General features: G+C 35.3%; 8 protein-coding genes across 21 annotated transcripts; 4 read left to right on the forward strand and 4 right to left on the reverse strand.

The window, feature by feature from the left end:
• Positions 1 to 11,017: 11,017 nt before the first annotated feature.
• Positions 11,018 to 18,521, forward strand: LOC105336445 (glucose transporter type 1). 2 transcript variants are annotated; one of them, XM_066074933.1, is made up of 12 exons: positions 11,018 to 11,215; positions 11,384 to 11,479; positions 12,567 to 12,727; positions 12,830 to 12,954; positions 14,805 to 14,975; positions 15,657 to 15,764; positions 15,939 to 16,027; positions 16,118 to 16,216; positions 16,637 to 16,849; positions 17,205 to 17,280; positions 17,403 to 17,530; positions 17,838 to 18,521. In XM_066074933.1, the coding sequence occupies exons 1-12, from the start codon at positions 11,150 to 11,152 to the stop codon at positions 18,060 to 18,062; spliced, it is 1,557 nt and encodes a 518-aa protein (XP_065931005.1). In that variant the 5' UTR covers positions 11,018 to 11,149; the 3' UTR covers positions 18,063 to 18,521. The 2 variants fall into 2 exon arrangements, with proteins under 2 accessions (XP_065931005.1, XP_019926257.3); XM_020070698.3 differs by lacking the exons at positions 11,018 to 11,215; positions 11,384 to 11,479 and adding an exon at positions 11,486 to 11,637.
• Positions 18,522 to 18,554: 33 nt separating this feature from the next.
• On the reverse strand, positions 18,555 to 22,404 carry LOC109619773 (antistasin). Its single transcript, XM_034464759.2, has 5 exons — positions 22,264 to 22,404; positions 21,299 to 21,433; positions 20,152 to 20,298; positions 19,374 to 19,606; positions 18,555 to 18,778 (listed from the first exon to the last, which is right to left on the reverse strand). Exons 1-4 carry the CDS (start codon positions 22,298 to 22,300, stop codon positions 19,374 to 19,376), a joined length of 552 nt encoding a protein of 183 aa, XP_034320650.2. The 5' UTR covers positions 22,301 to 22,404; the 3' UTR covers positions 18,555 to 18,778.
• Positions 22,405 to 23,078: 674 nt separating this feature from the next.
• On the reverse strand, positions 23,079 to 29,732 carry LOC105336446 (antistasin). 2 transcript variants are annotated; one of them, XM_034464760.2, is made up of 7 exons: positions 29,581 to 29,732; positions 27,765 to 27,887; positions 26,399 to 26,569; positions 25,923 to 26,102; positions 24,790 to 24,969; positions 23,840 to 24,013; positions 23,079 to 23,314 (listed from the first exon to the last, which is right to left on the reverse strand). In XM_034464760.2, the coding sequence occupies exons 1-7, from the start codon at positions 29,639 to 29,641 to the stop codon at positions 23,157 to 23,159; spliced, it is 1,047 nt and encodes a 348-aa protein (XP_034320651.1). In that variant the 5' UTR covers positions 29,642 to 29,732; the 3' UTR covers positions 23,079 to 23,156. The 2 variants fall into 2 exon arrangements, with proteins under 2 accessions (XP_034320651.1, XP_034320652.1); XM_034464761.2 differs by having other exon boundaries at positions 23,834 to 24,013; positions 29,581 to 29,731.
• A 992-nt stretch (positions 29,733 to 30,724) lies between these two features.
• Positions 30,725 to 34,826, reverse strand: LOC105336430 (uncharacterized). Of its 2 annotated transcripts, XM_011440737.4 has the most exons (7): positions 34,682 to 34,826; positions 34,494 to 34,585; positions 33,973 to 34,107; positions 32,180 to 32,293; positions 31,557 to 31,856; positions 31,161 to 31,439; positions 30,725 to 31,027 (listed from the first exon to the last, which is right to left on the reverse strand). In XM_011440737.4, the coding sequence occupies exons 2-7, from the start codon at positions 34,552 to 34,554 to the stop codon at positions 30,846 to 30,848; spliced, it is 1,071 nt and encodes a 356-aa protein (XP_011439039.3). In that variant the 5' UTR covers positions 34,555 to 34,585; positions 34,682 to 34,826; the 3' UTR covers positions 30,725 to 30,845. The 2 variants fall into 2 exon arrangements, with proteins under 2 accessions (XP_011439039.3, XP_011439040.3); XM_011440738.4 differs by lacking the exons at positions 33,973 to 34,107; positions 34,494 to 34,585; positions 34,682 to 34,826 and adding an exon at positions 32,621 to 32,890.
• Positions 34,827 to 35,736: 910 nt separating this feature from the next.
• On the forward strand, positions 35,737 to 38,483 carry LOC105336431 (uncharacterized). Its single transcript, XM_011440739.4, has 2 exons — positions 35,737 to 36,525; positions 37,316 to 38,483. Exons 1-2 carry the CDS (start codon positions 36,483 to 36,485, stop codon positions 38,251 to 38,253), a joined length of 981 nt encoding a protein of 326 aa, XP_011439041.3. The 5' UTR covers positions 35,737 to 36,482; the 3' UTR covers positions 38,254 to 38,483.
• Positions 38,484 to 41,137: 2,654 nt separating this feature from the next.
• LOC105323099 (leucine-rich repeats and immunoglobulin-like domains protein 3) lies at positions 41,138 to 43,256 on the reverse strand. 2 transcript variants are annotated; one of them, XM_034464765.2, is made up of 3 exons: positions 43,063 to 43,256; positions 42,870 to 42,926; positions 41,138 to 42,495 (listed from the first exon to the last, which is right to left on the reverse strand). In XM_034464765.2, exons 2-3 carry the CDS (start codon positions 42,906 to 42,908, stop codon positions 41,158 to 41,160), a joined length of 1,377 nt encoding a protein of 458 aa, XP_034320656.2. In that variant the 5' UTR covers positions 42,909 to 42,926; positions 43,063 to 43,256; the 3' UTR covers positions 41,138 to 41,157. The 2 variants fall into 2 exon arrangements, with proteins under 2 accessions (XP_034320656.2, XP_034320655.2); XM_034464764.2 differs by having other exon boundaries at positions 43,083 to 43,255.
• Positions 43,257 to 44,881: 1,625 nt separating this feature from the next.
• LOC105323903 (uncharacterized) lies at positions 44,882 to 72,336 on the forward strand. Of its 10 annotated transcripts, XM_066075097.1 has the most exons (12): positions 44,886 to 45,038; positions 50,016 to 50,126; positions 52,289 to 52,413; positions 52,512 to 52,628; positions 52,832 to 52,886; positions 53,218 to 53,334; positions 53,449 to 53,503; positions 62,265 to 62,413; positions 64,699 to 66,428; positions 66,759 to 67,679; positions 68,110 to 68,192; positions 70,090 to 72,336. In XM_066075097.1, exons 9-11 carry the CDS (start codon positions 64,721 to 64,723, stop codon positions 68,175 to 68,177), a joined length of 2,697 nt encoding a protein of 898 aa, XP_065931169.1. In that variant the 5' UTR covers positions 44,886 to 45,038; positions 50,016 to 50,126; positions 52,289 to 52,413; positions 52,512 to 52,628; positions 52,832 to 52,886; positions 53,218 to 53,334; positions 53,449 to 53,503; positions 62,265 to 62,413; positions 64,699 to 64,720; the 3' UTR covers positions 68,178 to 68,192; positions 70,090 to 72,336. The 10 variants fall into 10 exon arrangements, with proteins under 10 accessions (XP_065931193.1, XP_065931199.1, XP_065931184.1 ...); XM_066075103.1 differs by lacking the exon at positions 50,016 to 50,126; XM_066075099.1 differs by lacking the exon at positions 52,289 to 52,413 and having other exon boundaries at positions 44,888 to 45,038; positions 62,249 to 62,413.
• A 17,691-nt stretch (positions 72,337 to 90,027) lies between these two features.
• Positions 90,028 to 96,824, forward strand: LOC136272708 (uncharacterized). The gene is made up of 2 exons (XM_066074984.1): positions 90,028 to 90,197; positions 95,410 to 96,824. The coding sequence occupies exon 2, from the start codon at positions 95,443 to 95,445 to the stop codon at positions 96,697 to 96,699; it is 1,257 nt and encodes a 418-aa protein (XP_065931056.1). The 5' UTR covers positions 90,028 to 90,197; positions 95,410 to 95,442; the 3' UTR covers positions 96,700 to 96,824.
• The last annotated feature ends 10,985 nt before the right edge of the window (positions 96,825 to 107,809 follow it).

Genomic DNA, 107,809 nt, shown 5'->3' on the forward strand with positions numbered 1-107,809 from the left:
CGTTTGTGTGACAAGCGTGGTTTGTTAGTTTATTTGTGAGTTTATATTTTGTAGTCTTATACATCGTTATTGGTCATACATTGGCTGTTTTGTAATGTTAAGGGGTCTTATACACTTAACTATATTGCATGTTAAGAGGTTTTATACGCTTAACTGTGACAGTGTTTGATACGTTAAGGGATCTGATACACTTAACGGTTTTGTAGAGCGAGTATTGTTCGGTGTGATTGTATGGCGAGCAGTTACGGTAATAAGGTAAATAAGTTTATTGTGAAAGTAAAACGTTTAATTGAAAATATTGTTATTTATATATAATTAAAAGGTTCCAGCAAGGCTCCAGCAATGTCCCGGTGGTGATCCAGCCATAGTCACCAGTGTTCCGGTATTAAACATCTTACCACCCGTGTAACCTCCTTCGTGTATTCACTTACTACGCTGGAAGCCGGTGGACGGAAGCCGTCATCTTAGGACGTGGTACAGAAGGGGGACACATTGTAGGAACACTGGCGGGACACTGCTGTCAAATGTACCACCATAGGAGGCCATGTCGAATCGGATTTTATAAACATTTTTTTTGGTTAAAATTTTGTGTGTGTGTGAATATGTATAATTGTAAATTGAGAGAGAGAGAGAGAGAGAGAGAGAGAGAGAGAGAGAGAGAGAGAGAGAGAGATTGTACATACTTATTGTTGTTCTCTGGCTCGACTGATTGGACACACGACGGCTGTCGTGACAAAAGTTATGACGTAATCACACCAATTTCATATAAAAAAACGTATGTAATTTTCACTAGTAAGGTAGACAATTTGAAGACATCAATATCAATGAGATCAGTATCACGTGGAATTCAGCTTATAGATATAAAGTGTACGTGATTTTTCCAAATGTTAGACATTGGACTTGTTAAACGAATGTCCCGGACATATATAACTGGTCTATATAAACATCCCATAATCCCGAATGTTTTGCGTAATTGATTAATGAACAAACTAATGAAATCTATCTCATTTTTCTTAGTTTTGAAGAATTTTGTGAAAACACATGTAGGATTTTTATTTATCAGAAAGGCCAGTGTATATAACATGAATTTAAGGCTTTCACCATTAATTCACCCTCAAAAACACACAAAAATTTCATGTCATGAAATGATAGTCGGCAATGATGTAATAACGACAGTCGGCAATGATGTAATAACGACCCTCTTAGCCCGCCATACTTTGACTAGCATGCGTTGATGTGGAATAAACGGACGGTACAGCGGTAAGGTAAGTCTTTGCATTTTTAATCATTACATATTTGAAAAGCTAGTTAAAGAAATACATACTGTATCTCTAAAGACACTGCTTCTAATACATATGACAGGTTGGGGACATCGATGACATGCAATTTAAAAAAAAAAAAAACTGGCCTTGTCCACATCTGTGACGTTTGAATGTTATTGTATGGAAGATTGGATATGCTTTCTATGTAAATATAATATTTGTGTTTGTATTTTTTTTAGGTATTGTAATTGAATTAATTTCTATTTTTTCCGCTTTTATTTACTTCTTCTTTTGCTTGTTTTACCTTTTTATTTGATCTTTTATGAAAACAGATTTTACGCTCGTATACTTTTTCAATTAAAACAAAAATCAGTGTTCGTGGTATCACTGTCTTTTCTCTTGATTCTTTTTCTTTTTTACTTCAGATATTTTAATTTTTCCTTTTTTTTATATACCTATCTAGAAAAAAATATTTCTAGTTTTGCTATGGTGTGTGCTTTTGTGTGTGTTGGGGAAGGAGGTTGGGGGGGGGGGGTAGGTACATAACGTGGAGGGGGGAGGGGGCAAATATGTTTATAATTTTGATAGACAACAGCGTACAGCTAACATTCTATTAAAATGTGTCTGTCACACGTATCAAGAGAATGGTAAGTGGTTAAAAAATGTCGCCTTTTCAGCAATTGTATTCCGTTCAGTGTCAACTTCACGACAACTTTTTATAGTTTATTGCGTGCCATGCTTCACACATATATAGAAGTGCACACCTGATAAATCGGTTTTTATTCTAAAACTGCATTAACCTCGCACGTGTACACATTTGGTGAGACTTATCTGCCATTGTTTAAAAAAATTTATTTGCACTCTGCATGCTAAAATATGAAGGAAAATCTAACATTTGCTAACTTCACAACAGACTGGTGGTATACCCTGGCTCTTTTTTATTTTTATTTTATTTTATTTTATTTTGGTTAAAACGGGTTCTGATGTAACTAAATCAGGAATGCATTGTCATACAAAGTTAATCTTTATAATACTGAGTCTCAATCTGAGAATAAACGTGACGTGCACGTGCGTCCTTAACATAAATTCTGCAAAAAAGATGATTCTTCGTGTTCTCGTTTTTATCCCCGGATTGTAGACAGACTGACCTCATTGTCCACTTAATAGATAACCACACACAGACCAGGGGGTAGGGTCAGGGGGTACCCCCTCTCTGTTGATCTTCCTCTTTGACAACAAAGACACGCGGGTGATAGCTTGTATAATGCAAATTTCAAGCACGTGTTTAAAGAGTTCCTTCGAAAAGGGAGAACAAGTACTATACAGTGACTTAGAGAGACTTGTCAGCTAATCAGAACAAGTACTATACAGTGACTTAGAGAGACTTGTCAGCTAATCAGAACAAGTACTATACAGTGACTTAGAGAGACTTGTCAGCTAATCAGGTAGGGGTTTTTGGTGTTTGTGTGTGTATTTAATTGTTCAATCACGCCTGGGCGCTTTTTAATGAAACTGAAACGGAACGTCTGTTATCAGTATATCATTAATGACACGCTAGCGATTGAACCTGAATATATATAACTAGGTTACTGACTTATTTAGTATACCTGTATATAGACTTTGTCAATGTGATGATTCTAATGCAGATATAATCCCATGATATGCAAAAGAGGTGTTAGATAGATGAAGATCGCGGTTAAATGTAAAGTAAATGTTTTACCCTTACGTTTAATATACTATGCATGGTGAAATCTCTCTCTTTTTCTCTCTCTCTCTCTCTCTCCCTCTCTCTCTCTCTCTCTCTCTCTCTCTCTCTCTCTCTCTCTCTCTCTCTCTCTCTCTCTGAACTATTTGCACTATAAATGTGCCATGCACCGTTGTTGGCAATACACACCACATGGTCACGTGATCTTAAGGAGGCTTGATGGCCGAAATATTAGCCATCATATCCTCCTAAAACTTTGAGCAATGAGTTTTTCAGCAATAAAATTAAAAAGAAAAGAAGCAAAAATCAACATATTTTATCTTTAAAATCTTAATATTTTCCTTTTTTGTATAGATTTTTTTCTTCTTAAATAATATCAATACCGTGAGCGCCTGATTATGACCCTGACCTTCGAGCCTTTTTAAGATTTAAATCAAAACCATAACCGTGATGTTAAATTTAAAGTTACGATTAACGAAATCTTAAATGTATAAATAGGTCACCCACTAACACACATAGCCCTCGAGGGGCAATTTTGTGACGTCACACTATATCAAAATATGTGAGGTCACGCTTCTGGCATGCGTAGAACGTAGCATTTTTCGTGACGTATAAATGCCAATTAAAAAAAAATCAAACACCTGTTTCTAGTGCATGGATCTAAGATTATTTCCTTTTTTGTAAAAAAAAAAAAAAAAAAAAAAAAGTTTTGGCGAACACACGTTGTAGTTTTTATTTGTACATGTATGTATTGTGCTGACTTAGTAGACAAAAGACAACAACAACAACAATGCCAGTACAAAATCGTAAGTTTTCAAGCGTGCACAAACTGACTTTTGAGATGTAAGTAGGAGCCCCACCCCTGCTCTTGTCTCTAGTTCATATAAATAAATGTCAATACCACAATGTCATCTGGGGTTTTTTTCTTTGGGTTTATAGGAAAAAGTTGTTTTGAATAAGTGTACATTTTTATTTCAAACCGCTCTCTAACGTTAACTTGAATTTAAGCATTGTTACTCCTAATACGTCTTGTATTTCTTAAAGTATCTATAAAAAAAATTAAATTTTACCATGTCAGTTCTATCTAATTTCATTTTTTTTTAATATCAATCACTTTGTAAATTTCACAATGTCAGTTCTATTTATATAATTTCATGCGCGGATCTAGAGGGGGGGTCGGGGGGGGGGGGGTCCCGACCCCCCCTGGAAAATGAAAATTTATTAAATTTACATAGTAAAATTATCGCGAAAATATGCCTCGGACCCCCCCTGGCAAACACAATTATCCTTCGGACCCCCCCTGGAAAAATTTTCTGGATCCGCGCATGAATTTTACTTTATCATTTTGACATTCATATTATTTGTGAACATTTTTGTTACATCATTTTGATATTTAAAAAAAATCGGCTGTTCAATGGTGCACTGTTTTTAGATTTGCACATGGCACGTCAAGGGCACGTGCATTTATAATGAGAACGGCGGGGGATGGGAGATACTTTTATTTCTATCCGTAAACACCAACCTTCCTTAGTTACGGTCCCCAATAATGACACCTAATCGTGATAACTTGTATTTTGATGACAGGCTTGATTTCATCAATGACTATACAGAACTATCACACTGGGAAGGTCGCATCGCCAGTGCGTTCTAATCGCTCATTTTTCAGCGCGTTATCGGGTAAAGTAAATGGAAGACATCCCAGATCAAAGAGGGTTACGTAACAAATCACTTCAAAACTGAGATAAAGTCAGCACTCAAATATCTGTTGACAACACGAAGATTGAAGGAACCCAAAAGGCGAATACGATTTTCTTCGTATAAGCCCCGAGGCAACGATCTGGCGAAGATTCAATAATTTCATCGGTGGTAGAGACGTTTGGTTGTTGGTGGGGTGGGGAGGGGGGGGGTGTCACTATTATTAGTCGGACTAAGCGCTATTCAATTAATTTACGTTGGGATGAAATTTCAAATGCATTTGCGTTGAAAACGGGAGAAGATTCAAAGGACAGAATGTTCAGTTCCTGACTCTAACAAATATATCGACAGCGTCTGTAGCCACGGTCCGTATACGCATTAATCATGTGTACACATCAGTCTGCATACGATAATAGCTCTCTCTCTCTGAGCCCAACTACAAGAAATAGTACACAGTACTACACACTGACTGTGGTTTGCAATATGAAGAACCTTGGTTCGGAGAGTAATGTAAGATATGTCATTTACGCATAATGCATTGTGACGTCACTCGAACCCCCCCCCCCCCGACTCAAGTAGGGTGTACGGTAATTTACATCCGGCTTATTAGCCAATCAAATCTCGTGTTACAAGCTACATAGGATATGATCATATTTAAAAACACCGTTCCATGCTTGCCTCTTCTAATCAAAGTACCGAAGAACTGACGGGAGTTGATTTTATCGATGTTTATTTAGTTTAAAATCAATGATATGTTATTTTGCATGACAAGTACAGGCAGTTTCTAGTCTGTATTTGAATTACGCACATTTTTATAATATGAATTTTCGGACTTTTTCGACACAAGAATGTTGATGAAACCCCACATGAATCATGTTAAGTAATATTTAAAGATAGAATAAATTCAATCAAACTATGTATCAGTGATAGACATATTTCTGGAAAATTGATGGATCCAAGCAATAAAATTTAAATCTCGTCTCGTTCAACCAAACGCTCGGCTGTCGCCGTTAATCCCCGACAAGCAAGAGAGACTCTCTGCTTGGCGGAGATTTACGGAGACAGCCGAGCATCGAGTTGAACGAGACTATATTGAACTCTAGCGTAAGAATCCACATACAACTACAAAAAATATCTAAATTGTTCGTACCATTTAGAATCTGACTATTTTCAAGGTATTTATAAATGTGTTTCCTTGAAAAACAAAAACAATGCTTTAGCATACATTATTTCGAATTTATCAATTATTCTAAAGAACTAATTCTTGTCAGCGGCGATGATTTGTGCTTTGGTCCAAACACTGTTTCACTTTCGGTTTGTCAGAGTAACTGCATAGGAGAGTTGATTAAAATCAACTCCCAAAAAATCAACTAATATAAATTTTATAACTAAAGGTAACGTTACAGTGCTTATTCATGTCAGAGACAATGTGTATGACGCAGGTCATTATATTTATAAAACAGTACTTAATTATTAACTTTGTATAGGAATATTATTGCTTTTTTTGGCTGTCATTTTTAGCTTTTTAAACAAAATGGTGACGGGGGGGGGGTCATCTTCAATATGTTATGTTTCCTATGTGGTTATGAATTAAGTGCAAACTTACTGTCCTTTACAAAAATTCAGATTATCGAAGACAATCTTTTATCAAAATTTGTACATGTCAAATGTACAAATTTTGAATGACGATAATCTGAATTTTTGTAAAGGACAGAACGTGAGTATGTGACGGTAAGGGTTAGAGAAGAAGCCATTCAATGTTGATAAAAGCTTACAAAAAGCGTATACATTTTATAGAGATCGGCTGCGCCTTATTTCAACTGAATTTAATTCCATTTATGTAACACACCCCAGCAATAGGACGGTTCAAGGGGTAAAGATGTATGCTTCCGGTTGTTGATACAATGTCAGAGGCACTGTTCAAAATACACCAAGAGCGGGGATAAGGAACATAAATAGACTGGTTCATAAAATGTCAATGAAAATGAACCGAGTTGGCATTATCAAGTTCAAATTCAGGGTTGTTTTTTTTTTCTCATTCAAACCAGATACTAATAATTTGGTACAAGAAGAATTTATTTATGAATATAACAAGTTGCTGTCCTTTATAAAAGGACTACAATACGTGGACCATTTGCATGTGTTTCCAACGAAAACGTGAAAGCCTTAAGATTATTACAGATTCCACCGACTCTAGCCCTCTGCTTTTAACCACTGAATGTGTACGTTGTATTACATATACATGTATGTATAGCCCTGACTTTTTATCTCAGAATTTAAAGGATTCATACTTCTAAAATATTTATGATCTATCTATGAATGAAGTTTGCATGTAAAGTATCAAGCATCGGTGAATTCTACTATTTGCGCACACATTACGATTCGCACTACTTTATTAACTATGCAGTGACAGCTTTGTGTAGATCAAAAATTTCATATTTTGATGCATTTTTCTTGAGATTTAAACTTTTATAGTGACATAATTATTCATTCATACTTAAATGCTTAAAAAAAATTAATCGGGAAGTTCTCTAGCCTCGCCTACTATAAATGTAAAGTTAAATTACATGTGTATTTGGAAAACCATAAAACATTAATTGCAAATTATGTTGTAGTTTCGGCATAACATTAACTTATTTCATTATACTGGTGGTTCATATCACATGCCAATCATTTCTTTAAAAGGAATACTTTGTTTCTGTACTGTCTACCGACAACTTTACAATTACAGCGCCTTTGAACTTATGTGTGAATATGGCACGGAATCCCGATCCCGATTCAGATAAACGTGTGCTAGCCTGGTTCCCTGAGCTACCCATTACGCACATGAACCAGGCTAGCTCATGCGCAGGCTGAATTTTCCCCATAGCATCCGGTTTAACCTCGCTTATATATTTTCTGCGTGGACCTTAGGGTCCACGCAAAAATTCAAATCGACAGAAGCATGCATTCATATACATGTACATAGTAAAAAGGATGGTAAAAATGGACGTAGAGATTTTTTCGATTAATATTATACAATTATTTTATGCTTGAGCAGTCAATAGACCAGAGTATTTTTTCCCGAGGTGCAGGGAACAGCTCAGTATGATCTATTGCCCGAGGCCTAATTCTGGTCTATTGACTGTTCAAGCATTAAATAATTGTTTTATTACCTAATTCCTTTTTTAGTTTTCCGGGTTTACAAGTTGCATATTGCAGATGTTTTTCGTGCCATTAATATGCAATATACTAAGATTTTTTTTTCATCTTTTACATGCACCAAACCTGTTGCATGCATTACAACATTTCAATTTAATATTAGTTTGTACACAAAGAAGGAGGAGTCTTCAACCCATTGGATTACCTTATATGAGGCTTTAAAACTGTTGATTATTTGATACTTCATTTTGATAACATTAAATTTGGTTTTACCAAATACCAAAAACAGCGTCTATGTAAAGGAATATACATTCCCTGAGAAAGGATGTAATATTGTATAAATAGTGCCTGTTTGGGAGGGTAACTGTTAAAATTGACACCTCTCGAAAAGTGAACGCTTCGCGTCGGTTGACAATGGTTGTCTCCGGGTGCCAATTTCAACAGTTACCCTCCCAAACAGGCACTACTTATTCTATTACACTGAATGTCTTTATTTTAGAAAAAATCTTACTCCTTTTATATAAACATGACGGCGAACCGTACGCGCATAATTTACGCGCATGTAACAATTCGTTGTGTTACCCGTTGCCAAATGCGTTGCTAACGCCAAGGGTGATAGAACGGATTATCAACTGCGTCTAAGCCAATCAGATTTCAGTATTTAACATGAAAGTATAATAATATAACATACACGCGTTCTGATATACGTTGCCGGTCCAATAGATCAATTGACCGGCGGCCTAATAAATCGCAGTCTATTGACCGGCAGTTTAAAATAGACGCAAATATTTAATTTGTAATAAAACAACAAAATTCCTTTGATTAGGCCTATTTATACTTATATAAAACACAGTACACTGATGTATAGGATCCTTTCAGGAAAACTAAGGGTTAGTCTGGAACAGCATGGAAAATATTTGAAATAAATCAGGTTCTCTGAGAGATTTATAACAATGATTTGACGTGAATTTACTGTACATGTACTTCAAAACATTTTGTAGATTAACTCTGTACACATCCATTTGTTTCCTTTTCACTGACACGGTGAAATTTTCCCCGGGGACATTCGCTTTTCCATTCTGTAAACAAGCATTATTTATGTATGTCATGTTTGCGCGGTGTTGACATTGTTTTTATGTTTGTGTTTGCCACATAAAAGATTTAACAGCGCATCATAACAGGTAAATTCCATAGTTTGATTCAGTGCAGGGGTTAATTTAGATTGCATTTTTAATTATTTTTACTGTTCATGTATTTTGTTAATAAAGACCATGCATTGCCTAGATAATAGGATGTCATGCATTAAATTTGCTTTTATGACCATGTGAAGTACACATTATTGTCAATGTAAAAGTAGAATAACAATGTGATTATAAACAGTTCTCTCTCTATCTCTCTCTCTCTCTCTCTCTCTCTCTCTCTCTCTCTCTCTCTCTCTCTCTCTCTCTCTCTCTCACCCACCAAAATATGTACTTTCATTTTCTCCCTTTCTTTCTCTAATTCCCTTTCCTGAGAAACATGTACTCTTGCTCTCTTTGTTTGTCTCACTATCTCTGACATTCTTCATTAAACACACACACACACACACACACACACACACACACACACACACACACACACACACACACACACACACACACACACACTCTCTCTCTCTCTCTCTCTCTCTCTCTCTCTCTCTCTCTCTCTCTCTCTCTCTCTCTCTCTCTCTCTCTCTCTCTCTCTCTCTCTCCTTCATGTCCTAAAAAAGGACTTGTCGTCCCTAGAACATAAGCCACATTTTCTATCCAAGTATTTACACAGAATTTACATTTCCATTATCATAAGAGTTCTGTCCGTCTCCTGTATTTATTGTTTACACTTGAACTATACAATTCTAACAGTGATATTTAATTGGGTTTTTTTCTCTAGCTTTCTCACAACCAGACGTCATTTAAAGGTAAGCTGAGTTATTAATCATTTTTTTTAATTAGATCATTAATTTTCATTTCCGCGTAAAGAATGTCTAAAAACTAAAAAAAAATGTTTTAAAAACAAGTTAAATTAGTCTCAGGTGACGTAAAAGTCTAGGCAAAAAATCAAATTTTGTTATGTCGATCAGCGTAATAATGTTTCATAATTTATTGTTGTATTAAACGATGAATTTTCATATTGTAGATAATAATTATTATAACGCAAAGCACATTCTGAGCACACGTAAACAATATATTATAAGTATTTGAATGAATTTGGTTTAAGAAGCATTTTATTCAGAAATATACCCACAAGTATATTTAATTTAACATATTTTATTGAGTAATCAAATGGATTAGGCAACAGGCAAAGCCTATATAAACCCTCTCCAAAATACAAAGTCAAGAAATGGTGTTATAAAATAATATAGTATATAGTATGTAGTATAATTTACCAGTTTACAGAGTGATATATTATTGATATATTTGTATACAAGACAAACGATAATTGGATAATAAATAAAAAGCTTGACTTTTGTCATATGATGATAAATTAACTTGTATGTACAAGTATATAAATGAATATGGATTGAAAAAGGCAAACAATAGTCTACATTAGTTCAGTCGATCAGAATGAATTTATGAACAGCGTTCATGCAGCTTATATTGGCGCAAAGGTCTACCCTTCCATTGATAATTTGAAATTCTGAAGAATTCTAAAGAATATGTTTGGGGTTTTTTTTCAACAATTTTTGTTTTAATTGAACTATTTTTAACTCTACCTATCGTATACCTTTAAGAAATAATGAGATACACAGTTGACAAAGTTCAACATGTTCAAGTTCAGTTCAAACCAAATATATCTGAACAAGTAAACAGAGTAGCCAAATAAAAAAAATCGTCGAACTCCATGCAGGAAAAAAGAAAGTTGTAAATATGGACGTTAAGAAAACACATTGTCTTTTACTAATTAACAATTTTTAATTGTCAATGAGTCCATGACTAATTTGACAATCATTGACAATTAAAAATTGTTAATTAGTAAAAGACAATATTTATATAAAACTTGAATATATAGAATCAGATCAGGAAAGTATAATAAGTAAACAGACAGCAACGACAATTTATGAAATGAATACATAACTTTCTCAGAGATTTAGAATATCGATTTGACATGAGTTCAGAAATCTTTGAATAGTTCGGTCTGTTATATGTACAATCTCAATTAACAACTTACTCCATCGTCTGTAATTTATTTTCAGTCAACCATAGATCAACGAGTTATGTATCACCCTGACTAATTGACTAAAGAGTTGTTCATCACCATACCGCTGTATTCCATACAATGACCTTGACATTAGAGAACGACTAAATCACCACTCAAGGACGTCACCATGTCAAGTTCCCTTGGAAACTCACGCGATCACTTATCCCCGGACAATGCGCCTCCGTTACGTGGAGTACGTATCATCAAAATGTTTGAAAATTAATTTGAAATCTACAATGTCTATCAAGATGAATATATAAAATAATATATTACGACATTCTCTTCATCTTTATCACGCAATTTGTTGTGATGGCTATTTATTTTTAGCATTACAAAAATTTGTTTTTTCATTGCTTTGCAGAAAATCACGGGTTATCTGTCCGTGGCTGTATTTTCGGCCGTGATGGGGTCTGTACAGTTTGGATATAACACAGGGGTCATCAACGCGCCAGAAAAGGTCAAACCAGCACCCACATGTTGTATTATTTAGTAAAACACATTTTAAAATGGCCCTTAAAGTGTAGATTTACGTTTGAACAATGTGAAAAGGGTGGAGGTCTTTACTTATTTTGGCCTCACATAGGCTTTGAAATGGAGAACCTTTTAGAAAATCAGGTATTTGTCTTTTATGTTCTATAATGAATTAAGATCATTGCAGCATATATTATACATATATTACATGGCTTCGAGGGCGACATACTAGAATATTTGCCCCGAGGTGACAGGAAAGCCCTGGAGTGTTATGTCGCCCGATGCCGAAGGCAGAGGGCGACATAACACTCCAGGGCTTTCCTGTCACCAAGGGACAAATATTCTGGTATTGTCGCCCGAGAAGACATATAATATATGTTATATAACATTTTCAAAACAAATCAAACTCGGGTTATCAACATATTTATTTAATTCACAAGGCAGAGGCAAATGTTTTTAAAAAACTCACGCTTGAGTTTATCACTTTCGTCGTATTTGCCGAATTGTTTTCATCAATTAAACTATCGAGTTCATTTGAATTTAGATGAACAAACCGCAGACGTTGGCCTGACATGTTTAAAGTTCGCGGATCTGTTTACGTTTGCTTAGCAACTGGCTCGTTGAATTTCGAACCCGACGTAATTAATATGCAGAACTCCTGCACGCGATGGTGATATTACAGTTTTGGGAGGGCAATATAACTATTTCCTGTGAAATATAACTGTTTCCGGGAGGGCAATATAACTGTTTCCGGTGTGATTCAGCAATTTTCAGGGCATAGTAATAAAATAATCTCATTTGTGACATAACGAGAAAACTTATTCAAAAATGGTGTGTGTATATATATATATATATATATATATATATATATATATATATATAAACTAGAAAACAAAATTATAAAATGAGAAGCCAATCTATTTTGAAGTCTTTTTTCTTCAATAAATTGAAAAAAAATGCTTCACACTATTTTGCATATATTTTTTCTATTAAACAAAAAAAAAACCTACATAATTAATTGTATTTTATCAATAAAACTTTATCGCTGATATTTTATTTGGATGATATTTTAGAAAATTAAGGATTTTATGAATGAGAGCCACACGTACCGTTACGACACACCCATCGACGAGAACACCCAGCTCAACCTTTACTCACTGCTCGTCGCCATCTTTGCTGTGGGCGGAATGCTGGGAGGACTAATGGCCGGCTGGTGGGCTGACTTCTTCGGCAGGTGCGTGTTGCGAATTTAGCTATTTATTTATTCATTAATTTTTGGATTTATGTATTTGTGAAAATATTTATTTATTTGTGTTTGTTTTCCTTTCCTCTTCAGAAAGTTTGGTATGCTGTTGAACAACGCCTTTGCCTTCGCGGCGGGGGGTCTGTTTTTCTTCAGTAGAGAGGCCCACTCCTACGAGATGATCATAGTGGCCAGACTGCTGATAGGGTTCAACTGTGGTAAGTGATGTTATGGTATACAAATTTAAGGTACATAACCCCCTCCCCAATCTGTGGTGATTGCTCTTCTCTTATAGTGTACAGAGGTATTTAAGGTACATCACTCTTCTACTAACTGTGATGCATATTCTTCTCTTAAAGTGTTCAGAGTAAATTAAGGTACACGACCACCCCCCCCCCCCAAAAAAAAAATGGGAGTAAGTGCCCTTATAGTGTACAAAGTGTATTACGCCGATTTTACGGTACATCACCATATTGCAGAGAGACTCACTGATACAAGATTATCATAGTAGCCAGGCTGCTGATAGGTTTAAACTGTGGTAAGTGGTCTTATATTGTACAAATTAAGGTACACCAACACCTCCTCCGTCTGTAGTGAGTGATCTTGTAATGAGTGTATTAAGGAATATCACTCAAGTAGATAGACTCACTCCTACTAGATGATCATAGTGGCCAAGCTGTTGATAGGATTCAACTTTGGTACATATAAGTTATTTTATACCGCAAAAGTTAAGACACATCACCCCCCCCCCTTCCTAACACTGTGGTAAATTCTCTTGCAGTTTACAGTGTATTAATGTACACTACTCCATATATAGAGACTCAATGATAGTGCTAATACAGTGTGCAAAGTGAGTTAAAGTACATCACCTCCTCCCCAACCTGGGTTAAATGCCCTTAAAGTGAATAATGTCAATTAAGGTACATACGGGAAAATAGTATAAAATGAATATCTACCACTCCTCTTTCTTTAAGACTGTGGCGAGTGTGTTTATTGTGTACATCAACTCTCTTTCTTCAGTGAGTAGCGTACTATATGCAAAATGTACAAATGTACACCATCACTCATATCAACGTGTAAACAGGATTGATTTCAACGAATTTTACAATAATGTTATTACGGATTTCATTCTGAATTAGTTAAATCAAAATGCTTCTATTTGCCATGTTCATGATGTTCTACCGTATGTATTTATGTCCATAACTTAAATATAATCAAATAAATACTGTTTATCCGTGTTGAAATTAAATCCTAAATTACATATCTTATATGAAACGTTGAAATCATAGCAAAATGTAATTTACAAGTACATCCTCAGAATATTTAACTATCATATATTTCTTTATTTTTTGCATATAAGAAACTATTTTTAAATCAAAAATTAATCGGGAGTTAAGGTTATTTTCCGTTGACGTAATCATCCACGTATCCTACAGAACACATGTTGACATGTCAGCTGTGGCATGTTTCACCTTGGCATAAAAACAGGTGCACGGCCTTAACAAGATAGCTTCTTAACTTTAACCACTCTATAATCGAACCAAGTTCATTAATCCATTCACGTAATGCAACCGAACTTACGGTCCATGTACATTGCACATGTACTTAAATCGCAAAGTACAACATTTTTTAAGTACTAATATAATTACATGTAACACTAAAATCAAAGACCTGTAACATACAATATCTATATGCAATTGATAGTTTTTCCATCATTAGTTTTCATGCAGCAAAATTAGGTTTGTCTATAGAAGAAGAAATTAAGATGAATTATTTTCTGTAAAACGCTCATGTAAAGGACAATAATTCTCTCCATTTTAAGACCATATGTTATTCTATATCCTTAAAAAAGAAATATGATAACTTCATTGCTAGCAACAACCTATTTGTTCACAAGGCAGTGATGGGATTTACCATGTAATGCAACAACAAACACCAACATTTTCGTCATAGGTAGTTGAGAAATGTTCTTTTTTTGTTCAGAAAAAAAAACAGTTTGTTTAATGTCTGTTCGTGTGAAGGTCGCTTCATTATTTGTTTAAACATGCCGTACTTTGTGTCCACATAGGTCTGTACACGGGACTGACACCTCTCTACCTGACCGAGATAGCCACGGCGGATATCCGGGGCGCACTCGGAACCCTCCACCAGTTTGGAGTTACCATCGGAATCTTCCTGTCCCAGATTCTGGGATTTCCAGAAATATTTGGAAACGGAGAGTACTGGCACATTCTGTTAGGTGAAAATTTTGTAGCTCTTTTTTACTGTATATCCTTTATATTATTTTAACCTTTTTCTCGAGTTATTTCCTCTTTTTAGTTGGTAAATGTAAGTTAGTTAACAAACATCCATCATATGCAATTAGATATTATATAACCTTTTTTTCTTAAAAAAAAAGCTAGCTTTTAAAACTAGCGGTAATTATGAAAAACAGAATCGTATTTTACAGATACGTTCATCGTAATATAAACGTATCTTTCTGACACAACAAGTAGCGCAACTTGTCTAATAAGATGGAAACGCGAAATAACGTTGGTTAATATCCACTAGACACAAATAAGACATTGGTAGTTTATTTACATTGTACGTGTTTAAGTGCATTTGGTGATATTAAGACGCAGTGTGGCGCCTGGGAGAGATGCATTATGACACCTTAATGATATCATGTTACAATTTGACTTTATGTGATATCAAGACGCAATACGACGCCCTACACATGTGTATAGACGCTTATGTGAAATTCGACACATTTTGACGCACTGGTGATATGTTGACGGACTATCTCGCAATGGTTATTTTTGACGCACTACGACGCCATGATAATATATATTGACCCAATATGACGCATAAGCGATACTTGACACATTACGGCGCCTTTGATGATATATTGACGCAATGTGACGCCCTCCTCTGTCTGTAGGTCTGTGCGTAGCACCATCAGCACTACAAGTCTTCACTATGCCATTTTGTCCGGAAAGTCCTCGGTATTTATTGCTTACGAAGGAGAAAGAAAATGACGCTATGAATGGTACGTATATATTTCCGGTCAGATTCTACATCAATGTGTTTGTGCATTGTGTTAGCTAAAGTCTCTACTGTTTTTTCATGTTTAAGAATGTATTTTCAGGTTTTCGCTATGAGTGAGATTTTCTAACTTTATTTTGATGTCATAATTAAACATATCACATTACTATTTCGTTAGCTCTGGTAAAACTCCGAGGGACCTCGGGTGTGGACGATGATCTTAATGAAATGAGACAAGAGCACCAGGCGATGCAATCCGAAAAGAAGGCATGCAAATCGATGATTTCTTTTTTCACTAAAAATCTATTGCCAGTTTCTCTCTTCTTTTTTTTTTTTACACTTTTACTCTTAAAATAGATTGGGATCTTGCACCTGCTGAAGAAGAAGTCACTGCGCATGCCCCTAGTCATCAGTATCGTCATGCATCTATCACAACAGCTGTCGGGAATCAATGCGGTAAGGACCCTTTCTTTTATTTCCTGTGCTTGCAAATGCATTCTGATACCCATTTTAAGCCAACACAAAATAACTTTTTGCTTGGTGTTGCGTCCTGCCCCATTGAAATACCCCCACCCCTTCCCCCTTCTCGCTGATACAAGTTTATAAGCAAAATAAAAAAAAAAACATTGTTGCATAGAGATTTTCATTTTTTACCAATTTTTGATAAGTTATGTTTCAATTTTAAACAATTAGTAAAAAAAATTCCCCACTCCCTCATTCCTGGGTCTAGAAAGCTCCAGGGCAATTCCAAACAAAAAAAATTTAAAAGAATGTTTATCAAAACACCATTTCCGCATGCGCATAATACCATGCGTCACAGTTCGTATCATATGTGAGCGAATAAAACCCTACTCATCATACTTGTTGCTTTTTCAGATATTCTATTATTCATTCAAATTGTTCACCAGCGCTGGAATTTCCGATGATCTGGCTGCGCACGCAACAAGCGGAATTGGCGGCATTATGCTTGTGATGACGTTGATAACCATTCCATTGATGGACAGGATCGGTAGGCGGACCCTACATCTGACGGGGTTGGCGGGAATGTTCGTCTTCAGTATCCTCATAACCATTACGCTCTCCTTTACGGTAATTCAAGAGGGCTTACGATTGACTTGTTTTGTCTAATACAATTTGCTGATTTGTTTTCAATTTATTATTGTTTTGTTGACTTTAACTTAAGACAAGTTTAATCAACATAATTCCTGTTAACTAATTGATTTTGACTTTTAAGGTACTAGATTTTACTGTTTAACCTATGCTATTTAAATTGTTGTATTGCATATATTATATATTTTTATTCTTTAGGACAAGGTTCGGTAATTTGTGTTGTAATAAGCTGTTATGTTGATCTATCTATTTTTATACAGGACACGGTTCCGTGGATTGTGTCGTAATAAGTTGTTTTATTGATGTTATATTTATCAATTCTTCAATTCTTTAGGACAAGGTTCCGTGGTTTGATACCGCTAACGTGGTTGTCTCCCTTGTCTATGTGGTTTTTTTCGCCATGGGGCCAGGTATTTCAAAAAGAAAATCACCAATTCCTTTACTAAACTGTTCACAATTAGTATATAATATTTAGATCAAAATCTTACCGAACTCATAAACGCTTAATCGTGATTAACTTTTTTCTTAACAGGATCTATACCATGGATGATAGTAGCGGAACTGTTCACGCAGGGACCGCGGGTTTCCGCAATGAGTATATCGGTTCTGATTAACTGGGCGTGTAACTTTGCTGTTGGATATGTGTTCCCCATTATGCAGGTAACTCAAATACATCTGATTATATTCGCTCTTTGTAAGACTAGAAAAATTAATGTTATTTAATTTTCTGGTGAAAAATATGTAGTTTCCTGTGAGAAACGATTAGATGTGAAATTAAATTGCATGAAACACAACTTTCAGGACAAATTCTTGATGACAGGAAATGTCTTTCTTTAACATAACTTAAGATATCATACATATATGTATCAAGTCGTTATCGCTAGCAAGGATCGTCCTTTTAAACAGATTTTTCAACTTTGAACATTTATTAGAGGTTAAAAAGGTTTTTTTTCTGTTTTTTTTCTAGAAAGAACTAAATAACTTCTCCTTCCTGCCTTTTACGGCATTTCTCCTGTTCTTTTGGATCTTTATTTATGTATACCTACCAGAGACTAAAAATAGAACATTTGAGGATATAGCCTCGTCTTGGAACAAATCTCAAAGCGAGGCGGGGAACCCCCAGGCTAAGTATATCCCAACGGAAGACACGGCTATTGTGGAATTTCAACAACAGCAGAGAAGCAATCGATGACCAAAAGCAAAGCCATAGAGTTTTAATTTGCAAATTATGCATAAGTTATTATTTCAAAAATTTCAGAATCTTCAAGGTTGTTGACAAGCTTTAGAAACAAATCTTGAACAAACATTACATGTCCTGTCCTCTTCATTTTCAAACAACTTAGTCATCGTATAATTCATGATTTCAATGGTATATTAAAGAAACCGTTCTATATGTATTATATGTGGTCGAGGTATAGTTCTATATATGTATATATATGTACTCCTAATATATTTTTGTATACTGTATACATTATAAAGTTAAAGGGAAAAAACTTTTTTTTTAAAGTTGTGTACTCGGAGTTTTGTTTTTACAAAGAGAATGATGTCTTATTTAACTTTTAGGTGAGACATCTGAAATGCAATAATAATAATACATCTATAATTGTGTTTTTTGATTTGTTTATTGAAAAAATAAATAGAAAACAATAAGTGTAAGAGACTTGTTATCATTATATAACCAGCCACCAATCTTCTCCGGTTAGTTATTGTTCAAACATTATTATCCGATTCATACGCATTTCTGTCAACCTAAATCCTATATAATAGAAAAATGCCGATGATATACGATTGCATGTAAATCATTTTGAGCTAATTAGACATCTGCTATATCCATGCACGCCGTTCGTATTCCCTCTTCCCTCTTCCCGGCTGTACATACACTCAGGAGAATGTAGACATACAATGTATCTGAAATAGAACGCTGTGTTTACACAGATGTGTGTCAAACGATGCGTGATTAACGAAGTTATGAAAAATTGACCTTTTTAACGTCATTTCTTAAAACACAGGACAAGGTTGATAAAAATGTTATTTTTAATATTTACAGTACTTAATATATTTCTCAGCCATATCAATTATTGATATATTTATGGACTTCCTGATCTAGAAAAAGGCCAGGAATGGGGTACGGACCTTTGTGAAAAATTCAAATTCATTAAATATTCACATAGTAGGTTTAATAAAATTAAGCCCGGGACACACTCCTTACCTTACCCCAAACAAAACAAAGTTATTCTTCGCGCTCGGCCCCGGAAAAGTTTGCTTGATCCGCGCATGGACTACCCTATCAGATCCCACCATGCATCTTTACAGGCCTAACAGGTATGACCCTCCGTGAAGAATTCAAATTTACATAATTTACATTGTAAAATCACAAACATTAGACCTGGAATATCCCACCCGGTAAACAAAAGTATTCCTCGCCACCCCCCCCCCCCCTCCTTTAGAATATTTTTCTGGATCCGCGCACTTATTAAAAAATCCCACTCTTTCTTTAACTAACCTAGCAGACGTCCGACCTGCAGACACAGTACGTGCAGTCTTTGTGGTCCACCAGGTACTCTCCCTTACAGCGTAAATCACAAACTTGTTTTGAAAGCTCGCAGTCGATTGGGTCGTGTGTTGTGACGTTAAACTTGCCGGAAGTAGCTGTGACTGGCGCAGCAGTAGAGGAAGTGGCCTGTTTCTGGACCGTGGTCGCTTTTTGGGTCACTGTAGTAGATGGAACTGTTGTCGCTAAAACAACATAAAGAAAAGTGTAAAAACATGATGATATGAAACAGTTTATGGATTGTTTTGCATTAGTACTTGTAGAAAGACATTAATGAAAACACGAAATCAAAGTTAAAGCCATTGTTTCTATTAACTAAATGTACACGTGTGGTAATAGCCAATTCTATATACAAAAACGTTTCATGTTAAGTATTATCTCAAAATGTAATTTTCAAGCAATGCTCTTTATTTATTGTAACTGGATGTATACAGTAAAGAAAAACAAGTCGAAACTACAGAAAGTGGGGTTCCTTCATTGTTATATTTGTAGGGTAATCCCCAACCCAAGTTTATTTAAGGCGTAACGATCATTGATTCATATATTTAATCAAACCTTAGAATTAAGCTTTGAACAAAGTAGACTGGAGTGTTTTTAAAAAGGTCTTCTAATCAACGAAGTATACTTTTTTGGAAAAAGATCACTATTTTCAAATATAAGAAAGGTTGATTTAAGTTGTTCTTATTTGGTCAGTTGATTGCTAAAGTAAAGAATAGTAATGGCGACGTACTTTGGTGAGAGTTGTCACACATGCAGAATTCACATCCGGTTCCGCCCTTGACGTAGTATTCACAGTTGAGGGGACAGCTCTGCTGGGAGGGGATGCACGGATTCTGAATGTGATGGTGAGTCCCGTCAACCGATAGCAGGTGCGTGTCTACAAAGTGAAGCAATAGACGGTCCTAAGAGAAAAATGCAAGTGCCCGTTCAAATGGGCCATGACACGTATAATAATCCATCATAAAATACAACATACAATTATGTTACCGGCTTAATAGGTCTATTTTGATACAATGAAAAATGATATTAAAAAAAAACCGTTTATATTCAATACTAAAAATGTTTGACGATGATTGGAAAACCAAACTTTGTAAACAAATAAAGAAAATGTAGGAAATCCTTAAAATAGTTGATGGTATTTGGTGATATCTCTTGGTATCTACAGTTTTGGATTATCGCCTCTTCCTTTAAAGTAGCAGATATCATAGCCTGACCCATCCTTTATATAACACTTTAATTATATCTGCTGATATCGGTTGATATTTGTTTCTGATACTAAACAGTGCCATTGCAGTGGCAGAAATCGCAGCCTTGTCCAATCTTTATTTAACACCTTATTTATTTCTGCTGATATCTGTTCAGTTTCTGATTTTCACCTGTGCCTTTGAAGTGGCAAATATTGCAGCCTGGTCCAATCTATATATAACACTTTCATTATATCTGCTGATATATGTTGATATCTACAGGATCTGATTCTCATCGGTTCCGTTACAGTGACAGATATCGCAGCCTGATCCGTTATTTACGTCAAATTTTCTCATATACATGTATGATAATATCAGCAGTCACTGATTCTCCCCGGTGCCTTAACAGTGGCAGATATCTCAGCCTGATCCGTTATTTACTTCAAATTTTACTGATATACATGTATGATGATATCAACAGTTTCTGATTCTCACCAGTGCCTTAACATGGCAGATATCACAGCCTCGCCCGTTATTTACATAAAGTTTTACTGATATCTGTTGATATCTACAGGATCTGATTCTCACCTGAACCTTTACAGTGACAGATATCACAGTCTGATCCAATCTATAATATAACACTTTCATTATATCTGCTGATATATGATGATATCTACAGGATCTGATTCTCACCTGAGCCTTTACAGTGACAGATATCACAGCCTGAACCGTCCTTCTCGTACCCGTTGGCACAGTTCAGTCGACAGAACATCAGGATGGGCTGACAGTGGGAGCTAAACGAGTCCAAGAAAAACCCCTCCGTCATCGCTAAAAATAGAATACAGAAAACACTCCGTTACTGCTCAAAAATACAAAAAAACCTCCGTTACCGGTATAAATAAAATACACAAAATCCCCTCCGTAACTGCTGAAATATATAAAATGATTTTTGTGTTGACCGGTTTACTGGTCTAAAAGCAAAATAGTCAGACAACTACCTTACAGTTAATAGAGATCCGTCTGACCTCGGTGGAACGGAAATAGCCGAACATTTTCAGATAATGTAGATTCCTATTTAACCTAGTGAAATTAATATCAGCATAAAATCGCAAGAAACACCCTTTGCGGATTTTAAAACCTCTCCATTATTTTTTAGGAACTAATACCTATACGAAAAAAAGGGGAAAAGTTCCTCTTTCGTGATTTTATATTCTCGCAATTGGATGCAAAATAGCAGGATCGCGGAAGGATGGATGCTACGTATATTACAATGCTTGCAGTGAATGGTATAAGAAAGCAGTTATTGATTGGGATTTGGGTAAACTATGATTTGGTAGACTTTCAGGCTGTGATTCTCAAGGCTAAACGAATTCTAAGTTGTCCTTCAACTTATTCTATACAATAAAACAACATAAATTGCTCTAAAGTCATTGAATAATTGGACAAAAATATCCTAAAAACGCCCTGGCTCCCACAAAAATCATACAATCATTAAAAAAGATTCCTACAAAGTGACTGTCATTTAGAATACCACATTTTAGTATCTTGGAAATTTACAAACAATGAAATATTGACTTAATTAGTAATAACTCTATCATCATATCAAATACATTAAAATTAGGTTAAAACAAAAAAAAAAGACACTTTAGTATACCGACCAATCATTAAGCAGATTATCGCCCCGACACTCCTCATGTTCCCTGGTTTTTCTTTATTGCCTGACTGTGGAGTACGACAAGGAATCTTACTCTGTCCCGAGCTATTGTCTGTGTCCACGTATATATATGTATATATGTAGAGGTCTGCATCATGATCGCCAGATATTATAAAGATGATAATTCGATAAGATGCAGGTGTATTCATCTAAACGGAAATAACAGTTTGATAGCTGGACACTGGTCAGTCATAACAGGTCGTGTAACAGACTGATATGGGTTCGAAGGTCAAGGTCGCATGCTTCACTCAAAATGCCGGAAGTAATATTTTGTTCAAAACCATCATATGAATTCTTAACACGCAGAAGTCTACTTAAGCTAATGACTTACCCGATTATTTACCCATTATATAGCATATTTTTCTTCTTTGCTTACTCTTTGTATATATTTCTCATTTGGCAAGAAATTCAAAAGAATTGTCATTTTACAAAACATTGACATTATACGACATTTAAAGAGTGCTTTTCCGCAGATGTTCAATTCTCTATAGATACCACTGAACAAGATATTGTAAGCGTCATGTACCATAAGTCACCATTGTTATGTTTATTAACAATCTACATGTTATGGCGTAAGTTGTTTTTGTAATTTGTCGAGGGTATAAATATCTTCGCCTATGATTTTATTCACCTGTATAAATGGTGAAAACATTTTATACTTGCGAACGCATACTAGTATCTGAAAAAGAGAGTTTACGTAAACATGAATAGTTCCTTTTTTTATAGAACAAACGCTTATAAGAAACAACGATGAAACTATTTGTGAAAAAACTTTATTTGATTCATTTTAACACTTGACACCTAGTTTAAATACATAATAACATCCGAAAAACGCCGTCACGGTGTCGCGGGGAGCGTGAATTGACATGCGCAGTATTGACAGCCACGTGGTCCGCGCAGGTATCCATGGTAACAGAACACGTTACAGACGTCCAGTCCTAGCACGCAGGGGTTCATCAGTTTAATGTCGGGCTCGTCCGCCTTCTCGATACCAGCTGTAATGTATGAAGTTTACGCATAAATAAATCATTTTCTAACATCGGATGTAAACTACTCTTGGAAAGGGAAGGGGGGGGGGGGGTAAGTACAATTTACAAAAAATATATATTAATACGTAAAGGAAGAGCATGCATTTCATAAACAGTATAGAATTATTGAGTATGCATAAACAAAGTGGTGTGAGCCTAAATCATAAATATATATACATATCACATGTCTATATCACCTAGCCTTAAACGTTAGATTTAATCATTTCCCATTATAAATCTCCGTAAGACATTTGTTTTGTTCCTGTGAACTTTAATGAGTGAAAAATGATAATTGTTCAATGAAGATATCTTGGACAAATTCCCTTTTATCGATTCCAATTGATTTCTTTCACAGGTATGTGTATTTTTATTAAAAATCTTCAAAAAGTAATGGAAGCAATAACTTGGGACAGACTATAGCTGGATGTTAAAAAAAAGGTTGTCGTTCTTGTCAAAATCAAAGTACTGAGAAGACTGAATACGTACACTAACCGGACTTGTAGACCTCGTCTTTGCACACACAGCGGCGGCAGTCGACCGTGTCCGCCAGGAAGCCGTGCTTACACTTGATCTGGCAGATCGTGAACGCAATGGCACACTCGTTGGCCATGTGACCGGAAGGAAACGAGGTGGTAGGTGGCGCTACATCACTTCCGGAAGGCTTTACTGTGTGAGAAGGAAAAAAAGAATTAAATTATTTCATACATATAAATAAATACTTATTATACACAACTTATAGTATGATGCAAACGGGTTGGAAATCAAAATATCAGAGTAATTTGTAGAGCAAATGAAAAAGGGTTAGATTATGAAACAAAGTCTATTTAAATATACATGCATGATGAGATTAGTTGATTAAATTGTGTGCAGAAATGCATTAATGTGTTTTAGTGTGGAGTAAAGGCCAAACACTAGTCTTATATATATATATATATATATATATATATATATATATATATATATATATATATATATATATATATATATATATATATATATAAAATATACTTTAATCGATATATGTAAAAAGCTTAGTAAAGCAATTAAAACTTTTATTTTGGCTTAAATTTCTGTATTCTCTGCATTTTTAATTGCTGGGGGCGGTTGCCGAATCAAAAAAAAATACCAGACAAGTATGTCATTAGATTTAAGAAAAAAATGTTCCATGCAAGTAAAACTGTGGAGATGCTACGTAATGACCCTCTACAACAGCAAGAAGACATCGACAACAAGAACGTCAATAAGAACAACATCAACAAAAGCAAAAATGATATCAATCACAACAAAAACAACCACAACAACAAAAACAGCATCAGCATCAACCAAAACGACAACAACATTAACAACAACAACATTAACAACACCATGCAGCAACAATCAGTGAAAACAACAACAATAACAGAAGCATCAAGAATAACATCATGAACATCAACAACACCGACCTGTGGTGGTCTGTAATGGCGCGGTGGTTTTGGCGGCACACATGCAATACTGACATCCCCCGGGGCCCAGGATGAAACCGTTCTGACAGTTAGCGGTACACACGTGTTGTCCGTCCTGGCAGGGGTTCGGGAGATAGTAGGCTAGAGTTGTCGTTCCTGTTAACGGCGCCGTTGAGGGCGCTGTTCGAATCAAAGTTCCCTTTACAATAACTGATTGTCAAACTTAATACACATGCGCGGATCTAGAGGGGGGGTCGGGGGGGTCCCGACCCCCCCCCCCCCCTGGAAAATGAAAATTTATTAAATTTACATAGTAAAATTATCGCGAAAATATGCCTCGGAACCCCCCGGGCAAACACAATTATCCTTCGGACCCCCCCTGGAAAAATTTTCTGGATCCGCGCATGATACATACAACTTTTGGTAAAATTCTTAATATAGTACTTTACAATATATGATGTTGGAATTCGCGCTAGTCAATAATGACATTGGATCTTCTAAACTCGTCGAGATAATTTATGTCAATGGGTCAAGCAGATTATCTATAATTGTTCGTCCGTTGTCGTTTTCCGCTGCTGTTTCTTTTAAATCAATCGTTTTTGTGGAAGTTATTTATAATAAAAACTATATAAACAAGTCATTGGACTTTCGGCAAGATGTAATGATCTATTTCTTGAATAAAAGAAAGTTAAATATGACGCTAGTAAAGTAAAATATGCACAGATTGCCGTAGTCTAAGCTCAAAGCCAGAAAATTGTATTCCTTTCAAATGACCAGCAATGAAATAGACAGGCCAACGTCACATTGCTGTTTGTTACAACTGTCCAAAGTCTTGTTAAAATGGGTCTAGTTGTTACGAGAGAGAGAAAGAGAGAGAGAGAGAGAGAGAGAGAGAGAGAGAGAGAGAGAGACAGAGAGAGACAGAGAGAGAGAGAGAGAGAGACAGACAGAGAGAGACAGACAGAGAGAGAGAGACAGACAGAGAGAGAGACAGAGAAGAAATTGGGTGAGTGAAAGGACAAGAGATTTAGTTAGACAGAAACATTGATGTTTGTTACAACTGCCCAAAGTTTAATCTCCTGTTTAATCTCCTGTTTAATCTCCTGTTAAGCTGGTTCTAAGTAAGCCCTCACCTTTAGTGTAGACGAGCCCCGGGATGAGGTTCCTACACAGACAGTACTGACACCCGTCCGGCCCCAGCAGGTAGCCCTCCCCACAAAACTTGTCACACACGGTCTGGTTCTGAATGCACGGGTTGGTCATGTGAACCTGGACCCCGTGGGTGGTAGGCGGAGGGGTTGTCGTTATGGGATCTAAAAGGCAACACGTCATTGTCTACAGACTATAACACAAAGTTGTGTAATCAAATTGATGCATTTTATTAATCCTTATACTTAAACTTTTTTTTGCCATCATATTTATAGAATTGCGTAATTTTTTGTGACTTTTTTTATTATTAATTCAATCAAAGTATAAATAACGTAAATAAACAATTCAGGTTATAATATTTATCATACATTTTTGTCAGTTAACCCTGCACAAATGGTGACTGCAGTTATACTGTTAACAGTTTGTTTTATGGCGTATGTTTGCATTATCACAAACTGACCCGTAACGTTGCCTTGGTAACAAATACAGAATTGACATCCGCCACTCCCTGTGAGGTAACCTTCGGGGCAGTTCCTGGGACAGAACTGTTGTTGCGGTAAACACGGATGATGGTAACCGGAAGTAGATGCTGGGTAACCATGCGCACTTGCCTCAGATACAGCAGCGGAATCTTGTATAATATAAACATTTGATTTATTAATTGTATGTTTGAGGTAAATGGTTGCTTTCTTAACGAGATGTGATTACAACATACGATTAAGAAATATATTCAGCAAAAGACAATTCCGCTATGGTTTCCACGTGTTAGAACCATTTAACAAGATCTTGGACTTTCAGTAGAGCGTAGCTATCTATTCCGTACGTCAAAAAATTAAAAATGTCGTGGTTCCGAGCGAAGTCTTAGTTCAAAAGCTAGACACATATCTTGTTGATTTCAAACAGCCGTGGTTGAATGGCCAGCAATGAAATATACAGACATACGTCACATTGCTGTTTGACACAAAGTCCAAACTTTTGTTAAAAATGGTTCTAATCGCTATCAACCTGTGGTTTGGACATACACATGTAGATGAATACAATCAGGCTAAATTGTATTCAAATTAAGACAAATCGTCTCAGGACTTTTTGTCCAATTTTTAAAATCAGGAATAGAACTTAATGAGTGCGTTTTATTTTTATACGTTTTTTCACACTGATAACTTTTTAATGCCTCAGCAAAATCCTTTTACAATTAATTGGTAAATGTTAACAGGAGGACGAACATGTACTATTATCTAACCAATGCTGTTTATGAATGAACTGTCATATATAGTATTACACAGGGACCACCTTACGGTGTATCCACAATGCACTAAGACTTAACGTATAATCAGGCATCAAAATGAGGTCAGGGGTCACTGAGTAACAGTGTAAACCTATATCACGTGACTAGTCAAAAAGTGCCGTCTCAATAATAGATCAAAATATGAAAATTAAGATGATTGTCTTATAGTTTGTAGTTTTCATTCAAGATTTTATGGAATAAAAAGAATAAACGGATGTAATTTGGGTGACCTACAAAAGTTATTAGGCTGAATTGCACTTTAAACGTTAATAAAGACACAATTATTAAATAGTGTTTACTTTTTTTTATTTTATTCATTTAATTTTTTTACTTTAATTCTATTGTTTTTTGAATTTTTAAATGGTGCTTAATTGGAGTTGAAATAATTAACACCTATTAGAAGGGATCGCAATTTCTCAGATTATTGCTAAAACTTCAAGTATAGCAATGAATATGAGAAGGCTTTTTAAATCAACCTTATTAATTAAAATCGTTGAGTTGTGATGTAAGAGTTACGGTTGATGATGCCAACATTACTCACCAGACGACGCTGTGGCGCACTTGCAGATTGTACATCCGCTGCTGTCTTTGGCGTATCCGTTATGGCAATTCAACGAACAGAACATAGGATACAGGGAACACAACAGGAATCCCTCACAGACGGCTGGAATCAACAATAACAACGACACCAAACTAGCACTTCCCGCCATGGCGATATATATAGAAAGAAAGAGGCGGTGATTGTCTCACGGCCGTTTCTGCAAGTGGTTGACAGAGTGCAATGTTACAGAAACACTCTAACTTTTTCAAATGCTTAATCCAAATTCTTGTTCCAATTGCAAAACTTTAATTGAATTCGAGGTTCGTCCAATATACATCAATTTCGGTTTCTCAGTAGTCGTTGTCCTATTGGCGATGTAGGTTTCATTGTGACGTCATTTTGGTAGTATTTTGGTTTATTTCCTACACTTTCTTTTGTATAAACCCCAACTCTATAGAAACTAATAGCTTGTTTTACTAATTGTAATACACACACACAGGAATCATTTTGAGTCACGGGGTTATTTTGCTGAATTACACAATGTATTTAGTAGAGTTTGTACTTGGGAGATACTAAGATAAGAAACCATTTAGTGCAAAGTCCCTTATCCCGGATCACCGCACTAAATGACTGTATCCAGTTCATTCATATATCCAGGACTTCTTAATTTGAGTGTGCATGTACGAATAACAACTTAGTTACAAACTCTTTGTCAACTGAAAACACCAACTTAGCCGTATTCATGAGAATTTTTTAATTAAAAAAATTGGGTTTATTAGCTTTTTTCAAACGTTGTTTTATATTGTGGTTTATATCAAATTGATCGATTTTATAAAAAAAAAAAAAAAAAGTTCTTAAATAAATATATTGGAGTTGAAATTTTGATGATTTGTTTAGAACCTAAAAGTCGGTATTTGTAACCAAACATAGGTATAGTAAGTCTTAAAAAATCATATACACTATACCAAAACGTTTCTTTAATCATAATCATACCTATCATTTGTCTGTTTTATCGAAAGAAATATCATTTACCCGGGGAGGTGGGAGTAGTATCGTTTCAAATTTTGTGTGTATTGTGTTGTACAATACAGTGATATTGAAATTGTATTTGCAGTGGCGTCGGAAGCAAATTGAAAGGGGGGCTAGACTAATCTTCAGAAATCTTGACAAGCGAAAAAAAATCCCAAAATCATGAAAATCCTGATCCATGAAAGGGGTGGGGTGGGTGGGAGGGTAGTATACTTGTTACGAAAAAAAAAATCTTTCCTACCAAATCATGAAATTTGTAATGCGTGGCGAGGGGGGGGGGGGGCTACTCTATAACTTTGACGCCAATTTTCAATACTACATTTAATATTTCAATCTTTTTTAGGGTAGATTAAGGAAGAATTATGTTTTCTGCGAAAACAAAATATGGGGGAGGGTGCTATGTGGCTAACTTTGCAAAAAAAAAAAAAGGCGGGGACTTAGCTCCTTCCTAGACCCTGGGTTCCGACGCCTATGACCGAAACTTAGTGCATTCCTTTAACATATTAGGCATAATGAAATTGTGTGTAATATTCTTAAATGCGTGTTTTTTTCCTGTAAAACTAAAAATCAATATCTGCAATATAAGATTAAAATCTAGGTACTATTATAGCAATAAAAGAATAGTTTAATTTGCGCATAATTAAATCTGCCCTTTGACTTTCTTGGCTGCACATTATCTAATCTCTGTGCATATGCTCATGCATGCTGTGGTCTGAATAGCCAGCTCATAAATAAAAAATGGTGCCTCAACTCATTGAACTATCGTTGGAATTGAACTTAAGCTTACCATTTTGGGAAATGAAATGCAGCAACGCCAATCCGACGAAAAACACGGAGGCTTTCCGCATGATTCATGTGAGAAAGATCTAGTTCATTCATAAAATTATACGTCACTCTGACGCTGGCAGGTGTCCTTTTTTTTACTATCACGGGTCTTGTCTGATATCTCAAGTCTATGAATATAATCAACATGCATATATGAAGTCGTTGATGTAACCTTGTTATACCTCTCATGTTCACCTATACAGTGTTTGGTTTCAGTTTGATTTAGTTTTCACCTGGGGAAGGGTGCAATTTATTTTTTTCGTATTTGTTACTCGTTTGAACTACCATTTAATTATTTTTACAATGCCAAAAAGATGTGATACAACGATTATTCTATAAATTAAAACCATTTTGTTAAAGTTTCATTGTACTAATCAGGTTATTTCATAAAACATGCATGTTATATGGAATCATTCAAATTAAGAGTCATTTTTTATGGACCCCCCCCCCCCCCTCTCTTCTTTTTAAATATACAACGACTTCGCTCCTTGTTAAAAAATGGGATTAATTCAATACAGTTGAGTTATTTCCCTTTTAAAAACAATTGTCAACGGGCGAAAGAAAATAGGGACATAATCATTTACAAAAAAATAAAGAAGTAAAATAACAGACCGATTTCTGTTTCATTGACTACAAATAGTCAAAAGGAAAGGTCATCCCAAAATAACTCACTGTTACAGAAATACTTCAGATAAAATTGTCCAAGATCGCTCTAGTTTATCGCCCACGGTGTTGTAACATCTGTTAAATATGAATACGTAATGGTTCAAGTATATTGCTGGCTTTGTCAACTTATAATTCGTGTGAATACTTTCGGTTAAAATATATTAAAATTTTTGAATTACTTCAAATGTATTTTGTACGTAAATCCGGTAGGCGATCAAATGTAATCGTTGCTTAATTAGTTTAATTACCGACATAGCTTACTTTAATATAGAATTGTCTGATTGCAAGTAGATACGTCTTGACACACAAACTTTGTTTTTCCTTTCTCCCAGAACACTGTTTTTGCAATCTTTGGACATACAATATTTCCAAAGGCTAAAAATTGCCATGGGATAAAGAAACAAAGGATCTAACATTTGACATAGAATGCTGCACATTCATTACTTGTACCTTACTTTATTTCTTCACATTTGTAATGGATGACAGAAACAACCATCTCAAATATGTGAACATATACATCATGTCTAACTCATAGAACACAATGGCAGGGTTGGTATTTATTCACTGAATACATTCACACCGCGGACAGCCCCGGGAATCTACACGGTATCCGTTCATGCATTGCTTCATACAGTCAAAAATCCCCGGACAAACAAAACTTGCTACCCCGCCGGGAGAACTGGAACTGGCAAAAGGCACAGTAGTCAACGGAACCGGAGACGTAGATGAATCCGGAGGAGGAGCTGTAAACAAAATAGAATATGTTGAATGACGCAATTACATGATTAAATCAATTGCATGTGTGACATTTTTTTCGAGGGGGGGGGGGGGGTATGTGACATTTTCATTCTTGCATAGATATCATGATTTTATTACCTTGAGTAAATATATCGATGTCGGCGTTACACACACACAGAGGACATCCGGTCGCGTCTGTTTGATATCCGGTCCTACAGTCTAGTGTACAGAAAAAGTTTGCCAGACAGGCCTTCCCAAGGGGTGGGGCATCAGTCGTCGTAGAAACGCCGTTTACTGTTGTCGTGGAAGGCGTTGTTTGTGACGTCACTGTCACTGTTTGATTGACAGGTGCTGCAGTAGTGGTTGACGTAATGTTTTCTGTAACTCCTTTGAGTTTATCATAGTACGCCTTTAGATCTATTGGGAAATAGTTAGCAAGCAATGTTACTATATTCTTATACATGTATTTACAAAAAATGGGGGGGATGTCAGATACCTGACAATGAAGTTATAGAATTTCATATTAATAACTACCATTTCCACAGGCACATTTTGTGCATCCCTTTTCGTCGACAATTCGCTGGCACCAAGGAGGTGGGGCTGGACACGTATAAGGGGCGGGGTCACAGTCCGTTTGATTGACATTCGGCGTTTTTTGATTGGTCAGTCCTGCAGAAGCTCCCATCATCGGATTCATTTGCCCCATGAATCCCCCCATAGGCGACATACCCCCAGAAAATCCCATCGGTCTCGACATTGGGGAGTTTCCGCTTCCGGACATGGGATTTCCTGAACCAAACATGGAGGCCATTGGATTCACTGGTCCCATTTGACCTATTCAATTTTTATAAGAGCAGGTTATAATTAGTATAAGAGGAACTACGTACAAAAGCGAAAATCAATTTATAAATTTTACAAAATTGCGTATCATATTAAGAAAATGTTAATAACCGTAATTAAAGTATGTTGATGTTAATTTTACTTGACCGGTGTAAGTATCAAGTAAAGTCAATATTTACAATAAGACATTGGTTTTGAATTGTGTTAAAAAACACAAAGAAATTTAAATCTTATGTAGCTAATATTTATTATCTCATGACATGGTGTGGTAATTTCATTGGGAAATACACATATCAACTGTTTTCAAACAAACTCACCGCTGTAGCTAGGAAATCCGGGAAAACCGAACCCGCCATTGTTACCATACATTGAAGTATCAAACGGACTTAGTGCGCCTGCGCTGGCAGTTGCTCTAGAAGATCTGAAACTTCCTAAAATCAAATAAGGAAACGATTTTATCCATTTCCTCTTTTTTCTATCCCTTAATATAAAAGCAGGGTCTAGTTGGAGTGCTTCTTATTTGAGTTGGATTTATGTATGATTCAGTGGCATGACTGTAAGATATTCCTCTATCTCAGGTATGCATATTTTTTTTTTCAAGAATTGAGTCTCATCAACAATAAGTGATATACATGCTTTATATTATTACTCATTAGGTTCGTTACTGACTGTTTACAGAAATTTACAGTCTGATATGTAAACAAACAAAAGATAATATATAACGATTAAATTCATAGCTTAATTCTCTAATTTTTTACCTTCCTCGTCAGTTGTTTACAAGTGCAAACCTCGATGCTATTGTAGGATCATAATATTACGTCACAGGTAATTAAAAGAGGGGTCACTCTAAATATTTTGGGGCTTAAAAATTAAAGGTATGGTTGAACGTTTGTGTAAAAAATCAGCTAAAATAACGTTATGTCCGCCATGTTGCCGTTTAAATTTATGAGGCAATCACGTGACGCGATTCATCCAATGACGTCGAGACATTCTAGTCCGAGGCAAAACAAAAATATCTATAAACTAATTATGGCATTCGGAGAGCCCTTTAAAAAGGGTTAAGTTGTATATGTATATATACATAATCATAAATGCGCTCCTTTGAATCGAACACTTATAAAGAGACGTATTTCTTTTAAAAATAAATTACTATATTTTAAATTATTGTTTTTTTTTTAGTTACTAAGTTGATAATTTAATGTTTTATCAGAAAATGATAAACCCGTTTACAAAAATACTTTTACCTACTGACTGGTAAATCTATTTATGTTGAAAATAAATTAATGAAATAACTTGGCAATGCTAGTATTTTACGAGATAATATTTTTTCACGATCATTTGGCAATCGCTAAAAACATGGACATTTCGACCTTTCGAAATAAAAAAATTTTTATCGAAAAAATTCCGTAAATATGACTACACAAACAAAATGATTACATATTTCTGGATTATGTCCTGGGTTCTTAATTTGATAAAGACCACTTAAATTACTTTTTAGACACTCAAAACTATTAATCTACCATTTATGTGTATGCAAAATTTAACCTTCTTATAAGGTGAAAGTGAGAATAAAAAGTGATACAATCCACTGGCCATTTATTTTCAAATAGCAGCAGTGTTATAATATAGATATAAGTAGATCCCAAGGTCAATGACCCCGGGGCAGTGACGGTGATTACCTAATAGACCACGTGACGGAATCTGTACGATTAACACCAATCCCCTAGGGACCGGCTGTACTAACTCACTCACGTAGAGAATAAGACGTGGCTCTAAGATAAGAGGTACCAGTTCAGGGAACCAGACCGTTCTCTCTAGCTGACAGTGTGTTCACTGGTCGACAACAATCTTTAAGTTAAAAAGATCTTCGTGTTCTTTGAAATAATATCTCATTATGATTGGGTACATGTATTTTTTTTTTACTTTTTATCTGAATTCCTGTTTTTTTTTAAGTACTTGACAAATTTATACATGTTCATGTATGTGAAAAAAGGAGAGAGAAAACAATCATCTACATTTTTTAAAAAAAGTTCACAGTTCCATGCAATTGCCTTATAACATGTTGCCTTATAACTTGGACAACTAAACACGATCTCGTTGATAAACTCACTGTTACATTCACAAGTTCGGCAGCCATTCAAATCGGTGATGGTCGTACACCAAGGCGCAGGCAAGCATGATACTGAGTCAGATTTACATCGACTTCCATCTGACGCTTGTATCAATTTTTGGAAAAACATCTGTGCTGAAAAGTTGATTTGCTTATGAATTGAAATAATGTTAATAACTTTTTTTTATTAAAATAATATTTAGTAAATTTTGAACATCCTTTTTTATTAGTGAATGCAGTAAAGACTATTTTCCCATACTGTGCACGTTTGAACAAAAACGATTTCAAAGCATTATTTAGAACATGTGTTACTCTGACATCTAGATAGATAAAACGCTACTGGCATTGTTGAGTGATTGTGCTGAACTGGCAATGTACTGACACCGTACTTAAAGTTAAGTAGCACTAGTACTGCACTTGTAAAGTGCTCAATCTGAATTCAGTGTAAACCATCAATCTGCATTGACGAGACCATGCACTGAGTTTATAAGGTACCTACAATTAACATGCAAAATACTTACAATGAGCTTGATGTGTGAAATCGAAAATAAAAGATACGATACATATTAGCGTAAATTTCATTTTTATTCCACGTGCACGTCGAAATCTTCACCTGCCAAAAAATCCGAAAATTTGGATCATACATGGATTTGAATTTATCGATACACATTATTGAATGATAGACAAAAGCTATCAGTTAATTACATACCGTACTTCCGGTTAATCCCTCGACGAACTGGAATTTCAAGGCCATGCCTTTTGTTGATAGGTACCTGTATGAGTCGACATTGTCCAAAAGTCGAGCGCACCTGCTATTGACCACGATAGGATGTACTTAATGGTTTGGAGGGAGGGAGGGGGGGGGGGGTCAGCGAGGGTAATGACCATTGGTCATTGGAAGATAAGTACTTATAGTGTATTATGACTAGTAAGTAGGATAAGATGATCTAATTTTCGATATCGGCATGTTTATGCAAAGAACTGTTCCATCAACACCATCAACATTTGCAATTTTACAACACTAGGAAAGAGAGGGGGGGGGGGGGTACAATGCCAAAACCCATAAATGATCTACTTGATTATTCCTATTATTTATTTATCTGTGAGAGACCGATACGATGTAACTGTAAAAGTTGGATGTGTAATTTAGTTTTGATCATACTGTTTCTTGTTAGAAAATTATTTTGAAACTTTCTTTATTCACGTTTACATCACAAAGACATGTATCATTCAGTTAATACCCCCCTCTCTCTCTCTCTCTCTCTCTCTCTCTCTCTCTCTCTCTCTCTCTCTCTCTCTCTCTCTCTCTCTTACGTTTCACACAATGAATAATCTCCGTGTCTTAAATAATTCACAAATCATACCTCTCTCTCTCTCTCTCTCTCTCTCTCTCTCTCTCTCTCTCTCTCTCTCTCTCTCTCTCTCTCTCTCTCTCTCTTACGTTTCACACAATGAATAATCTCCGTGTCTTAAATAATTCACAAATCATACCTCTCTCTCTCTCTCTCTCTCTCTCTCTCTCTCTCTCTCTCTCTCTCTCTCTCTCTCTCTCTCTCTCTCTCTCTCTTACGTTTCACACAATGAATAATCTCCGTGTCTTAAATAATTCACAAATCATACTCTCTCTCTCTCTCTCTCTCTCTCTCTCTCTCTCTCTCTCTCTCTCTCTCTCTCTCTCTCTCTCTCTCTCTCTCTCTCTCTCTCTCTCTCTCTCTCTCTCAGCATTTCAACACAGGTCCCCTCTTCATCTAAAAAAAAAAACAGCATGTTGAGTTTAGATAAAAATATATTCATGCGTTACTAGTTTGTTGAATTCATTAAATTGATACTATAAAATTATCGAAAAGATTCTAGAATTGTTGATAGGTTTTAGGAACTAAATTGATACAAATAAGTTATATGTTAAGTAGATGTACGAACTTAACATATTTGAGTTTATAAAATAATAATTGTAAATGCAATTTGAACATATTGCAATTCCATAAATTAAAAAAAAGTAAGATTAAGTTATTTGATAGATCCCTTATTCTTTTTACACATTATTTTGGCTAAAGCAGATCTTAATTGGTAGATACCCCCACTCCAACCCCACACACGTAATATATATATTTTAGAAATTTCTATTTTAAATAATGATAATGGTATAATACATTCATACACTGAAAAAGTCAACGAGTTTTATTCTGTTTGTGGGTTTTTTTTTTCACATGTCATTTCATCGAATTCCAAACATTTGTAGCATGCTAATGCAAAGTCATATACAGCTTGTAAAAAAAAAAGTTAGAAAATAATGGATTGTCGTGAAAAAGCATTCTTTGAACTGGAACACACCTGTTGAATACTCCACTGCAGGTAAAGTCTGAATCTACGATTTACCTTTTTGTTTTTAAACGAGAGCTTTCTGTGGCATTAGGACAGTGACGTCACAGAAACTTTTAAATGAAGATGGATGATAGAGACTGTAGACAAACCGAGATCTGTATTTTAACTTCCCGAAAACGACATTCAATATGTGGACGTATTCATTTGGACAGAATGTTTTCCTACTCTTTGGTAAGATTTTTCACTCTTAATTTGAAAAATATCAGAATTAAAATATTATCTGAATACGGCAGCTTTCTGTACATGTATTTATATTACGTTAAATCTATCGAAATCACTTAATATTTATAATGACAGAACGTGAAATGTTAAGAAGGTGTGTCATGTTTACTTGTTGTATTTTTTATTTACATGAATATATAAAACAAGTTACAACAACACTAAGCAACATATATCACTGACGCATTAGTATGTAAGGATAACTAAGAGATAAGGCCTATAAAAAAAGTTGTGTGTTTCGGGTAACCCGACCTAACCTACAAAAATGGCCCGATCCTACCATTTTTAGATGTCTGATTTTATCCGATTGTGAATTTTATCTTATTTCCAATAAAAAATACGTTTTTAAATATGAAACAAACAAACTTTCTTAGGATTCATGCAAAAAAAATATGATAAAATAAAAAATAATTCCCTACCTACCTAACCTAATTTTTTCATCAGTGTTACCCTAAACACACAAATATTTTTTTAGGCCTAACTAAACTGTATCAATTTATAATAAGTTTGTTTTTATTATTTTTATAGACTTATTATTCATTTCATACTCCGTGGACTAACATTGACCAATGTACATTTATAACGAGTAAAATCATTATTAAAAAATTAAAACTTTAATTTTGTTATGAACTTGATAAAACATTTATAATTTGATTTATAGTTCATGCGTAATTTTATATATCAATTGTTTACTTTTTAATCAAAAATACGCTTTTTTCAATCAAATTTTTTTTTTCCAAAGCTTTTTCCATTTATCACGTGACATCTCAGAACACGGAAACATCTCCTTCCGATCAGACATTTAATGGCGGATCTCGGAGGATCGCCAGCGGTACGGAACAAATTTCACCTCGCAGAGTTCCGATATGGGTCAGATCTAGGCAAATACCTAACCCAGCTAAACCAACCGTAACAACGAACACACGTGATCGAACACGTGATTTAGTGTGGAACCCGGCTAACGGTTTTGTGAGCTTTGCTCGACAAACCGGAAATAACCGTTTACAGTCAAACGCTCTGACGGGGGATACCTCAGACGGCGGGGCTATTGACCCGAGTCAGATTACAAACTTCAGAGTAAATTCGGGTTTTCAAAATTTTCCGGAAAATAATGGTGATACAAACAGTTTACGACAAACTGAATCTCAACGTAATTTTGAGGGTGATGGTAACAACAGATTTAGCTGGAGAACTTCTAATGATAATAATTGGCCGAGCTGGAGAACTGTTCAAACCAATCAAGATCAAAATTCCCGTTTTGAAACAAACGCTGAAAGAATTAATCGCATAGAAGCGGAGAAGAGACGGATTAGAGAAGAGAATATCCGCAAAAAATACAGAAACAACGCCTTCCTTAACACTCGAGGGCTAGTGTCCGGCATCCGTCTCCCGACAAGATGGCAGAAAACATCACGTGACTCGAGTTTCTCTACCAATCGAAATCGTGAATTAACGTCTCCAGGAACTGATGCATCCAATCAAAATAGAAGACTTGCGTTTTCTAGACGAGCTATTGAGCGTCCAGTAGTAAATTTGAATGATGAACAGACAACAGACATAGCTGACCGTCAAGCGGCACGTGATCAGTTGAGACAAGTATCTGTGTCAAGGTCATCGGGAGCTAACAGATATCTGAAGTCTCTATTGTATAACGTACTCAGAAGAGTCAACAGTAATTGATTGTTCCCAATATCGATATTGAGCTATTGACGCTTATCTTTCGTATTTCTGGTTTCATTTTCTTTTATTCAACTAATTGCACTTCGTTTCTTGTTTCCTTGTAATCCATCAGTTTAATAGTAGTTGATTTTTTTTTGTCTGTAATTAAGAACATGTTGATACATAAATGCATATCAAATAAAAGAGTTACTAGAAATGATAACAAGTTTATCCGGTGGTACATTAAAAAATGAAACCGTGACAGCATCTTGCTTGTTTTGCTATTCCACAAAAAAATAAAAATGTGAGAATGAATTAAAAAAAACTCATAAAGTAGTCAAACTCACAATATTATTCATTACCAGTGTACTTATATTTATATTAGTATGTGGCAGTGGACATTTTTCTCTTAAAAACAATTCCAGGGGATGCGTGTTTTCGGAACTCTGTAACAAGAATAATTTATAAGTTCCCATTCAGCACAGTTGGTTTTAATCTACTCCTTATATGCCCTATCACCAATTTCTGCAGAGAATAATCTGTCAGAACTTTTTACATTGTGTTTTTTTAATCCTACCATATTTCGACCATTTTTCGTAATTTCTCAGCTTTTCAGCTCTACAAGGGACAGTATTATGTGCATTTCGCCTCTTTGTAAGAAACTTTACTATAACTTATCCACCTAGCTACTTTTCATGTTGTTTTCCCTCCCGTTTGTAGCTTTCGTTTTCAATATGTAAGGTCAGCACAACAATTATGACCACATTACTTATCACAAACATAAACAATAAAATACTAAATTTTATGATTCATGCGGAACATAGCAGAAAAAATACGGTATAACGGGTAATTTTTACTGCTGTGATTTTTTACGAATTTGCCATAAAATAGGGTAATTTGAATTTTTACGCGTAATTTATTTACGAATTGGACATGTCCGTAAAAATTAAAATCATCTGTGGTAAAAGGGGGAAAATTTAATCGTGACTTTGTTACAGTTAACACACATATAAATCAGAAAATCGTTTTTCTGTTAACGATTCCTTATATTTATGATTGTGTTTATACATTTATCTTTATTTCATAAGTGATATACACTTTACTTATTCCAATTTATCTGGATATCATCATTGATGTACACCATGTGCTCGTCTCAGTTTGATTTACAGGGAAAAAAAGAAAGACAACTCCATTTCAAAAAAAAAATTCTCTCTCTCTTTCTTTCTATCCCAATTTAAAAAGACACCTAGCTACTAACGTGGCATTATACTTCTGTGAAAATTTACGGGTTTAATTTTTACGGATTTATAAAACTCGTAAAAATACCCGTTATAACGGGTATAAATACGGTATTCTGCAATGATCATTACCTTCATAACCCACATGAATCATCAAAGAAAGTATTTCATCGTTTATATATTTACATCTGTCCTTCCACAAATAAATCAATTGATTGTACAAAGTAACTTTATTGTAATCAACTAAACTATTGTTAATGTATATTAGTACGTTACATGTATTCAAAGCAGCCAAATCGCCTCCTATGGGAATTTGAGTCTGACATCATCATGATCATTAGTCTACTTTAGGTTTCGACTAATTGATAAAAGGTGCGTGTATATTTCACTAATTCAAGCAACACCTTTACTCATTCAAGTACAGATTTAAAAAAAAAAATCAAGCACAAAATTTTATATTTACATTCTACTGTGTTTTTCCATTAAATTCTGTGATCTTCAAATGCCTCTAAATGCAACAAGTAGTCAAAGGTCAAATTGACGAGTTTTATTATGACGTCACAAACGTTGAACGCTGTAAACTGCAACGTCACAAGCGAAAAATCAAAGTTCACGCTTGTGGCTGTTACTGTGGCTCTTCCATTAATATTAACTTACCCTTAGGAATTTTAAGGTATGAATCACATTTGCAGACAAGGCAAGAAGTTAAAAAATGTAAATATAAGCATTAAATCATGATTCTTTGAAGTATACACTCTCATAACTGCAGCGGTGTGTGCATACAAATTTTCATAACGCTATGAAAATTTGTATGCACACACCGCTGCAGTTATGAGAGTGTATACTTAAAAAAATCATGATTCAATGCTATAAAAAAGATTTATTTGGGTATCTTATCCGGAACTGTCGCTTGATGCCTATACAATGTAAATGGAGGTCTTCAATTACACACACCGGTAAAAAAATATGTAGATATCGAACCGATAAAAATAACAATCCTAAAAAAATCGGACATATATTACAGGTTTATTATACATATATTACATGGCTTCGAGGGTGACATACCAGAATATTTGCCCCGAGGTGACAGGAAAGCCCTGGAGTCTTATGTCGCCCGATGCCGAAGGCAGAGGGCGTTGACGAAGGCAGAGGGCGACATAACACCCCAGGGCTTTCCTGTCACCGAGGGACAAATATTCTGGTAATGTCGCCCGAGAAGACGTGTAATATATGTTATATAACATTTTTTAGAATAAACATCTTTTTAAGAATATATTTACCTCTTTAACATATTTATTTTAATTATTTGTGCATCTTCATACCTTACAAATGTTCTCGTAAAATGTCGATCGATGCTTTCAAAAAAAAATATTATAAGATATAATTATTCAAATTTAACAATTAAAGTACGTTTCTCTAAACAGCAGACACTGTCATGACATTTTTTTTTCGAGGAACTGTTTACGTTTGCTTAGCTAAATTTCGAACCCGACGTAATTAATATGCAGAGGGTAATATAATAGTTTCGGAGGGCAATATAACCATTTCTCGGGAAAGATAACTTTTTCCGGGAGGGCAATATAACTATTTCCGGTGTGATTCAGCAATTTGCAGGACACAGCAATAAAATTATCTCATTTGTGACATAACGAGAAAAACATATTAAAAAATGTTATACAGGCTTTTATTAACACACACTTAATGAGCTTGCAATGAAATCGTTTATAGTCTGAGAAGAAGAAGCACAGGTTCCTTGAACGTCTAACGGCAGAACAGACCTCAGGGACTTCAATGAACAGTCACACTCAATGGGACTTCCAGTCACGTTTAGATACGAGATTTTGGCGAGACTTGAAAACGCTTCCGGTATTGTCCTTAGGTTGGTCCCTCCGAGTTCTACTCGGTTCAAGATATGAGCTTCTTTGAGGGCGGATTTTGAGACGTACTCTATCGGGTTATTGTTCAGGTCCAACAATTCTAAAAACCTCAGTCCGGCCATGTCACATTCTTCAATGGTTGATATATCATTGTGAGAGAGGTATAACTGCCTCAGGCCTGAGAGTTTTGTTATTTCACCGGGAATGCGCTTGAGTCGGTTTCCAGCCATGTAAAGCCTTTCCACCATTGTGCTATGGGGCAGCATGTCTGCATCAATGTAATGGATGTCATTGTCAATGAGCTGCAGTCGTTTAACGGACGGGAAAACGTCGAACACGTTCGGGAATGTGACCAGGTCGTTGTCACTTAAATCTACGAAAGAGACGTAGTTCATAGCGTATCCGGAACACGGCACTAGAAGTTGTTTGGTTTGGTTCAGGTTTTTGTTCCCATTGAAATAAAATAACTGCATGTCCTTCATAAGACATATTGCATCCGGAACTTGTTCGAGTTTGGAGTTTGATATTGTAAGGGAAGTTAAGCTATCGACGCTTTTCAGAGCGTTACTATCGATGTTTTTAAACGGGATTTGATCTAAGGTGAGGTGAACTACTCTCGTCAAGTTCTGTAACTGGGTTGGCCAAGACCGAAATTTGCTTAAGCTGACGCTGAAGACGCTTAGTGAAGGACCAACAATTGACAGCACGTCAATGTTTGTTAAGGGGTTGTTCTGTACATACAGGGACGACAACCCGCCTATTTTTTCCAAAGCGGATGGAATGGTTTGTAAATTGTTGTTGTTTAAGTAGATGTCAACGCTCACGTTCGTCGGAATTCCCTTGAAAGCGTCGACGTCGACGCTGTTAATTCGATTATTGTCCAATCGGATGAGAATGCGTCTAGATGACGCAGAAAATAGCGTCACGAATGCGTTTGCCGGGACGCTTGTGATGAAGTTAAAGTTTAGACCGATGTAATCGGCCTGTTTGTGATATGACGAAAAATCGGAAACTGCAGTCAGGTATCTGTAGCTGCAGTCGATACGGTTGATTGAACACGTGCATTTGTTGTCAAAGGAGCACGCGTCTCCCGCAATAAGAAATCCCTCCGCCAACTGTGAACAGGCAATAAGTAAAACAAGAGCTGTCTAAAAGAAAAAAAAATACGACCCAATTAGATTTTTTTCAGCACTATTCAAATTCAAAATACTTGCCGCATGTCTTGTTAATAAAAAAAACCCAGATGAAACAGTAACAATTTATGCAAGAACATTAAACATGTTTAATTATTTAACAAACACTTTGTCCTGTTACACGCATGGTTTCTCAGTTTTATGCTAAGGTAAATTTGAATGATTTCACAAATGAGCATTTTTTGACTGTTTTTGTTATTCTCAAATGTCTTGTTGATCGCTCTTCTTTCTTTATATCACAAAACTCAGACAAAAGAACTTTAAATGATTAACCACGACAAAATAACTGATGGATCACTAAACGCATTATATGTATTCATTTTACATACCTTAATGCATGGTGTCATCGTGAGTCTCGCAAAATCCATCGACACCTGATCCGTTACCTTTGAAATTCGGAATAAAAGTAAAAAGAGTAAAATAACAGTTTAATTTTAATTGATTTAAAGACAGAATAAAAAAAAGATACCGGTATATGTCAAAATATTTGTATTTAAAATATTATTATGTTGTAGCTCTTACTTATAAAAATATTGATTTACCTCCTTCTTTTCAAGCTATTGGAAATATGAAAAAATATCACAAACTCTTGAAACAGGCATAGGTTTTAAAACATGGTCGGTGCACTACTATTCCGTTCTGTGTCGTAATCAGGTTATCTTATCACTGTCTGGGTCCCCTCGTCACTAAACTCCCTGTCATGATCTGTAGTTCAATGCGTTCCATTTTCACCACTATATGTCTTTAATATTGTACTTCCATGAGCGGTGTTTGCAATGCACTGTATTAACCTCTAATGATAAAACGCCGCCTAATGATACAAATATCATTAAGCGTTGCAATTGCATCCCCTAATGCTATAAATTCTTGCATTAACAGTTGACAATATCACCCACTTAATGATAAATCGCCGCCTAATGATACATTTTTATCATTAGGCGTCGCGAATGCAAAGCAGACCTAACGCTTCATGACACAAGCAAAAAGCTACAAGGTCAACCCCTAATGATGCAAACATTTTTATCATTAAGCGTTGCAATTGCACTCTTAATGATATAATAATACTGATCTGCAATGGACGTGCGACTTGTTGTGAATGTCCTTAATGTCTATTGGGGTTATAATAAAATATAAGTAAACGTTATAAACACCTATAAAACTCAATGAAAATCGTATTTTTTTTTTATCATTTATAGAACTCCTCCCCACCTAATAAAAATGCACTATGATGGTACTGTACATGACTACATCTACGTGTATATGCGTCCTCTTTTGACCAAAACTTTAATCTTTAGTAAAGAGATATTGAACATAACATTCTTTTTTAAAAGACAATTGCAATGATACATGAATGTCATTAAATGCGTTAGTCTGATTGAAACATTAATATTGAAAAATATTTGCACAGTAATTCCTTAAAACAATAATCTAAATAGTAGAACATCTTTAAGTAGAGATAGGTTAAAGAAGTTTTTTTTTATTTATTTATTGGCGCACGATCACTTTACAACACTTTGCGATCGGGATTCGCACGAGCTCTCTCATACATTGCACGATCAGGTCTCGCATTCGTTGCATGCGTTTTAGTGCACGCATCAAGTCTCCTCAAAATAGTGGACATGCACACTATTCAGACGCGACCGAATGTGATCCAGTAAATGAATTGAAATAAAACTGAGTAAAATGTTATATAAATACTAAACCAAAGCTTCAAGTTTTTATAAGAACTACTTATATGCAAGCGGAATGTGTGCGCACGTGGAAGCATTTGCCGGATGCCTCATATGGACACAACAGAGATCGGCCGAAGCCGATCACAAAAAAAAAACCCTTCACACTATGTACGTTGCACCATTGGTTTTCTTCATACTAGGCCTACACCGTTGAAATAATGTAGAGAAATTCCCTGAATGTCCAAAAAGTTGATAATTTAAAAGAATCGCAAGTTAAACAATTTCTTTCTCAGAAGGAGTATGATTTCACTTACCGGTACTGTTTACACTTTTAGGGGGTGCACCGGGTGCGCCCCTCCCATTGAATCGCGGCCACTGATACTTTCAATACTTTGAATCCTATATAGAATTTTCTGCATAACAAAACATCCCCACCCCCCACAAAACAACCCCCCCCCCCCCAAAAAAAAAAACCCCAGAAAGAATGGATTTAAAAAAAATGCGCAGCGTTCAGTACTTTGATTTTTGCATGACGTACACACTTTTTTTTAAAAATATGTTTTAATAAGTAGGAAGGTATAGAACTAAATAGAAACAAATGCAACTGAGACTTTATTCAATTACAGTGATTTGATTCTAGAATATAATTCAAAATCATTAATTAAACATTGTTCGAAATTACACGAGCGGTTTTTAGGGTTTTCTGATGTTTGGCGTCATTAGCCATTATCGCATTCTTTTTGGAGTCACGTGATTTAGCCAAATCGTCGCTGTTCCGTGTTCGTCTGTTCATCATGATCGTTGATTTAAGCCTAGAATGTTCATGTAAGTTTTTCTCTTTGTTTATATTGCATTTATATACTTATCATTATACCTCTGTTTCACTGATTGTCTCGTGATGTTTGGCCCAAAGAGCCATTTTTATGGAGTTTCCGGTAGGCCTAGAACACACAGTTGTATCTACAGAACAAAGCGGGTATTCCCGTATTTCCCAAATGACGGAGACGATTGTTATAACATTTGATAAATTACGCGAGAATCTACCGACATGACCCTTTATGTTTATCCAAATTTGTTTTACACAACAAATTATATTTAATTATATTACTTTCGGTTTAATCACTGCATAAAGAACGATAACTCTTCCAACAGTTTCATTAGGAGCGCATTTCAATTACAGCGTATTCAAAAAATGTAGCAACTATAACAGGTCCAGTACAATCTCCAGATTTAGCTTTATAGCTTGCATAAGCTAAATAGCTTTATTAAGCTATTCAGAGTAGCTTCATTTAGCTATTTTGTCATACATTTTTCTTAAATTTGTAATTTTATCAGTATGCATACTTGCCAACCTCCAACATGTGAAAATCTGGTCATGACCAGATTTGGAGTAAAAAATCTGGTCATAGTGCGTAACGACATTCACGACATATTTACCATGCATTTCATAGGTATATACAATAGAAATATGTGTAAAAAACTTATGTGTAATGCTTTATTGCAAAGAAGCATTTTAACTAACAGTTGCTGATTTTGAATTTTGCAAAGTGATCTGACACAGAAAATGGTAGGTTGTGTTCAGCTAAAAAAAATGCAAAAAGAGTTTCTGCTACATTAACCTTGCTTTTGAACTCTGTAAATGATGGCATGAAAGTTGTAAGTGACTTGGAAGAGTTATGTGTATTAAAAAGCATCCTATACATGACTTAGCGTTTTTGAATGTTTAGTCAGATCATTTTGGGCACAAAATCCAATATTCAAATGTGCTTTATATAGAACATAAAAGCCTCGTTTTGTATTCGATTACTTTGTTTTACTTATGGGAATTCATTTTCCCAGATATGTTGATAGGAACAAAAATATCGTTTTCTTTTTGTTGGTTTTGATTCCGCTGGCCCCGATGAAGACCTTTTCTTATTGGAAGCCATCACACTAAATGATTTAAACCTTCGCTTAGTCAAAACAACTCACGATAATAATTACACATAATGTGTCTGTTATAGCCATCGGCATTGTTTACGGGTTACGTAAATCCAAGCTCAGCTTGGGTTTATAACTGGAAGTCAAACGCGCAACGTAATTTACGAACCAAATCCGGAAATCGGGAGATTTTCGGGTTGTTCGACTAAAATCGGGTGAAAAGCATGACCCGCCGGGTCATAAAAAATAATCGGGTGAAGGGTTGAAAAATCGGGTGTGACCCGACGAAATCGGGTCAGTTGGCAAGTATGTCAGTATGTATTGTAGAAGGTCAGTGCCGTATAGGTTTTTATCAGTACTATGCGTTGTGTTTATTTTTGTTTTGTGACTGAATTTGACCTCTACATTAAGAATTAAACTTTACTAAATTATGAATAAGGTATGAAAACGACTTTACTCTCACTATAGATAAACCAGATATAATAAACCAAACTCAAAGTAAATGAAAACCAAGATTAACAACCCTTTATAAATTTATTATAACAAAATAGGAACACAAGGCAATAGCATAAACTTAAAATCCCCCAACCCTAAAACCTAACTTTAACAGGGACCTTAATTAGACAGACGAGACGGAGACTCAGGAGAAAAGTAGCTAGCGAAACCAGCTCTCCCTCCCCCTCTCTGCTTCAGGAGAAAAGTAGCTAGCGAAACCAGCCGTCTCCTTCGTCAAATAAGGACTTACATGGGTTTATATATGGGACAGAACAATAGACAAATGTCATTAAAGTTATTGGCTATCGTATAAAGTGGGCGTTACCAAAGTAATAGAATAGATCGCATCGGGATCGGAATACTAATAATAATAAATAGAAACAAAATCCCGATCTACCACATTCCTCCCCCCTTAAAGACAAATGCTATGCGTTTGACTAAAATAAAGTAACAGATAAATAATAAAAGTAAGAAACCAAATTTCCCCCTAAATCATACATAATGCAAAATAAGCAAAACATAATCAGGTGAATATGTCACATTTCTAAGTTCACTTCACAGTACCAGTCTCCATGGTCCTCAGCAATCAATAATTGGAACACATTCCGAAATATAATACTAAGCGAACAACACAACATTTACACACGATTAACACAATATTCACGAATATCGCTGATTCCAGAATGAACACAGTGGATATTGGTATAACATCGGATATTATGAAGGCGAGTTCAATGTATCAGGTTCCAGTCCATTTCAAATCTCACATTGGTCAACCTCGTGTCTGGATAAACTGCAATAAAACTGGTTAATACGTGGTCTGAAAAATCAAAAGAATTTATTAATAAACATGTCATAAATATCATAACGGAATCCATATATCAAATCATCACACTGAACACGGAACCTCACAGTACATAAAAGTATTATGTTTACACGGGTTATTAACATGCATACTATCCCAGTTTTGTCAACAAGATCGACAGAGGATAGTTACTGTTAGAAATGCTACACTGCTCTAACTTTCAACTGACATTGTTATATCAAAACACATTTAGCCAATTCCCTTCGGATGCTCGGGTCGGCAGTAACTGTACAATACTGGGTCGACGGGCTTGTACATAGAAGTAGTACCCACGAACGACAACTGTAAGGGGATATCACCGCTCAGACAAGAATTAACTTTACCTAAAGTCAACAGGCACATCGGGTGCAATAGTAACTTCACCAAAACATGCATTTTCTTGGGTGCGTTAGGGTATCCTTGGAGTTTCCTTGGATATCCATCGGGTTCCCTGGGATTCCTAGAGGTGTATCTGGAATACCAATGAGTCCTCAGGGTTAATAAGAGTTTTAAATTTGTATTATTAGGGTATCCTTGAGGTTCTATGGAGTATCAAGTGTTATGATTCTGTATTATTAGGGTATTCTTGGAGTTCCTTGGGATATCCCTGGGGTTCCCTGTGGTTCTTAGAGGTGTGTCTGGAATACCAGTGAGTCCCCAGGGGTACCAAGAGTTTAAAATTTGTATTATTAGCGTATCTTTGAGGTTCCATGGGGTTCTATGGTGTATCAGGAGTTATAAATCTGTATTATTAGGTTATCTTTGGGGTTCCTTGGGGTATAATTTGGGTACCATGGGTAAGGGGTGACCCTTGCACTCTAATGAGACCCCCTTGGGTATCAATAGTTATTCATTTCTGTTATTGGGGTATCCTTGGGGTATCCTTGGGGTTCCTTGGGGTTTCCTTGGGGTTCCTTGGGGTTTCCTTGGGGTTCCTTGGGGTTCCTTGGGGTTAAAAGACGTGCCGCATTTTCTTCAAAACATTGAACTTTACCCGGCGTTTTACCAGTTTCTGTTTGGTTCTGCGACTCTACCTCTACCTCGAATGGTCGACTGTGTTCGGTAAGGTTTGAACGGCCTGAAACTAATGACCCGACCATGGCATTAGTCCCTGAATGTTTTTCGAGAGTATGAGTTGTTTCTAACGAGCTTGAACTTTCAGAACAATGACCAACCAGATGGCACGATTTACTGGTAATATTATGAGAAAAGTTTTGGCAATCAGACATGTTTGAATTCTGTAAAGAATCAACTTCATCAACATAATGCTCACAAAACGCTTTCTGAACTTCTTCCCTAATAAATGCTTTTAAATCATTAAAATTGGTGTCACTTGTGTGAACTGAAACACGCATTTGGTTTGCGACAAAAGTACTTACGACACTCTCATATTCTATTGCCAGTCCTATCGCTTTCTCAATTGTGGAGGTATGTTTAAACTGAACATGCTTTTGCAAATCAATATCCCCTAAACCAAAGATAAACTGGTCAACAATATGAGGTTCTAAGTATTTATAGGGAATATGTGGATATGATTTTAAGGCTAACCTTTTCAAAGCATAACCAAAATCTTCGACTGTTTCCCCATTTTGTCTACGTGCTGTTTTAAACTCAACTTGGTAAGCTTTCACATTTTCTCCAGGATTGAAATAGTTTTTACAAATTTCTTTTAAAACATCATAATTGTCAGACTTTGTCAAAGGAATTTCGGATAACACATGTCTTGCAGATCCCCGTAAACTCATAATAAGCTGACTTGCACATTCTCTCTTACTCCACCCATTCCACTTAGCAACCTGTTCAAACTGAATGAAATATTCATGAATATCAAAACTACCATCAAATGTTGGCGACTTAATTTCTTTTCTATACTTTGAACGACGTGACATTTCAAACGTACATTAATGACGAATTATATTTCTTACGAAAAAAAGTCGGGAGGCTGAACCATCTATTCTGCTATATGACTAATGGTTAGGTCTAACTTTGCAAAAAAAAGTGGGGGGGCTAAGCCCCCCCCCCCCGGTTCTGACGCCTATGCAAGTGTTTGACTGTCAGTCAATATATCGGGTCTCAATAGCTCAGTGGTTAACACGCTGGCACGGTACGCCAGAGGCTATGGGTTCGAGTTCTGGTCGAGACTTGACTTTTTACCACCTGTAACACAGAGTTGGCATAATAGCCTATAAATTCATCAGACAGTGTGTCCTGTAAATTTTCGAGATTTGCATAACAGTAACCTTTGTAAAAAAATAATTTTGAAAAATTGAATATCAGGGGTACTGTGAATAATATTAGCTATAAACATTCTTCCACACCATGAGCACTGCCATATTGGCCGCCATTTTGTTTGACAAAGTTAACTCAATTGTGAAACGGTTGCCGTTCATCGGTGACTGTGTTTAATACCATTTTAAAATGCCTCTGAACTTGAACATGTTGAAACTTTTCTCTTGTTTGATTGATAAATGGAATAAACACACAAGCATCACAAACATACTTTTATATTACTCAAGTAAATTTTATTTTGTCACCTTTTATAGTAAAATAAAATTACCAGAAACTATGTCCTGTGGAGTTTAAATTTTACCTGACATACATAAAAACAACATTACTAGGGATCGCTGGCAACCCAGTGCATTTTGCCAACTCTGGTAAGAATTTACTTTATACTCTCTCTCTCTCTCTCTCTGAGCTATATTAAGGTACCTCACTACACTGAAACTTATACTTTTTAAGACACTACGTCACAAGATGGCGACTTAAATGTTTTGTTAAATTGTTTTTATCAATCGCTTGTGTTGACTATCGCCATAGCTCAGTGGTTCAAGTAGCGGGCTGTTGAACTGCAGATCATGAGTTAACTTTTACTGAATTAAAATTTTGGAAATAAATGTTTTTATCCAAAATTGCAATTTTTTTCACATTTTTGAATTATATACTTCTTATCCACCATGATATCCATCATAATCAAGTAATTTTCTAATGATTTGAGAAACTATTAAATGGTATAGTGAGCCACCTTAAACAGTCATTTTTGGGGGGGAAAAGGTAACGTTTATTCATTTGTAGCATAGCTGCAGGTCAGACTATCTGTAGCTCCTGGTCTGAAAAATTCAGATGGATGACCTAGGATCTACAGTGCCACCCTTGGAAAAAATTGTATATTTACTGCGCAGAAAATCATGCATTAGTTTTAGACTAATTTACATTATTTATACGCAAATTCTGTGAAAACAATTAGTACCATTAAATTCTTCATGCAATTTACTACTGATATCGTCCCCCGCGCGCCTCCTTGGATAGTCTTTTAAACACAATCACCAGCCCTGTAAATTGAAGTAGTGCAGTTTGTTTGCATGTAAAAATGGCAACTAGGGATCTCAATGTTTTAACATACTTTTGATTTTCCGAGGTTGGTAGTGTGTTTCGGAGAAAGTCTGTGGCGAGGAAAGTGACATATAAAAACGGTAAATTAGTCCAAAACTAGTGCATGTTTATCTGCGCAATAAATATGCAATTTTTTCAATGAGTGGCACTGTAGCTCCAAGGTTGTTCATCCAATTTTTTTCAGATCTGGAGCTTCAGACCTGCAGCTATTTGCAGCATTGAAAAAATATTGCCCCCAGATAAACACGATCAAAAAATTCAAAATACTGATACACAAGAAACAGGGACCTATTTCTTAACGTAAATAAGAGTATATGAGTATAGTCCACTAATGCATTTTTCATAGGCGGTAATGTTAACATGCTGGTTCATAGCTCCGGCCCTAATTTTCGTTCACCAACGAGGGACCTCTTGAATGAAAGCTCGTCCAATTATCTCTCTAAGTACTGTTAAAATTTTGTGGTGTGAAGTCAGATTCGTTTTCCAGCAAAATGCGTCTGTATTGAAAAACTCTGAAAATGAAAGTTAAAGTAGGGAATTTCACAGTTTTGAAAAGGGTGTACATCAAACAATTCCAATTTTCTCCTTCAAATGATAATTCAATTTTGACACTTGCATTTAAAATTGCAGATCTTCTTTATCTGACATGTGTCAAGCATTCTGATATACACTCTGCAAGTATAGGAACTAATTTGCTTAAAGGCACTTCTTTGTTGTCCTACTGATTCAAAAAATAGTTAGAGGGATATACTCATATAGTAATTCAGAATAGAATAATCATTGTGTGTGTTATGTGACCCTGCGTAAAGTAAAAACAAAGAAAAATAACGAACGAAGATAAATATATAGAGAGCAACATGGAACATTTCACTTAGTTGAATTTCTTTCTCTCCCTCTTTTGATATCATAAAACCACGAAAAATATGTTTCAGGTGAGCTGACCTGCAATTTGGGCAACTCCTTCAGTTTGATTAATTAATGAGTGTAAATTTAGTTGAGCACTTATCATAATGAACAATTTTTAACCGGGTTTTCCAACGGAAAAATCCGGTTAATAAAATGGTGAAAATGGCGGGCGGGTGGGCGGGCGGGCGGCTGCCAAAAGGGTACCCTCATTGTACGGATAACTCCTCCTACAGTTTTCAAGATAGGAAGTTGTTCTTTTGCAGATCAATTGTACATATATCAGAGGTGTGCATATTGCTAGGATTTTGATTTCTGATAATTTATCGAAAAAATACCAGCTTTTGAACTTAGTCATTTTTTGGCAAAATGTTGCATATACATGTAGGGTACTCCATTTCACTGGATAAGGGTTGACATGGATTATGGATACAGTTTACATAAAAGAAAACTCGGTTTGCTGTCACATTGACAGCTTTTCACTTGTTGACATATAAGTCAATGCATGTACAATATTTTTCAGAACACTACTTTCACATCCACCGCTAAATAACGAAAGAAGCATAACGAAGATGAGTGAAAATCTCCATCTCGAAAGTGTTTGATTCCTTGTTCAAGTGTTTGATTCCTTGTTTCGTTTCTCGGACTGTAATTGTTTACCTTCAAATATCTTATGCTGATCAAATACAGAGAGGCCCATTGTTCGTGATCAATGTATTTATAAAGTTTTTTCTGCTTCATTACAGTGTGACATGAAACTTATAGGAGTGACTGGGAATCAGAGACGACCGGGAATCGGAGACTTCACTGTATTAACTCATCTTCACTGTATTAGCTTGTCTTCAACATAGGGTTTTTATGTGGTATTGATTTTGCTCTACATCAATCTCGTAAACTTATTAAAAAAGACACTTTGAACAATTTCAATTCAATTTCAATTTCTTTATCAACCAATTAAGGGCCCTCAAGGGGCAACATGAAGACTGTACATACAACATCCAATGTACACATCACACATTCAATGAACATGTATATAACAGTATAATAGTTTGAGGTCTCTTTACAGGTTCCTTGTGTATCAATAAAGAGTGGACTGATGGAGCAAAGAAAGAGTTTATGTGGTATAGTATTCTTGTAATATCACCATGTTTGTGTAGCTATATAGTATTCATGTAATATCACTATGTTTGCTTATTGAACTATGAACAATTGTTGACATGTACGTGAATGCATGTGCAATATTTTACAGCTATTAAAAATCGACCATAACTTTTACATCAACCGCTAAAAAGTGAAAGTAGTATGTCAAAGACGTGTGAAAATCTCCATCTCAAAAGTGCTTGATCATGTTGATTCCTAATTCGTTTCTTAGACTGTAAATGTTTACCTTCAAATATTTTTTTTGCTGATCATGATCAATGTATTTATAAAGTTTGTTCTGCTTCATTACAGTGTGACATGAAACTTATAGGAGTGACTGGGAATCAGAGACGACCGGGAATCGGAGACTTCACTGTATTAACTCATCTTCACTGTATTAGCTTGTCTTCAACATAGGGTTTTTATGTGGTATTGATTTTGCTCTACATCAATCTCGTAAACTTATTAAAAAAGACAATAGGTTTTGCAACTTGAACATATATTAAGGAAATAAGAGTATAATAGTTTGAGGTCTTTTTACAGGTTCCTTGTGTATCAATAAAGAGTGGACTGATGGAGCAAAGAAAGAGTTTATGTGGTATAGTATTCTTGTAATATCACTATGTTTGTGTAGCTATATAGTATTCATGTAAAATCACTATGTTTGTGTAGCTATATAGTATTCATGTAATATCACTATGTTTGTGTAGCTATACTTTGTATTTTTAGGTCACCTGAGTCATTCAGGAGACCCATTGCTATCACAAGTTCGTTGTCGTGTGTCATTCATAGACATTATAGTATTCATCTTTTAAATGGGTATGAGGGCAGTAGTCATAGTGTTAGTCCTGGGGTAAGATCTGTTGCCACAAAGCCTAGGTCGAGGACTGCATCAATTTCTTACCAAGGAACTGACAATATAACTATTGCCCTCATCCCCATTTGATGGAAGATCTGTAAACAAGAATAACATATCCTTGTGGTAATGTCAGGGCCGGGATATTGTCCAATTATCTGCCCCGGGGACAGTCAAACAATCAGCCAGGATAAGGGGGATAGCCAATCAAATGTCAGAAGCCAGAAGTTAACATAAATGACCTCATATATAATTTGGAAAGTTCTCATTAAGGTCTTCTGTTTCCAACGGAAGACCTTATTGTTTTTCTTAGGTTTCTTTTTCCCTATTATTATTATTTTTTTTTTTTTCTTACCGATTTTGTGCACGCGATTTCTCGGAAACGGCTCAACCGATTTATGTCAAATCTTCAGTTCTGATAGGTATTGATCTGAACCTTGTTGGAATTTTTTTTTGTTGATGACGTCACTTCCTGTCTTGAGATATCGTGGATTTATCAGTTTTTATAGGGGTATTTTGTACGGAGAACTCCTCTTTTACCATTTAAGATATGATGTTGAACTTTTCAGGGCTGATAGACAAAAGATTGAAATAGTGTTTAATGGTCTTGAATCATCTTTATGTCAAAGAGCGCCGAAGCTCGCCGGAGCTTGAAAATTAAGATTAAAAAGGCGTCGTGATTTTTCTTGGTTTTCTTTGAATATCTCTTTTCTCGAAAACATTTTGTTAAAACAAGTTGAACAAAAAAACTTAATTAAATCAAGAGCTTTTATTTGAGATCAAGAAAAAGGGGCTGGCCCTTCTAATAAGGGGCTGAGGGGGCTCTAAAGTCTTTTAAAGATAACTTTTTACCGTGAAATATTTTGTGATGCGTTATAGAAGCAATTATGTTTATTCTTAGGTCATTAACCTAGTCATGGCAATCATTTTCTCGTATGTTACGTAATTAGGGATTTTAAGAGGCCAGAACTTTGATGCTCAATATCTCAAAATGAAGAAACATTTGGATAAGCAATATTGAACAAAAGATGCTCAAAATATTGAGCTTAACAATAATCAACTATAATTTCCTTGTTATGCGGTCCCTAAAAGGAGTTACAGGGTCGGCCCCTAACAAGACCCTCTCAAGATATCTCGAGAACGTACAAAATTTGTAATTACTTGTTGAACAAAAAGTGTTTGAATTGACAAGAGCTTTCATTTGAAATCATGAAAAAGGGGCTGGCCCTTCTAATAAGGGGCTGAGGGGGCTCTGAAGTCTTTTAATGATAACTTTTTACTGTTAAATATTTTGTGATACGTTATAGAAGTAATTATGTTCATTCTACTGTTATGTATATGTACATGGCAATCATTTACTCTTATGTTACGTAATTAGGGATTTGAAGGGGCCAGAAGTCAAAAGCTTTGATGCTCAATATCTCAAAATGAAGAAACATTTGGATAAGCAATATTTTACAAAAGATGCTCAACATATTGAGCTTAACAATGTACAACCATATTTTGTTTTTATCTGGACCCTAAAAGGAGTTTTAGGACCGGATATCAAAACGATTTTTCCCAGATATCTCAAAAACGGTAACCAATTTCTAAATACTTATTAATGGTACACAAAAATACCTTTTAACTAAAATGAATGAAAAGGAGCTGATCTCTCAAATAAGGGACACCAAAGGTATAGATAGTCTTTCACTCATATAGCCTGCCTCCTTTTCCGGATACGTTTCGTTGATGAAGGTCAAGAGTAAGGTTATTCCATATTCTAAAAATCGGACGGAAGACCTCCTCGTTGCTCGCAACAAGATCGTGTCTAGTTTTACATATATTTGATAATAAGGTTTGATTTGTTTTTTGATAACAGTTAAAGTCTGTTCTCTACCTTGGGTAAAGACAATACTGCATGTAATTCATAAATTATCAATTGTAAATAAGAGCTCACTACAGATAATACATTTCACAAAAAAGTTGCAATAGGATCAGACAAAATGCAAATTTTGGGTAAGCCCTCTTTTCTAAAACAGACCTAAAATTAAGTCTTGGTGATGTTGGAGAAAGGACCAAAGAAAACAAGAGTACATGTTTAGCAGAAAAAATCAGAGAGAGAGAGAGAGAGAGAGAGAGAGAGAGAGAGAGAGAGAGAGAGAGAGAGAGAGAGGGTTGTTGTTTGTTAAGGTATCCGATCTATATTGGGACCTAATTTTTCAAACCTTGAATATCCATCATGTATTTAATACTCTGTTATTAATTTGTAGCAATTTAGATTATAGAAAAAGATTTCCAAACATATATTATTACATGTAACTCAGCAGTAATTCATTAATGAAGATTGCATTAAGGTCTATGGGGAAAAGCAAAAAAGTGAATCAAAATAAAAAAGTGAATACTAAAAATATCAATAAATGCTTTGGTGGAAAGGTGTATTTTATCATTAGGTATACAAACTATTGAAACTAAATTTTATACCGTATAGATTTTTTTTAGAATTAATTTTTATAGATTAAAGCAAAGGGGGGCAACTCTGCGGGTAAAGGTAAAAAGTCATTCATTGGGACACATTCAACTCTTACATATTAATACTTAAGCTTGAACATTATGTCCAAGTATAATGAGTAATAAGCCTATACATAGCTGTTATGCATCTAGATTCATTGACTCTGGGGCTATTCCAGAGTGTCCTTTTGGTGCTAGAACCATTATGACGTCATGATTTTGAAAATTCTTTTTCCCGTATTTAACGGCTTTAAAGGAGTTATGTAGACAATTCAACAATTTCTTGACATTCTATGTTAAATCGTGGGAAAAGTAATTCCGATACCTATATTCAATTTGACATCATTTTAAATAGGAGGTCAAGAGCTTGTTTAATTCCGTTTTGGGGGAGACTGTGAGACAAACAGAGCAAGAGTTCATGTACATGTTACAATAAAAGGGAATGAGAGAGAGAGAGAGAGAGAGAGAGAGAGAGAGAGAGAGAGAGAGAGAGAGAGAGAGCAAAGTGAGAAAATGATGAAAAAAGTGAAAGAGAGAAAGAAAGAATTAAAGAAGAGCAAGAGCGCATATTTAGCAGTGATTACCAAGTAAATAACTGTTAAACAGGGAAAGTTTGAGACAGAGAGAGGAAGAGAAAGAGAGAAAGTACATATGTCTCCATTAGAGATAAATAGACACAGAAAGCTGGCATACATAGGTGGGAAAGACTGGAAGAAAGAGCATGGGTATTTCCTTAGCAGAGAATGTCAAAAAATAGTAAATGTCTGAAAGAGAGAGAGAGAGAGATAAAGAACAGATGAGAGAGAGAAAGAGAGAGAGATAAAGTACAGATATAAGGTATCACACCGGTAATCGGCCAATCAAAATGAAATTAGCCAATTGTAGTTCTATATATACTTCAGAATTATTTTTTTCCTTGACTGCATTTTTAGCTCAACTGAACGAAGGTTCAAGTGAGCTTTTCTGATCACCTGTTGTCCGTCGTCCATCCATCCGTCCGTCTGTCCGTCCCTCTGTCCGTCCCTCTGTAAACTTTTCACATTTTTGACTTCTTCTCTAGAACCACTGAGCCAAATTTAACCAAACTTGGTACAAAGCATCCTAATGGGACGGGGATTCTAAATTATTAAAATAAAGGGCACAACCCTTTTTAGACGGTGGCTATTTATATCCACTGTCTATTGCTACGGTCCTGACCGGAAGGGTATTTCTCACGGGGACCCTAGCGGATAACGAACGATAACTCTGTTAGGTACATGTATGCAGTGTTTTATCTACGTGTCGATTTCAGTATGAGAACTCATTTTAATCTTATCAGATATTTTAAGCATTATAGCTGCTAATTATTTTGTACATACATTTAAATAATGTATGAAATTAGGTTTTATTTTAAATGAGCCGTTACCCTATCTGCTTACGCGGTATTAATAATATTAATTAAGGCTCAAACTGCCAGTTTTGACGTTTAACTCTGTATCAGGACTGCATATAAACTATATCACTGCGATAATTGGTCAAGAGATCTCACAATAATTGCTTCTTTTTTTTTATGATATAAATAATTGTCAGAAACACACTATTTAAACTGGTTTTCCATTTCATATTTCAGCAATTATGCTTCATCGATAAATTCAGCCATTTTCAACGCATTAGTTTTAGTTGAGCAGTATATTTTTTGTTGTTGAAGCTTATTCCAAAGAATTCACAACAGATACTGACAATGAATATTACATAAATTACATTTTATTGAACTTCAACCGATCAATGGCACAGTTTCTTCTACAAGTGTGCATGTGTTTTCAAACACACAAAAACTTTAAATTTACGATACAAATGTGTTAAATTTTCGACTGACCTGTGATTTACAATGTACCTTATTTCGTACCTCACTCAGTCTGTAGAAACATACATTTTATTACAGGCACCTCAATATTCATCAGACAATATTTACTGCAGATGTTGACGCTTTACTTGCTGCTGACTTTCTCTCAAACACGCTAATCGACGTCGGATTGTAAAATTCACGTGCAAATCGAGTCCCCATTTTAAATGTTTATAAACTACATTTTACGATGTTTCAAAGATTTTTAGTTCAGATTTTTTTTTACATATGCTGTAAAACGTCTTGTGGATTTCACGGCGTGTCAGCTCGTCTATCTCTAATTTGCAGCAAATGCTAGCTTTTTTGTGAGAAAAAACATGCGATATTCCATATACATTTATGGTACATAATGAACGGTAATGTAAGAGAGCATCTTTTTTTTGGTTTGGGGGCATTTTTTCACTAACAGATAACATTATTTACATATGTACGTAAACATCGCCCCGTTTGTTCTCAAATGATTCTTAATTCGCGAGTACAACTCTATTATGGACTTTCTTCGACATTTGTTTCCAAGTGTTAGCATCATTTTGTCAACATGCATTTACAAATAGGCGGGCCTATATAAATGCGCCAGTTTGTTGCGACTCGCAATTGAAATACACACCGGTTAGAAAGTGTCATCACTTAACACAATGCTACATCGGCCGTAGCGTATACATTCATGCTATATTTGCGATAAATAATGAAACATGAAGGCAAAAAAATGTGCTTCATAGATGACTGTAGAATTCTGCTGAGCTACAGAAATATAGCTTTCCGAATATATTGCCGGGATTTGCGAACCCTAGATCTATTGTTTAGTACATGCAAAGAATAAAATCAAAGAAGATAGGCGAATAAGGCGTGTAAAATGCCCATATGAGGAATGATAAGATACGGCAAAATTAAAATATCATTAAATCTGATACTTTTTTAAAAAATAATTAAAAACAATGTATATTTAACGTAACATCGGATTGTAATCTTTAAATATTTTAAATATACTTGCAATATATTGATTTAAACTGGCGTATGCGTGTCAAAACCTCCTAATCGTGTATTTTTATAACTTCAATTCATTTTCTTTCATAGAGTGGGTCTGAGCTCAATATTTTTTTTTTACAGTCTAAATGTGGTTTAATGGAATTTAATAAACCGATTGGACTCAACAAAAATGTGGAGAGATGACCCACTACAGTTCAAAAATGTCATTTTGTAGCTCAACAATTGAAAGTTTTAGAAATATAATACAAGTCCGAAAATTCGTGGTCATAGTCTCATATAGCATTTAAACAACGCACTTTGTTGTAAATGAAATGGCTCACCATGGTTAGAGCACCAGCCATTAGGAAACTTTATAGAACTTGGGTTCGATACCACCAAAACTTAAAAATTTATTATGTTTTTCTTATCTTTTTGAAATATTTCAAACTGAATATAGTTAGAAATTACCATTTTGTAAACTTGCATAATAACATATCAAATATATTTAATTGAAAAAATGCTAAATTTGAAATTGTATTTTACAACTAAACCAAAAGGGCAGTTGCGCCATCTTATCCCCCCATCTTCTTTATATACACAGCTGTACGGTCAGAAAAACGTGCGTTCAGCTTGAATTTTGTTTGTTTGGTGTTTTTAAAAACTTATTTTGTATAATTAATCAATATTTGTTGTAAGTTTACTAGAAAAGTTTAATGTAGCAAGTAATTTATGCGTGTTAAAGTGTACTGAGAAGCGATAAAATATACATGTGACTTTCCCGAATTCATTCAAATGGTTTGAATAAATCTATAGCTAAATACAATAGAACAAATGTTTAAAACGTTGATTAATGAAACTGCCGCGACCGAATGTTGTATGATATTTTTTAAAATTTTCATTCACTTTCGTTGTGAGCAAATGGAAATAATCCCCTAAAGTCAAAGATAAAATATTGATTTACTCTTCTGTTTCATGATGACGTGCATTCCAAAAGCAATACCAGTTTTATCAAACAGGTTCTTGTAAACCCATTCCGTTTTCTTTACACCTTAATGTATTAACTGACTATGAGGAAAAAAAAAGCAAATGTGATGATCCACAAGACTGCAACTTTTTCCCCGTGAAGAAAATGAGGGAAAATGCTGTCGAGAGGGACAATTAATATACTATATGTATGCCCAAATAGTTAGTAAAAATAAGTATGTTATCATACCAAAGCTTTATTTGTTCTCGTTACTTTGAGAAATCTACAATATATTTAAAGCACAATAGTCCAATCCACACTTTTCAAAAGTTGTTCCCATTTGCGGGGCCAATCCAAAGGTCAAAAAGGAATAAACCAAAATTCCCCTTCTTCAAACAATCAAATATTTGGGCGTACTGTGATGAAATTGCTTTGGATTTGATTTATTCATTCAATATGTGGTGGCAACCATTCAAACGGGGTTTTAATGTCAACTGATATAGATACAAACATATTGATACAAAATATAGATACAAACTTCTATACGACAAAGACTACTGTGATAAATCTTTGGGTCTTTCCCAAAAGATGACGACCAAGAGACACAGCATTTGTAAAGTGTAGAGTGAGATCACAGCTACGATTTCCACAGAATTATCCATGTAGGAAACTCAAGACTAGTTGTGCGAGTAAGCGTTAAGTATTAGTACATGAATGCGATACTGGCCGCGGTTTTCGACAAAAATAATTATCATACATCACTCATTGTTACATGTAATATGCCACTTTCAAACGACGCCACCGTCTAACAGTACTTTCAGTACTTTGATTAAAAGGGAAATTGCGAAACTGTGAAAATTGGGTGGGTGTCTTAAAAAATCTTCTTCTTCAGAACCACTGCACCAGATATGCCAATATTTACACCAAAGCTTGTATATATAGTGAAGATTCTAAATTGTAAAAATCTCGGTCCCCGGGTCAATACTGGGGTCCCAAGAGGGGTTCAAAGTTGCTTAAAAAAGACAAATTTAACATAGAAATATATGGGGGGAAATGTTTTTAAAAATGTATTCTCAAGGACTACAGTGCTAAAATTAGTGAGATTACTATACAAGTACCCTAAAATAGTGTAGATTCTAAAGTGTGAAAACCGTGATCCCCGGACTAATACTACGTACGGCTCCAAAATATGTTCAAAGTTTAACATAGACTTATATAATGGGAAAATGTTTTTAAACTCTTCTTTTTAAGAATTACAATGCTACAGTTTGTGAGATTACTATGCAATCATTCTAAGATAATGCAGATTCTAAATTGTTTAAATCAATTTTTATTAAAAGATGTATTCAAAAAAAAAGAAAAAAGAAAATTCCATGATAAGTTTATCATAGTTAAATTATCTGGAAATACATGTGTATGTTTATCGACTAGTTTTTTGTTATTTTGGAATTTTGATCCCGACATCAATTACTCACATATCAGGATCCAAGTGATCGGGATCAAAGATCATAAATTCAAACAACTTCAAACAGGTATGGATCTTAGTTTTTACGAAGTTTTGATTCATAGATAAAAAATGGTTATGGAAAAAAAGTAGGAATCATTGATGGACTTTATCAACTCTATATAGACTTTTCATGTTTTTTGAGTTTAGTCTATAAGACAGATGATCGATGAGAAATGCAAAATCTAACATACCTAATGTCCTCATCACACCTGCAATATTTTTATTTGATGAATCGATAAAGAAGCTTTTAATGATTGAAATACAAAACAGATGCCAATATCATCTTTTAATTATTTAACGAATATTTTTCAATTTTTTCCAGTGAAATGGGATTTTTTTTTACTGCAAATGGGTATTTTAGAGCTTAAATTTCAGTCTCATTTGATGTGTAAAATAACTATGAATATAAATATGCCAAAGATAAAATTGTTTCTTCTTTTTATGTAGTGTTTAATATATGGCAAAATCTTGAAATAAATGAGTTTTACAATATTTATTCAGAGTTCACTTCATAATAAACCCTTTCGAAATAAAATGATACAAGGACTATTGTTCAGGTGAGCGATTTGTGGCCCATGGGCCTCTTGTTACATTTTCCTTTACTCAGTTTTAAAATTTTTTTGTACCACTGAGTAGGATATTTCATGTATTTTGTTAGGTGATGATCTTTTTTCACAGGGACTACTTCTTTCAGGGCACATGCAGCAGCTTCCTGGGGAGTGTGCAGTCTGTTTACATACAAATGAAAAACACATGGTTTTGAGGGTAGACCTGTTTGGAGCTAGATATTTTGAGAAAATGCAGTATTGCTTGCCCTTTTTATGGTGTTAGCTGATGAGATAGGTAACAAATAACATTTTCTTCGAATATTTTGTCATGATAAATACAAACTGATTTTTAAGAATTTTTTCCCCTCTATAGTGCTATATAGTGAAAACAATTACCGGTGTGATACCTTGAAGAGAGAGACAGACAGTTCATGTGAGACAGAGCAAGACTTCATGTACATGTTGCAAGAAAAGGGAATGAGAGAGAGGGAGACTGAAAACAAAAGTGCATGTTTAGCAGAGGGATAGAAAGAATGATGGTATAACACAGAGAAAGAGAGTGCATGTGTAGGAGAGGCAAAGGGAATCTTTAACAGAGAAAGTTAGAGAGAGAGGGAGAGAGAGAAAGCAAAACTTTTGGTGAAGCAAAGAAGTAAAAAAGTGAACGAGAAAGAGCAAAAGTTCTGGTGAAGCAAAGAAGTAAAAGAGAGTAGCAAGAGTACACGATAAGCAGAGGAAGAAAGGGGGAAACAGAGAGAGAGAGGACATGTTAGTAAGAAAAAGTGAAAGAGAGAAAGAAAGAAATAAAGAAGAGCAATCTTGCAGATTTAGCAGCAATTACCGAGTAAATAAATGTTAAAAAAAGAGTGTGTGTGATTGAGCGACAGAGAGAGAGAGATAGAGAGAGAGAGAGAGAGAGAGAGGGGGGGTATGTACATACGTCTCATTGAGAGGGAAATAATACCCCAAAGGCGGGGAATACATGTTGGAAAGACTGGAATAAAGAACACTTCTATTTCCTTAGCAGAGAATGTCTGAAAATAGTAAACATTTGAGAGAGAGAGAGAGAGAGAGAGAGAGAGAGAGAGAGAGAGAGAGAGAGAGAGAGAGAGAGAGAGAGTTTAATGAAGAATATCAGAGATAGAGAGAGCAAGAGTACATGTTCTCTAGAAAAGTGAATGAAAGAGAGAAGGAAAAAGTACATATTTTGGAGAGAGAGAAGAGAGGCAGAACAAGAGAACATGTTAAAGAAGTGATAGAAAGTAGAGAGAGAGAGAGAGAGAGAGAGAGAGAGAGAGCATCTGTTTGAGAGAGAAATAGACACAGAAAGCTGGCATACATGTAAGAAAGACTGGAATAAAGAGCACTTGTATTTCCTTGGCAGAGAATGTCTGAAAATATTAAATGTTTAAGAGAGAGAGAGAGAGAGAGAGAGAGAGAGAGAGAGAGAGAGAGAGAGAGAGATTAATTAAGAATGTCAGAGATAGTGAAACAAAGAGAGAAAAAGTACACGTTGATCAGAAAACTGAGAGATAGAGAGAGAAACAGAGAAAGTACATATTATGGAGAGAGAGAGAGAGAGAGAGAAAGAGAGAGAGAGGTTAAAGAATGTCAGAGATAGTAAGAGAGCAATATACATGTTGTTCAGTAAAGGGCATTAGAGAAAAAAGAGAGAAAGAGAAAGTAGATATTTTGGAGAGAGATAGTGGTAGAGTGAGAGAAAGAACAAGAGTACATGTTAAACAGTGAATGTTACACACAGAGAGAGAGAAAGAGAGAATGTTTAATGAAGAATGTCAGAGATAGTGAGACAAAGAGAGCAAGAGTACGTGTTTCTCAGGAACCTTGGAGAAATAGAGACAGAAAGAGAGAAAAAGAAAGTACATATTTTGTAAGAGAGAGAGAGAAAGTTTAAAAGTGAGAGAGAGAGAGAGAGAGAGAGAGAGAGAGAGAGAGAGAGAGAGAGAGAGGGGAGTACATTTTTAAAAAGTGAGAGTACATGTTTCTCAGGAAATTGAATGAGAGAGATAGAGAAAGAAAGTACATATTTTGTAGAGAGAGAGAAAGATAAAGTTAAAAAGTGAATGTTAGAGAGAGAGAGAGAGAGAGGAGAGAGAGAGAGAGGGGAGTACATTTTTAAAAAGTGAGAGTACATGTTTCTCAGGAAATTGAATGAGAGAGATAGAAAAAGAAAGTACATATTTTGGAGAGAGAGAGAGAGGGAGAGAGAGTTAGTGAGCGCATTCTTAGCACTGAATGTATGATACAGATAGAGCAAAAAGAAAGAGGGAGAAAGTCACCAGTGTTTAGCAGAAAATGTCAAAAAGAAGTTTTAACAAAAAAATTATCTACTGGTCGAGTGTTTTTATTATCTGATGATAATAGACCATAATTTATCTATGAATGAAAATATATTATTATTTTAAAATAAGGTCTTGCTTAAATTGATATATTCCCTACACACAAAATGATATTATATAATGATATTGTATAAATTTATTATATCATTAAATAGTTTTGAAAGAATGTGGTTGACATAATTCTTACATAATTCTAAAACACTTTATTTTTATTTAACAGGTTGTGAATCAAGAATATAGACATGGACACAGCAAACTCCCTATATAGGGCGCATAAGTGTTCTAAGTGTCCGGGGGACACAGAGTACCATTGTGTATTGTGTCCATGTGATCTGTGTCCCCAGTGTAAAGAAAACCATGTAAAAGATCTCAAAACAATAGACCATGATGTTGTGTCACACCGTGATAAAATCAACTACATCCCAACACAAGAGATCTGTGTGAGACATCCTAGCCATGTTTATATAAAGTACTGTGAACCTTGTCAAGTTCCTGTGTGTGATTCTTGTTCAGAGGACCAATCGCACCGATTCAGAAGTTTTCTCTATGGCCAAGGACAGCATGAAATACTGGATATACAAACCGCTTATAAAACAAAGCGACAACAACACAGAGGAACCATTCACACCATCAGAAGTGAGGCTCTCTTTTACAGACCTGTTCTCCTGCCACGAATCAAAACTGATTTCAAAACCTGTCACACAGAATTCTCCCTCTATCAATCAGAGATGTTAAAAAAGGCCCGGAAACTGAAGAAAGTCATTAAAATAGTGAGAAAAGATTTCATGTGTAATGTGTTTTGTGACTTTGATTTCAAACACAGATGTTTAAAACAGATGATAGAAATGAGCAGCCATATTGTCAGCCTTCAGGAATATGAACTCAGATATGTACAGCCAGAATTCACATTCAGTGCGCTACAATTCCTCTCCTCCATAAAGACAGCCCTCCCCCAGATACCGGTACATCCTACACTCCACACCAGCCAGCTCTCCATGACTGAGTCACCCAACAAGGAGGATGTGATGGAGTCACTGAGTGCAATCCAAATCACAGAGAGAGGAAACCGACGCGTAGGAAACCAATGTCTGCTGAAACTGACGTCTGGTGCTGAGTTCCACCAATCTCTCACAGTGACAGGTGTCCATCATTGTTCACACATTTCCTGTGTGACATCAGACCGGGTCTGGGTCAGTGATGGATACAATCTCATGTTGACAGACACAACAGGTGTCCCTCTACATTGTGTGGAGGATTCATGTCGTGGTTTACATGGAGGATGGGGTAATGGATTCCACACAGTGAACAGTGAGAGTGAACTGATTTATATAGATAGGAATTATAACATCAACAAACTGTCAAAGGATATGAAAACAACCACATTTATAGAGAGAACAGACTCTACATGGGAACCACAGTGTGTGTACTGGTCCCCGTCCACTGGGGATCTACTGGTCGCGATGTATAACAGTGATACAAAGACAGGCAAGGTAACCCGGTACAACCAGAGTGGACAACTCACACAAACCATACAGAACCACAACACAGGGCGGGGACTGTATAGAAAACCTAGCTATATAACAGAGAACAACAATGGGGATGTCGTGGTGTCTGACAGTGATGGTTTTTCTGGTGCTGTAGTGGTGACAGATCGTGGAGGAAGACATCGTTTCTCCTACACAGCACATCCATCAGGATCAGGACTACAGCCATGTGGAATCTGTACTGACCCGCTGTCACACATCCTGGTGTGTGATGATACAACCAAAACAGTACAGATGATAGACAGGGACGGTCAGTTCCTGTCACATCTACTGATAAGACCATCAGGGATATTCTCACCACGGAGCCTGAGTTATGATGTCAACACTCACCGTCTCTTGGTCGGAACACTGAACAATAGCAAGGTGTGTGTCTACAGGTATATCACCAGACAGCACGCTCTGACAGGTAAGTCTGAGTCGTTATTCATTTGTCAATATAATGTAAGAACATATTTGTTTATCATGTTTATAGACAGTCAACATGACATGCATTTAATGAGATGCAAATACATTACTTGTCTGTAATAAATCAATTACTTAGATACATGAATATGTTGATAATTTCTTGATTAATAAATTAATTAGATACCGTAACCAGTAAATGTTTGTTATTAATTTATAAAGGTTCTGTATTAATACATTACAACAGACAAACATTGCTGTACCAATCATTATACAAGATGTGATGTTTGTAATCAATCTCTTCCATCTGACTGTTTGTGTCTGATGTTTGTAGATCTGAATCCAGCCACTGCTGATGTGATGGAGTCACTGAGTGAAATCCCAACCACAGGGACAGAAAAACCACAGCAAGGAAACCAGTGTCTGCTGAAACTGATGTCTCCCCCCAAGTTACTTCACTATCTCACAGTGACAGGTGTTAATAGTTGTCATCACATTTCCTGTGTGACATCAGACCGGGTCTGGGTCAGTGATTATAGTAAAAATCTCATGTTGACAGACACAACAGGTGTCCCTCTACATCGTGTGAAGGATTCATGTTATGGTAGAGGATCACACACAGTGAACAGTGAGAGTGAACTGATTTATATAAATAGGAAAGATAAGATCAACAAACTGTCAAAGAATATGAAAACAACCACCACATTTATAAAGAGAACAGACACTACATGGGAACCACTGTGTGTGTACTGGTGCCCGTCCACTGGGGATCTACTGGTCGGGATGTGTAACTATGATACACAGACAGCCAAGGTAACCCGGTACAACCAGAGTGGACGACTGACACAAACCATACAGAACGACAACACAGGACTGCAACTGTATGGTTACCCTATCTATATAACAGAGAACAACAATGGGGATGTCGTGGTGTCTGACTGTTTCAGTGCTGTAGTGGTCACAGAGCGTGGAGGAAGACATCGTTTCTCCTACACAGGACATCCATCAGGATCAGGACTACGGTCATTTGGAATCTGTACTGACCCGCTGTCACACATCCTGGTGTGTGATGATACAACCCACACAGTACAGATGTTAGACAGGGACGGTCAGTTCCTGTCACATCTACTGATAAGACCATCAGGGATATTCTCACCATGGAGCCTGAGTTATGATGTCAACACTCACCGTCTCTGGGTCGGATCACCGTGGGTCAACACGGTGGTTATATACAGGTATATCACCGGACAAGACGGTAAGTCTGAGTCATTATCATTCACATTAATTAGATATAGATAACTAAGACACACAGTCCGTGTTAATTATCAGTCAATAAGATACATGTAAGACATGTTTATATGTGTGATTGTTTGTCAATATAAACAGCTCATTGTTACAGGGTTAGCTGTATCTATTTCATTAATTAGATGTACAGTCACATGTCATTGTATTTACTTAATTAGAATAAAAGGTCATTGTAATTATTTTGTGACACAGGAATTTGTAATTATTTATTTTGTTACAAGTCAATTGAATTATAGTTTAATTAATTAGATGTCTGTAAATATTAAAACATACATGTGTCAGTGTTATCAATTTAAAATTAAAATTTGTAGATGTAGCTCTATCATTACATATCCTGTATGATATTAATTAATTAACCGCTAATTAATGACTTATTGTAGATAAACACACACCCTGTCCTGGTGGGGAGGACATGTTCAGATCAACACCAGCCGTAAAATGGAGATAGCTGGGATATTGACAGGTTGTAAATGTTTCTGTACAAATCTAATCTGCTCTCAAAACCAAACATGTTGTTTGTCACTTTGTTCAACATCTGCAGCTGAAATTGACCTGTGTATAATTCACATGGACTGTAATACTGACTCCTGTTTATTTCACACTTTGTGATCATCCAAACATGGCTGTCTGTTGCTGAATTTGGAATGTTATACAAATTTTACTTTGCTAAAAATGGATTAACATAAACACAAAACAGATTTTCATATGAAGTCTATAATAACTGAATAATAAAAAAGGGAAGAAAAAAACTGAATGATTAAAAATTGTAATAGATCTTTTTTCCATTTCAACATTTATGGTTATCATACCCCCGCTCTGAAGGAGAGGGGGGTATACTGTTTTACCCTTGTGTGTCTGTTTGTCTGTACGCCCTCTGTCTGTCTGTCTGTTACATTTTACTCGGCAACTATTCATTGCAGGTGCTTGAAATTTTAATACCCTCTTTGTTAAGGCAATGGAATCTATTTTTGTACCAATCGGACATTGATTTCCTGTCTAAATGATGAGCGTTTACTTTTTGCCTAAATTTTCAAACAAATTTTGTAAAAGATTAATCAGCAACTACTCATTGCAGATGCTTGATACGCAGCACAGTTAAGGCTGTCAATAAACTCCGTTCAGACAAAAAGAACGGGAAATGTGCATTATGACATCACAGTATATTACAAACCTCGAAAGTACTTATTAATCTATTTATTAGTAAAATTAACTTATACTAATCTTTTAATTAAAAACAAGAAATGCTATTACTTACAATTTTGATGTCCGTTATATCGTACACACTGAAAAATAAGCGAGATGTCGTTCTCGCTGTACTACAAAATATGACGTCATATGCTTCAAAATGACGCATTAAGTTAAATCATTGAAGGCTATCGTGCAGTTTTATAGCGAAGTAAAATAAATGTCATACATTAACGGAAAAGTATAAATGAATATTTTGTTTAAAATTATTATTAGTAGAATGCTACCTATATAGTCTTATTTTCATTTTGTTAAAAGTATGCATCGTATGAAGAAGCCACCTCGGTTTTGTATAAAATATCGTATATCTAAAATCTGAGTACCTAAATAAATCACTTAATTGCAAGGGCATACACTTACCTGATCCCGACAAACTTTTACATGTAAATTTGAAATATGCTATGTAACTTAAAAACTTCTACGATCCTTGTAAAATCTTACAAATTAATTATTTTTTAATGAAATTAACCCTGTGACCTTAAAAATTATTCAACATATGCATTATAAATTACGGTTTCTACTAACAAATATTCTTATCTTAAAAAGTTCGCACCGTTTTTCAAAATCTACGATATAACATCAAGTTATTTCATTATTCAGTTTTGAATTTTGACATGATTATGCCCTTGCAATATTGAATTTTTTAAATGACCTCAAAACCACAAATACATCTGCTTGTACCATGCGACTGCCATATCACGTGACCACTATGAACATAAAATATTGTACTGTTATATATATATTTTAGAAATATATTGCATTTGAGTGACTGTTATTGATTTTAAAAACGACATGCCAGTTTAACTAAAGTATACGTGTTTTCATCACAAAAAATTGCCCATATTTTTATTGACCGCCTTAACTGTACTGCGTATTTTACACACTCATTGTTTAGGCATGCCATATGTTGGGATCTATTTTTGTACCAATGGGACGTCAACTTCCTGTTAAAGTCAATTTTGCTTATTTTGTATATTTACCTCAGAGCGGGAGTGTTACTAGCGAGCATTGGCTCGCAGATAACTTGTTTTGCTGGACTTGTCCTCATCTGAGTAATATCATGTTGGTGTTGATCATTAACTTCATCATTCATTAGTTTATTATGTTTCCTGTAGATGGGCCAATTTTACCTGACCACGAGGGGAGAAAACAGAACACCTTCCTTGAAATCCTTACAGAGGAAGACAGAAAACGGACATTGGCTACATAGACCACTTAATGTAATATGATGTCCTTATCTTCAAAGACGCACTGACCCGAGTCACTCATGTCAGCAATCGAAATTGGTCTTTGTCCGTTGTCGTGTGGTGTCCGTCGTGGGTCCTTCCTTTACAATTTTACATTTTTAACTTTTTCATGAAAATTAGACGGTCTATTCGACTCTATTGTTACCATTTTTGGAATGAAGCATCTCTTGAATAAAAAGAATCTGAAATATGAAAATTATGACCCTACCACCCTCAGGGACCCATAGGCGAGGCTTAATATCCAAAAAAGGTCAAATTGTTCTTCTCTACTCTTTGTACCGAAAAATAATTTTTTGTTACGGTATAGATGATATGAGATTTTTCTGACTCTGACATTTTATCAACAAATGTAAACTTTGTATAGGTGTATTATGTTTATGTGTGTAAAAATTGAATATAACTGGATTATCCGCTGAGTGACCGATATCTAGACTTGTTTTAAATAACGCGTCATTATTTGAACCTGTGTTCTGTGTACATGAACTATACAGTAATTACTTATTGTACTTTATTATCATTTTATTTCACAGTGTGTTATCTGTTTAAAATATGTGGTCTGTGTACATGAACTATACAGTAATTTGTCATTTTACATTGATATCAATTTTTGGAACCGAGTTTTCCAAAGGAGAAATCCAGTTATTGAAATGATCAAATGGGCATGCAGGCGGGCAGCTGCCAAAAGGGTACCCCTATTGTACGGCTAACTTCTCATACAGTCTTTAAGTTAGGAAATTGTTGATTTGCAGATCAACTATATATATATCAGAGATGTTAATATTACTTGGATTTTGATTTTTGATAATTTGTAGAATACCTACTGTTGATCTTAGTCATTTTCTCACAGAATATATTATATAGGGTACCCCATTGTATGAATAACTCCTCCCACGGTTTTCAAGATAGGAACTTGTTTTGCAGATCATTTGAACTTATATCAGAAATGTGCAAATTAATTGGATTTTGTTTTTAATAATTTATGATAAAAATATTAGCTGTTGAACTAGGTCATTTTTGGCAGAATATTGCATATAGGGTACTCCATTTCTCTTGATAGGTAGTGTTTATCAATTCAGGATAAATGGATTATGGATACTGTTGACATAAAAGATTTAGAAAACTCGGCTTGCTGTCACGTTGACAGCTTTTTACTGGTCCTGGTATTGGTTTAGTAGATTCTCAATGGACAGTACATGTTCTCTGTTTTACATATTTAAGTCGTTTGAATGTTCTTATAAAACCCAGGTGTAATTTAGTGCTTGGACATAGTTGCCACTTAAAATTTGGACTAATGTGTGATTATTGTTTTTTCATTTGCACACAAGAAATCTTGTATATTAATGAAACATCATATTCAAAGGGGAATAACTCAAATTTGAATTCTTCAGGTAGAAACGAATAAAGAGTTATTCCCCTTTTCAAAATGTTTTTTAGATAAAGTTTTGCTTAAGAACCGTAATTTGTGTTGTTGACCCTCAAAATATTTTTACTATGAAAGTTACTTGAATATCAATTTATATTTGATTTTTAAAAATGTCATAATTAACGTGGATGGAAATCAAATGGTGAAAAGGAGGATTCAGAGTCTTATCATACCGAAATGTTTTTGTTTTTTAAATGGCGACGTGTAATTTTTTATAAATAGTTGACCTTCATCTGTATGTCAATATAATGTAAATTTACAGCTGAATCGTGTCTTAAATCCTCCAAGACCTGTATAATTACAATGTTATGACAAGTTGCATCATGGGATAGTGGTGTAAGGTAAATGTTATGTAGGCCATGTTGTTAATCTGTCTGATGCAACTCTTTGTATTGGGTTTATGATGCATTTTGTAAAAATATACCTATATGTATATTATTGGTTTATCACATTTCTCCCACATAAAAGAATGAGCTATATTGATCCTGTAGATAGAAAACTCATGTTTATGTAAATAGTGTTTGTGGAATATTGTGACCAAGTTGAAGTGAACTGATTTTTTTTCCTCAAAAATTAATTTTTTTCTTTGTATTTACGCTTACCATGAAATACATAATACTTATATACAAATGATTTTTTGTGAGTTGTAGCAAGCTGTAGATAGAACTCAATAAATGTGATATTTATTCATAGTTTCGTCTTTTTTCTTGGTTAAACAGTACTGTAATATCTGGTACAAAGAAGAATATGATGCTGTAACTTTATCTACAAGAACAAGAAATTATTTATTTGGGCGAACACATTCTAACTGACAAACCAGTCTTCTTTTGGATGTACTATATTTAGATGTTAATAGAGACTAGTCAACAATAAATTACAAAATGAATTTTCCATCCAAGTGCTAAGATAAGTCTTCAAAACAAGAGGTTCGTGGGCCAAATCGCTCACCTGAGCAACGATAGACAAGATAAAATCAGTTTAATGGAGTTGCACAAAATATCTGATCAATGTGGTATAATACATGTAGATCCTGTATAGTTTGCATTCGTTGTTTTCGACAAGTGTGGCAAGTACAATGCGTTTATTCTGCGGCATACAGATATGGTAAGACTATAGGGATAAGTAATTTGATCATTTTCCAACGATCTCGTCAGAAATCGTTAATTGAAGAAATGGAATAACTGTTTAAAACAAAGCTTGAACCGAGAAGCCCCGGCAAATCCAAGATTGCGAGTGTCGTCCCTTTACTTATTTTAACGTACATTGAATACTAGTACACGTTTTTAACATGATTGAAATGGGTTTGCAGTAAATGTTTTAATGCAATACACAGAAATACACTTACGTGTATTGCTAATCTTAATCATTTTTTGCTTCGGGAACAAATAATAAAGAACTTCACTATCCGACAACAGAGCCCCTGTGATTACCCCGGGATACAGAAAGCATCGTAGAGTTTGAATGCGTCATTTCTATTTTTGATATTATACAACATGATTAACTTAGTTTATTGGGTTTTCCGTTATTTTTGTCAAAAAAGCCAAATAATTCGTATTAGAAAAAAATATGAGTAATTCAAATTAAGCTTAGAAACTGCAGAACATGGAAAATTACATATCGTTGATCTTAAAATAAATAATGATCAATAAAACCAACTCCCGTCAGAACTTCCTTACTTTAATTCACTGATGTAAACGCTTCTCACAATAAAAAAAAGTCCGATCGAGGAGATACGAGTAGATGATGATTGTGATGGCACCCGTTATTTACGAAATTCAACGCGGGGGAAAGTGAAAGCTGCCGATGAATATGTTCCAAGACCATGGGCGAAAATGACGGACATTTTTTGGAGGGATAGAAACTGTTTGAACAGATTAGAGGGTTTTGTCAACGTAATAATGCACATACGTAGATTAAATATTCTTGCAAAATCGTAAAACATTCCGACTTATGTATATATACGTAATATGTAATATATATATATATATGTGTGTTATATCATTTTGAAAGGGATTAATTTAATTACAATCAATATCGGTTTGAATTTAAGAATTATCATTTTATCTTTAATTTTTACAATTTCATTTTTATTTTTTTTTTAAAATATGATTGTATAGCATTTGGTGAAGACATCGTTTGGTCAACAAATACTATAACATGCGCGGATCCAGATTTTTTTTTTTTATTATTATTTTTTTTTTTTGGGGGGGGGGCTACGTTTATTTAAGTTTGCCGGGGGGGGGGGGTCCGAGGCATAATTTTGGAAATTTTAAGACGTGATTTAAAGAAATCTGAATTTTGCAGACCCCCGTCCCCCTCTAAATCCGCGCATGTTTAATCAAATTTCTTTTCATATAAAAGTACAAATGTCGTATCTTATTAAAGTGATTGATGTACATTGGAGATTTGGTGTTCACTAGATTCTCTACGGTCCTACATGGAGAGTTATTGTTCTGACCCAGAGGAAAGCGCTATAGCTGAATGTTTCAAACTACGACACCCCTGCTGCTATCTGGCAACACGATATGACGTCACTGGATGTTTTCTGGGGTGGACTATAAGATGTCTAACTGGTTAGTATGCGAGAGAGAGAGAGAGAGAGAGAGAGAGAGAGAGAGAGAGAGGAGAGAGAATGTGTGAGAGAGAGAGAATGTGAGAGAGAGAGAGTGAGAGAGAATGTGAGAGAGAGAATGTGAGAGAGAGACAGACAGACAGACAGACAAAGTATTTTTGCTAGATTAAAAATCTTATGCAGAGAAACTGTGTCCACACAACCAACGTTCCCATGGACTATACGACATCAATGGCATATGTCAAGAATCTGGTCATCAATGTATCACAACGGACGACGACCAACGTGTGCTGTAACAAATACCAACCTACACCTGCATGTAACCTACCTGCATGTAACATATAAATCAACCTAAACTGTATGTATTCTACCTACATGTAACATATAAATCAACCTCAAAACTCAAGTGACTCAGGAAAATTAATGTTTCTCTCATAACATTTATAATATAAAATATAATAAAATGTGATATTGAAACATTGAAAATTGGAATTTCGTGACTCAAATGAAGATGGAACCCGCTCAAAAGATACCTAGAAATGAAATGATATACAAGACAAACGATTTCAAGCGGTTGGAGATCAGTTAAAGATCTATGGGATATCCAATGTATGTAGATTTATGCCATGATACTTGGAGAGACAATCTACATTCAATTTGGTTTATTCACGAACATTTAAATCCATAAACAGGCGTCGGAACCGGGGGTGGGGGGGGGGGGTGGGGGGGGCTTGGCCTCCCCCCCCCCCCACTTTTTTTGCAAAGTTATACCTAACCATTAGGAACATACCATCAGGTACAGCCCCCCCCCCCCCCCCCCACATTTTGTCACAGCAAACATAGTTGTTCCTTTGGTCCTAAATTTACCTTGAAAAGAAATATTGAGAACTTTGAGTCATAGGTATACTAGTAGCGCCCCCCCCCCCCACCCCCATGAATGAGGAATTTCATGATTAGGGGAAAACATTTCGGTAGGTAAGAATTTTTTGGGGAGCTATGTTATCTCTCTCTCCCCCACCGGATTAGGATTTTTATGATTTTGGAATTTGGGGAATTAGGGTTTTTTTTTCTACTTGCTTGTCAAGAGTTCTGGGGCCCGTTTCTCAAAAAGGCGTAAATCTGGGCCTAAGTTAGTCCGACTAACGAAGCTACGCCAATATTTAGTCAGGTCTAAGTTGCGTTTCTGAAAGAGGCGTTAGTTAGGGTTTAAATGTCAAAGAACTTTGACATCTCCGCTGAGTACTAAGCATGCGCATATCGTATTTTGTTTTGCTTTGAGGCTATGATTATATGTGGTGGATCAATTTTCAAATTGATATGTATAGTACATGTACCCGAAAGTACACACGTTATTCTATACCACTGTGCATAGTTTAAGTCGTTCATAACAGTGTATATTTGTGAAAGTAGAACAAATGCCTACACACTTCTTAACATAATGAAATTTTAGAGAAAAACAGTTGATATGAAAATAGTTGATATAAGAGGTTTCAGAAATCAAATATATGACAATTCAATGCATGTAGATGATGTTGAGGCACAATCGTACATATTAATTGAACGAAACATTACATAGAAATTAACTCCAATGTTCGTGTACACTTCAAATATTTGTAGAATACAGGGACAGGGTACAGTAAATATGCCCGCATATATCTGCAGAATGATAAGTATGCTTCATATAGATATATTTAGACACTTTCAGATGCTGGGATAAGGCTTGATTCTTTTTTACCATATCACTATATTATTTGTCGAAAATAATATGGCCATGGGTTATACACAGCAACCAACTGAAATCGAAAATATATACTGTATAACTAACATTACATGAACCTTGTCCATGTCTACAGATGGAAGAAAAGTTCCATCCTCTGTTCCAATATTGAAAGAATGTAGACATTGACATGGAAACGATTATTGGTTTCCTGCGATTCAAATGATAATAGTTTTGAAAGATATTGTCAACACTTCATAACAAGACAGAAATTATCAACATTTGTGGCCGGGGTCTCCCCAAACTCCCTTTCTTGTTTTTGGTTTAATCGATTGATTGTTTTGGGTTTTTTTTCGGGGGGGGGGGGGGGTTGAAAGTAATATATACTGTATACAGGGAATTATTCGCCCCCGTTTAATTTTCAATCATTTCACCCTAGTTTTCAGCGGGTGAATTTAAGACTTGTTGATTTTCACTGTCTAATATTAAGTAACTAAGTAACAACTTTGACTGGGCGAATTCATGACAAAACGAAACTGTTTGCAAGTGTAGAAGGGCAGAAATTACACGGGACAAAAATAACCCTGTATACAGTATATTGATTAAAATAAGTATATGACAAATGCACGCTAGTTAAATTTGTAAATAATGCAAAATGTTGTAAAACTACGCTTTTGTATTGCAAGTCGACAACTTCGAAATAAAAAAAAAAAACACCCCTTGATATACATATATCTTAAAGCTATACACGCTATAATTTGCGTCAATTTTTAATAAAGGGGAAAATGTATGTGTTTGATTACTGATAAAGGTTACCTTTATGCTGTTAATTATAATGCTCAATTCGATCACGTAACAAATATATCAAATATTAAACAATAAGAATTATTTATTTTCCTGCCAGGAAAGTAGTGCCTCCTCGTGAATATCAATCTATCACGTGATATCGACAGCTAAATTTAGTCTATCATACCAAAACTGGTGAAGGGTCAACATCTTCATAATTGTGATAGTTTCACAAAGGAAAGGATACTTTCAGTAAAGCATCAATTTGTCCGATATACGAGTACAAACAAAAGAAAAAAATACAAGCCTGTGAGTAGATATGAATACTTCCTTTAAAAAAATGACGTAGACCTGTGTTTTTCCCCTATGTGCTATTTATAGATCCTATAAGTGTTAATGCGAAGTAAGGGTATCGTGAATGACAAACGTATTTTACTCATTATACATGTATGTATTTCAAATTAACAACTGTTAAGCATATTAAAAATCAAGTTGGATATTTAATTAGGCAAACAATAACGACCACCTAGTTCTCCGCGGACATGCGCAATGAGGTTGGTTTGCTCTTCCTTCATCAATATTCATGAAAAGGTATATTTTCCTGGCAGAAAAATGAACAATTAATAATCTATATCTTTGTAACGAGATGGAATTCACCATTGTAATTTACAGATTAAGGATAACTTTTATAAGTAGACAAACACATGCGTTTTCACTGCCATTCAAAATTGACGTAAATTATAGCGTGTATAGCTTTAAATATGATGAAACGAAACTATCATGAATTCAAGTAATTAAAGATCAATTCAGTTAAATGAATACAAATAAACAACACATATGCATATGCACGAAGATCACCGATAGTACATGTAAACCATACCTATTTAAAATGAATTACAATCGATGTTTAATATGAAGGCAATTGATCACTTAATCGTATAATTAATTAGATTAATGAATTTGAGCTCCGAAAATTCAAGGTTTGCATGTGAAATTAGAATCTTCAACAACCTTGACAAACGCTTGTCGATAGATCTAGACTTGATACACACTCTGCACGCTTCTAAAACATATTTTTAAGTAATATTTTAACAAAAATTGATTGTACATGTATCTACATCATGTAAATGCGAGGTCATAAACATTCAAACATAAACATTCCAAATACATGTAGCTTTCATACGGTTTTGTAAAGATACTAGGAGTAAAAAAATGAAAATGAGAATGTATACGTGTTGTAAAGTTGTAAGTAATATACATGTAGGTAAAGAATATACAACAACACACAAGGACAAATTACAACTGTAAACGTTTCGAGTTGCTCCTATTCAAAGGTGTATTCTCAATATTTTGAAATCAGTTTCGTTTCATAGGTTCAAATTTGATTAGAATCATTAAATTCCAGTCTAAGCTTACCGAGTATTGATTTAAAAATCAATAATCAATTCGTACTTATGTATACATCTATCTTGTTGAGGAATACATGTTTAATTTAGAATTGTAGCATCTTTTTAATTATTGTGTTTATATAATTTATCGGGGTATACCCATCTTTAATTCTTCATACTTAAAGTAAATTTTCTTAATGAGTAGTAATGTATATTATATGCGTTTAATAAGGTAAGCCCATTAATTATCAAATTGATTTAATCTTAATTTATTTAGAAATAGGAACAGTTATCGAACAATAGGTATCTTTTAAAGTTATATGTACATGTACAAATATTTCAATAAATGTAAATGTTTACCTTAATAACACGTAAAACAAACCAAAAATTAAAATTCTCTGTTTATTTGCATCGCCATTTTTGTGCACAGCCTAAGGACTTACGCCTACCCATTAGCCGGCGTAGATTTAAACCCAAATTTACTCCCGACTAAGTTTCCGCCTTTTTGTGAAACGCAACTTAGTCTGGTTTTGAGGTTTAGTCCCTACTTTAGTCCGGACTAAGCTTACGCCTGGACGTAGGCCTTTTTGAGAAACGGGCCCCAGGGGGTGTTGCTAAAACGCGGAACGGAAAACGGAACGGAATGGAAAATATCATCACGTTTATCGCTTAAAAAGGGTATAGACTGGCCAGAAACGATTTACTTTGTATCTTTTATTTATATCTAATGAATGATTATCAACATGTTGCTATCTTATTAATATTCATATGAATGTCTATCAATTATAGCATTGTATTCATTCGGCTTTAGTTGAGTACGAAACGGAAAAAGCAAATGTATACGAATTGTAAAACATTAAAATGATTAAACGAGCAAATTAGCTATAACGTTTTACTTATTTCTCTTATATGGTATTGCTGGCATATAAGCGTAACGTACGCAGTTAGTGAAAGCGTTTTATGCGTGTTTTGAGTATTTTTATATTATTTTCAAATATGATGTACATGTATATATACTTACATCAAAATTGAATTTTCGGTGTTCTAGACGATCTGTTATCATACAGACGATACAGTATCGTTGAGATGGAAGAAAAAACTGTAGGACTGACGACATTAAAAAATTAAAATACAGTAAACATTAAAATACATGTACCCGGTAAGTTTTGAAATTAGTAATTTGTGAAACTAGTATTTTTAGCAATGCAATTTTGTTTACGTTTGCATTACAAAGCATGCAGTTGTTTATCCCAGCAGCTATATACATATGATCCGAATAGAGAGCTCTAGACGTTGCCTGGTTTGATTTTCCGATTATATATTGTGACTATAGTCTGTCGATCCCAAAATATTCATGCAGCACATTTGGACGATTTATAATGGAAAATGTTGACATTTTTTCTCCATTTGGAAGTCACTCAGAAGACCTTGCACAATTTTTCAACACTATCATCCGGGTCTGTTAAAATGCAAAACCCCCTAGACTTCTTTATTTTTAGCCGTGTATTTATTCCAGCTGATAAGCTAGAGAGGACGTTTTAAAGGAAGAATAATGAGAATGTTTAATGCTTCTAAAAGAGAATCGCTTGAACCCTAAGGTATATATAAATATACAGCAAAAAGTGAATCGAGGATATTTTGGGACAGAATATAGTGGTCAATGCATGTACTGTTAATTTTGAGGAAATAAATATTCTTGAATAAATAATCTAATATTGCTAATCTTTCAAAAAATATTAAAAATGTACATAAAGTATATCGTTTTAGCGTACTTAACAAATCTATGAGGTAAATAACATTAGATACGATTTTCCGTTTTCCTTCCGTTCCGTTTTCCGTTCCGCGTTTTAGCAACACCCGGCCCCAGGGGCCCGTTTCACTAAAAGGCGTAAGATACGACGAAACTTAAGTTAGGCCTTAGGGCGTATGCCAAAATTAAGTCCGGCGTAAACTGCATTTCACTAAGAGGCGTACGCATGGCCGTAAACACTAGTATCGGACTAAGTTAAGGCCAGACTTACGTCCTTGACAACGTGCTTATGCACATGTTTAGACAGATGATAAACAGAAGAGAGGAAAATAGATAGATAAATATATAGATATATAGATAGATACAAATGTGTATATTCTCTAGATAGATAAAAAGATAGAAACTTGTCAATTGTGTTTGCGAGAGAGAGAGAGAGAGAGAGAGAGAGAGAGAGAGAGAGAGAGAGAGAGAGCGAGGGAGAGAGAGAGAGAGAGAGAGAGAGAGAGAGAGAGAGAGAGAATGTGAGAGAGAGAGCCTGCCTAAAGTATTCAGGCATAATAATCCTGTAAAGTGACAAATCACACAGCAAAACTTGCTAAAATGTTTTATTTGAAAGATATATTTAATGAGGCATATAGGATATGTTCATTCAAAATTATTAACTCAACAGAACTATTTTGTTATCGATATCTACGGTGATTTAACCATGCTTCGAACACCCTTGAAATTTCTCTTTTGATCATGCGTCAATTATGGCCCGAGTATAAATATTTTTTTATTAAATTTTCTGGTTTCCTCTTGCTATATCATTGAAAGAAAATCAGTGAATTAGTTTTAAAAATAGAAAATACAGCGAATTAATGCAGTAATGAGCTATTTAACCATGGATTGGACAATAATAAACAAGCATCGACAAATTATACAACAGATACTTAAAATAACGAAATTTGAATATTCCATGCAAAGATAAAAAAAATAATTAAAAACAAAACAATAAAAAAAAAACGAAAAAAAAGGAAGAGGCTCGGATAAATATATTTATTACTTATTAAGATTTGTGTCAAGGTGAAATGTGGAGCAAAAATAACTTCGGAAATAATTGATGGATTCCAAGTCTTTTTTTTTAACACAATTTGTTTCCGAAGTTATTTTTTTTTCCGAATTATTGAAGTGAAAGGGTACATACAAACCATAAGTGCATGCACGTTTATTTGTACATGTTTCACCAAAGTTATTAGATCCAAGGTACAGATGTATGTGTCAGACCTATAATGAACACAACATAATCTACCCAAGTACACTTACATGTGTATTTAGTATATTGAACGAGGCTTCATATAAGGAATAAGAAATCATTCTTTGAGTATTATGAGGTGATAATTTTGGTCGGGGCGTGATCAAATCCAATAAAGCCCCAATAAACATAGGTGGAGCTTTCATCATATTTTGGTATTAACATAATAACAATACTGAAAATGCTTTTATGATTAACCTTAGTTTAACTACCTAAGCTAACACCTTTTACTCACATAAAAAAGAAATAAAAAAAGAGGAAAATATAAAAGTCAATAATTTGCTTAGTGAGTTTTAAATTTAAAAATATTCCGCTCACACATATTTTGCGTGGAGGTAATGTGGGGGGGGGGGGGGGGGGATGAAATGCTTGCAATGCTAGACATTTCTTATACTATATGTGCATCATGTATGTATATTTTCTGCATTATTCATTGCCCAATTTACTAAAAAAAAAATATGAAACGTAATTCAAATTATTGAATAAAAATAATCAACTGAAAACTAAATATCGATTTTCTAATTATGTCATTTAACATGTAAACGGCAAGTGCAAATATAAAGAATGTGCATAACACATGGTAAGAAAGTTTCTATTCGAGAATTGGTACCACCTATCAAAACTCTCTATTTTCTTAATTTCATATGAAATTAATAAAATTTACATGACAAATTGTACAATTTAACATTACGGTCAGCACCGATATTCTCAGCAACAGAATTAGCAGTCAATTCCCGTTTACGCCTTAAGTTACGACTACCCTTGGCTAGACGTAGATTTTTGTCTTAACTTAAGACGGACGCAAAGTTACGCCTTTTAGTGAAACGGACCTTAGTCCAAATATTTGACTTACGTCCGGACTTACGACAGGCGTAAGGTTACGCCAGGTGTACGCCTTTTAGTGAAACGGGCCCCTGAGGATTAGTCTAGCCCCCCCCCCCCCTTTCAATCTGCTTCCGACGCCAGTGCTAAAGTAGCACACTGAGTTACTCAAAAATGTATTCATGACTGTTTATACCATTTAAGGAAGATAAACATAACTCATGTGAAATTAGAGATACGAAATATAAGATTTAAAATTCGAGATCTATTTCAAACTGACGAAAATGATATGTTCACCAGGGGCTCGTTTCATAAAGAGGTCTAAGTTTTGGCGTAACTTAGTCCGACTAAATCATTTACGCCCAAAATTTACGCTGGCTTAAAATGCATTTCATAAAGCTGCGTAAATGTAGGCGTAAATCTTGAGATGTAGGTCACACTTAGTCCGCCAATGTGAGCATGCGCGAAGTGTGTGCGTGGTGGAACACAATACTGAATAAAAAATATTATTATAGTAACAGTTTAAGTGTATTATTCTTCTCGATCTGCCCGTACACTAAATGAATATTTTAACGATTCAATGCAGTCATCAGTATACTGTAACAAATATACAGCTGTATAGCCATGTAATGTTCAGTATATACATATGTATGTACAGATGAAACAGATGAAATTGTTATAATTTCATATTTACACGAATATAGATTTAATCAAAAATACAGAGATACGAAAAGATTTAAAATTCGAGATCTATTTCAAACTGACGAAAATGATATGTTAACCTGGATCCTAGCAATACCACACTGTTCTAAAGAAAAACCATCTGTCTAACTTTTACATAAAATTGAATGTAATTTAATTTAATCTCAAAATGTTTTAATTTGTTTTTTAATATTATGGTAATATATTACTTAAATTACTTATGACTTATTCCAGACAATATCGATAATGTATACATTTGTGTCAATATAGCGCTTGCTTAGCGAAGGGATTTTCTTCGCCCTTTGTGTAATTAACCTCGAAACATTTTAAACCAGTGTGATTTTATTGCAGTTGGGGAAGACTGTACGTGAAAATAGATTTAGAAAATGGTTGCTTGAGTTTAAACTGTCTATAAAACAAATCCATAGTTTGAATTTTTATGAATCCTTGAAACTATATGAAAAATGAAATAATTGATATTTGGGTGAAAGTTTAAGTTTTTAATATATCAAAGCAGTATGTGTTAAGAACAAAAACATTGTAATCTTTTTGTTCCTGTGATTTTGCTGATAAATATGCAAAGTACAAAATATATATAGGTCAACCAAATACGTATTTGTTATATATGTTAACTGTGTCAGTTCAAACTCTTTCTTGTAATGTGTACATGATTAAAAAAAAACATTTCGAGTTTCCACTTTGGTTTGACATTTTCCAAAAACTATAGCATTTTTGACCTGCGTCGGTAGATACACGTGTTCTAACTATTTAAATAACATTTTTGAATAAGTTTTCTCGTTATGTCACAAATGAGATAATTTTATTACTATGCCCTGAAAATTGCTGAATCACACCGAAAATATAACCAGAAGAAATAACCTAGCCTAGCACCGTAAAACCTACGCGGTCACAGCTATATTGCCCTCCCGAAAAAAGTTATTCAAAAATGTTTTAACTATTTCTATTGCTATTTATATTTATATAGCAATATTTATAATACAGAGCCACATTTCCGAAAGTTCACACAGTATTATAAACTGTAACTATTCCAAAATGCTTTGAAATAAAATAAAAAAAGTTCACGAGGTCTCTATGCTTTCACCTCATATACATTTAAGATGTCAATTCTATGATTTACGCGTCTTTTTCGCAAACAAAATGACGTTCCATGAAGCACCCAAAGTCGGCCCACTGTCCCCCGGGGTACATCAGGGCCACACAGTCGTCGTCAGCTGTGTAGGCGTTAGGGTCGTACGGTCCCCAGTGGGTGAAGGTCAGGGTCCTGTTATTGGTGCTCCACACAAAAGATCCCTCCGTCAGGATGTCTGACCCACCGAGCCACACAACACAGTCCATCCAGTCAGTCAGACAGTAAACTATAACAAATGAAATGCTAAATAAAAAATGACCGTCGATAGTTATTATTTGAATTGAATAGATTTTATTGATTAAATCAAACGGATTACACACAAGTTCTTAACAGCTGAGGTAGTCTTCTCCTAATAAGGAACATTATAAATTCATTATTTATTATTGACAACATTTACGTTGATTTAGCGATGGAGAGTTTTAACGTTTTGGGTTTAATGGGAGTTTGGTGGTAAATGAGTTTGTAATTTGATTTGTTAATTGAGGTGAATGTCGTCGTTATAGTTATAGAAAAGACATAAATTGTTTTAAAGATCTAAAACATATAAATGTATGTAGTTACATGTACGTTCAACTGTTCTTTTTTTAGGAGGGGTCAATAATTTGTACCAATGCTTTCAAAAGTGGAAAGTTATAACATTTTGCGTTAAATTGGAGTTTGGTGGTAATTCGTTTACAATGTATTTGATTTGTTATTTGATGTGAAGGTAAAAGTTTGTTCTAGGAAAGACACGAGGTTTTTAAGCCCTAAAACATATGAATGTATACGTTATATTTTTTTTAGGACTTATAACACTTGAAATGGAACTTTAAGGATTGTATGATTTCATTGATAACATAAAGGTCTTATGGTGACGTTGGTTTCTCACATGGCGTCATGTTCTCTGTAATCCAATTGTTTTCTTCCAACGAATCGACTTCTGCCAAATACGACGACTGCTGTTCGCAGACAAGCTAAAATCCAAAAATGGTAATTCTTAGTTATTCACATGAGAGCTTTAAATAAAAGAAAATATAACATAAAGAAAAACAATTATTTCTATCATTAACAAATTATATAAAAATTTGAGAGTGTTTGGAAGCTATTTACTGTATTGAATTAGACCTATTTGCAAGGAAGTTTTTTTTCTTTTAAACTTTAAATATTCCTTATTTAATGAAATTGTCACACTGAATTCAGTGAAACTATTTTTTCCGATGCCCATGATGCAACTTCCTGGATGGTGATGAGTCTGTTTGTCAACATGGGAACTAACGAATAGATATAGACTACTGTACATATCAAGTACAGAAACATGGCTGACCTTCGCTACATAAGTACAGAAACATGGCTAACCTTCACTACATAAGTACAGAAACATGGCTAACCTTCGCTACATAAGTACAGAAACATGGCTAATCTTCGCTACATAAGTACAGAAACATGGCTAACCTTCACTACATAAGTACAGAAACATGGGTAACCTTCGCTACATAAGTACAGAACCATGGCTAACCTTCGCTACATAAGTACAGAAACATGGCTAACCTTCGCTACATAAGTACAGAAACATGGGTAACCTTCGCTACATAAGTACAGAAACATGGCTAACATTCGCTACATAAGTACAGAAACATTGCTAACATTCGCTACATAAGTACAGAAACATGGCTAACCTTCACTACATAAGTACAGAAACATGGCTAACATTCGCTACATAAGTACAGAAACATGGCTAACATTCGCTACATAAGTACAGAAACATTACTAACCTTCGCTACATAAGTACAGAAACATGACTAACCTTCGCTACATAAGTACAGAAACATGGCTAACCTTCGCTACATAAGTACAGAAACATGGCTAACATTCGCTACATAAGTACAGAAACATGGCTAACATTCGCTACATAAGTATAGAAACATACTAACCTTCGCTACATAAGTACAGAAACATGACTAACCTTCGCTACATAAGTACAGAAACATGGCTAACCTTCGCTACATAAGTACAGAAACATTGCTAACATTCGCTACATAAGTACAGAAACATGGCTAACATTCGCTACATAAGTACAGAAACATTACTAACCTTCGCTACATAAGTACAGAAACATGACTAACCTTCGCTACATAAGTACAGAAACATGGCTAACCTTCACTACATAAGTACAGAAACGTGGCTAATCTTCGCTACAGAAGTACAGAAACATGGCTAACCTTGGCTACATAAGTACAGAAACATTGTAACCTTCGCTACATCAGTACATAAACATGGCTAACCTTCGCTACATAAGTACAGAAACATGGCTAACCTTCACTACATAAGTACAGAAACATGGCTAACCTTGGCTACATAAGTACAGAAACATTGTAACCTTCGCTAAATAAGTACAGAAACATGGCTAACCTTCGCTACATAAGTACATAAACATGGTTAACCTTCGCTACATCAGTACATAAACATGGCTAACCTTCGCTACATAAGTACAGAAACATGGCTAACCTTCACTACAGAAGTACAGAAACATGGCTAACCTTGGCTACATAAGTACAGAAACATTGTAACCTTCGCTACATCAGTACATAAACATGGCTAACCTTTGCTACATAAGTACAGAAACATGGCTAACCTTCACTACATAAGTACAGAAACATGGCTAACCTTGGCTACATAAGTACAGAAACATTGTAACCTTCGCTACATAAGTACAGAAACATGGCTAACCTTCGCTACATAAGTACAGAGACATGGCTAACCTTCGCTACATAAGTACAGAAACATGACTAACCTTCACTACATAAGTACAGAAACATGGCTAACCTTCGCTACATAAGTACAGAAACATGACTAACATTCGCTACATAAGTACAGAAACATACTAACCTTCGCTACATAAGTACAGAAACATGACTAACCTTCGCTACATAAGTACAGAAACATGGCTAACCTTCGCTACATAAGTACAGAAACATGACTAACCTTCGCTACATAAGTACAGAAACATGACTAACCTTCGCCGAAGCCCAGTTCAGAGATGTCTGGTCACGAAAATAGCAGTGGTCTTTGAAGTAAAACCATCCTATTTCACATGCTGAAAAATATGTTTGTAATTGTGTTTGTTTCCTGAAAGATGCAAAACGTATTTTTTGTTCATAAACCAGTTTAATGACTTCTATTAAAAAAAACTCACGATTTTGCGACCAAAACGACCAGCCAAGCCTAACATCGTAAGCAAGTGCCTCTGTAAGGGGAGTCGTCAAGAGTTTACAAGACTCTGACTGCGGGTGATAAAACAACCCACCACACCCCGATTTATAGGCCGCACATTTCATTGAGCATTGAACGATTCCAACTGAAGACATCTCGGCAATGTATCCAACTGTTCCCGCCGTTAGAACTTTGTTTTCAATGTATTTGTTCTTTGATAAAAACAACTGATGGTTTTCAGCGATTACACCCCACGTGGTCAAGGACAGAAGAAGGATTTGACAACGGATCCGGAGAACAGTTTGTAGGCAAAACACGAACATTATTTCAGTTTATATCCACTTTACATGTACATTTTTATGCATGTAACAGGGTAGCGCCGTTAACAATCATGGCTCATCACAATAATAGCAACGTTACAGAATATTCAAAGAATGTGTTTCGTTCTGCTCAGCGGAGGACAAGTTTTAATTACAAATTAATTAATAATTAACACCAAAAGCAGAAAAATTCGAGCCATTTTCATTGAAAATAGTTTTTATAGCTGATAAGGAATTTAAAATTCGATATAACATGCAGGGGCATATATAGCAAACCTTCATACATATTCTGTAAGATTTCAGTAGCTTAACATCGTATCTATTTTACGTATTACGTAAAATATTAATTATAGCTTTTTTCAACCAGGTCGTTCATTATTCAAACTTAATTCAACGGCAATGCAATAAAACAAATTAGTTTTTTGAAGTTGTATACAATGTTAACATCAATTTTTTAATATTAAAATACAATTAGTCTTGTCACTTAATGAATATAAGAATGCATGATCAGTTACATAATTAGGAACCGTGTTGGTCTGTTCCTATGGTAACCGGGGCGGTCAATTTTACAATTATAGAATAAAAGAATTGAGCTAATAATAAGTTATGGACGAGTTTCACGTTGATGTAGTCAAAAAGAAAACAAAATTACTTTCTTTAATTACAAATTTGAAAATATAGGCTAATAGTTAGTCTGTAAAACTTGTAGGTGTTGAGCAACGATTTTGCTGCGAGGATTTTGTTAAACTTTAAACACACGTGAAAGTCATCAATTAAAGAAAACCGAATTATTATACTTCATTCTGATTGGTTTAGACGCAGTTGATAATCCGTTTTATTACCCTCAGCGTTAGCAACACACTTTGCAATGGGCAACACAACGAATTATCATTACATGCGCGTAGATTATGCGTGTACGGTTCGCCGTAGAATTCACGTCATTTCTATATAGAAGCGGTAAAATTTTCTCGAAAATAAGACATTTATAATAACAAAATAAATAGTACCTGTTTGGGAGGGTAACAGTACTAGTTCAAATTGACACCCCGAGAAAACCATTGGCAACCGACGGGGAGTGAACAATATATACTTGCTTGCAAAAAAGGAAAGGGGAACAGTTCTAATATAACACACCGAGTATAAACGCCTATCAATAATGATGAGTTTTTAAATTAATTTCCCGTGTTTTGTTTAGTTCATTGCCTGTTGTATTAACATTATCATTATAAAGAAAAGTGAATTTTGTACCATTAATGTGCGAGTTAACCCATTATTTAAGCATATAGCTAGCTGATGCATAAGTATATGAATTTTAAAATACATGTACACTGGGGCCCATCAAACATGTTGATAGTGATCAAACTCCTTAAGGTCAACATCTAGTAAATGAAAGGTGCATGCTTACAGGTTCATATAAATTAAGATATAAATTCTTTCAATGATGCTTCATAACAATAACTTTAATTGTTTGGCAGGGTGTACCGAGGCTAAGTTGTGGGTAAACACAATGGACAATCTTGTTTTAAGGTGTCATTTTCAATAAAGTATGAACGAATTGAAAAACAAATTTCGGAGTTTTGTCAATTTTTGACTAATAGAATATATCTAGAATGCCTATACAGTCTCTCACAAAACGGAATTTAACAAGCTCTTGACCTCCTATTTAAAATGATGTCAAATTGAATATAGGTATTTCCCATGATTTAACACAGAATGTCAAGAAATTGTTGATTTGTCTACATGACTCCTTTAAAGCCGTTAAATAGGGGAAAAAGTACGGGGAAAAGATTCTTTAAATCAATAATGACGTCATAATGGTTCTAGCACCAAAAGGGCACTCTGGAATAGCCCCAGAGTCAATGAATCTAGATGCATAACAGCTATATATAGGCTTAATATTCATTATACTTGGACGTAATGTTCAAGCTTAAGTATTAATATGTAAGAGTTGAATGTGTCCCAATTAATGACTTTTTCCTTTTCCCGCAGAATTGCCCCCCCCCCCCTTGCTTTAATCTATAAAAAATAATTCTACTCTAAATTGCTATAAATTAATAAAAGAGCATTAAGTAAATGATGGATATTCAAGGTTGGAAAAATTAGGTCCCAATATAGATCGGATACCTCAACAATCAACAACAACCCCCTCTCCCCTCTCTCTCTCTCTCTCTCTCTCTCTCTCTCTCTCTCTCTCTCTCATCTCCATACACATTATATCTTCCCATTGTAATGAACAATTAACAAACGGATATCAGTATTACGCAACAGATGCGCGCGTTTATCTATAAACACGGCAATTCACCGGGCGGCGGACCGTGACAAAAAATAATAAATTAGCCTACATATGTACACGCGGTCACTGATCTCACTGCACAATGTAATCCATTGGATTTAATTATATATATAACTCACGTGCACTTTATGCATAACAAAGCTTAACACACATTTATGCCTATGCTCCCCAGGGGCCTTTGTTTGGAAGCATTATACTCTCAAGATATCGATTCATCTGAGAGCGATTGGCAGATAGAAAGAAAGAAGACAGAAGATAGACAGATGGAATGAATAGACGGAGCGTTCAGTTATTTATAGGTGGGTGTTATGAGTCAGAGAGAGGGGAATAAAAACACCAACAACAAACGGAATTAAGTGACCGGGAAAATCTCGGTTGATGAACTTCCCGGGGAAAATAGAAGTAGCCCGGATGTGACCAAGTTAATCAACAGAAGGGACAGCGATCTCTGTGTGTGGAGGATTAGGCCGGTGTTATCGAACTACTGCTGATTGAACGTGTATTGTTCGGCAACCCGGCGGATTGTATTTAAAAGGAAGATCACGTATATTGGTGTGTGGATCTAAACAGGTAGGTCTCTCTCTCTCTGTCTCTGTCTCTCTCTCTCTCTCTCTCTCACACAGACATTACGTATCAAATTACATCTGTTGAACGGTATATGTATACATTTGATCAGTCACCTGTAATATATTGGACATAAAGAGATAATATATTAGTATACAAGTTTCTTAATCTCATGTAAAATTAAGATTAATCATTTTACAATAAGTCTTGTTAACGTGTTTGAAGGGGGATGGCCCGGGGATAGAGTAAACATGAAATTCTAGTTTCATTTTCGGTTAGGCTAAAGGGATTCCCATTTAAACTCATGTGCGCTATCGATTCAAGTGGCGGATCTAATGTGGGTTAAAAAAACACGGCACTACACTAAACAACAGCGGATTAAGAAGGCTGGGAAGGGGGGGGGGGGTCAACGAATACCCCATCAGATCTACCCTGAAACTTCATTTTCAGAGACTTAATACATGTGTAACTATTTATTTCGTCGATATACTTATTATTTAGTAAAGAAAAAACCCTAATATTTATCTTTAATCTTTATAGATATTCTTTATATCTTTATATAGGACTCTTCTTCTGAAGAGAGTGATAAAATCAAAATATGGTGAAGATTACACGGCCTCTTTATTTGGCGGTTGATTTCCAATGGGGGAGGGGAATAAATGTAATGGACGTTTTTATATGGTATTTTTCGGGCTCAGAAAAAGTCATGCTTTTCTAATAACATTTAAATATCTCGTATACCAAAACAAAATATCTTGAAGTAGAGAGAAAAAATCGCGGCTGATTTTATTAAGGGTACCCGGGCCGTTCAGTGTTTGAAGTTTGGAAAACACTTTCTTGCAGGGCAGGAGTTGATGATCAATCAATCAATCATACTTTATTTCCTCTGTTAAGAGATATGACAACATACAACTAGCATATGATTATATACAATTTATATATGCACACACACACACCCACACCCACACCCACACACATTACATGTACACATACATGAAAATGAAAACAAGAGAAAAAGTTATTTACAGTGTCCCATAGGGGTAATAGCCTTGAAGTGGATCAGGTAGTAGCGGAAGTGGCAACTGTTATGGATCGGAAGTATGCTGCCGCTGTCGCCCGAACAAGATTGAAGTTCAGAATGTGGAATGATTTATTGTCCGATTCATGATTTGTACGACGCCCGAGAAGTACATGAAATAGGTCGTTTTCAGAAAGACCACATAATTCCGCGCATAATTCTATGTTGAAACAGTTTGTTATTATGTTCCACCAATTTTCACGTATTACCACAGTAGCTGGGCAGACACAAGAAGAATGTTGAAACACGTCGACAAAGGATTTACCGCACAGAATACATGAATAGGGATTTCCATTGAAACTTACACTTGTGCAGAGTTTACAGATGAACTTGCAGAGTTTGATTTCCGAATAGTTTTCAGGTATATTCCAAATCGAGGAGGGTTTTGACTCTCTGAAAATTTCTGTGAAAACTAGGAAGTCAGGGTCATGAGACATCCGCGCTTTTCGTTGAGAAAGGTGTGAATTAGTAACATTGTTGCGGACAATTTTCTTCCAGCAAGGTTTCTCGGGAAAGGTTCCGTCTTTTAGAAAATCCCACAAGTAAACTGTAAGGTTGTAAGATTGGAGAACCTTTATAATATCAGGAATAAAGCCAAACTGATTTACGGAAAGATCGTGTAAGTAAGAAAATAATCTCGTTAGAAATATCCTTTTTGTTAACGTTTTTGGGTCTAAACGACAAAGTCTCCCAAAGAATAAAAGCTTCCGAACGTCAATCTCTGCGTTGATAGGTAAGACATCAAAAAAGGATTCGCACATGTCTGATCTGCACAGTTTTGGTAAATCCAGCGAGTTCTTACAGACAAAGTGTTGAAATGCGTTTAGTTTGTTTTTGTCTGTTAGAGACAAGTTGCACCAAAGTTCGCATCCATAAAGCACTGATGGGAGTACAATTTTTTTGTATAGATGGGATAACGTATTAGGGTTAAGAAATGGTGTGCCAAGATCGGATAATGCAAAGTAGGATTTTCGTCCTTTGTTGCATGCTTCGTTTATTCTATCCGAAAGTTTACACTTGTGGTTGATTACGATTCCTAGATGGTTGTAAGATTGTTCACAAGACATTTTTGCAGGACCTAGATGCCAGTTTGTGTTATCTAGTTTAGCTTTTTTAGCGCGAAACTGTAGAACACATGATTTAGACGCATTAAATGTAAATCGCCACTTGCAGGAATAGTTGTATGCAATATTTAACAGTGTTTGTAGCGCAAGCGGAGAAATACCAATTAGAGCCAAGTCATCTGCTAAGGAAGTGCAGCTGCTAGGTATATTGAGTATACCTGTGTTTGGACTACCGGACTGTATGGCATGGATGAGATCATTTATGTAGACAAGATAAAGGAACGTTGATAGTACGCCACCCTGTCGAACACTTTGTTGTACGGGAAACCACTCTGAACGAGTTTGATTTACGACAATTGAGCTTAGGGTGTTTTTGTGGCATTTGTTAATGAGAGACCATAATTTGCCCTTAATACCAAGTTCATATAGTTTAAACATTAGTCCAGGCCTCCACACCGTGTCAAATGCCTTGCTGGTGTCAAGAAAACATACGAATACATTGCTTCCTTGTTCTAAATTATGTATTATTGTCTCTTGGAGATTAAATGACGCTGTCAGACAACCTAGTTCCTTCTGAAAACCCTGTTGTTGAGAATGTGGAAAATCTCTAGTTTGTAAAAGTTGTTGATTGATTCGATTGTACACAACCTTTTCAAAAAGTTTAAAGAGGCATGGTAATAAGGCTATTGGTCTGTAGTTGTTGCAGGAATCTTTAGACTTGTTTCCTCCTTTATGTAATGGAACTATAAGACCACGTTTCCAACAGCGAGGGATATAGTTATATTGCACAATAGCATTAAACAGCTTCAAAATACAAGCGATAAGTGATGCACCACCATGAATTATGTGTTCATTGGTTACAGAGTCGTCACCGGGTGCTTTACGTAATTTGAGTGTATTTATGGCTGACGTTATTTCTGCTGTTGTAAGTTGACCCCCTGGTATATACCCCGGATCCTCTTCACATTCAGTCGTAAGATGTTGGTATTTATTACTAATCGTGTTTCTGAATGCGTGATCGAAACTATCGTCCTCCAACGGAGTATATAGTTTCCTATAGAACGAAGCGAACGTTTCCGTAACACCTTGTGGGTCTGTATGAGTAACTCCTTCTTCGTCGCGGATTTCTGGGTAGATTCGGGATCTCCTTGGCTTTCTGCGTTTGGTTAATTTCCAAAACAGGCGGACGTCAATTTCTGCGGCTTTGTCAATGTCACTGTATACTTTTCGCATATATTTTTCGTGTTCCTCATTAAGAGCATTTCGAAATTGTCGCTTTGCCCGCTTGTACTCTCGGTATGGCTTAAATTCCATCCCACGGGGTCTTCCCTCGGACACCCATACCCTACGTTTGTTCCGTTCAATTGTATGTAGATTTTTGACAGATTTAGTCCATTCTGGTCTAGTGTAAGGGTTGTATTTGGAAAAGGGGACCGAGTTTTGAGCGCAAGTAATTAATATTTCCGTTATATCACTGACGAATTTATCAATGTCTTTATCCACCCTGATTTCGCTTAGTAGTAACTTGTGTATGTTTCGTTCCACTTGGTTTCTATATGTTACAATGGATTCAGGTGTTGCCTTGTGCCATGCGGGTAATATGGTGTTAGAGTTCATTAGAGAGTGCCTTTGAATTTTAAGGTCAAAATATGCTAAAACCGGTAGATGATCAGATGTGATGGAAAATGCACCCTCCTCAATAATCTTATACCGTTTCAACCCATTGAGGACATGTTTGTCAAAAAGAATATAGTCTAGTGTTGTACTCTTCTGGGTAAACGTGAACTGCTCCCCCTCAACGACAAAATCCTTGTTTTGGATACACAATTGATACTTGGAGATAAAATTAGATAATAATTCCGCCTTAATCAGGTTTGTATCACTTGTGTCAACTAAACTTCCGTTGAAGTCACCTGCAATAATAACTTTACCATAACATGAGTAATATGTGTTTAGATTTTCGAGTATGCTAAGTTCTTGCGTGTAAGCATCAATATTGCTATCAGCTGGCAAATAAACACCGATTATGTAGTATGTGTTACCAGAATGATCATCGAGTTTAATTCCTATAATTCGTCTGGTATTATAACAACTGACTTCTTTTACAGAAAACATTAGGGATTTCTTATACATGATAGCGACGCCCCCTTTACCGGTGAACGCCGAATTACCGTGCATTATATTTTCATCGTCAAGTTTGACAAAACAAGCATATTCATTGTGAATAGAGTCAAGATAATTGTGTGTACTTTCTTTAAGTTTATGCTCTGTTATGACCAAAATATCACACTTTTCTTTTTCTAAAAGAGTTGACAAACAAGTTGTAGATGGGCTTAACTTTTCAAAGAATAGTAATTAATGAAGCGAGTTCCTTCTTGTACAATGTACATAACATGTTCAGGAAGAATAGAAGTGAAACCGGCTTCTCCCTTTCAAGAAACACGATTCAGGGAGGTATCCGTCCGGTATTTAAATCGTTGAGATTGTGTTATTAATTCACATGCCTATTTAATAAATATACAGTTTAAATGTACAATGTGCTATTTCAAAGCCCATCATAGCTTGACCCATCTTCCCAAGTCAAAGGTTTCTGATCCGCCCCGCTCTACATTAACCCTTGACTTGGGAAGATGAGCTTGACCATTCACTGAAATTCTAGAGTGTTTTCTTCTTCGAAATACAGAGAGAGAGAGCGAGAGAGAGAGAGAGAGAGAGAGAGAGAGAGAGAGAGAGAGAGAGAGAAAGAGAGAGAGAGAGTATTTAATGCAATACTGTGTTACAAAACAAATTCATCTTTCAAGTAATAAATAATAATCTTCAGATGTGATACTGAGCATGTGCATTTGAGATGTTTAAAAGGCTTTTTCTGGTATAATTTACCTGCATATATATAGCTATAATTTTATGAACTTTTCACCCCACTCTTTTCATGAAACTGTTTGACCGGGTTTTTCCCGCATGATATCAAAGTATTTCCGGAGTGTGATGGTTAAATACAGAAATACACGTGCATGTCAATTTAAAAGTGTGAACAACTGAACATGTCTTGTGAACATGTCTTGTCTTAAATTTACAGAGTGATCTGACCAGTTCATGAATTTGGCGAGAAATGGACGAGATAGGAATGACTGAGAAACAGGTGTGTGATGGAGACACTCAATGTGATTCTAAAACTAATGAAGACAATGAAACAACGGCAGATGACATTGCTGTGGAAATAAACTCATGCTCTAAACAGTGCATTGGGTCTGATTATGATGACAAGAAAATAGAAAATACAAACAACGAAACAACGAAAATTTTAACAGAGACCAAGCATCGCAGTGAAAAGTCTGACCAAGAAGACCCAAAAATAGAAAATTCAGATACAGAACCGACAGAGGCTTTGAAGTCTGTGTGTCGCGGTGAAAAATCATCCAAAGGCAAGACTTCCAAACGAGTTCGATGTTATCCCAATGAGGCGGAAGTTGCTAAAGTGATTGAATTGTTCCAAGAGAGACTTGTTTTGACATTTAATCGCAAAAAGACAAAATATCAACGGATCTTATCAGAGCTCGGTGTAAACGCCAAACCCCACTGCGGAGAAGCCGACCACGAGGATGAGGAAGACATGGAAATGATCATCGGTGAGACGTATTCTAAAGTGCGGTGCATTCGGAACTCCTTCCGGTTCGGTGGAAGCATAAATTTCCGAAGGTTTCTCAGAGGATTACATAATGTTATTCGTAGAAGGAAGGCAATCCGAATAACCAGGCCGTTGGATAGTATTCAGAAGGAAGATTTTGACTGTGAGTTAAAAGCAATAGCTTCGGAACTCTCCATCGCGTATGAATATCAATTAGCAATGCTAGCGGATGCCGCGGAGGTGAATGCGGTGGCAGATCACGCAGTGCGGTGTATGATGAGGTACCTTAAGGACACTGACGCGGTGTTCAATCCAACCAACCTGCTACAGGCAGTGATAGAGGAAAACCCCCGATGCACTCTGAAATATTACAACAAAGAACTCCGCACGAGGATAGTGAAAACGGACAACCTAAGGTTGCAGGTGGATCAAAGATGGCGGCTGCATGACGTCTTAAAGCAGCCTGGCGTTCGCGTCATCGACATGGTGTCGGGCCAATATCAGTACTTTGGGTGCTTCACCCCTTTTGGTTTTAGTTGCCGTCCGGATAAATATGGCTTCCGCGGGCCTTTGCACATATGGAACGAAAATGAGGGAAAATACACACTAGTTCCGAACGATATGACATCATGTGAGTCGTCCAAACGACGGAAGATCACTTACAACCCAAAGAATATTCATCACAGCTATGAGCCGACATTATGCTGTTGCCATGACGACACGGGGTCATGTGACAAATAGACTTGCACGGTTCTGGATTTCAATATTTAACTTTAAGATGTGTTATTTGTTTGAACTCTAGTCTTTTTTGTTGTTTTGTTTATTTGAAATAGATTAATAAATTGTTTTTAATTTTGATATTTACAGTACGGTCGTTTATATTTACTACTGATTTAAAGTTTTTTGATCCTCAGCCTCAAAGTATTTTTTTTCATCATAAAAATAATAATTACCCCTTAAACTTTACAAATGAAAAAAAATGAAAAGAATTTGTTTGATGGTATCCATGCATTTTACGAAATTATTGCAAGTTTGGCAAAGCAGTTCATGGAATGTCTCAAAGTAATATAAACTCTTCAAGACCCATTAACATTGTCTATATAAAAAGCAGATCTATGGTACGGATAAAAAAATGCGGATAATTTAGAGTTATCGAACATTGCTGAGGATCGAATGACGTTAAGATAGACATCGTATCTTAGCTGCGATCACAATGTAAAAGCACATTTTGAAGGCATTGATTATTAACATTGGCTCAATGTGCACTTTGACAGTACATGACGTGTTTCCATCGCTCTACTGCTTAACACATAGGAACATCGCAACATCAAGGGGTACTGTGTCTGTCTCCCCCCCCCCCCCCCCCCAAAAAAAAAGCGCCAAAAAACCACCAGGGCTGCGTTCAAGATCGTAGCAGCTAGCCTAGTCGCTAGGTCGTAGATATCTTGGTTTATTGATCTCAGATTTAAAATGAAAATATTCAACTAAAGACTTATTACACCGACATATATTGTTTATTTCAAGCGGAATATACATGTTTAAATTCATTATAACCTAAAGGATGAACAAAATATCACAAAGTAAACCGATTTGATGTTTGTGACAAAGTGGTATCTAAGGTGACCATCTTGAATTTGATGCTTAGCATATAATATTTAGGCTACGAATATCTACGTAGCGGCTAGGCTAGCTTACCATTCAACTACGTAGCTCCACGGTGCAGCTACGGTCTTGAATGCAGCCCCGAGCTAGCAATACGCTACTAGTAATTTTCACATTAATTTTCAAAAAAATTACCAAAAGTGCTATGAAAAAGAAATGATATGTAGTGTTTATTTTTTGAAGCGGATGCATGCATACATTGTTATTCATTGTCAAAGTACACTGGCTCAGACACAGCAGTGAACAGTGACGGCTTAGGGAGGCCGATGATCTCCACACACAATAATAATCAACTACAAAACGAAAACGTCTTTTTTTATTGTCTTTTATTAATAAATATAAACCATTTACCAAACATGGATGAAGACAGACACAATATGGCGGACATGACTTTTGCTGAACATGTTAATTTTTCACAAACTACATCCATTATTATCACACACAAACACACGCACATTTACACACGTCTGAATAACACACATATATGTCAAACACACTTTAAAATGACTAGGGAGGAGGGTGGGGGTACATTCAATAAAGGAAGAGGGAGGGGGTTAACATGATATTGTTACGCACGCGCTCTCTAATGAACTTGATATCAGAGTTGATTTTATATACAATAGTCAATAAAATGTCTTCTTCTATGGCAACAAAGTGACGCTGTTTAAAGTGGTATTGTAAATTGGGTCAAGAGATGTCACATGACCTTGTTTAAAAATTTGATACAATTTTAGTACTAGACAAACGTTATGTATAACACATGCTGCATATAATGAGAAACAAAAAAATGGTGGCAGTCGAACATTGGAAAAATATGCAATAAAAAATAATTAAAATTAAGACATGGAAGATCTTAGACAAAGTGCTGGAGATTTAGACACCTGGGGCCTTATAAACACCGCCTGGCTCCCCATACAGGCCATTACTTTGACACTGACTAGATGATAACGACCCATGATAACAAAATATCTAGTGCAGGATATCTAAGGGGAAAATAGCAAAACAAAATTCCACCAAAATATCAGGAGAATAGCAAAATAAAAATCCTCCCAAATATTAGAATTCACAATCATTTTTTCTTCGAAATTGTTTCCAGTGTAATATACACGATAGGTAGGTGGGATGTTGCAATAAAAAAAGCACCATAATTTCATCACGTGCATTATAACAATTTTACTTGATCAATAAATTAAATAAAGATCTAATTATTACAATAAATATATCATTTCTACAGGTTCTACCTAATAAATATGCTATCTTGAGTCATTTGCTACATTTGAATAAATGTACTAGTATATTCCTTGGATTTTTCTTATCTAAATTTAATTAATAGTACAAAGCTAACTTCAATGCCAATCAATATGGATCTAACGTTCCTTATAAAGAAAAAACATAAAAATTAATGGGAAAAATAATCATTAAAAAATCAAAATTTTGACAAAACTGACAACATTGATAAAAATTCTTTTTTCCTTATGAAAATGCATTGCATACAATATATGAATCATGATAAACACATTAAAAAGACATCATACAAAGTTTAGACATTGAATTCTTCCATACACACAAAAGCTTGTTCAAACTAAAAGATGATGGACAATTAGGTGTGTGGTGAAAACATACCATGGAATAATAAATGCATTTCTGGAGAGTTTCAAATAAGCAGAAACCCTACATCTTGTTGTACATGTAAGGTTTGAAGTATGTGGCATTAAGCAAGATGAATCAATTTTGGAATTATAGAGGTTTCGGATTATACAGGTAGCGCTTTATTAAACATATTTGGAGTAGTTTTCTTGTAACAGAAGCTTAAGTACTTTGTATTTGTACAACAGTAGAGGTACCTATTAGTTAAATACAAGTAACATATACCAGTGTATATGTTTAGATACTGTAAATCACTTATTGAATGCGAGGGATTTATATCCGCGTAAAATCGTGCACTTTAAAACTTTGCCATTATTTTCTGAGGGTTGAGAACTATAAGAAATATGGACAAATGATCTGTCTTCACAATATTGTATTTTCGTGATTTGATTCAAAACAGCGGGATCGCGGAAATAAGTACTCCCGTTATATAGCAAATTTACAGTAACTACATGTTATAAATACATGAAGTTTCCTTTTTACAGTACAATATAGAGGAATGTAATTAGTAAACCCTAAGGTTTCAGATCATAATCACATGTACACATTATATATATGTACATTACAAGTAAACCTATGGTTCTCTTGCACACATCATTTATCAGTTATATATTATATGAAATGAATGGGTATCAATTAATTTCATAATTTTTAACTACTCAGCACTTTCTTTTGTCATTTTGGCAATGACTACCAAAACTGTAATAAAAGTCTGATAGTTTAACTAGAGAATATATTATTAATTATAATAATCATACTAATGAGACCACTGTTTCTAATAAAGACGCTCTGATTCTTTGAAAGCTTTTGATATTCAAGGTAAACCTCTTCACATGTAGCATCACACAGCAAGGCTTTTATTTAAAAATTCAAAGCAAAAAAAAGTGCCCCTGATCAACAATTATAAATAAGTTCAAACTCTGTGTAAATCTAATGCAAGAACAGTAAACAGGAAAACACAGCACAAAGTAATTGCCTCTAAATCATCTTCCGATAAAAATTGCACATTCAAAATGTAAATAATAATTACTGTCTGGAATATGTTCTTCACATAAAAACATAAATATGCTCTATATTTACACGATTAGACAATTGATAACTTATATGCAGGTCTGAATTGAGATTAAAATGCTATGATTAAAAAAAATATCAGATCGATTAAATCAAAAATGCATTTGCTACGATTTCATACGACTCCTTAGCTAATTAATCATTTCTTTTTTTGTTATCATTTTGGCAGTTTGCTGCAGATATTTACAGTTTGAATAATTTTTTTAACAATCAATTCACATTGGTTTTTCATCTTAAAATAGATCAACAGAAAAAGTAATTCAAATTTTAGGAATATATTTAGTATCTATTTCATGTGTTATAATGAAACAGACTGTGGTAAAACAAGACAACTATACCACCCTGTATTTATATCATGTGTTATAGTGAAACAGACTGTGGTAAAACAAGGCAACTTTACAACCCTATATTTAGATCATGTGTTATAGTGAAACATACTGTGGTAAAACAAGGCAGCAATACCACCCTGTATTTAGATCATGTGTTATAGTGAAACATACTGTGGTACAACAAGACAACTATACAACCCTATATTTATATAATGTGTTATAGTGAAACAGACTGCAGTAAAAACAAGCCTCTGTACGTCTATGATTTGTAATTAATTCAGATGTAGTTTAATTGTTTAACTGAGTAGAAAAAAATTAACACAATTAGAGTGATAAACTCAAGCCTAAGCTTGCTAAAAACAACAAACATCAACTACAGAGCAAAAGAAAACAGCCTTCTGAAATTTCTGTCAGCCCAATACAGAGACATTAAAGCACGTTAACAATCTATTTTAAATTAACAAGCACCGAACGAGTCTATACAACACATTTGACATTGAATTGTAAAATGAAAGCATGTTTTAGAAAATTAAGATACAATTCAGTTGTCAGTGCAATATATATGTTCATAAACTGTTTTGATATATTAAATAACGTTATTTAACATATACATGTGTAGAACATGTTATTTTAGGTGATGATACATTTGTCATTGTGTGATATAACAATACTGTCACTTTATGATATATGTATAATATGTAACATATACATGTGTACAGCATGTTATTTAGGTGATGATACCTTTGACATCGGGTGATATCACAATCCTGTCACTTTATGATATATGTATAATATATAACATATACATGTGTACAACATGTTATCTTAGGTGATGATACCTTTGACATTGGGTGATAAAACAATCCTGTCACTTTATGATATATGTATAATATGTAACATATTCATGTGTAGAACATGTTATCTTAGGTGATGATACCTTTGACATCGGGTGATATAACAATCCTGTCACTTTATGGTGTATGTATAATATATAACATATACATGTGTAAAACATGTTATTTAGGTGATGATACCTTTGACATCGGGTGATATCACAATCCTGTCACTTTATGATATATGTATAATATGTAACATATACATGTGTATAACATGTTATCTTAGGTGATGATACCTTTGACATCGTGTGATATAACAATCCTGTCACTGTATGATATATGCATAATATGTAACATATACATGTGTATAACATGTTATCTTAGGTGATGATACCTTTGACATCGGGTGATATAACAATCCTGTCACTTTATGATATATGTATAATATGTAACATATACATGTGTAGAACATGTTATCTTAGGTGATGATACCTTTGACATCGTGTGATATAACAATCCTGTCACTGTATGATATATGTACAAGGGTTGTCCAAAAAGTTCGTGGACACATGTAATTTCATTTTAAATACCGACGCTATATTTAGGAATGTATCAAAATATTTCAATATAGACTATAATAATGTATGTGTATAAAAATCAGAGCAATGTTCATTCTTATAATGTAGTTATTTGTACAAAAACATTGCCTTACAGGCCGCACGGCCCAGTCTGACGGTTACACGACGTTATTACAACGTCGTACGTAGTGCGTTGGTTTCTGTTACTTTGTACTGCAAACACTTTTCACACTTTCCTAGCCATGAATCGAACACATCGGAATACCATTTACTATCGATTTTAGATACAATGGTTCGAGTTGCATATTTAAGTTCATCAAAATCCTCAAATCTTACTCCTCTTAGCTGTGATTTGATGAAAGGAAAACTTGCAAAATCCATCGGAGCAAGATCCGGACTGCATGGCGGGTTTTCAAGAAGATCGAATCATAGGAGTTCGATTTCCAGACACGTGGAAGCTGCCGTATGTGCAGGTGCACTATCTTGGTGTAGTATGATATTTCCAAGGTCCACAGCCATTGCAGGACGTTTTTGCTTAATTGCCTTAACTAAATCGCGGCGTAACATCTGTAATAAATAAAACCAATGTTTCGTTTGGTACACTGTATATGGCTTAAGAATATGTGAATTATTATTAATATATGGTAATTAAGTAAATATAAATTAAGATAAGAATGCCCGGGTATTAAATTGATAATTTACGCTATGCTAAATGTAGCGAAATGGATGTTTTTAAATCCGTAATTACAAGTTAAATGTGATGAAATGGATAGTTTTCTACCTTGGAGTAGTATGCTGCATTCACCGTCTGACCGGAGGGTACAGCGTGGACCAAAATCATTCCGTGCCGATCAGCAAAGAATGTGTACATTTGTTTACCCATGAATGATTCTGTCAAGGCACTTCGATTCTCTCCTCCTCTTTTGAAATTCTGTATGAACGCCTTACTTGTCTGCGATCGTCTTTTTTGTGTTCATCGGATAAAAGTCTGGGCACCAATTTTGCGCAAACACGACTCATACAGAAGTCTTCAGTGAGGATATTAAAAACCGAAGATTTGCTAACATCACTTATCGACGCGACTTCTCTTAACGTCAGACGTCTGTCCTTCATGACAATGTCATGAATGTGGGATTTTGTTATATCGTCACAAATCAAAGGCCTTCCACTTCTTTCAGCGTCTTTTAAATCGCAAACTCCATCCGAAAATCGTTTTTGCCACTTGTAGACTAGTAATCTTGATTTGTGTTGATGCCTTTTTGTGTTCTCCATCATTTGTTTCTTTTCGGTAGGTGTACAGTTTCCCCGAGTCTACACATAATTTAATGATGGCGCGCTGTTCCATGCGATCCGCCGACGTCGCTTTTTCTGGCGTTTTCAAAGATATGTTCTTGCCGTAAACTCCTTGAAATACCCTCTGCTCAATTAAAAACGGCTTTAAATGACGTATGAAAATGACGTACACAATTCTGACTACGTCACAGTTGAATATTTTGACGTATTGAACTGTTTTTAAAATACTGTTAATATTCATAATCTTAAAACTCAATCCCGAAGTTTGGACAATTTTGACACTGGGCCGTTCGTGCTTTTCGCGACACTTTAATACAGTAAAATTTAAGTTTAATTTTAATGAAAACATTCAAAACCACTTTAATCTGATTTGAAAGTTTATGACAAATATTTTGGTATACAATATGCATATATAAACCCGTTTAAAATGACAAAAACGCGATTGTTCACGAACTTTTTGGACAGCCCTCGTATAATATGACACGGACGTCACCAATATTCCTAAAGTCAATAATAAGCCTCAATTCTTACTATTGACCTCATATTTATGCACTTTTCTTTTAAATTAAAGGATTTCACTTGAAGAAAGAATTTAGTGATTTGAAACTGATGTAACTTTACTTATCTACATAAACTGCACCTCGAAGTACGATAGATAAACTGTCAACGACCTTGGTAAACTGGACAGTTAAGTGCAATAAATGCAATTAAACAGTACCTCAAGGTACAATAGGGGTAATTTTACTTTCCTTGGTAAACTAGACATCAAAGTATTATTGATGTCATTCAACTGTACATCAACATACAATAAATATAATTTTACATAATACCTAATTAATAAATGTTTATTATACTATTTTACTAATTGTAAATTTTACTAACCTTGGTTTATCGCTGACATGAAGCACATACAGAGAATCATGGTTCTTTTTAATTTCATCCTTAAAAATAGAAGTAGATCAAATTAAGTATAAGGAATCATTCTTTATAAGTATCGTTAGCTGATTATTTGATCAAATCCAAAACAGCTCGAAGTTCTTATCATACATTATATCAAGTTCACTTTTGCAAACAAGATGAAAACTACATGGAAAATATTATATCACAGGCATTTTAAATCTAAATCACTGTGAGAAACATTTGCGAAGCTCGCAAAAATTTTGCATACGAATAAAAGTTGGTTTACAGTTAAACAAAGAGCAGGGTGAAGTTTAAAAAACACACAATAAATTAGTTGAAGGTAAATTTAACATGTACAACTCATTTTCCCAGAATTTAATATAGCATTGAATCATGATTTTTTGAAGTATACACTCTCATAACTGCCGCGGTGTGTGCATACAAATTGAGTAACGCGCGTTAGCGCGTTATGAAAATTTGTATGCACACACCGCGGCAGTTATGAGAGTGTATACTTCAAAAAATCATGATTTAATGCTTATATTTACAGTTTTTTAACTTCTTGCCTTGTCTGCAAATGTGATTCATACCTTAAAATTCCTATCTTATCCTTAGGGTAAGTTAATTTTATTGGAAGAGCCACAGTAACAGCCACAAGCGTGAACTTTGATTTTCGCTTGTGACGTTGCAGTTTACAGCGTTCAACGTTTGTGACGTCATAATAAAACTCGTCAATTTGACCTTTGACTACTTGTTGCATTTAGAGGCATTTAAACATCACGGAATTCAATGGAAAAACACAGTAGAATGTAAATATAAAAAAATAAACATAATCAGGAAGCTTAGTGGTCAAGAAATGAATCATCAGATCTACCTACAGGTTGTTGATATTATGTGTTTACTCATACACTATTATTCGCCAGAGGAAAAATCCATTAATTCTAGCTTTAAAATTCGAGTATCTTTAACCAAAGCAAAACTCTTTATATTTCAAGTATTATTTAACACGTACAACACTACATTGTCCCAGAATTTAAAAAAAATAAAACATGTTAAGGAGGCTTGGTGGTCAAGAAATGAACCATTAGTTTTGGATATTATGTGTTTACTTATACACTATTATTAGCCAAAGGCAAAATCCTTTTATCTTAACGTTTTGATCTGAGTCCCTTTAACCAAAGGAAAAATCTTTAACTTTTAAGTTTTAAATTTGGAAATCTTCTTCTTTTTAAATATAGAACTATTCTTCATAAAGAGATCAATACAATCTAAAATTTGTGACAACCAGTGAACCTTCTTAACCTAGACTAGCAATGTCAAAGAAGATATTTTGTTTATGGTCGCTCTTAGTTGCTATGGAGATAAAGAACACGGCCTCAGTGATGATGGTCTTGCAGCTTTTAGCAGCCTAAAACAAAAAAACAAGAAAAAAAATTGTCAGTATCCTGTAACAAACAGTGCAAATGGAAGCCTGTCAGTAGTCTGTGACAATCGGAACAAAAGTAAGGCTGTCAGCAGCCTATGACAATCAGAACAAGAACAAAATTGTCAGCGGCCTGTAAAAACAGAACAAGAGGAAGGATGTCAGTAGCCTGTGACAAACAAAAAAAGAGGAACCCGTCAGCATTCTGTAACAAACAGACCAAGAGGAAAGCTGTCAGCAGCCAGTAGAAAAACAGAACAAGAGGAAGGCTGCCAGTAGCCTGGGACAAACAGAACAAGAAGAAGGCTGTCAGTAGCCTGTGGCAAACAAAACAAGAGGAAGCCCGTCAGTATTCTGTAACAAACAGACCAAGAGGAAAGCTGTCAGTAGCCTGTAGAAAAACAGAACAAGAGGAAGGCTGCCAGTAGCCTGTGACAAACAGAACAAGAAGAAGGCTGTCAGTAGCCTGTGACAAACAAAACAAGAGGAAGGCTGTCAGTAGCCTGTGACAAACAAAACAAGAGGAAGCCCGTCAGTATTCTGTAACAAACAGACCAAGAGGAAAGCTGTCAGTAGCCTGTAACGAACAGAACAAGAGGAAGCCCGTCAGTATTCTGTAACAAACAGACCGAGAGGAAAGCTGTCAGCAGCCTGTAGAAAAACAGAACAAGAGGAAGGCTGTCAGTAGCCTGTATCAAACAGAACAAGAAGAATGCTGTCAGTAGCCTGTGACAAACAAAACAAGAGGAAGGCTGTCAATAGCCTGTGACAAACAAAACAAGAGGAAGGCTGTCAGTAGCCTGTGACAAACAAAACAAGAGGAAGGCTGTCAGGAGCCTGTGACAAACAAAACAAGAGGAAGGCTGTCAGGAGCCTGTGACAAACAAAACAAGAGGAAGGCTGTTTATTTGGTTTTGTTTAAGAAAGTATCAAGATTGAAGATTTCTCTGTAATTTAACTGTCAATAACTAAATATTGAATTTATGAATGCCATTAACATATAGAAAGATAATTCCGTTGTTTTAATTTACAGTAGACTTAAAGCAAAAACAACATTTTACATGAATTTATCATTCTCCTTTCTTCAGAGGAACATGCGACTCCTGTGATTCAACTTTTAGAACACGTGGAAGTGACGTCACATCAATCTGTGAGATCAGGCGTATTCCCCGCCCTCTACATTTGATGGCTGCTCCACTCCCACCGTTCGATACATTCGCTTCTGAAGGTAAATGTATTCAATCTTGCAATAAGATAATTCAATACACCGCGACATTTATTTTTAAATACATGTATGTTGAATCAAGCAAAAACACAATCTTCCATGAATTTATCATTCTCCTTTCTTCAGACGAACATGCGACTCCTGTGATCCAACTTTTAGAACACGGGGACGTGACGTCACATTAATATGTGAGATGAGGCGTATTCCCCGCCCTCTACGCATGATGGCCGCTCCGCTCTCACCGTTCGTTACATTCGCTTCTGAAGGTAAATGTATTCAATCTTGCAATAAGATAATTCAATACACCGCGACATGTATTTTTAAATACATTTATATTGAATCATTTAACTTTTTATGATGTAATTTAAGTTTATGATCCAGATGAGTAAAAATGTTACTTCTTAATTAAGTAATGAATATCTAATCGCAAAATTAGTGAAATTTCAAGAACGTTATTATATGAAAACCAGATTGAAAATAGTTTGTAACATCTACACGAACTTTATATTTTCGCATCGGTAGTATAGTAGTAATTAAGTAAACTAACGATACCCTCCCCCCTTTTCACTGATTCTATACGACATTACACAAGTGTCTTTCAAAGGGGTAAAACTGGTTTGTGTGATCAATATAAACTTTTGCCCTTTATATTTTTAAGGTTTGCATCCAATTGAGAGAATGCTTCTTAGAGTACCATCCCGGCCAAATAATACTCCTCATGCTGTCTCTAACCAGCACATGGTGACGTCATAAATACCGGGAAATTGAATGATTCAACAGATTATTGGGACTGTAGTAGATGCTGTTTGCATGTGGAATTTTGAATTGTAGATACAATATCTTTAAACAGTTGGTCAATAAACCTGCATGTCTGACAATCGTATACA

Source organism: Magallana gigas, chromosome 1 (assembly GCF_963853765.1).
Source record: "Magallana gigas chromosome 1, xbMagGiga1.1, whole genome shotgun sequence".
NCBI classification, from domain to species: domain Eukaryota; kingdom Metazoa; phylum Mollusca; class Bivalvia; order Ostreida; family Ostreidae; genus Magallana; species Magallana gigas.

What these genes read in the sequence shown, in the direction of transcription:
- LOC105336445 (XM_066074933.1), top strand. Translation starts at nt 11,150, where the DNA reads ATGTCAAGTTCCCTTGGAAACTCACGCGATCACTTATCCCCGGACAAT. An exon ending in ATGCGCCTCCGTTACGTGGA is followed by an intron (nt 11,216 to 11,383) that starts GTACGTATCATC and finishes ATTGCTTTGCAG; the next exon opens with AAAATCACGGGTTATCTGTC. An exon ending in TGGGCTGACTTCTTCGGCAG is followed by an intron (nt 12,728 to 12,829) that starts GTGCGTGTTGCG and finishes TTTCCTCTTCAG; the next exon opens with AAAGTTTGGTATGCTGTTGA.
- LOC109619773 (XM_034464759.2), bottom strand. Translation starts at nt 22,300, where the DNA reads ATGAGGAGTGTCGGGGCGATAATCTGCTTAATGATTG. An exon ending in CTGTCACTGTAAAGGCTCAG is followed by an intron (nt 20,299 to 21,298) that starts GTGAGAATCAGA and finishes TTCACTTTGTAG; the next exon opens with ACACGCACCTGCTATCGGTT. An exon ending in GTGTGACAACTCTCACCAAA is followed by an intron (nt 19,607 to 20,151) that starts GTACGTCGCCAT and finishes ATGTTGTTTTAG; the next exon opens with CGACAACAGTTCCATCTACT.
- LOC105336446 (XM_034464760.2), bottom strand. Translation starts at nt 29,641, where the DNA reads ATGCGGAAAGCCTCCGTGTTTTTCGTCGGATTGGCGTTGCTGCATTTC. An exon ending in GTGCGCCACAGCGTCGTCTG is followed by an intron (nt 26,570 to 27,764) that starts GTGAGTAATGTT and finishes ATATTATACAAG; the next exon opens with ATTCCGCTGCTGTATCTGAG. An exon ending in GGGGCTCGTCTACACTAAAG is followed by an intron (nt 24,970 to 25,922) that starts GTGAGGGCTTAC and finishes TGATTCGAACAG; the next exon opens with CGCCCTCAACGGCGCCGTTA.
- LOC105336430 (XM_011440737.4), bottom strand. Translation starts at nt 34,554, where the DNA reads ATGAAATTTACGCTAATATGTATCGTATCTTTTATTTTCGATTTCACA. An exon ending in TTTCACACATCAAGCTCATT is followed by an intron (nt 34,108 to 34,493) that starts GTAAGTATTTTG and finishes TCAACTTTTCAG; the next exon opens with CACAGATGTTTTTCCAAAAA. An exon ending in CCGAACTTGTGAATGTAACA is followed by an intron (nt 32,294 to 33,972) that starts GTGAGTTTATCA and finishes ATTTGATTTTAG; the next exon opens with GAAGTTTCAGATCTTCTAGA.
- LOC105336431 (XM_011440739.4), top strand. Translation starts at nt 36,483, where the DNA reads ATGTGGACGTATTCATTTGGACAGAATGTTTTCCTACTCTTTG. An exon ending in GAATGTTTTCCTACTCTTTG is followed by an intron (nt 36,526 to 37,315) that starts GTAAGATTTTTC and finishes TTTTTTCCAAAG; the next exon opens with CTTTTTCCATTTATCACGTG.
- LOC105323099 (XM_034464765.2), bottom strand. Translation starts at nt 42,908, where the DNA reads ATGGATTTTGCGAGACTCACGATGACACCATGCATTAAG. An exon ending in CGATGACACCATGCATTAAG is followed by an intron (nt 42,496 to 42,869) that starts GTATGTAAAATG and finishes TTTTTCTTTTAG; the next exon opens with ACAGCTCTTGTTTTACTTAT.
- LOC105323903 (XM_066075121.1), top strand. Translation starts at nt 64,721, where the DNA reads ATGGACACAGCAAACTCCCTATATAGGGCGCATAAGTGTTCTAAGTGT. An exon ending in CAGACAGCACGCTCTGACAG is followed by an intron (nt 66,429 to 66,758) that starts GTAAGTCTGAGT and finishes TGATGTTTGTAG; the next exon opens with ATCTGAATCCAGCCACTGCT. An exon ending in GTATATCACCGGACAAGACG is followed by an intron (nt 67,680 to 68,109) that starts GTAAGTCTGAGT and finishes GACTTATTGTAG; the next exon opens with ATAAACACACACCCTGTCCT.
- LOC136272708 (XM_066074984.1), top strand. Translation starts at nt 95,443, where the DNA reads ATGGACGAGATAGGAATGACTGAGAAACAGGTGTGTGATGGAGACACT.